Here is a 129,660-nt window from a genome sequence, read left to right as displayed (position 1 = left end):
TGCAGGATTATAAAGTTTAAGGGCCGCGCCGGACAAAATTTTCAAACTTTTGAGGTGAACAAGTAACCCCTGTATTATAATTTATATTCAATTCAGACGTGGTTCATATATATGTCACTTGGAGTAAATAGTGAAATAATTGCATGTGAAAGGCAACAGACATTCTCTAAAAGTAAATAATTAACCCTAATATGGCCTTAAACACCACCACCCACTATAAGTCTATATATAAGAGAGATCCATATAGATCCATATATATATATATATATATATATATATGTGTGTGTGTGTGTGTGTGTGAGAGAGAGAGAGAGAGAGAGAGAGAGAGAGAGAGAGAGAGACGTAGTAGCTAGCTATAGGCTTATAAGACTGAATTGGTTAAAGGGTCCTTGTTTGGTTGCCATTCTAATGTAGCACTTTATTAGGTCGTTCAATTTGAGAAATATTCCTTTGATATTTTATCTTCTGACTCATAACCAAACATGGCCATGATGAACGTGTTTTACTTCTTCAGATATGTAAACAGAACCCGTGAACCTCTCTACTTAAACATTGTATCTAACTCCTATATATAATAAACTTTAATTTATAAATCATTCACATTCAGCACACTCACTTGTTCATCGCACATGGATTCAGGTACCTACTTCTTTAATTTTCACCCATAAATGAATTACATAATTTTTTTTTCATTATTATTATTATTTTTTGAGGTTCATCTTATCAAGATTTATGCTGGAAGACCAAGGGATATATTTTGTTTTTCCTCAATATTTTTTAGGCTCACTATTTTGTTTTTTTTTTATCCTTGATTTATTCTCAAGAATATGCTGATTTCATATGTATCTTTTTTAACTACAACCCTGATTTCTCATGAATATTATACTAATATTCTTCGCAAATTAAATCTTCAAAAAAACAGGTAATAATGATCCCGAAATCAACAACGACAAAAGCATGCTCCAGTTCGAGCATTTTGACGTAGTGCAAGCCGAGCCAACCGACCATTACTATTACCAGATCAACTCCAACAAGACCAAACAACAATCTTTCACTAACGCCAATACTCCCGTCTACGCCAAAATCATGAAAGAATGGAAAATCCTAAGTAAAAACCTCCCCGATTCAATCTACGTCAGAGTCTACGAATCAAGAATTGATCTCCTCCGTGCCGCCATACTCGGCCCGGCCGGAACACCCTACCACGACGGAATATTCTTTTTCGACATTCTCTTGCCCTACGACTACCCCAAAAGCCCACCTAAAGTCTACTATCGCTCGCACGGGTATCGTTTAAATCCAAATCTTTACAAGAATGGGTATGTTTGTTTAAGCCTGATAAATACATGGTCAGGTAAGAAAATCGAGAAGTGGACGCAAGAATCAACTCTTCTTCAGATTCTGGTTTCGATCCAGGGGCTTGTCTTAAACGAGAGGCCGTATTTTAACGAGCCTGGAATTAGATATTTCAAAGATAGTAAGAGTTGTAAATGGATAAACAGGTCCATTGAGTACAGTGAGGATGCTTTTGTTCTTTCGTGCAAGACGATGCTGCAAGTTAGGGCAAAGCCGCCGCAGAATTTCGAGGGTTTTGTGGCTCAACATTTTCGTGACAGGGCAGCTAATATTTTAGCGGCGATTAAGGTTTATCACGAGGGTCGTGTGCTGGTTGGTCAGTTTCATGAGATGGATAACAGTGACAATAATATTGCATGCGTTAAGGTTTCTCCGAGATTTAAGGAGAATTTGACGAGGTTACATTCTCAGTTCAAGAAAGTGTTTCCTGAAGTGAAATGTGAGCCAATTATTAATGTGAGTATATCAGCAGAGAATGCGAACAAGAAAGCAATATTATCTAGTAATGCTAAAGTTAATAATAAAGGGTTTTGGGGAAAACTTATCAGCAGCTTTGCAAAATGTTTTATACCATGAAGAAATTGATTATTAGTTCTGGAAATTAGAAGTGCTATTGAATTATATTTATGTATGTGTAATGGATGTTAATACTATCCTGTTTTTTTTTTTATTAATTGTTGATTAGATTATGTATATTTATTATTATTATATGTTGCTATTTCTGTGTTTGTTACTTTGCATAATATAGCACTAGTATGTATGACTTAGAATAGACAATTTCAGCTATACCACATGATTTGACAATTTCAGCTTTTTTTTTTTTAATTCAAATATGTGTATTATAGTATACAATGTTTTGTGATATTCAAGAAACTAGGATTAGGATTACACCAACTAAATAGCCCACATTAAATTCACAAGTAACATACATACCAAATTTTCTACCAAAAAAAAGAGGAGTACAAAAAAGAATTGACATTTATAATTTTTACAGTTTTTAAAAAATTATCTCTCATTTTAAAAAACAAATGGTTTTGCTTATAAATTTCTATTTTGATTAAACTCCTGAGCAACTCCAACGGATTATTAAATGGGTTATCAAATCCCTTAACATCCATTTGACTACCCAATTTTAAAAACTCTCTCAGGTTATTAAAATAGAGTTCTATTTTGATAACTCACCCAGATAAGTAATTATCAAATATTCTCCTAAAAAATAGGAGCATGTGAAAAATTATAAACATCAACAAAATTAAGTTTTCTTTTCTTTACGTAAAAATCTTTTTTTTCTTTACGTAAAAATCTCAACAGAATAAAATTAAACAAATTTCCATTGGAAAAAAAATCTCAACATAATTTTTTTTTCTCTTCTCTAGATGAAGAGCTTCATCAAAGTTCAACGGAAAAAAGAAGCTCTATACATATATAATTTATTTTTTCGGTTTAGAAAAGGTAACTAAAAGCTTGACTAATATTGGTTTACCAGAGGTATGATTATTTAAAATGGATAAAAAAATAAATAATATATAAATAATTATAAATTTGTTTGGTAATTATTTTATGATACTCATGGTTGGAGTTCACTAATTGTATAGAGATATCAAAAGTATAATCCTAATTATCAAATGAGTATTTGATAACCCCATTTGATAACAATGGATTGGAGTTGCTCTAACTTGGTTTCTATTGTAAAATTACTAGTTAATTATTGTGTTAAAGTATGCCAATTTATATTACTTTTCAACATAATGTTTATACAATAAATACAATTATTCTTCGCATGCTATTGTCTTTATATGATTTGGTTTATTAACATAGGTTGATTACATGCTTCACTTCATCAGCAAGCTGTAAATTGTTGACTGCAGAAACATCATTCAGATTTATCAAAATTTGTTTAAATACAACACCAACATCAAATTCCGACACTTGTACAAAAGCCAACAAGTGTAAATTCATCAAATTAAGAATATATTTTTTTTCAAATTACGTAATTATAAATGAAGAAATTAAACAAAAGATCAGACATAGCTTTCTAGGCTGCATTATCCATCAATTGGCAGATAAACTGCTCAGAGCCCAGTGCGATCATCATTTCAATTAACCAAATAAAACAAATCGTGAAAATAAAAATAAATAGAAGAGAAAAACAATATATAAAAAGGGGTATTCGATATTCCTCAGAAAAAATGCTTGTAGTTGTCATCAAATTGACAATCAGGTCTCAAAGATATTCATGCCATCATTGGACTGAACAACCCCAGTTTCGTAAACCATTTCAAATTTCCACAAAATAAAACGATGAACATTAAAATTAAAGTAAGCAGATTTTAAAAACGATCAATAAAACAAACAAATTAATGATACCACCGGGATATAATTCACCAATCCCGTTTCGAAACTATGTCGAAGGAACCCTTCAACAAATTCTTAATCACACTAGAGAGCGAAACATATTTATTTCTAGAGAGAGAGAAAGGGGAGAAAAAACAAGTTGTATGGTAACAGAGACGACGGGGGCTAATTTAAATAGCCGGAAATTTGCAATTTAGGGTTTTAAATGGGCTTGGTGTGGTCGGTCAATGATGTTGGTTAAAATTGGGCTTTAAATATTCAGGCTATGTTTATTTGGGCCTCTAACTACTCAGGATAAAGCCCATAAATACAGCCCAAAACAAAATTGTATTTATTACACTTCTCAAATAATTTTCTCAAAACAATATCAAAAGTTTCTCTCTCTTTCAGACATGATGTGAGTGCTAATGTGCTATACTAAAATGATTTGACTACTACAGTGAAAAATGTATTTACTAAAAAACAAATAAACATCACGTTATCTTTCAATTTTTTTTTCCAAAATACATTTTTCTAACAACTTTAAACATGATTTGAAAGCTACAGTGTATTTTGTCTTCTTCCAAAACATAAACAAACATTACTTTCATTCTCAAATTATTCCCCCAAAACATATTTTCTCAAAATGAAATCAAAATAAGTTTCAAAACGCTTCCAAACATAGCCTAAATTGTGTAGGGTCAAACATATAATTGTCGGGTTTCACACATAATTGCAAAAAATTAAAAATAAATAAATAATTTAAAAAAAAAAAACACTTGGCTAGTCATTTAATTTGTCATCTATATATCTTAGTTCAGAAAACAACGGAGCAAAATATAATCATGTTATTTAGAAAAGCAAATCATGTGGTAAGAACGTAATCTACTCTTTTACGGATAGCTAAGGGAAAACGGGTTTATACAATACAATATCAGGTATTTATCATTCATAAGCGCACACACACCCACATTGTTTAGAATTTAGATTAACGGTAAAAAGTCACCCGATACAATCTTCACCGGGTGTGGCATGAAAATAACCGGGAAAATCGTGCGGCTTTGATAAATTTCAGGTTAGTGGATGTATCTTAAATTAAGTCTAATTATTGAATGGTGTCTCAGAGCAGGGGGCAATTACCTCTGGCTTATGATAATGCCTACAAATGTTTGTAATATATTATCAAATTCATGAATAATTTATTTGTAATCCACATGGTGACCATTATTTTTTGGTCAGATTTGGATAGGCTTATTATTAGAGTACTAATATGTGTATTAAGATTAGGACAATTCATCATCATCGAGACATTTAGAAGTATCTTTTTGTAATTAAATCAATTATTATAAATAATTATAGGGAACTAATTATGTTGTAGAGTTGTTAGAAATCCCACCACTTTACCCTAATAAACAAAGTCCAGGATAAGCTACTTTTGTTAATAGCCTTACAAATTGGCCTCTATCTTTACGCGTGTAAATGAATCTGAGTCAAATCAGTCCATTGTTTAGTTAATTAGTGCATTGTATGATGATCCTTGCTTAGCCTTTTAAAATATGGTTGATGTTTATTGAGGATAAATCAAATATAATTTAGCAAAAATATTATTACTAAAATGGAATTCATGTAATTGGTTAGAAGAATGATTGCACGGAACGTGAAGAAATTGTGGCCAGGGCCGATCACTTTGTCGGCCAACCAATTATGCCTTGCTAACATCCAACAAACATTAATCATGCCCTAATATAAAGATAATACAATACAATTGTGACAAATACGTTGTAAATTATTAGTAGTTAATTGTTAGTAATTAATTGTTTGTGGGGGTGATAAATGGGTAGACTTTACTCCCTCCGTTCATAGGTGTCGTTTTTCACGTTGGCACAAATCTTAAGAATCTCAATAAATATGTCTTGATTTTAGGAAAATAGATATTGATGGACCAAAATACCCTTGTTTATTAATTAATGCAGGAAAAGTGTTATAGAGTTAAAAAGGGTAAAATTGAAAAATAAGAATTGATGCAGCATTGGAATTGTAAAGTGACGGATAATATGAAGAAAAAAAAAATCTCAAAAAAGATAAATATCATGGAACAGATGGAGTATTTTATTAGATGTTATTGTAACTCTTTTCTTTTATTTTTTATTTTTAGAGAATATGTTATTGTAACTCAATAAGTGGTGGAATGGAACAGCGTTCTACATAAAAAATTTGTAAGCCCAAGTTCCAAGACCCAACTACCAACCATAAAATTGGGCTTTTCCCCAAACTTTTATGACCTTTTGAGTTAATGCCATAGACAAAATAACAATTTTCATCTGGATTTTGCAGACAGTAAATTTATTGGGCTGATTACTGATAAGGAGTAATATATATAGACAGTAAAAAACTTTAGTACATTTAAATGTATTGTTATTATATTACTATTTTTTTTCTAAATATATGTCGTTTTTCACATTTTCGCAAGCCTTAAGCATCTTGATCAATTTCTCAATTTTAGAAAAAAAATGGTATTTTTAATACCCGTGGCCATACGGTCAATTATACTTTCCAAAATGTTTCTTTTTCCATTTTACCATTTATTACTTTGTATATGTATTATTATTCATGCAATAATAAGTATGCACATTTACATAATAATAGATGCATTGCTATGTCAAAAGCTATAAAAAGGATTAATGATTTTTTATATTTTTATATGATAAAACAATGTGATGAATAGATGTGCAAATCTAAATCCATAGACCATATAAATCATAGACTTGAACAAAAGTTTTTTACTCAACTAAATAATGGTCCTACGGGCATGTAGTAATAGTAAAACATAGAAAAAAGGGTTAATAATTGCATCTTAAGTTTGATTCCACTCAATTAATATATTATTTTATTTTTTGAAATATATATGTTATCGTATTTATATTTTGGCAACCCTTGATTAATTGATTCTTTTCCTTGTCATTAAGCAAATTACTATAGATAATTGTCTCTAAAAGTGACCTGATTGGTGGAGAAAAGATGACCAAGTCATTCTTTTTAGTAAGTTTGCTAGCAATTTCATAATCTAAAAAATCAATTAGTATAATAACAAATTAACAATGAAAAAAATATTAAAAGGAAAATTTGAATTTTAATGTATAGCTTACATTAAGCGCTGGCCAATAGAATTAGCACTTGACGATAACTGGTTCATTAAGAAAATAAAAAAAATAAAAGAAAAAAAGAAAAAAGAAAAAAGAAGAATAAAAGGGCGTGATGAACCTCCGCGTGGCTTCCCTTCCCTGATTCCATTTAAAGGCTCCTCCTCTCTCTCACTCCTCCACCATTTCCTCCTCCTCTCACCGCCATAATTCTCTCTCTAGATTACCAGGAAGATTAGAGGAGGACTACTTCCTTAATCATCTTCAGGTACGGTGATGAATTATTATATATCCCCGTGATTACTTCGTAATACACTTTTTTTTTTTTTTAATTTATGATAATAATGTTCATTTCTTCTCTATGTAATGATTCATCCGTTTATGAAGCTCAAATGAGTACGCATTTGAGTTGATTCTCCGTTTTCAATTTCACTGCAAGCCTATATATATATATATATATATATATATATATATATATATATATATATATATATATATATATATATATATATATATATATATATATATATATAAATCGTATTTATTGCTGAGATTGCTTAATTGTCATCAGTCGTTTCTTCATTTGATAATTACTCGTAATCAATTCTGCATTTAGTTTAATCTTCCTGTAGCTTTATTCTTTGAATCTAGGTACTCGTTCTGAATCTAACTCTGAGTTTTACCCATTCAATTGAATATGCAGTACAGAACATTCAAAATATACAGATAAGGATGTCGTCATCGCTGATGTCAGCAAATCCAGTTGTAAATTCCGATAGATCGAGAAGAAGGAAGAAGAAGAAAATCCAGAGCCACGGTTTGGGAGAAAATTCAAACTATAACCACCAGTGTCAAAATTCATCGATTGAATGGAAATCGGACGCTCAGCAGCAAATCTACTCGTCGAAGCTGCTTCAGGCGCTTCGCCAGGTCCGACTCAGCAGCGACTCGCCGGGTCCGAAGCGAGTGCACGAAGCCGCGGACAGAGTCTTAGCCGCCGCTGCCAGAGGTCGGACGAGGTGGAGCCGAGCCATACTCACGAACCGGCTTAAGCTGAAGTTTATGAAAAAGAACAACATCGTCAAACGGCAGAACAAGGTGATGACGGTGATCACCGGCGGAAGCAGCAGCAGCAGCCGGCAGCAGAAGAAATCGAAGGTGAGGATTTTGGGTTTGAGATCCAAGTCTCTGCCGGCGGTTCAGCGCAAGGCGCGCGTTTTGAGCAGGCTGGTTCCCGGCTGCCGGAAAGAGTCGTTGCCGGTGGTTTTGGAGGAGGCAACCGATTATATAGCCGCGCTTGAAATGCAGGTACACGTGTGCAGTTTCATTTTTTTTAATAATATTTCTTCTGCAAAAATTAAAGTTTGCATTAATGTTCATTCATATAACTAATTGAAGTTTTGATTCAACGAATTTGAAATTCATCACAATATTTAATTTGGAATATTCAAAATATTAATGAATATTGGTTTAATTTGTGTTGACAGGTAAGAGCAATGAGTGCCTTGGCGGAGCTACTCTCTCTCTCCGGCTCTTCTTCCACCGCACGTGGTGGCGCCGGTCATAATCAGTTCAGTTCAAGTTGAAGCCAACCTCCGACGACCGCTAATTTCGATTTTCCGTTTTATTATATTTTTATTTTTCTTAAGTGTTATTATTATTATTATCCAGCACCCTAATTATATATGAATATTCTAATGTGAAAAAATAGGAGAGATTGTGATAATGTTTGATACTTGGAAATGTAATATTATTATTATAAAATAATTTGGGAAGTGGGGAAAAAATTAGAGGATTGAGGAAGGGAGATAATGTGGGTTAGGTGCAAGGTATCGAGGTCACAATCTTCTTTATTCACGTGGAAACGGGGTCCGTTACGCATAATTGAGTTTCGAATCTTTTTTCACTCAACAACAATAATAATTCATTATTATTCAAAGGGGGATTAATTAGCAGCCAACGGGGTTGATATTGCTTTTGAGTTTGATAATAATTATTCAGCCCCTTCACTATGGTTGAATTGAACTGTTACACATTTTGTATCCTTATTGTGGCTACTTTTATTTTGATTTATTATGCTTCGAAAGTAGGTATCTTATTCAAGAAAATGGGGTGTCTCCCTTTGTTTTCTGGGGTTGCGACAAAATATAAAAAAATTATATATGATGAGAAGGTGAAGTTTCAATTATAAGTTGAGCAATCAAATTTTGGTGTAGCATGTGCAGAAATGAAAATGACAAATGTATCTGAATGTTTTTAATTATTGAGATGATGAAATGGGTTGTCTTTTTGTTTGAATGGATCTATCTGGACTAAATATATTTACTTCATCATATATAATTAAAGTGACCAATTAATATTTATTAAGGTTGGCTGTAAATGAATTTGATTTCACAGCCTTGAATCACACATGCAATATAACGTAGCCAACTTTAGTATCATAAAAAAAAATGAAAGAGGAGCATGAAATTGACTGCATGTAAATAAAATTAAATGAAGCAATAATAAAATTCTTGTTTCCTTCCATAACTTCACCAACAAAATGATTTATATATAAGAAAAAAAAAAAAAAAGGGATTATAAAAGTATGAATTAGGTGGGATGTTGATGTTAAAACCCCCAGAGCATAAAACTTGTTGAATACAAAAGAGATAAATAATCTCTAAAATTAGCTTAATCATTACACCTAATTCCAGTGATTATACCTAATTGAAAACCACACATTTTATATATAGTGCTTTTTTATCAATCAAAAAAAAAAAGCACCAATGCACATGGGCACCCCCCAATATGGGTCCCAAATAAATAAATAAAATGCTTAATAAACAATTTCTTAGAATTAAAATTTCATAATTTTAATTAAAACGAAGGTAGCAGAAGCTAGACGAAATGTTTCACAAATGAAATGTGGGCACCAGCACCATCAAATCAATACTGGCAACCATGTGCTTTAAACATTCATATAATAATACCAATAATAATAATTACATTATCTAGATAAAGTAAAAATGATAAAAAATAATAATTACGTACAAAACCTGCAGGTTTATTATTGATTAGTTATTATATTATAATATTTAATTTGAGCCTAAGTTAAACGATTTTTATAATCATGTGTGCTATCTGTTAAACTCTCTGTGCAGTTTCATCATAGACAACAATCCGAGGTTTAATTTGGAATAGTGCTGAAGTTAATGTGATAATAACAAGCTAAGTACAAGAGATAATATATTATATTATCTCATGCATTCTTGTAAAGCAGATCAATTAGGTTGTGTTTAGCTTGAAATGACATTTATCAATTAATTAATTAATTATGTGATAATCAAAGTTATGATGCTTAAGTTTCTTCCCCGGCAAAGAATAATTTGACTGTCCAAATAAAATAAAATAAATTAGTGAACTGCAAGAGTCGTGTTCCATTTGATTATGTTTATCAATAATTGTTTATTACTGCTTACTCCATGTCATCTTTATCTATTTGTTTAAAGTTTAGGTACCTAATAATAAATTCGGGTTTTGCATTATATTTAACATACATTATATTTCTGCATATATTCTTATTGTGAAAAAACAATCCCAAGCTAAGATTATGTCATCATTGTTGAATTATTATTTCATCCAAGTAATGATCAAAAGATAAAAGCAATAAAATATATATTTAGTTTTGGTAAAGAAGTAAAGAAACAATGAGTAATTATGAGTACTGATTAAGATAGAGCACCATAAGATAAACTTGGCGAGCAACTGAAATTATGTATGTGTTGTCCCAAATAACTGCAACATTAAAATCACTAATAAAAATTACTAGTATAAATTAAATAAATAAATCAGAACTTGGAAAGATTAAAAGCAACGCAATTAACCAATGACTTGAGCACATGAACATTTAAGCAGTAACTTATTTCATCAAGTTTTAAGATGGCCAAATTAAGCATTAATCAAATGGGTATTAATGACCTAGTTACAGTCTTATTCACTAGGTAATTGGATTAGACAGCTAATTAGGCAACCCTACATGGATTTTAAAACAAAAACTTTTCATTATGTCCACACAATGAAAATAGATTTTGTGGCGAATTAATGGTTGTAATTCGAACATAAATAAATAAATTGCTTTTCAGTACAATTGACATCTTTGCCCCCAATCTTTTCAGTAAAAAACTTTTGAAAATAGATTGCGAATTATTAATTAATGATAAAATATAAAATATTGGAAAGGGACCTAATTGTAGTTCCACTACAATTAACTGGACCCGTTTCTAATGTTTCAACACCGTTTAAAACGTTAATTGTACATCTCCACTATATTTCAAAGCCCATCAAAATAAAACCCATTAAATACAAAAGGCCCATAATTGATAATACAAAGTCGTCTTTCTGTCAAAACGCGAGATTAAAATAACTGTTGTTTTGACCCCTCTCTCCAACCCTTCCGCATCATCGTCAAGAGAGAGAAATACAAAAACCTCAACACTGACACAGTAGAGAACTCAGAAGCACACACTACTCTGCATCGAACTGCATCTACTGGCGGCGGAGGAAATGTCCACGTCAGCTAGCGCGACGGAGAGAAGAGGGATTCCGGCTGCGTCGTTTGTTGAAGATGTGCAGACCTACCTCTCTCAATTAAATCTCGACGTCAGCTCCGCCCTCGCACATCTGCAAGAGAGGTTTCTACTGCTTGCTCTTCCCATCTATTGATGCATATGTTTAATTTTTTACTGCATAACACATGCGCCGCAGCCTAGATCACTGTAAAAAAATCAATTTAACAGAGGCTGTGCCCTTTTTTTTTTTTTTTTTTATTTGCTATTGTTGATTTTCTGAGTTGCTACTTGCTAGATAGTACTGATTTTTTTTTTTTGTTCCTCTTCTCGAATTAGATGGAATGCTGAATTTTGGAGATTAGTCATTTATTAATTATTAAATGGGATGATGAATTTCAGATATTGAATGTTTTAGACTGTAAAAACTGTAAACGAAAAACTACGGTTTGTAATGAAAAAAGATGGATAGTTTCAAGTTATACTCTAGGGAGTTGGATAGCAATGTGTGTAGAGGTAGTATTAGTCTACTAGATGATTGCGGAAGTTCGGGGTTTGGCTACAATTAACATTCTGATTTCTCATATGATGGACTTGCGAATTCTGGAATTATGAGGTTTAGTTGCCAAGGTTTAGGCCGTTTTGAAAATGAACCTCCAGTAATTATTACTTGTGGAAACTCGGGTGTGCAATTTTATTCACGGTCCTAAATTTCCCAATTTTATTTCTTATCGACTATCTTTAATGTGGTTTATGGTAACTGTAATTGTCCTCGACATCTTGATATTAATATTTTGTACTAGGATTTATATTTGGATTGACCTTCCCTTCAAGTTGATATTGTTCGTCCATTCAATGGTTTCTGAACACTGCTGATATTATATATTGCCGTAGGCTCTTCAAACCTCTTAAACGAGTCATGCTCTTCTTTAATTCGTTCTTCCTTACTAATTTCTATAATAAATATTTGACAGACTTCAGCAATACAGAGTGGTAGAGATGAAACTTCTTGCACAGCAAAGGGATCTTCAGGTGTGCTCCTTTTTTTCGTGGACTTCTCATTTTCCTAGTTGTGGATACTGAGGTTTGTCTTGTTGTAAAGTTGCTGAGGAAAGAAAGTATTGGTAGTTTTTTTATCGAGCGATGATAGTCTCTTTCCATTCTTTGACTGATATGCATGATTAGTATGCTTTCTACTTGGGGTTTCTGGATAATTGGACGTTTTGTGATACTAAGTGTAAGAATGACACTCGGCTTCTGTTTGAAACTATGCAATTTACCTCAGTATGACGTCTTTCGGCAAATGTTTAGTGTAACAAATTCTTTGAGCTCACTGCAAGACAATTCTGCAGATAGGCACTAAAAATGCCTATTTCCCAAGTAAAGAAACGATAACCAACTTTATCAGGGTCAATAGTTTTTTTGTTGATTTGTCATCCCAACATTTATTTCTTGCATTGCAAAGTTTGACAATCACTTTCTGTATGATATAACAACAGGCGAAAATTCCTGACATTGAGAAGTGCTTAGACGTCGTTGCCACTTTGCAAGCAAAGAAGGGCACTGGTGAGGTTTGTTTTTGAACTTTGAACTGTTTCTTAGGGTATTTCGTTTTCTAATGTGCGACTTTTTCGTGTAAATTTATGAAATCATATGCGACATAAAAAAGGTAAATATATTTATGTGTGGTATGCATTTCCCTTTGAGGGACTTGACTGGAAGTGTTGGGTATATAATGAATTCCTTCAAACAAGATTTGTTTCTTATTCTGGTCATTTGGAGTTTTTGCAGTGCTAAGGCTAATTCCTGCTAGACGCTGCTAAAATATGTTATATTAAATACTAATTCTGCCTATGTTGCAAGTTATTAGCTAAAGTTTGTATACTCGTCTTTCTTTTTGTAGTTCAGATTTATTTGAGCCGTCTTTGGATGTTATTTGCAGGCAATTATTACTGATTTTGAAGTGTCTGAAGGCATTTACTCCCGGGCCCGTCTTGAAGATGCGGATTCTGTGTGTCTATGGCTTGGAGCTAACGTCATGCTGGAATATTCATGTGACGAGGTACATTTAAAAAAAAAAAATTATAGATGCCTTTAAATCAGGCTTGATACATGAGATCTTGGAAACTCCATTTTTCAGGCAACTACCCTTCTTCAAAAGAATTTGGAGAATGCCAAAGCTAGTTTAGAAGTTCTTGTTGCGGATCTACAGTTCCTAAGGGATCAAGTCACGATTACTCAGGTAATATGCGGGCATCATATCTCTAAACACCTATTAGGAAATGTAGACGGAGAAATACTAAGGGACGAAGTAATAGTGAATCACTGAATTGTGTTATTTGTGACATTGCAAAACATTTTCGCGTTTGCAATATGAATGCTTTTTCGTTCTGTGGTGGATTTTCGCTTGACTTTTACATCTATGTTTGGCTGTTGTATCGGTTAGGTTACTATTGCTCGTGTGTATAACTGGGATGTACATCAACGAAGACTCAGGCAAGCTGCTGCCGCCACCTCAGTGTCATGATGAGATCCTCGACGTGGCTCAATTTTCCAATATAGGGTATGACTCAAGTCTTTCTTTTCATGTTTCTTGGGCACATATATCTTTCTATTGAGATAATCATTATTCAGTTTATGGTTGTTGTGTCCAATTGTTTTCTCAGGCATGTTTGATGTAATAGTTAACTTCATCCAAAAACATAGGGTTGAATCTATGTACCTCGTTTGTAACATTGTGATTCTTGGTGTTCCTTAATTTACGTGCGAACGAATTCTTGTTCTTTGTTTGCCACCTAGTCTTTGCCCTACTTTTAGTGTGTGTATTTGTTTAAGACTTGCTAAATGCTAAGTGAATAAATACCAAATCTCTGAAGAACAAATTTTGGTCTATATTACTTGTATACAATTAAAGCTATATAAATTGATAAGGTTGGCACTAATAAAATGCTATTAATTTAGAGAAACATCAATTATTGAGATTATTATTAATTTATCGAGTATTTTTATGAGATTGGTTAAAAATAATCGGACTGAGAGGCAAAAGGTCCGTAGCAGAGAATGGACCCATTGAATATTGACCTAGCTGAATGGGGTCTATTTCTCTTTCCTCTCTTGGGTTTTGTGTCACAGTTGGATTCAACTGGAAATGTTCGCACCGCACCCTGCTTCATATTTTATGGCCCACTTTGACACAAATAATATTTTTTTTTATGGCCCATTTCTTTTACGTTAATTAGGGAATCTTTTCTTAATCAATAATAAATATAATTAGTGTGTGTGTGTGTTTTTTTTTTTGTTTAAACTGGCTTCTAAAAGAGATGGATGAGATGAACTTGTAGTATAATAACTAACATAAACCATGGGAAAAATAAAGTGAAAATAAAGGGAAGGGGGAAAAACAGCAAGAGTAGAGCAGAAAGCGTGGTGCATGCAAAGTAGTTAGTTTGTACTAATTTATTTGGACCAAAAAAACAAAAGAAAATAAGATAAATATTTTGGTGTACGAGGGTGATTTTGTCCGGACCCGATAATGAATTATGTTATACTATATATCCTCAAAATAATAATTTTTTTTGAAATAAAAAAAGAAAAGGAGCAGTAGCAGGAGGTGTTGACTTTGACATTGATCATATATCGATCATGTGCTTACCACATACTATAGTTGATTTGGAAGGAGGGGATAATGGCCGCAATTATCGCTGTGTGTTCAAACTTGGACACCACCTTTAGTCAACCTTCTTCTGCTTCTCTCTACTTAATTCTCCCTTTTCCTTTTTTCTTTTCTACCAACTATTTTTTCATTAATTATTTATTTCATCCTTCATATGATATATATTATACATACATAAATCAAATGGCGTAAAGCTGTAGAACAATGTTTGTAGTTTTTTTATTCAAACCAGATGACAGAATATATATAAATAAATAAATCCATATGGGTTTTGGTGTGTGACAAAAGTCAAACAAGTCGTGTGTTTCTGCAGGCTTTGGCATATATCATAGTAATTTTAAGTTGATCGAGGAAAATAATTTTTTCGTGTATTAATGCATGAATTGGAGTGTAACAAAGTTTCAAGGCATGTGATCTACTTCGAACACCCAAATTAAACAGACATTCAATATTTAAGGTTTGTATTCCCTAATTTTGCGGTATCTTTTTGTCAACGTAGACTAGTAGTAGATTTTAATACAGACCATACGAATGATTCATACATGAATGTTTTGAGTTTAACTAGTTAATTATAACTAATATATTAATTAAATACTAATTAAAGAAGAAGATTAAATAAAATGTGTTCGCCTCTTCCCAGCAACTATTAATTCTCTCTTCTCCATTTGTTCCCTTTGGTCCATTTATTTGTATTGTTTAGCCAAACATAGCAAATGCTAATTAGGAGTAATTATAATTACCCTATTCCATGTAATTTTGATTTTAATTGAATTATGTAAGTGCAAAATCTTGCTTAGTATCATCTTATATCCTTAAATATTATGTGGAATGGAATATTTGGTGGTTGCGTAGAATCTGATGCATTTTTTTTATTATAGCATAGATCAATATTTTTCTATCATTTTTATTGCTAGAAAAATAAAAATAAATAATCAATAATTGGCCGAGTTGATTAGTTTAGTAACTGTCATGTAATGGATGATGATAGAAGTTTGTCTAGAAACAGAATCATTTAACCATAATATATTCAAATGGGAGGAAACTATTAGTGGAGCCTAGCAATAATATAGTCAAGAATTGATTTCCCGCAGTGTACCAACAATTAGGGTTTGCTTCCATATTTTAAAGTTGAAACAAATCAATTTGATTGATTCTCTCTCTCTCTCTCTCTCTCTCTCTCTCTCTCTCTCTCTCTCTCTCTCTCTCTCTCTCTCTCTCTCTCTCTCTCTCTCTCTCTCTCTCTCTCTCTCTCTCTCTCTCTCTCTCTCTCTCTCTCTCTCTCTCTGGTTTAGAAGTGGGGAAGCTAACCGGCGGCAGTTATAGGGTGGATTAATATAATAAGTAGAAAGCAACATTTTAACTAATTAAATTGGCATTATGATTATTTTGCTTAATTTAAGGTGTGAGTATAATGAAATCCCAATCAGAATCTTTTCTTTTTTCTTTAACCCAGTGTGACTTATTTTTAAATTTATAATTAAGGACGCTGATTAAATATACGCCTTCTTTTGTCAATCTTCATTCATTCAATTGGTAATTAAATGATTCATATTCACACACACAAGCAAGTTACAAGTACGTTCAAACCTTATTTCATAGCTTTAAAAAACAATTATATTAAGTTGAAGATTATAAGTAGTGTTATCACAAATATTTGGCTATCTTATTAATTGATCATATACGTAAAAAATAATAATGAAATATGTCCGAGAGAAATTGCCCATGTGAAAATTGGCAACACCATGTGTGTGGTTTTAATTTCTTGCACGAAAATTAACCATACAAAAAAGATTCAAGGACCACCAATTGTATACACAACCTAAAAATACTTTATACATTAAATCTGATTAATTAACGTGTACTCAAATTTTATCAACCTTTTTCAACGTATAATTAGTACATAATCTAATTAAATACACGTAAAACACATATTAATTGAATAAACGAATTTAAATGGAAAATAAGAAGGGTAATTCGAAATGAATAAATTAAATATGTAATATAGAGAAAATATTGTTTATTTTTTATAGTATTGAGGACAAGGAACAAAGTTTTGGAAATTTCTGGTTATAGTGAGAGTTTGTACCTTAGGTAAGTACAAGTTTTGTATGTAATAATAACATATTAGATTTTGAAGATATACACATGAAACTGGTTTCATCATTACATGACGTTTGTAGGGAAGGGTAAACTAGTACTTTTCACGTATATTAATGCATGCGTGTCAATTGATGTGAATATGATGAGAAATCGAATGTACAATATGCAATAATTATTAGGTCAAGAGTTATGCCTATATAACTATTAACTAGCTAGGTATACACAAATTAGGCTCTTAATAATTAAGGTGACAAAGACAAGTTAATCACTTAATTGTTCTAACTTTTGTATTTAGTTATTTGCATTTATTGGTTTTACATTTTTTACGGACTTTTAGATTAATTCTAGTCAATAAAAAAAATATTATTTCCGTTGAATTATACATAGGGTAATTGTTTTTTACGAAATTGGGGCCACATGAATTATAATAATCAAGTATGGAACATATATGCGAACTGGTCAAATTATGTTTTTATATTGCTGCTAATAAAAAAAAAAAAAAAAAAAAAAATCAGGTGACGGCCCCTACCGATTGAAAGAATCATAATAATAAATAAAGAAGGATTGTATATTGAATATACAATTCATGATCACTACATTTAAGGAGGTAATAAATATTCCATCCCACCACACCCAAAACGCGTTATTTTTACATGTATGATCAACTAAGTGCCATTTTATTTTAATTTACATAAAAAGATTCATGAACGTACGTTAAATTTATGTGTCAAAAAAGGAGGTGATTACATGTAAATTTATGTATTTTAAATGCATATAAAAAAAATTTACTCATTAGATTTCTTCTAGTGTCTATAAAATCTATAATATGTGGGAAAACCGTAAAAGAAGCGAACATGGGTTGAGATGGTGACGTAAGAATGGAGTCAGCAATATGTGTGGTCCACACGTGCTTTCTTATTTGACACGCTTCTACAAGACTCGGTAATTATTTTTTTCCTTGCCTATTTTTTCACTCATTATTTACCCATTCATATATTATTATTATTGTTGTAGAGTTATTACACTTTCCTCTTATGCCCTTTTATGCCTATAGCTTTTTAAGAAAGGCGAATATAAATTAAATACATTCAAACTTTTACCTCTTTTTCTCAATATATAATTTAAAAAACAACCAAAGAGAAGGTGATTAATTAATATTATTTAATTTAAATAATAATAATAAATCACCTTCTATTGTGACACATAAAAATATTATTAGATCATCTTGAAATCATTTGATGGTTGCACCCACCAAATTTGGGACCCTTTCAAATCAAAAACCTCACTTTAATTACTGTAATATTAATAGAATTAATTAGTTCAGTAATTAATATGGTGTAGACCATGCAACTATTATACCTTAAAAAGGGGAGGCTTCTATCACCTTTTCTATAAATACATGCACATATATAGCAACGGGTTAACTTTAGGAAGCATCAACGAAAATGATTTATATATAGAGATTTAATTTACACTTTTATATTTGATAGTGTTATCAAATCAACTAGTAAATTGATGCGCAACTTTGCCAATAACTTTGTAATAAAATTAATGTAATTAATGTTCCATTTGTTTGTAGTTTGTATTTAATAATTTTTTTTTAATTAATAACAGCACAATATTAATTATTGAGTTAATCGAACTCTAATATTTTTGTGGTGTATTATTTAACAATTCTGCCGACATATATCATTTTAGCATGAAACTTTAGTTATTTTGGGAATGAATAATTGATTTGGGCCTTAATAGAATTATTTGATCCATCAATTAAAATGAAAATTAATGGTCCAAATAAAAAAAAAGTTAACTCGTTCAAATATTGAAAGAAAATCTAGCGAGTAAAATAAAAGTAAAAAAAAAAAAAAAACAAAAAAAAAAAAAGAAAAAAAAAAGAAACAAAAGGGGGGGACGTAAAAAATGACTTGAAGTGGTAAGGTGGGGCACGTGCGTGCATGGAAGAAGAAAGCGGAATGAGAATAGAGAGAGAGAGAGAGAGAAGCGGTCAGACCCCGGCGAGTAAAAAATAACTTTTAGGGTCGGTCCTTCCGCATTTAATGCTAACAAGTAACAGTCCCCCATCTATCTTCTATATACCATCCGTCCCAAGTTTCCGTACCAACTGCCCACCGGCCTTTTCCGGTCAACTCTTCTCACCCAACCCTAACCCCATTCTTTCATTTTTCTCTTTTTTTAGATTTTTCCATACAACAATATTGTCAAATTTATCTTAAATATATTGAATTATATTCTATGTAGTATGTACTAAGATGCCAAGCAATAATATTCAACTATACCAAATTCATTTTTCATGTTATTTTATTCTAATTTTACCTTAGGTTGTCACAAGGAAGTTTCCAATTAAAAGTCCTCTTCTACTACATTTTTTATTCACATCTTGTACTATTTTTTTTACACGAGAGGTGGAAATTGAAGCTGATAAATTATATGCGACGAGCTCATCTTTTCAATATATATACGTGTTGGATCGGAAAGGCAGATCGAACTCCGCTCGTAGACATCATGAGTATTCTTATTTACTCTACCAACTAGACCATATTTAGGGATTGTTGTACTACTTGTATTGTATGTATGCAATCTTAGTTTAACAAGAATATTCTAAAATATTTACTTTTCTTCTCAAGATTACAAAAATAAAATAATGATAAAATTAGTAAAAAAAAGAAAAAGAAAAAAGAAAAGGAGATAAGATGGGAAAAGAAAAAGAAATCAAATGTAGAAGAAAACAAAAATCTACGCGGGGCCAAGCTGTTTGTTGTCCCTTAAAAAAGAGAGTGACAAAGAAAAAGAAGCACTTTGTGAAACTCTCTTCACACTTCATAACCCCAAAAACCAAACACCCCCTAATAAAAAACTCTCTCTCCTCTCTTTCTCTCTCTAGAAAGATAAAAGACATAACTGCAATTGAGAAATGAAGAAGAATCTAAGCTTTTAATAAGAAAAAAAAAATATTAATGGAGGAGAAGATCATAGAAAGAAAGAACACAGCATTTTCCGACCATCATCATCAGAAGATGATTACTCCGGCAGAAAACAGTTTATTATTCGACATGTCATCGTGCGACGACATGTTAGATTTCATCAGAACCCCTTGTTCGATATTCGATGATTTGCTTCAGACTATTACAGCACCATCAAATCCTCCACTAGCGGCGCTGCCTCTCTGCTCGCCGGCGTTCACTTTGCCGCCGGAATATTCTGAGGTTGTCAATACTCCGGTTACACCAAATTCTTCTTCCATATCTTCATCTTCGACTGAGCCTGCAGCTGCAAATGATATTGATCAGAAAATGATTACTGAAATAACTGTTGAAGAACAAGTAGAAGAAGAACAAGAGAAGACTAAGAAACAGTAAGCCTTTTTCTTGGGTCATTTTTTAATTAATCTACAGTTACGTTCTACTGTGGATAGATAATTAAGGCCTATAATCTTTTTACTTTTTTATTTATTTATTTATTAATTTATTTAATGAAGGGTTTACCATTGATATAACACCTTCATAAGAACAAAGCTTATTTATGAAGAAGCATACAGATCTTGTGGAGTTATAAATTTCAGTACTTATGCGCCGTGATCCGATTGAAAAATAATCAATAATAATTCAGCATACATGGATTTGTAAATTACAATTGTTTATTATGTAGAAAATAAATTAAATGTGGTGATTTGTTTGGTTATTAATTAGGTTGAAGCCAAAAAAGAAGAATCAAAAAAAGCAAAAAGAAGCGAGATTTGCGTTCATGACAAAGAGTGAGATTGATAATTTGGACGATGGTTATAGATGGAGAAAGTACGGCCAGAAAGCTGTTAAAAACAGCCCTTTTCCTAGGTTAGTATTAGTATATTCACACACACACACATATATATATATAGTTCTATAATAATAATAATAATAATTATATTTCACTTTTCATTTTAGAAAGATCTTTTGTTCGTCTTTGATAAAAGGATCTGAACTTTTGAGGAAGTAATGATTATCCAACGTTAATTAATGCAATTTTATCTTTTTTGATTTTTTGTTGAGTTCTAATATATTAATTTAATTATGTAATTATTTTCGTTTTTGTATATATATATATATGTAGGAGCTACTACCGGTGCACAAGTACAGCATGTGGTGTGAAGAAAAGAGTAGAGAGATCCTCTGAGGATCCATCCATTGTTGTCACTACCTACGAAGGTACACACACACATCCCTGCCCCATTATGACACGTGGCACCTTCTCTATCATGCCGGAAACACCCTTGTTCTCCTCCGCTGGCCGTGGCGGCGGCGGTGGCTTTGGTGGTTCTATCACCCATAATTATGCCATCCAACAAATGTTTCATCATCAGCAATTAACACCACCACCTCATTCATCTCTTCAACAACAAAGACAACCCTATTTTCATAATTTGACACCACCACCTCCTTTGATGAGTTTAATTAGCCCTAATAATATTAGTAGTAGTTGTAGTAATCCTACATTTCTTCCTCCTGTATTTCAAGAAAGACCCTTTTGCCCCTCCGCTGCCTCTCTTGCAAGAGACCATGGCCTTCTTCAGGACATGCTGCCGTCCCAGATGTTTAACGGCCCGAAGGACGAGTAGCTAGAGAAGTTAATTATTAATTACTAGTTTGTATGAATTTAAATTTTCTTAATTTACTAATTAAGTGTGAAGTTTTGGGAGTTCTCTTTAGTTATGAACCCACTTCATATATAGTTTGCTTGGACGTACTTGTTTTAGTTCATGATGTTCTTTTATTATTTATTGTACTTGTACTTTATTTAATCTATATTGATATATAAAAATTAATGGATATATATATTGTATTAATTAGTACGTACACATCTTTTTTCTGCTTTTCTATAGTGAAATATTCTGCTAGCTGTATATATTGCTGATGATCAGAGAGTTCTAGGGTTAGGGTTTCTCCATTGAGCATTAATATATTCAGTTGAGCTCTTCGGATTCACCATACATAGAACTTTCCGGAACTCGTCGATATATGCCGCAGCTCAATTACCATAGCATATATATATATATATATATATGCAATCAAACAGTGATTTAGTGATAAGTTTTCAATATTAATGTTTTCTCATAACTGCAATAGCCATAGCAGAGAAAGGGAATATTAATTAGGAGATTGCCTTTGTTTTCTTTCTTTTACCAAGCATATATTTGCTATTCTGCTATTTGATCAGCTGACTGACTACTGATCTAAATTTAGTCAATCATACTTAGTATAACATATCTATATAATTTCAACAATTATATTTTTTGTATATATATATATATATATATATGAATGGATGGATGGAAGCCCTTACTTGTAGATGTATAGGCTATTACTCAAACTTGTGGCATGGGACCAAACTAGTCTAATTTAATTAGCTTCTTTTTGTTTTGCCTTTTTAATGATCTTTTCATTTTATGGTCTGGAATAATCTAAACTTGTGGTAATTAATTAAAACATATACTAATATATCATTAGAGGATTAATTAATAATTATACTATATTGAGAGAGATCTATGCAGTAATTATTTTTCTTCTTTTTCCAATTCAAGTATTCGAGTTTCATCGGATTAATTAATCAATACTTTATACTGAATAATATTTTTTTCCGATTCGAATTGGAAATGTATAGTTGAGGTGACAACCATGCAAAAGGAATCAGAATGAACAAAATTTGCTAACTGTAAAGAGATGCATGTGAATAATATTCTATGCCAACATCACAAATATAATTAGAAGAATTGTATTCATTATTCAACATATATAGCTGGAAATCAACTTTTCTATTTCTTCTTAATTTCCTCCTTTTTTATTTATTTAATTAATTGATTAATGAAAATGTGGAAAATATAAATGATAAACTATACCAATTTGTGAGCTTTAAAGAGAGCGATTTCAGTTTTCAAATTAGTTTATCGAGTAGTTGAGGGCTGATGAAAAATATATTTCTTTTATGGGCCTGTGATTTATCAATCAAAATACTTGGGGCCATAAATAAACCCAATAAAATTTTATAGACAGAAGCCCAGATCCATGTTCCTCAGTGTTAGCCTGTTAGGTGTATGCGAATTAAAAAAAAAAAAATCACACTGTCACTTATGATTCATGTTAAATATTTATATTGATGATGCCTAAATGGTCCTAACAATAATAATAAAAATGGAATGGGTCTTGTGTGTAGGCACCAGGATAGGATAAAAATGATTAATCCCGAATTTGGATTTTAGTGATTTTGTGAAGATTTGAAAAAATAATATTTTTGAGTAGAGAAAGTAAAATACAAGTGTTTTGTGGATGAAAAAATTACTTCTCTTTTTACTTTTATTTTCTTGCTTACAATGATCTCTAGCACTCCATATTTATAGTGAGAAATACATTAATCTACTAATATATTACAAAATAACTCATACACTAACAACTCTTTTAATTCTAATTTAATACTTAGGAAAATTAAAAGACAATTGTCTATACATCTAGACAACAGTGCTTCAAATTCACATTTATTCAATCTTCCACTTCTTCTAACATGAATGCCCACTTCTTCCAATATTGAATTGCCACTAATTCCAATATTGAATTCACATTAATTCAATTTATTCCAACATTGCCTCCCGTAAATTGAATTTGCTTTTTATTTCCAAACCTTCAACATTTTTCGAAAAAACGGGACCTCCAAAATGGCTTCATGAAAATTTCCGCTAGAGAGATAATTAAGCGAATTGTATCAAGTCTTGAAACGAGAGCAAATACATCATTGAAGTCTTCTCCTTCTTTTTGCTTGTATCCTTTTGCAACAAGCCTCGCCTTGTATTTGTTGATGGAACCATTAAGATTGGTTTTTGTTTTGAACACCCATTTCACACCAATAGGAGATTTGTGTGAAGGTAAAGGTGTGAGCTCCCAAGTTTCATTTTTTTCAATCGTCTTGATTTCTTCTTTCATTGCTTGATTCAACTTTTCTTCTTTTGAGGCTTCTTCAAAAGAGATTGGATCCTCCCCGGCAAAGAATGCAAATAAAATAGGATTTGTTGCATTCACCTCCTCCGTTTCATCATAGAGTTCTCTCAAACTCCTCGTTTATCTTGGCGGGGGTGATGGTGAATTTTGTGGAGATTCATTTTCACCATCATTTGGTTGCATTGCTTGAGAATAGCCTTCTTCGTATCCAAGGGTCGGCCAAGTTAATGATTCTGAATTTTTTGAAAAATCATAAGAAGATTTTTCATCAAAACGAACATCCCGACTTATCACAATTTTTTTTCGTTTGAGGATTGTAAAGCTTGTAAGATTTTGACCTCTTACTATACCCAATGAAAATGCATTTTTCGGCTTTATCGTCGAGTTTGGTCCTCATAGCATTTGGAATATGTGAATATGCAAGACAACCAAATGTTTTAAGATGACTAACATTTGGCTTCTTACCATACCACACCTCATTTGGAGTAGAATTCTCCAAGCTCTTCGTCGGTGATCGGTTGATCAAATAAACGGCACAAGCGACCGCTTCAGCCCAAAACTCCGATGGAATATTCTTCTTTTTCAACATACACAGAACCATATCCATGATTGTTCGATTCTTTCGCTCCGCCACGCCATTTTGTTGCGGTGTATACCGGGCCGTCAATTCATGTCTTATCCCATGGATTCGACAAAATTCTTCAAATAAAGAAGATAAATATTCTCCACCACGATCACTCCTCAAATTTTTTATTTCGAAACCGGAAAATTTCTCAACTTGGATTTTAAAATCTTTGAAGCATGAAAGAGTTTCGGATCTTTCTTTCACAAAATAAGCCCAAACTTTTCTTGTAAAATCATCAATAAATAACAAGAAATAGCGATTACCACCGAGAGAGGGAACTTGAAATGGTCCACAAAGGTCACTATGAATGAGCTCCAATGGTGACTTTGATTTCCAATTTGACTTGGAAGGAAATGGCTCTCGGTGTTGCTTCCCCAATTGGCATTCTTCACAAATTTCGTCCATGGCTTTAATGTTCGGCAATCCTTGAACAATTTGCTTGTTTGATAACTCCTTCAAACTTTGGAAATTAAGATGCCCGAACCGATCATGCCACAACTTTGAAACATCGTCCTTCACGGTTAAATGGCAAGAGGCTTCAAAATTATCAAGTTTGATCGGAAAAATATTATTTCCGGTCATACCGATATTTGCAATGTGCTGATCCTTGTTTTTCAAAACGCAAGTGAAGTCGTCGAAAAACATATTGAAACCTTTCCTCATCAAGTGACCAACACTTAGCAAATTACTTGCCAAGGTAGGTACATAGTAAACCTCGGACATTGTTTCGACTTTTCCGGATTTTGTTTTGAAGACAATTTCTCCAACACCTTCTAATGCGTAGGTGTATCCATCTCCAAGCGTAACTGTCCCATGGCTAGCTTCGACGAGATTTGAGAATATTTTTTTATTCCCCGTCATGTGCTTGCTCGCACCACTATCCAAATACCAAGTATTTTCAGAGCTACCGTTAGATGCAATCAATAAAGTCTCCATATTTTCGACTTTATTTTCATGCAAATAACCAACTTCTTGCCTTTTTTCTGGATATTTTTCCCAACAATCATTGATTTTGTGTCCCGGTTTATGACAATAATGACACTCAACGTAAGGCCTTGTACCTTTATATGATCCTCGGTCTCGGCCTTTTCCTCTTTGAAAATTGTTCGGAAAATATTTCTCCTCCTCTTTCGCCTCTTCATTTGATTTGGCTTGTCCACGGTAATTGTTGTAAGAGTTTCTTCCTCCTCTTATTTGACCACGACCTCGGCCACGACCACGGAACGAGCCACGGCCTCCCGTGAATGTAACTTGGGATTTTAATGCTTGATCCGGAGAAGAAATTTGAGGATTTCTTTGAAGGATCCTTGCTTCGTGTGCCTCTAATCGTCCTTGTAGACTCTCCAACGCCATTGATGAGAGATCTTGTGACTCTTCGATAGCCACAACAACATGATCAAATTTCACCGGCAAGCTTCGCATAATTTTTTCAACAACCCTTTGGGTTTCCATGACTTCGCCATTTGTCGCCATTTGATTTACAAGAGAGGTGATTCTTGTAAAATATTCAACAATTTTTTCGTTTTCTTTCATCTCCAATTTTTCGAATTCAGCCCTCAAAGATTGCAAACGAACCTTCTTTACTTCATTTTTCCCGGCACCTCAAAGATTGCAAACGAACCTTCTTTAACTTCATTTTTCCCGGCATATATAGGTTGTTTGTAGAATTTCCCATGCCTCCATGGAACTACTCGCCTTGGTTAGTCTTTCATAGACGGGAATTTCGATGACTTGATATATTTGGAAAAGAGCTTTTCGATCTTTTTGCCTTTCGGTTCTCAAAGTTTGCCTTTGTGCATTCGTCAATTGATCCTCATTTTCGGGAGTCTGAACGCCGTCTTCAACAACGCTCCAAATGTCTTGAGATTCAAGACAAAGCTTCATAAGATTACTCCAATAATCGAATTTTTCTCCATTGAAACGAGGTATTAGAGAAGCAAGGTTGGTGGACATTTTTAAGATGGCTCTGATACCAATTTGTAGGCATCAGGATAGGATAAAAATGATTAATCCCGAATTTGGATTTTAGTGATTTTGTGAAGACTTGAAAAAATAATATTTTTGAGTAGAGAAAGTAAAATACAAGTGTTTTGTGGATGGAAAAATTACTTCTCTTTTTGTTTTTCTTTTCTTGCTTACAATGATCTCTAGCACTCCATATTTATAGTGAGGAATACATTAATCTACTAACAAATTACAAAATAACTCATACACTAACAACTCTTTTAATTCTAATTTAATACTTAGGAAAATCAAAAGACAATTGTCTATACATCTAGACAATAGTGCTTCAAATTCACATTTATTCAATCCCCACTTCTTCTAACATGAATGCCCACTTCTTCCAATATTGAATTGCCACTAATTCCAATATTGAATTCACATTAATTCAATTTATTCCAATATTGTGGATAAAGAGAAGTTCAAGACCAAGAAAGAAAGTCCAATCCAGAAATAATCCAATTGTCCTAGGAGACTTGCAAAAAGGAGTACCCGGAAATTAAAGTTTTTCCAGCGTTAGCACGCTGACGATCAAGTCAGTCGGGTAGAGTGAAAAATGATACATAGATAAGTAATGGTTTATTGAATGTAATATATAGAGAGAGATAATTAGATATATGTTAGAATATAGAATAATTTGAATAAATTGAAAAGCAAAATGGGTGATGGATCACATGGCATTAGGTAAACAGTTAAGAGAGTACAAGAACAGGAACTGACCTTTTCTTGCATTGGACCATGTCTTGATCTTCTAACTACCAAATTTCTCATAATATCCTAAATCTACAAAAAATATTACCTCTCTCTCTCTCTCTATATATATATATATATATATCACCATTCTTACAAACTTCAGAACTAATTAACTAGCTGTGGTAAGAAGAAGCTGAGATTATAATATAATAGAATGGGGAAGAAGTTATACTTATTAGCAGCTGTGGTCTACTTGCTCAATTTTTCAGCAGCATTTGCTATGATTAATAATATCTCAAACAAAACCATTTCTTCGAACAATTATCCTAAAGAAGAATGCATCAATGATGATATTGGTGCAACTATTATATTAAGCTTTGGTTTCTACTTAAACACTTGTCCTGAGGCTGAACCCATTATCTTTTCTTGGGTAGAAAAAGCCGTCTCTGACGATCCTAGAATGGCTGCTTCTTTGCTTCGCCTCCATTTCCACGATTGCTTTGTCAATGCAAGTTTAATTTATTCTTTTTTTTTTTAATATTTTAGTTTATTAATCATTGTTTTATTACATGCATATTATAGTTAAATGTGTGTGTTTTTTTTCTTTGTAATTGAATTTGCAGGGATGTGATGCATCGGTGTTATTGGACGACACGCCGGATTTTGTTGGAGAGAAAACGGCAGCTCCAAATGCGAACTCGCTGAGGGGGTTTGAAGTGATAGATGCAATAAAAGCTGATCTTGAATATGTTTGTCCACAAACTGTGTCTTGTGCTGATATCCTTGCTATTGCTGCTAGAGATTCTGTTGTTCTGGTACATATATGTCCATATTTATATACTATTTTATCACAAACTCTATATTGAAATTAAATGGTTATAAAAAAATGATTTTTTATTTTTCACCAATACAATATATTAATGTTTAATTAATTGTAAAAAAAAAAAATGAAATATATATCCAGACAGGTGGTCCTGGATGGGAAGTGGAAATGGGAAGAAAAGATAGTTTGAGTGGAAGTAAATCAGCAGCAAATAACAATATACCTGGTCCTAATTCTGATTTACCCACATTGTTGTCCAAATTCCAGAATTTTGGCCTAACCCTACAAGATATGGTTGCACTCTCTGGTATTAATTATATTAGTATTACTATATGTATGTATTAAAAAAAAAATAAAAGAAAAATCCCATAATAAATATGTTATATGATCAGGTGCACACACCATGGGAAAAGCTCGATGCTCGACGTTTATCAGCCGGATAAATGGGACCGCTGGAATTGCCGGCAATGGCCCTGATGTTAATCTTGAATATTTGCAGTCGCTGCAGCAACTGTGCTTCTCACCGGAATCGAATGCCAGCACAACACTAGCGGAGCTTGACCATATGACCCCGGCGACATTTGACAATCAGTACTATGTTAACCTTATATCCGGCGAGGGTTTGCTTGGCTCCGATCAGGTGCTGGTCTCCGGAGAGGTGGAGGAGACGCGTGGAATTGTAGAGGCTTATGCTGATGACGTGGATGCATTTTTTGAGGATTTTAAAAGGGCGATGATGAAAATGGGGAGTATTGTGCAGAAGGGTGATGGAGAAATTCGCCGGAATTGTAGGGCTGTGAATCAAGTTCAGCTATGATTAATATTGAGCGGCAAAAACTAATTGAATTGATGTGACCAGCTGGTACTTGTGCTTATGGTTAAGGAAATATGCTCCTAATCAAATCTAATAAATAAGTTATGGTTATTGAACATGAAAACTAACAACAAAAGCCCAAGAAAATAGTTTCAGATGGGCTGTCAGGCCCAAACTAATCATTAAATTAAGTACATCTAATCATTATTAAATACACCTAATAATCCATAAAATATAGCTATTATAAATTACAGTCGTAATAATGTAATGGGTAGGTGAAAATAAGGATAGGCACGTGACGTATTCTAATTGTATACACACATGCTTGCTTCTGACCAAATGTCCCGTACTTCAAATATAAAACCTAATTATTGATCACATCACAATCACAATTTGGCACTACTGCCTACTTGTTTCTTTGCTTTTTCTTTTTTAAATAATAATAATAATAATAATAATAATAATAATAGAAGTGGATCTTGTTTATTTATTCTTTTAAAAAGTTTTTCTTTAATCTTTTGGTCGATTTTGATCCTAAGACATAATAAGGTCCACTTGGAGAAAAAAGTTGCTTACCAAAAGCCAATTATTAATTTGATTTTCTAAAGTTATTCATCGTCTCATTTTTTTGCTCAAAGGGAGTAATGTTTTTGTGGTTGAATTTAATTTAAGAAAATGAAAATTTACAGCTTAAGCCATTCTCGGAAAAAGCTCCACCGCCAATGCAATTTTGGCACACCCCTAACGTTACAATCAACGTAACGTTTATTGGGTATGCCTCTTTTTTTCTAAATTTCTTTTTATAAATAATAATATTTATATAAGTACCTAATATATGAAGAAGGAATCAAATGGCCATAAATTTGAGTATGTGATTTATGTCATCATATTATATGGAGTATTATTTTGTCACAGATGTGAAAAAATAAGATTCCGTGAGTGCTGCTATCTCAATACTAGTATTTTAATTTTAAAGCATTACAATAAAGCCCAGATGAAATTGTCCTTTTTCATCTACACTTTTTGTTGCACTTGCTCGCCATTTTTTATCCCAAACGAATCTATATATCAATCAATCAATTCTCGACTCATATTAAATAAATAATAAATAATAAATAAAAAAAGTCGATCAATAATTCAATCCCTCTCTCTCTCCGCCACAGTCCCAAAGGGCAAAGACACTTCTAAGAACAATAATATTAATTATGAAAATAGTTTAGATTTATGGATATTATTACTATAACTAATCCATTAATTATCTCAACTTAAATGAAGATTAACAACATTTATAATCATCCTCTAATTCATGAAATTATTGGTCAATAAATAAATGGATTCTTCAACAAATCAACATCGACACTTTGTCATCCTTAACTTTATCCAGAATCTTTTATTTTTTCCTTCAAATCCAACCAAAACAATAGCTAATTACCTTTTCTTTTCCTGCTAAAAATATTTTCAAATTTTAATTTAATTTAATTATTGGGGTGTCGCTCCTCCCAACAAACCAACCCCACAAAACTCCAAAGTTTACTCGACTCCTCACCCTTCCTGTATATTCCACACACACACACACACACACACACACACACACACACAGTACTAGTAGAAGAATTATTATCATTCATCCCTGCAGCAGAGAAATTTGTATCGAAGAAAAACAAAAAAATAAAATAAAATAAGATCAAATAGTTTTTGTTACAGTATCAATGGCGAGACACGACGATCTGCCCGTGCCCATTTTCAAGTCTCTTCAACCCGTTTATGGATCCGGTTCACAGCTTGAAGAAGCGGAGCTTCGATTCAGCAATTTGAAATCAAAATTCGTTGAGATCTTTGGTCATTCTCCTGATATCTACGCCCGATCGCCAGGTATTTATATGCGTAAAAGTTTCCTACCTTTTTTTTTATGCTTTTCGTGTTGTTTGATTTCGTTATGTTGTTTGACTTCCGATTGTCCTTGTTTTGTCCTCTTTGGTCTTTTTTATCTGTTGAATTTTGATTGCTTTCTGTGTGTAGAGAATTAAGGTATTGATTTGGGAATTATGATCCTACTGAATGCTAGTGAACTGAAGCTTTTTATTTTTTAATTATTTTTATTAATTAATTAATTAATTTTTTATTTTTTTTTTAATTATCTGTAGGGAGGGTGAATTTGATTGGAGAACACATAGATTATGAAGGTTACTCCGTGTTGCCTATGGCAATCAGGCAAGATACGATAGTGGCAATACGTAAAGTCGAAGGGGAGAAAGTACTTAAGATTGCGAATGTGAATAGTGACAAGTATGCTCTCTGTACTTACCCTGCTGATCCTGATCAGGTACGGTGGTATCTACTGCTAATTGTTTAGCTATGGCGATGTTTTATTTTCCTAAAAAGTGATAATTATGATATTACATAAAGGAATTGTTGTTAATTAATTCGTTGCATTTACCAGTCACCAATAAGTTGTAATAAACAATGAGATACCAAGCTCACATCGGGAATACACACACATGATATGAGAGAGATACATACTCACTATGAGTTTGTGTCTCCATGTGCATGAATTTTATGATTTTGTTGGCTAGAAGATTGTTTGTTCGGCAGTTTGTTGATTGCCTTGCCTGTGTTTTAAATATTAAATTCGGAAAAAAAGTGAGGAATTCTTTTTGGCATGTTTTAATCTGCTTCCGAGTGTTTCTTGGGTGGAAAAATGGTTATTATGACACTATTTTAAATGGCTGTGCTTTAGTTATAACACTTGTGTAATCAAGTTTGTGCTCAAAATTACTTTTTAATTCCTTTACATTGTTTTTGGTTAAATCTGGGAGTCTATGCTACACCAATTTGGTTCTGCTAAGATTTCAGGTCATGTCGTATTTTCTTGATCCATTATAGCTTGCTAAAGAAAGGGTCTTTTGTTTTTACAGGAAATTGATTTGAAGAATCACAGATGGGGTCACTATTTTATCTGTGGGTATGGAACATTTTGTATTTCTTGAATTTTCTTTCAACAGATTTTCGTAATTGCATATTGCTGGATTGTGTTAGGGCAGTTTCTTGATCTCGAGTACTTTTTAAAAATTATATCTTTTGACATCTCAACTTTTTTTGTTTTATATTTAATTTCAGTTACAAAGGTTACTACGAGTATGCCAAATCAAAGGGAATAGATGTTGGTAAAGCATTTGGACTCGAGGTTGTTGTTGATGGCGTTGTCCCAACTGGTAATCCACGAATATTTAGATATAAGCTAATTAGTTAACGGAATTAATTGTATTGGTCAATGCTATAGCTCTCTGTCTGATCTGTATTCTTTTTTCTCATTTAGGATCTGGTTTATCTAGCTCTGCTGCATTTGTTTGCTCTTCTACAATTGCTATAATGGCAGTATTGGGCGCAAACTTTCCTAAGGTTATTCCCAGTTTCTCACAGTCTTTACATCTCTGCATTATATTTCTATTTGTGTCAAACCTCACATAAAGATTTTTCAAGCATATCGGCATGTATGCTTTTGTTGGTTCTTTTGGAAAACAGAGTATTAAATATATATTAATTTGTAAATTTTGTCTTCTCAGAAAGAACTTGCTCAGCTGACTTGCGAATGTGAAAGACACATTGGCACTCAATCTGGTGGAATGGATCAGGTAAATTTCTGAATTTCTTAAAACTATTTTTCCATCACACATTCTGATCGTGTTCTTTTTCCCGTTACATTTGTTGATTCTTCATGAATTTGTCACCATTACACAATTAAATTAAATTGGTTTATTTGGACAGGCAATATCTGTGATGGCTCAATCTGGATTTGCAGCACTGATTGATTTCAACCCTATTCGCGCTACTGAGTTGCAGCTCCCTGCTGGGGGCACATTTGTAATTGCACATTCACTTGCTGAATCTCTGAAAGCAGTTACCTCCGCTACTAATTACAACAACAGGGTTGTTGAATGCCGTTTAGCCTCTGTGAGTTTTTGTTATAATCACATTGTTCCTCGATTTTTCAAAATAAATAATTTTCTGCCATAAATTAAATATTGGGGTAATTGCAGATTGTGTTAGGCATAAAACTTGGGATGAAGGCTGAAGAAGCGATAACCAAGGTCAAGACACTTTCTGATGTTGAAGGGCTTTGTGTGTCTTTTGCTGGTACACGTAGTTCTTCCGATCCAGTTCTTGCTGTCAAGGTACCTTTTTATCTTTCGAAGTTATTAAAGAATAGTTTGTTCAGGATTAAAATATTTCTACATTGTTGGATTCGTTTAAGCATGAAGTTCTAATAGTTGACCTCGTCGTGTATAGGAATTTTTGAAAGAAGAACCTTATAGTGCAGAAGATATTGAGGCAATCCTTAATGAAAAGCTGGAGACTATCTTTATCAATTCTCCTTCTTCTTTGGATGTGCTGAAAGCTGCCAAACATTTTAAGTTGCACCAGGTGAATTATTTTTTTCCTGTTTTTTTTGTTCTTAGGTTTCGATCATATTGCCAGTGGCCTAGGGGGGGGGGGCACGCCCCCACCCTATCAGAACTTCTTTATCATCGTATTTAGAAAACTTCTTCCAATTAATATCCTAAATCAATTTTCAGAGAGCTACTCACGTGTACTCAGAAGCCAAACGTGTCTTTGCCTTCAAAGACACCGTATCTTCAAAGTTGAGGTGAGTTAAAAAGGGTATCAACTCTTTATTTTTATTTTTATTTTTCTGGACAGTATTGATACCCATCATTTGCTTATTTTTCCCTGTTTGTCATAATTGTAAACTTGTCGATTTGGCTCTTGCAGTGAAGAAGAAATGCTGAAGAAGCTTGGGGACCTCATGAACGATAGCCACTACAGTTGCAGCGTTTTGTACGAGTGCAGGTACTAATATTATTTTGAATTGAAAAATACAATAATCTGATTTTAGCTAAACAATCTGTGCTATAATACTCAGCTGTCCTGAACTGGAAGAGCTAGTGAAGGTTTGCCGTGACAATGGTGCACTTGGGGCAAGGCTTACAGGAGCTGGATGGGGTGGTTGTGCAGTTGCTTTGGTCAAGGAGAATATTGTTCCTCAGTTTATCCTTAATTTGAAGGTTAGTTTCTTGTCTTTGTCTTAATTTGATGATGTAAAATTTACTATGATATATTTTTTTTCGAATGTTCATTGGATTTCCATGTTATGTTTTTCAGGAGCAATATTTCCAAGCAAGAATTGAAAAAGGGGTGATCAAGAAAGCTGATCTTGGGCTATATGTTTTCGCCTCCAAGCCATCGAGTGGTGCAGCCATTATCGAACTTTAGTTTACTCTCTCCCTCTCTCTCTCTTTTTCATGTCCATTACATGTTGAATCAAAATGCTTTCGTCATTTTTTGATGTTGCTCGAAAACGATGAGATTTTTCACCATTCCTATTGAAATAATAAAGTTGCTTCTCTCATTCCTTAAAAATCACCACGATAGAAAACCTCATATCCAACGGTGATTGGCTGTGCTGCAAAAATTTATATGAGAAAATTAAATTGCAAATGCAGGCATAGATTCTTGTGTGTCATCCATCTCATGGTATTTTAGTTGTTGAACCGGCCCGAATCTGACTGCTTCATATCCAGAACGGTCCTTCTAACGGGTTGTGACCCATATACAGGCGGGCCGTAATTCGTGAACCTTTTGGGCCATATATTTTACTTCTAATCGGCCCGTTTTATTCCATTTTGTCAAGGTATACATACATCTTAAATAAAAATAAATAAATAAAGCATTATGGATAGAGTTTTGCATGTTCTTACAAATATTGATTAATCAAACAGAATTCTGATTTTTTTCAACCACAAAACGGAAATGTTTTTTTTTTTTTATATAGAATTTAGAATTTCCAAATTTAGCCTTATATTTTGCTATTTTAAATTTTTAATTGTACACTCTGCAAACCATTTTATAGGACAAATAAAGAAAATAAAGATATTATAAAGTAGCATTAATTAGGAAATATTTGCAAGGCCCATATATATATATGATACATCCAAATCAATTTGCATTGTTAGTGTTGAAGGAGTAATTAATATAATAATAAAAAATAATAATAGAGGAAATGGGTCCAAACAGCTCCCCACCTGCAAAGCATGAATTCCCCTTTCTTTTTAATTTCTTGCTCTCACATTAAAATCTTTTTTGTCCAACACTAAGTTTTAAAACAGTACCAGAACATTGTCACATGCTTCACTAATTACTCTTAACTAACTATTCTTTTTATTCAGAACTGAATGTAGTCAATTATTTATTTTTAAACCATTATCTATTAAAATATTTTCATATTATTATTGTGTATGTAGGTTTTAAATAAATATTTTTATGGAAAAATGATCCAAAGTCCAAACCAAACGGTTGTATTTTTCATTTGAGGATCCAAATTAAATAAAAACTAGAAACATAAAATATAGCTTATATGTCTTAATTAGTTAATTTATGTTTATCTGTAAATTAATAAAAAAATAAAAAGGAAAGTAAGAAGAAAAGAAAAGAAAATGTGACACGAGCAGTGAGTGAGGTTGTCGGTGGAGATATTAATTTACCACCAGAAATAAAAGAAGAAGAACAATAATAAAAATGAGGCGAAATCTCAGTTTGAGTTTTTTTTTTAATAACTCACATAGGCTGTCGCTTTCAAATTCAAAGCTACATTTTCATTAAAAATAAATAAAAAAAGAAATAAAAAGATTGACATATACGATCTGTAAGCAATAAATAATAATTAGAGAGTGTATAATAATAATAATAATAATAATAATAATAATAATAATAATAATAAATATAGAATAGCCAAAACTCAAAAATCTCCTCCAGTTTCCTAGTTGTTACCCAACCCCCATTTGTCTCTTTTCTTTTTTTCTCTCTCCTCTCTCTCACACACACACGGCACGCACTATTCAACTATTTTCTCTCTCACACACCACACACACTATTCAAGTACTTCCTCTCTCTCACACTATATATATATATATAATCAACATTGCCGTTGGCAGTGGTAACTCAACAGCTAGATATAGAGAAGAAGAGGAAAAAGATTGAATCTTGGATACAATCCCACTTATAAATCTTTCTCTTTATATACTAGGAACTCTAAAGATAGAAAGAGAGAGAAGCTAAGAAATACTGAATCTTTTTTCTTTTTTTTCATTAGCCTACTTAATCTCTCTCCCTCTCCCATAAATAGTTAGTAGAATTAGTAGAGCTCAGACAGTGAAGAAAAATCGGATCTTGAATTGAATAAACCATTGGCTTCATATTTTTCATGGGATCTGGGCTTTCTTGATTTTCATAAAGGTACTTTCTTTTCCTAATTATTTACAATAATGTGTATAGTTAAAATAATAAATAAAACGCATTTGCTGGTAATGATGCTTGTGCAATGCCCTTTTTTTTCTTTCTGAAAAAGAAAAATTTGTTTTATATTATGTAGCATCAGTACTCCATGAGTTTTGCTAATTATTTCAGTGCTAATAATTGTGGTTGAATACTATTTTTGTTCTCTTTTTCCCTACCAATTATTGACTCTGTGATTTGTTTTTATTCCTTGCCTTGCTTTGTTCCCCACAATTGAATTATTTGAGGAATCGTATTCGTTGTCTTCATTTTCAGTTATCTACTGCCACTGATTTTCTTATTTAACTGTAATTTCACTTTAATTTTTAGTACCCTGAAGGGAAAAAAATTGCATTGTTTTTAAAACCCAGCTGCATCTCTTATTGCACACAGGTTTCTAATGGCAAATCTATGTGCTTATTGAAGAAATCACTCCTGGCCCACCAATTTAATGAATTTTTAGATTAAAATTCAAAGTTAGATTTGAATTTTTGACTGAGGTTAATTTGTTAAAGAAATAACCAGTTATAGTTGAGAAGAAAGGGGCTAATATCTTCACAATCCAATGGAAGAAAGAGACATTGTTATCGATATTGAGAGCTTTGCGGATACGATCTGTGATAATAGGCTGCCTACGAATAATGGAGATGAATTATCCAAGGGTGAAAATCCATTTATCCTGTCCGGCAATAATGTGAAGAATGTTCCGGATTTAAATAAGAACACGAAGAAAGAGAAGCGAATGTCGATGAGTGCAAAGAAACCTCCGAAACCCCCACGGCCCCCTAGGGGATTGTCTCTTGATGAAGCTGACCAAAAGCTGATAAAAGAGATTTCCGAACTTGCTATGATTAAACGAGCTAGGATCGAACGGATGAAGGCATTGAAGAAAATGAAAGCAGCAAAGGCATCTTCTGCTTCGACATCGTCTACCAGCAACTTCATAGCTATGCTGTTCACCGTTTTCTTTTGCGTTGTGATTCTTTTTCAAGGTAATCTTCTGCTGATTTTAGATTTTATGAGATATGCATTTTTATTTAAAGGGATCTATTTGTTTTTTTTTATCCATATGCTTGGCTGTTATTTGAGAAAATGGTTGCTGGAGTTAAGTGTTTGAACAAGGTTATTTAAAGTGGTATGTTGGTAATTAGGTTGTCCATCAGGAATCTTGCCGATGAACAGCACAGCCAGTGGAATATTCCCCGGTTCACCGCAGTCAAATGGAGCAAGCGAGGGCAAACTCGTTTTTGTTGAAGACCAGCAAAGTGTATTAATGGAGCTAGTTCCAGGTGGTTCAGATAGCAAGGGTGATAAAAGAAAAGATATCGGTTGATACAAATATTTTTGGTATTGCTCTTTATTCTTGATCGATACACACAGAACGGAACAGATAAGTTGCAGAATCGGAAGTTGATAAAATATGGAGATCTGTACAGTGATCTCTACGGTAATAATATTCAATAAGAGCGAATTAATGAAGTTCTATCTGTGTTGGCTATAAAGAAGAATGGTAAGTACTTTACCAGCCCAGCCAGCGGCTGTTGTGCTCTTGTTCGATCGGTGTTATAAAATGTTGGAAATTGAGATTGAAACATCTGATTTTGGGATTTGTACGTAATTTTGATATTATGATGATGATTACATCCAAATTTTGTGCTAGTCACTTTGGGACTAAATTAAACATTTTTTGGCACACACACACACACACACACAGACAGAGTTGTACGTAGTGTAATAATAATTGATATGTGGGTAACATGCATGAAGAGGGAAGGGAGGGAGAGAGTAAATGTAGGCTGATTTGTGGGATCTCTCTCCTTGTATGTATTTCATGTGCTTTGGCCTTGCATCCAGGAATTCAGTTACACTACTATGTACTACAATTAATTTCATCAAAATTTAAAACACTAGTAGTAAATAATTGTTGACTTGCTACTGTTACATACTCCTTACTACAACATTTATTAATTAATTAATTAATTAATAGAAATTAAAATTAAGCACATGGGAGGGGGGTTGAATTACCTGAAATTAGCTCATTCTTTTATTGATTATCACGTGAGTCTGCTTCTCACCCACCACCTTCTTTCATGTATGTTCATCTTCTTATTATTTATTACACAGCTTATAATAATAATAATAATAATAATAATAATAATAATAATAATAATCTACTACTTAATTCTAACCTCCACTCCCCACTAATCACATTTCTGCCATAGAATATTATGACACAAGCAGAGTGTTTGATTATGAAGAAGATATGACATGAGTATCAGATCGTCACTAATTTTATATATATTGTATTCGATCGAAACATAATCATAGTAACATTTTAGTATTTAACTTCCAATAAATAGAATATATGATCACCACCTTAACTATAAGTTTATTAATACTATATATTAGCAACGTAACATATAAATATATAATTGATTATTCGTTAAAAAACGTAACTCTGTCATGCATGTGTCATCAGACATAAATCAATATTGAATGATCAAAGCAAGTTCCTGATAATAGCTCTAGCAACGACGGCAAGATCACGCACATCTCCATTGACTTTGGTCAACGGTGATTTCCCTCCGAAGGCATCCTCGCAATCATCTGCCTCCACCTTCGCATCCGCCATCCCACCCTCCGCAAATTTGGGGTTTCCTCTCACTGCCCTCTTCGCCACCGGCACATCACCCTCCAGCACCGCTTTATACTTGTCCTTGCACTGCTTCAGCGCCTCCCTGTCTCCGCCGCCGCCGCCCTTGAGGAGCTTTTTCACGGCCGAGAGGGCTTCTTTCGACTTTGCTTCCACCGCCCCAATCATAATCAGGGCCAGCCCTGCCACGTCGGCGGCGTCGCTCCCTGGATCCGCACGGAGGGTGGCGATGCAGAGCTCGTAGATTGGGGTGTTCTTGCACGTGGATTCGATAAGGTTTTGCTGTGATTTTGCCATCGTATCAACACTTACACTACTACTTAATGTGGTGATCACTAGAAATACAGAGATTGAGATTATTGGGCTCTTCATTTTCTCAATTTGAATGGAATTTCTTTTTATTATAATTATTATTATGAGTGTACAAGATGAAACCAATAGTGTTTTGAAGAAAAGGTGGTAACATTTACTCTAATATATAGAGACTATACATACACCTTCCGTGGAAATTAATGAAATTGGATTACACATAATCTTATGCCCCATATTTCTTTGCCTTTACATTCTTTTGCTTTTTCGCTTTTAATTAATATGTTCGTTACTTTATGATTTTATTATGTAATTGAAAGATTTTACCGCCTATAACATCTACAAACAATGCCATTAAATGTGTCTTAATCCACTTTTTAAGAAGATAAGGAACATCGATCGATTGAATAGACATTGCTGTATAGATGAGAAAACAATATATATTTTTTTTTATTTTAATATATAATCTCTAATGATTATTAATATATTTAATACTTGGAAAATTAAAATCAAAGCAAATTTCTGATGATAGCCCGGGCAACAACCGCACAGCTTTATTGACCACAGTCAACGGAGATTTCCCTCCAAAAGCAGCCTCGCAGCTATCAGCCTCCACCGCCACGTCGGCCATCCCATTTTCCGCAAACTTAGGGTTTCCTCTCAGTGACTGCTCCGCCTCCGGTACATCGCCCTCCAGCACCGCCTTATACGCGTCGCGGCACTGCTGCAGCGCCTTCTTCGGGTTGCTGCCGCTCTTGACGAGGAGCTTGTTCACGGTGGAGAGGGCTTCTTTGGACTTCTCTTTTACGGCCGCCACCATTATGAGCCCGAGCCCCGCCACGTCTGCGGCGGCGCTTCCTCGGTCGGCTTGGAGTGTGTTGATGCAGAGGCGGTAGTTTGGTGTGTTCTTGCATGTGGTTGCGATTAGGTTTTGGTCCTTTATTTCTTCTGATATTAACTGCGATGGTGGTGATCAGTACTAGGATTATTGATATTAAGATTTTCATTTTGTTCATCATTATTTTTATTTAGCAGTTCTGTATTGAATATTGATGGTGGTATCTCTTTTATATATATATAACTCTAGATCACACGTTTAATTAATAAATTAACAAATAAATAAATAAAAATAAGTAGGATGGATATATATGATCAGTGACAAACAAATATATCATTGTCATTCCAATTTCCAAGTGCAACGAATTAATTGAAGATGGCAAAAGAAAGCGAAGATGATATGTATTGTTATCTGATATTTATTTCTTAAATTACCATCTTTTCTTTTCACATTATTTAAATTAAATTCACTTTTAGAAAGGGAGAAATGAAAAAGGTAGTAGGGGATTGATATTGTTTTTGCATTAATTTAAGGGAAGTTCACATGCATGTATATCCAGTTTCCAATCCAGGTGTCCGCAAATCATTTCAACACCAATTATTGATTTATTTTTTTTCCATATGTGGACTGTGTATATAATAAATAAATAATTGAATGAAATTAATTTATATGTGATTGATTGAATTGAATTATCGACCCATCAAGATCTTATTCGTGTTTTCACTTTTATTACTGAAAATTGATTTCTGTAGTTTGGGCCTAGGCGTAATACATATAGGCTTACGTTGGGCCGACCTTTTCCAGATTAAGCCCATATGCGTTTTAATTTAGTTCAACCCTAGATACCCTCACGCGCGAATCACGTGACACTCAAATCGCAAGGCAAATGAATATAGCGCGCCGCAGTTACAAAAACACGAAATATAACCCTTTCCCTTATTTTCCACCGTTGGATCATCCACCACGTCATCGATCCGCGTGGATCCCAGAATCGACGGTCCAGATCGACCCCCCACCCTCCACCCCCTTCACTTCCGAGTGTGAGAGAACACACACACCTTGCCCGTTCTTCCTCTTTCTTCCCACTGGTTTTTTAATTCACTAAATAATTTCTAAAAATCAAACAAATTAAAAGATATTTTCTTCCGAAAGTAATGGCGGTGTTTGAAGAGGACAAAATTTTTGAGGAGGAAATTGACGGTGACGATGACGGCGATGAGGAGGAAGAAGAAGGGGAGGAGGAGGAGGACGACGAGGAAGAGGAGGAGGAAGTGCTGAACAGCAGCGGCGGTGTGGCACCGTTATCTGCCATTGACGTCGATGATGACGAGGATGAAGACGGAGATAATGAAGACGATGAAGGCGACGACGATGACGATGATGACGACGACGATGACGATGAAGATGACGACGATGATGATGATGAAGAAGGTGTCGAAGAACAGGAAGAGGTAATACTGTTTGCCTTTATTTATTTTTTATTTTTTTTTGGTTTTAGGAAATTTCTGAATTAATATTATTTTTGCTTGATTTTGGAATTATTTGGTGAAATTTTGATGTTTAAACGAGTTTGATTTAGAGTTTTTGAGGAATTATTAAGTTTCCAGTGCATATACGAACTAATATTTGTTTGTTTGTCGTTTATTTCAACTCAGTTATTTACGAGTCTGTTCGTCTGCAGATTTTTTTTTTGTCGAATTTCTTTTGTTCAAGTTAGTCAGATCTGTTAGTTTTTTCATGTAATATACCACTTGTACTGTGTGAAATTATGAGTAAAATTGAATTACTTGTTGAAATTAATCAGATCTGGTAGGTTTTCGTGTAATATACAACTTCAACTGTGTGAAATTAAGAGTGGAATTAAATTACCTGTTCTTGTTGAAATTTTTCTATGTGCTGATACCCTGGGTGCTAGGTTTGCATTACCAACTCTCAGATCTGATACTAATATACTCGATTGGGTAGCTAATTTTCAGTATTCACCGATTTCATTACATGTATCTTCATAATACTTGATTTTGAATTTCATCAATGGAGAAAAAAAGTTTTTTTGTTTTTCTTGTCCTGTATTCATTACTTCATATTTTAATCGGGGCTTAGTTCTGTAAGTTGGTTTTCCACGTTTAAGAGGTTTTAAATGTTTTATACTGTTTCATTGCTAACATGTGTGCTTGGCAATTTTATCTGATAAATAGCTTAATTGTTATATACGCTGCAGTGATGAAAATTATTTGCATGTGAAGTATCTTTTTGTAGCATTCATTTGCTATTTTATTAAGCCCTGATTTACTTGTAATGGCTGTATTAAAGCAGGATGATTTGGGCACGGAGTACCTAGTCCGACCAGTGGCTCGTGCGGAAGATGAAGAAGATGCAAGCGATTTTGAACCACAAGAGAATGGCGAGGAAGATTTTGAGGATGAAGAAGATGATGACGAGGATGCTTCTGGAAAAGTGGAGGCCCCACCGAAGAGGAAGCGATCGAGCAAAGATGATGATGACACAGATGACAGTGATGGTGGAGAAGATGATGATAGACCATCCAAGCGGTAGGGGCAATCTTGGCATTTTGTCTGTCAAAAGTCTTACTTTTGTCTCGTCGTATCTTATCTTCTTACTTGGTTGTATTATCATGGTAGTAGACAATCATCATTAGGGTCAAATTTTATCATTAAAATTCGTAATATAACTTGTGTTTAGGCAGTTTGGGAACTTTCTGTTAGCTTACTGTGAGCTTACAAGTACACCCCCACATTAGTTTAGCTGTGAGTTGTCTAGGTTAATGTATTCAGTCGAATGTATTGGATATTTTCGAATGGTTTATATATTCACATTTGAGATATGGGCTTACGTAATTTTGTATTTGATACTGTTGAACACATCAAATTCATACAAATTTAAAATATTGAACTCATTATTCGTAGTAATACATGATAGTGGGACTCTCCAATTGGAGGCTAAATGCAAACTTAGAAGTTCCTTATTTGGCGGCGTAAATGTGATTTGGCTATTCGACCATCACCACCCTTGGGGTAGAATCCGCCAGGCTGGTTCTCGTTTCCACTCCCGTAAACGATTCTTAGTATTTCTTCAGGTGTTCGATCAAATGACAATGAGTCTTGATCACCTGCGAGCACGTTGCCTGAGATTCTACCCTCGGCTCCTTGTACTGGTTTAACTATTAGCCCTTCGTCTTTAAGACCCTTCTTTCCTAGCTTATTTCTTAGACTTGAGATTCTGTCGGTGAATTCTGCTACCGTGAATTCATAGGGATATACCTTCACGAAAGCACGTTGGTAGAGTAGTGTCCTAAGTACTGCATCTTGGCCTGATTCCACTCCCAAAAGCCCAGCAACAAGCTGAATTAATTTATTCGATTCAACAACAAAAAATAAATCATAATTAATTAGATTTAAGTACTATGAGAAATGGTTTGTGTAATTTATGTATATAATCATTTACCCTTTTGGAAGTGGGGCTTTTGAGTTTGGGATTTGCCCCCACATATCCGGTGAGACCAACATAAGGAATAACATAGGATGCAAGAAGATAGTTGATGTCATTCGCATAGGGATCGAAGGAAGGTTGTAGAGGTTTCTCGAATGCATTATTCATCACCGTTGCAAATGATTCTGCACTTAGATTCAGAAGTGGCCTTGGGAATCCTGGAACTGTCTTTTGGATTGCCCTGTGCAGCATATATATAAATCCATTTCATCAGATTAACAAGCACAGAGACAACTTTTACATGCATGAATTAATATAGTGGTAACCATTTAATGAAGCAACAAAGAACAAATGTTCCCACCTCAAATGTCCGAATTCTTGGAGTGCAAACTGTGCGATGATATCTTTTATGTGTGGGCTGAGTCGGGCCTTGCGAGCACCAATAGGGGACGGGCCGCCCATTGTAAGATTGGGGGCAAAAGTGTCCAATCCGCCGCCCAGAGCGCCCCATGAGAAAAACTCGGCTTCAAAATACTCCAAATTCAGTGGGAACTCCAAAAGATCAACGTCGGATTTTGGTAACTTATCGGAGCCACTGTCTTTTAAGGCGGAGGAGAGGCGGAGAAGGAGGAGGAAGGCGGTGATTAATGCGGTGGTTGAGGAGGCGGAAGTGGACAACGCCATGATGTGGTCTTTTTTGGCTTAGTAATAGTAATAGTGTATGTGTATGTGATGATGCAGGGTTGAAGTTGTTGCATGCGTTATCTTATATATATAGAGTATGGAAATTGGGAGAGTCACGAGAAATAGCAACACTTGTCAAGACAAAGGAATACTACGATTCTCTAGAATATACATTTTGGTGGTGTTAAGGTTAGGCAAGCAAAATATGGTCATAGTCTTTGTTTTCTTGAAATAAATATATTACATCATCTTTTTTCTGTGCTTATTTGGTAGTTACGTCAACTCCTTAAAACTTTCTTCCATATATCACACATTAACGATTTAAATATGTATTCTTCTTCTAATATTAGAATTTGTCATAAACTTGAGCACGACTATGATATATATATTTGGACCTGGTGGTATTATGCCATTATTACTATAATTTGTTCCGTATAAGCTATCCATCTTTAATCTCGTTATTGTTTTCCATTTTCCAACTACTTCATTTATGAATTATGAATCACTCTTTACTTATCTCTATATTAATTCAACCTCTAACTACCAGAATATTATGAATTTGGAATCATCTTTGATATATAGCTAATTGCAATTCAATCCCCATCTATAAGATTTAAATTAGCATTTTCATAAATTATTATATATAAGAATCTAAACCAGAATCATCGATGAAGATGAGACCAGTATGAGTTTATGTTATTATAAATTGAAGATGAAGGCTCAATCAATCTAAACGAATAAATTTGAAATATTTAAATATGACTCCTATCATATGGATTTAAAATCCATCCAAATTAACTAATTATGAGAACTAATTAAGAATTTGAAATCCACTGCAAAATAGATTCATCAAACAACTTAAGATGGATAATGTTAAAACTATCGACCTACTTTCTGAGCTTGTTGGTTCTTTTTTCCCGCAACTACTGCCTGTTTTTCTACAGTACTATCTTCTTCTTCATCATCATCCACATATATAATAGTATCTTCATCTTCGTTTTCCACGTCATCCTCATCATCATAATCCTCGTCATCATCATCATCGTAATCCTCGTCATCATCCATATCCTCGTCATCGTTTGTACCAGCATATAAACTTTGGAACTCGGGAGGGGGAGGACAGTTCCATGTCTCTGCCTTGTCTTTCTTTATAACAAGGTGTCTTATGATTCTCTCGTCTTTGTCTAGCAAGCTCTTGAAATCGTTTATCCATTTGGCCTCCACTTCGAAGTTCATTAAGATGTAGTGTGCATTCTTTGCTTTCTGTATCTTGTATGCCAGCCTTCGCATACCCCAGTCGCTGAATCTCCATATCTTCCCCTTCTTTTCCTTCAAGAATTCTGTATTTTATTGTACAAACATATATTTTAGATGCAGATGCTAGAATTAAAAAAAAAAAAAGGAATTAAATAATAAAAAGATGACACTAAGGTTAAAATAAAATCACCTCGGATTTTGATATTTACATTCTCAACCTGTTCCTTGTGATCCTCGTGAATTAGATATACCACTTCATAGTGCCGCACTGTAAATGTGAGGGAAATGATCACATTGAACCCAATTTCACTTAAAAACAGTACACATGAATGACAAACATAGATAAATGACTTGAATAGATTTGAAAGAATTTTTTTGTTGTTCGGATAACTATCATTCGATAATCACAATTAGCAAGTGGAAAAGGCGGACATTTCTTACTTAGATCAAAATCCATATCACTTTCAAGCTGCAGGTTCAAAGCCTCGAAAAGTTCACCTGCAAAATCAAATTTTCATCTTATCCCTCTTCCGTTTCCATTCTTTACAACAAATATATATATATAAAGAAAGAAAACAATTATTCGGCAGAGAGAAAGAAAAGGAAATATTGAAATGGTCGGTTACTTAAGAACTTACGTTCTTCTACATCTGCAAACTCTGGCATAAGCATGCCATCTTCCTCAACCTTTCTCTGAGGAAATAAATAATCACCCACATTTCAAATCAAAATACAATTGCGAAAAATGGAAATAGAAGAGCGATTGTGCATTCTTCTTCGTCAACATTTTGACAGTCTTGCAACTCGAAATACACTTAATTAAAACACAAATTCCAATCTTTATCAATTGGGTCCGTCAGTAATATCATCACAGCTCTAAGAAAAAAAGCCTATGCATTCATTCATTCTCAACGAAAATCGAATAGATATCAAAATCACCCTCTTTTGGTATCACAAATATCAAAAATCACCTTCCAGAAAATCTAAAACAGCATAAATATAAACATTTGAGATGCAGACAGACTATTACTCTCACACCCAAACTCTGTTAATTTCTCTAAGGCATTGAAAATTCAAATAAAACTGAGCAAACAAACACAACTTCGTGCGTGCGAGTCCGTATAAATAATATACAGATAAAAGAAAAAGAAAAAAAGAGACCTCTTTAAGAAGGACAGATTCAGGAAATGGGCCAGTGGATTCATCGGGCTTCGCGACAAAGCTATGGGCGTCCTCTTTCTTCCCTTTCTTATTATCTTTCTTGGCCGCTGCTACTATTGCTGATTTTCCCCTTACCTTCAATTTCTGATAATCAAATGGCAATAACCAAGAAAATGATGATGTATAAGAAGAAGAAGATGCGAATTTACGACCATTTAGTGACGGCCAGTAACAATTTTCGCCGTTCAAAGCGAATTGAGGAGATTTCAGTGCCATTGAATCCATCATTTTTTTTGCTCAAGATAAGGAAGGAACTGTATAATTATTAATTCTAAAAGGGCAGAAAGGGTTTTAGAAGGGAGAAGGGGTGTTTTAGTCATTCCGTGGCGGGTGAAAAAGCCCAATACATAATTATTAGGAAAATTTAAATATAATACTTGTTGTTGTTACCTTATGAAAACAAATTGGTTTTATATTTTAAAATTTATAATTTTGATTTTCAAAACCCCCAAGGTAAAATATTTAAATAATGACATGCTGCTTAAAAACTATTTAAGGAAGTTAACAAAATCACTAAAAAATGTATACTATAGCACACGTTTTTCCGCCAAAAAAAGCTGAAATATTCCGGTATTTATTTTAATACTTTTTAACACTCAAATATATAATATCGAAAATGTTTATCCATGTTTAGTTAATAAATAGTTTGGCGAAAAAAAATTCTACTACTTTTTGAATCGTGACCATTATCACAAAAAAAAAACGTATACTATACATGTAAACATGATCACGGTTCGATTCGGTTCCGATTTTCGAGGAACCGGAACCGAACCGAATGTTCGGTTCCAAATGGTTTCCGGTTTGGTTCCCGGAACATCCTTTAATACTTTTTTGCACTCTAATATAACGCAAGAAGTTTATCCATAAAAAGTCAATTCAATGATAACAACCAAATACTGGACACTATAAAAAGGAATTACTATGTCACAAAAGATAAAATATAAGAGCAAATTTAGTAATGAGAGTTTTAACCTATTGAGGAGGAATTTGACATGAGATTATAACAGTGAGAGTTTGTACATACTATGTTTCCATGATTATTACAACAAAAGTTTTAGACGGCAGTACGAGATCTAGCAGCAAAATGGGAGCACTTTCTAGGCTCGTTTTTTAGCCCACACACACAATTCTCGAGCACCTCATAATCCTCTTCCCAAAACAATAAAGATGCCAACTCTGGATTGTCTAAAAGGATTGTCGAAGTCAAGTATCCAGCAACTGTCCACGTCTGCTTAAGACGGGCTTGTTTACCAACAAAGCTTGCGTGTTTTGTGTCGTAATATTCTGGCCAATCATCAACTAATAGCCTTTTCTCAGCTAACTTAACTGCCTTCCTAGCTAACTCTGTTCTTCCCATCTTAATGCATGCCAATGTGAACTGAAATATATAATATATAACGTCAATCATAATGGTTTACATAAATTAAAAACATCCATCTTCGAATTATTTATAACAATCATATATATATATCACAGTAAAATAATACCTGCCACAAAAGAGTTGGCCATGATCCCCCGTTATGATAGGACCACGGGCTGCATGCAGAAATGCATATTCGTTAATTTTTTTGATAAGCATGTCTTCGTTTTAATAATACTATTTACAATAAGTGCAAAATATAAATATTCCATTATATTTCTTACGTATTCTTAGGGTCGCCTCCGGTGATTATACGCCACTCCTCGTGCTCCAGTGCAGGGTAACAAATCTTGAGAGGCATTTGTGCCACAAGATCATCCCATTTTTCTTCCACCAAATTCATTATGCCTTCACTCTGTTCGGATGTGCTCAGAGATGAAATAACGGACCAAAGATTTCCAAGAGTGAAAAACCTAAAATCCATATGAGAAGGTTGCAAATTGCCGATTAAATAGCCACCAGTATCGGGAATCCAATCTGCAAGCCAACTAGGTATTTGATCTGGATAGATATTGAACTTATTGGTGGCCTCTGCAGAGTACTCTTCTGTCTTGTAACGATAAATCTCGTTTATTTTCTTCATGTCTACCCAATAATATTCCCTCATGTGAAATGAAAGTGCACTTAGTCGGTTATTGATTGCCACGACAAGGTTCTTTGTCGACTCATTCACAGTTAGCATCTCTCTGGAGCAGCGCAAAGCAGAGTAAAATAAAGCCTACAAATCCAAAGGATGAAATCATTTAATATGTTTCCAAATTTTTGAAATATAAAAATTATATACTGTGGCAATATGCAATCTACTCACTTGGATCTCGAGAGGGTGGCCATGGATCCCCATTCTTCGATCGATCATACAAGAACCATCAGTGACTAAGAGAGTAGGGAACATGTCAAATCCATCGGTTAAACACAAATTGAGTATCAATTTTATACCAGTCTGCACATCCACTCTCTCTTGCAACGTGTAGTCGCCTGTTATTTTCCCATAGGCTCTTAGTAAAATAATCCACCATAGTCCTGTTCAAGTTATACGCATATAGTTAACGAACCTCGTAACACAAACAACTCCGTCAATCGAAGATTCAAGCAACGTAGATACAATGGAAGTTAAATTGGAATTGCTTGAATAAATGGATGCTGATAAGACATACCGGAATCAACTGGTGCAACTCGTCCAATAGCCGATTCACCAAAATCTGGATCCAAAACATCCTCGAACTCTCCATCTCGTCCGTCAAGAGGCAATGTTCTAACTTTAAAACTGGCTGGCATAAGCCCTTGTCCAGGGCTGTAGCAGTCTACGGTTTTTTCCCAACTCTAATCGAAAACCAGAAAAGAATTGAAGTTATATTTAAGAAAAACAAAATGTGAAATCAATGTTGCAAGAGCAGCATCAAAGAATATATATCAAGTCACCTGTAGCTGCAGAGTGTGAAGCAAAAAGTTCTTCACTATTTCTCCCTCCCCATTAAGTAAGAAAGCTAGAGCTGACGGGACAAAATCACGAATAAAGACTTGATCGTAATTAAGGGGCTGATTATCAGCTGGATGATCAGTAGATGCAATGGTCCCCACAGGGTTTCCACAATAGTTCACAACAGCTCCTCGAAGCAACTTCCAAGCTTCCTTCTCCACCTCAGAAACATCACCCCCAAGGGTAGATTCGGAAACCTCTGATTTACTTAATTGGTCGATATTTGCATTTTTTAAATCCTCATTTACTTGAACTTTATATTCCTTGTTTTTTTCTTCATCTTTTCCTAACAAATCTTGACCCTCCTCTATTTTCTTAATTACCAGGGGCTTCACATTGAAGCTACCTTGAATGTATAATTTCTCAAAGCTATTTTCATTTACACGGGATTCAACAGAATCTGAATGGTTCCTCGTATTTGATGCTACATTTGCTATGACACTTGTAAAAAAATTAGTTTTCTTCACCCCATTAGCTGAAGAAACCCTAGCTCGACCCGAATTCGAACCGGAGCCACAAAAAACCCTCCGGTGTGAGTCTATGGCACTCCTAAATCCTAATGCATTTTTGTCAGGACAACAATTTGTTTCCATCCAACAATACAATTGCAACTGTGATTTCGGCAAATTATATTTAATACAACGACCATGTTTCAGAAGTGGACATCCAAAAATTGATGAACTTCTTCCAAGAGTTAATATACTACAACTGGGCTTCATATACGAAATCCCTAAACAACCCCGGGTGTTCATTTTCTAGATAATATCTTAAATATGCAGTCAAACAATCAATCTTTTGCTCGAAATCAATCAATCAAGCAAGCCTGAATGCTATTTGAACTGAAGACTTTGATCTACACACCTAAGCAGCTGAGACTTAAGAAATTGATTCTTAAACCTAATGTATAGCATCAAATAGACTTCAATATATATGCTATTGAGTTGTTAAAAATGGGATCACAATGTTAGAATGATCAAGTATATACAGGTCTGCTAATTTCGAAAAATGTAATTAGCAGCTAATGAATGATCATTACCAAATGTAAAACAAATTAAATGAAATAAAATGAGAAAAAGGAAAATGAACAGCAATAAACAAGACTTACAGTTAGAAATTACTGAGAAAATATAGGGAAGTATGGAGAACTAGTAAAATGGGGAGGTTGAAGGGGGTTTATATAGATGTAGGAGGTGGGAAGGTTCAACGAACTATGCGTATGGTACAACTGCTACCAAAACCTTTTAACCTCACGTGCCTTGCGATTTTCCCTTTTTTTTTTTTTTTTTTTTTTTTTTGTAAGAATTAGTTCATAGAATTAGAATTGTCTGTAAATTCGAGCCAACGATGAATCCATGAATTAGTTAAGGTCCATCTACATATTAATGAAATTTGTTTTCGAAATACTATATTTTATATATATATATATATATATATATATATATATATATATATATATATATATATATATATATATATATATATATATATATATATATATATATATATATATATATATATATATATATATATATATATATGACGATGCTAATTACTTAGACCACCTAGTGTAGAAAACGAGTTGGGATAGCAAAGCGGATCAGTAGCTTAGCAATTGATGATCCTTAAACTAAGCCGGTAATGTAGAAAACGAGCTGGGATAGCAAAGCGGATCAGTAACTTAGCAAATTGATGATCATTGAACTAAGCCGGGGTTGATCCGGTCGAAACCCCTCCGACCCTCAAGTCAGATGTACGGATCGTAGAGATAGTAGAGAGAATAAAACTCTAGATTACTTGTGAATAATAGATAATGGAACGTACCTTAACAAATGAGTAAAAATTTCTATTTATATGCCGTTGATTGGATTGGGCCCAAGCCTTATTTTGAAAGTGTTTGGGCTATTTGGTAATAGACTAAATTATTAAATAAATTTGGGGTCCATTGTCCAATTAGACATATCATATGATAAAAGCATAAATTAATACTTTAACAGATAAAATAAAAATCTATTTAGTGGTAATAGGATAATTTTTATATTTTATTATTATCACGTCACGTACTAATATTGATAGCAATTTGTAATTATTTATAAAGTCGAAGAATACGATCACATATAGGATATGATGGTATGATAGGCATTCAATTCTATATAAGATACACGTACGCAAAAATTGATGTGTATGTATTCTGAATTCTGATCCACAAAATGGAACTAAAAAAGAAAAGTCAAATGGTGAAAATATGGAAATAAATATCCTAAAGGATTTAATTGCCAAAATCTAGTCAGAAACTCACACAATTCACGATTCTCCACGTGTTTTAAGTGCGTGTAAGACATATTAGTGGGCTCTTACAGTTGACTGGCGAAATAAAAGCCCAAAACTAACATGTGAGGTTCATTGCTTCCCATATTATTCGGCCCAAAATAATGAGATAGTAAATTAAGGATCTCAATTCAATAAGGCCCACGTATTAGATATAGGACAACCATATTTAATTTCATCTACTAATTATATTTTAATCTTCAGCCCACAATTGAATTATTTGGGATACGTGATTTTATTTTGTATTTTGTTCATTACACTTTATTCAAGTTTCTAGAGGTGTATACCGTACACGAACCGAGTTGAGACGAACTGATGGATGTTCAAGTATGATTGATTTTTCTATCGAGTCCTCAGATTTTTGTATAGACTTGGTTTGATAAAAAATTTAGACAAATATCAATCAAATTCGAGTAACTTAATACTTTATACATATTCTGTTATCGAACTCAAGCTCTAGCTGAGTTGCATAACTTATCAACCAAAATGTTTTAAACCTTGAACCGTATCCATGAATGGATCGCTTGATAATGAATTTTTAATAAATAATCTCAAATGAAGAATTGAATAGTTCGATTAGTATTTAAGCTCTATAGATGTGTATCGCAAATGCTTGCTCAATGAATAATTTGTAAGGAATTTATTCAGAAAGTATTTTTTACTATCTATTTTTTCAAAGACTCTTTATAATGAATCAATATATTTTATATTGATCGTTGAATGACTATCTCAACCTAAAATTTACTGCTAATGAAATGCATCGTTTCATATGAATATTTCTAACGGTTTGACTTGTAAAAAGGAATTTTTAATTTGGAAAATGGCATTAAATATAAAATTTTGAGGGGAAGAAAACACAAGAGTAATTAACAGATAAAATGGCGTGGAAAAGAATAAAAGTCGTTACCTTAAAGTCAAAATGGTATATTACTTAATTAAGAGAAGTAGAATTATATATATCTATATGCAACTTGCACTTTTTTCATAATTATTTATTGCATTGTGAAGCATTATTTCTTCCATTATCCACAATAAAAATTAAAAACAAAATTTTTAAAAAAATGCACCATCTAGAAATTCTAGTGTCTTTTTGAGTCAAAAAAAAATATCTAAACGCTGAATAGAGTCAGATTAGTTGATGTAAGCAATGATACCATTATTGAGACCACACGCATTCTCCAAATTCCACTAATCCAAGAATTTGATTCCTATAGTATATAATTAATTATTTTCTCTTTGACCCGTGTTTTTTTTCTAAGCTTAATATTATAATCTCTAATCAAGATGGGATTAGTCGCTAATTAATTGAATCTAGCTTCTGTTTGATGTCCTTTTTAGATTGTCAAATCAAGTTTGTACTGCTACCGTGTCGGTTACTGGAGTCGGATAGTTTTTTTAATTAAATCTGTAATTAACTAAAGGCTGCGGCTATATGCAATACTCATTCCACTTGTGAAATACCAAATTAAAAAAAGATTCCAAAAGATTCTATTTTATTAAGATGGAATGACAAGTATGCCCATAAATTAAATTGGCTTTTTTTTCTCATGTAAGACCAAATACAAATAATGAGAAAAAAAACAAAAATCGACACCAAGGTGTCGAAAAACTATGCTACAAATCGACACTTAGGCGTCGAATTTCATAGGTAAAAATCGACATTGACATGTCGAATTTATAGCACAAATTCAAATGTCGAATTTTATACCTCAAAATCGACATCTAAATGTCGAATTTTATACCTCAAAATCGACATCTAAATGTCGATTTTTACCTGTAAAATTCGACCTGTACATGTCGAATTCGTTTGCGTGGGATTTTTTTTGGAAAATCGATATTCTAGCTAAAAAAACCCATAAATGCATACGTTATTGGGTTCTTCCATCGTAGAATCTTCTATTTCGATGTCTTTTGACTCCATACTTGTCATCTTTGTAAGATTTGTTGAGTTTTGATGATTTTGAATTTCTAGGTTTTGTGGGTTAATGGAAGAGGAAGGAGAAAGGTCTTGTGGGTTTTGGAAGATGGAGAAGATGATAGTTGGTCTTGTGGTTTTGTGGTCTTGTGATAGGGGTTTTTGTGTTTTTGAATTTTTGGTCTTGCATATTTGGAATTTTTTATTTATTTAATAAATAAGGGTATTATAGTATTTATACATTGAAAATTTTAATTTGGTCTTGCACAAGTGGAATTAGTCTTGCATATAGCTGCAGCCTTAACTAAATGATTGTCCTAATTTGCTCTAGTTCTTGGGTGTTGAACAATCCACTAATTAAGTAAAATGGTTGACTTAACAACAGCTTTGACTTATTAATCCTTTTGAAATGCAGACATATGTTTGTCTGGTTCTAGAGGACGACAATAATCTTTGTCTCATTTCTCTCCGATTAATTAAACAAGTTATAAAAGATTAATGGAAACTAAAGACCACCAAATTTATTTACTAATTTGTTTTTTAAGTCAACTAATGCATCCATCCCAAGTTCGAACGACTGCTAAGTTCCCATCAACTATTTAATATGTTGAAATGAATTTATGACGACAAAATATAATTTAATATTAAAAAAAATTATATATATTATTCCATCCATTCTATAATAACGATCACTTCAAAAAAAGAAATAGAACTATTTCATGTCACTTTATATTTTCAATGTCGCATTAAACGTATTTTTTTCTGTTTTAATCTTATAAATTCAACTATAATTATTAACTCTCTCTTATAAATTATTAAAGGATAAAATAATATTTTAGTCTACATTTTCAAGCAAAACTTTCGCACCTACTCAATTCGAATAGTATACAGTATCATAAATGAAGAGATTTTTTTAGTAATAATTTAGTCCCACGAAAACAATAAATATCATGATGGATCCACCACTACGAATAACACCAGTAAAGATCAAGATCCATAAAAGTATGCCTCATATTTAATTTTCAGTATACATATCTTATTGATCATGAATATTTGTTACATATGTATACATCACGTAATTATTATGATACTAAATGAAGAATTTGGCGTATTAATGAAGAACTTTGTTATTGCATTGACTGGGACCAAAATTATTAGATTAGAGTTCCGAAATAATTATATATGAAAGAAAAGGTTGATTGAGATGGAAACATATATATTAGTACAAGTGATAGGTAGCATTTGGTATGTTTGTTACGCCTTGGAATAACATTCTCTACAAATTAAGGCAATCCCCAAAGTTTTGGGAATTATAACATATACTCCTAATTAGTCATACCATTCATTAATTCCCATTTAATCATATATATCCCCTAATTCTACTTAATTGTGGCTAAGAGATGGATCGGAGGAGTAATTAATTAGCAAACCATAATATATAATTGCAGTAATAGAAACCTCTTTTTCATTAGAAACACCAATACGCAAAGCTAATTAAACAATTAGGAAGAAAGAAGAGGATGTAATTAATCCATGCATATTAATCAAATAATATAATTAGGCGGTGTACGTACGTTCAAACACGTTAGCTAGCTAGAGGGTACTACATACTATGTATGTATAGCACATGCAAGTGATGGATATATATATCGATCGATTCAGATCATTAATTTGTTGCAAAATTGTATTTTATTTCATTAAATTTATGGGGGACCTTTAATGTGATTGAAAGGGCAGCTCTGAAATTAAATATAAATTCAGAAATAATTATTTTAATTTATGATGATGGTAAAATATTAACAATCGACTACTTTTCAGATGCCACTGTGACCACCTTAAACGGGCCCAAAATGTCACTTAAATCGATCAATCAAAAGTCCGAATTGGTCCATGTGGCGCCAGAGGAAGACTTGTATTCTATTAATTAAGTTGGAAATTTAGATTGGAGTAAGAAGGAAAAAAAAAAAAATGTGGTGGAATCCAGTTGTAGCGTGCAGCATTTCTTGGTAGGTAGGTACATTTGGAGGGAGATAAACACGCACGACGCAAACCTTTTCGGGTACATTGACGTTTTGTGGATTTCATTACTAACAAGTGTCATTACTAGTACTATTTCATCATCATTATTAATTATTTTGACTTCTTTGTCAAAATAATATTGGAACTTAATTAGTCTTATTAGGATTAATGTGGTGAGTTGTTTCAATTTCATTCAATTGCTTGTTAATTTCGCGTTCTTAGTTTTTTGTGGATTTTTACCTACGATATATGATGTTGAATCATGAATGTATGTAACATAAATTACTAGCACCCCTAGCTAGGCCCTAACGCAAAGTTTAATTATGAAATATTTGTATAATTATATAATGAAATATTTTTGTAAAAATATATATGCTGGGCTTTACTTCAATGGTTACGGCTACGAGTGCTTCCGTCTAGGAAGTTTTTAAACATGCATCATTTCCTATTAATATTATTAATAATAATAATATAAAAAGAGATGTGAAATTGGCGGAATGTACACGTGGAAGCTCCACAACACCTCTTGGCTTTTAGGACCACTTAAGGTGGCTTCTCTACTCAAACATTCCCGCCGCCACGCTCCTCTTTCTTCTTTCTTCTTCCCCCCCCCCCCCCCCCCCCCCCCCCTCTCTCTCTCTCTCTCTCTCTCTCTCTCTCTCTCTCTCTCTCTCTCTCTCTCTCTCTCTCTCTTTTATTCTCTCACTTTATACACACACATGTTACATGTATTTATAATTTTATATACAGGGTAAATTACAATCACCCATGAGGTACGGTTAATTTACGAAAAAAATGTACTTGTTTGGATAATTATATCTACCTTTCTCACCTATGATTTTTTTCTTACACCTCCATCTTTATGGTGCCAAATTCAACATAATCATCTAAATTTCATAGAATATGCTCTAGTTTGTACTCGTTTTGTGTAAAATACAGCTGATACACCACAATCTGATATATACAAGCGAAAAAACACATATTATAATTATCTTGATTCAAAATGTAAAGTTCGAATGGAAGAAAATGGTACAAAAGTGATAATGTTCCATATAATCTCGAAGATTCCACTAAATTTGAAACCGCAAGAATGGACGTGTAAGAAATTTTATAGTTGATGGGTGATTGTAATTATCCAAATAAGAGGGGTAATTTGACTATACCTCAAGAGTGGTTGAAATTTATCCTTGTATGTATATGAATATGCATCCACGTTGAAAATAAATAAATTATTATTATTATTATTATTATTATTATTATTATTATTATTATTATTATTATTATTATTCCATCACGTTTTCAAAATTTGACAGCATATATATATGAACATGTGAAAACCGAGGAGGGTTTAGACAAATAAATCAACCCCTTGGGTTGAGGTGTTGGTCCCAAACCATGAAGCATCTATTTCCATAGGAAATATAATTCAATGAAAATGAAAATTTGTCAACTCAAAGAATTAAAAACTCTGAAAATTAAAAGGAGAGATACGGTGATCAATTAATATATAGTGTGATCCGATTTTCCATGGTGTGTAAAGTTTGAATAGTAGCTATCATCAATTACTAGTGGTGAGTGGTCACTGCTTGCTGAATGAATTAATGGATTCATGAATACATTATTATAAGTATGAATTCTTGAAAAAATTAAAGAAGTGTTCTTGGTATGAATATATATTACAAAGAATGGATATATATATATATATATATATATATATATATATATGATGATATTGAAAAGTGAAAACCCTGATCAAGTTACATTAATATTAACTTTAACCCCCTGATCACGAACTAATTGGAATATGAATAAAAATCCAAAAAGAAGGAATACAAAGATGAAAAAGTTAAAATTAACCCCCTGTATCTGTATGTCCCTTTCTTCACAAATTCTACGGATATAACTACCTATTTTAAACAAACCAACAAAAAACAAAGAAAATAAAATTAAAGGATAAATATATGTATATTTATTTTGTAGCTAGTTATGAATAAAAATAAAATAGAAAGTTGCATGTTTTAAATGAAGTGGTTATTGGTGGTGAAGTTGAATTGTTGTTGTTCATGTAAGAACCAGATGTCATCAACATTATTCCACAAATCGTCAGATAATGCGTCGACAGCTCCACCGTCCATCCATAATTGGCTGCTGCTATTCTGCTCCGTACTTAAATCCAACCCACCACCTAATTGTTGGTTAAAGTAACCGGCCGTCGTCGGGCTGATTATTAAGGACGACGACGACTGATATTGATGATGATATTGATCATTATTATCAGAGTAGAGCTGATGATTATCAGCATCAATATTATTCGCTACTGGATAATATTCTTGATTAATATTATGTCCCTGCTGCTGGTGCTGGTGGTGGTTTATTGGATAATTGTTATAACAGTGATCAGCGGTGAGGTCAGACGCCGGCGTTCCAAAGGAGTCGGACGAATTTTCGGGAGTGTAATTAGTGTGAACAGTAGCGGCGGAGATGTTTGGTTGTTGATGATGAGGAATGTTTTGATCGGTGGTGGTGGTGGAGGAGGAGGAGGAAGGCAGCGAGGTGTTATTGGCTTGGGCTTGGGATTGGATTCTCTCGACCAAACGAGGCATCCAAAGGTAGCGCATGGTGTCCTTAAATTGCTTGCTGTTGACGTCACATTTGAGCTGCTTAGCATGTTTCTGTACTCTTGTTCTCCAGTAGTTCTTTATCTCGTTGTCCGTTCTCCCTGGCAGATGCTGTGCTATTTTCGACCACCTATATTTTTTTTTTATTATACAAATTCTTCATCAATATATATAATATATATGATTTTATTATTATACTAATTATTAATTAAAATGAATAATTAGTACCTGTTGCCCCATCTGGAATGGAGTTCTAGAATGAGAAGCTGTTCTTCAAGGGTGATGTTGCCACGTCGGACGTCTGGTCGGAGATAGTTGAGCCACCTCAACCTGCAGCTCTTTCCGGTTCTCTTCAGACCGGCGCATCTAGCAAGAGAGTTCCACCTCCCTTCTCCGTGATGTGCTATGTAGTTTATCAGTGTCAAGTCTTCTTCTACCGTCCACGGCCCTCTTCTCACCTCCTCCATCATCATTTCTTCTTCACTATTCGAATTCATGCTCATGCTCATGCTTGCGGTGGCGCCCTGGTGGTGCTGCTGGTGCTCCATCGTCGTCTCGAATTCCTTTTCTTCTTCTTCTTCCTTCTTCTTTCAATACAGATTAACCCTAGATATAATTATATGTATATATGGAAATTGATTGATTGAATGACTGACACACACAAGAAATTGGTTGGATGATTGATTGAGATGATCAGAGGTATCTTTCTTCTTCTTCTTTTTTGTTTTTCTTTTATTTCTAGAGAGAGAGAGATAGATAGATGAAATGTATTGGAGTTGGATGAAGAGGGAAGGTGGGGGCTATATATAGATGATGGAATATTATGTGAGAGCCTTTTAATTTATTGTTAAAAATAATGGGAAAAATAAAGGGAAAAAAAAAGAAAAAGAAAAGGTGGGATGTGAGAGAGGGGAAGTGGTAACAAAGCCGCAATTGGGACTTGCTTTTTAATTATTTCTATTAAATACAATTAATTAAGCACACACACTTTAAACTCTGGAATTTAGTAGTGTATAATTTAATATTAGTTAAACGAGGGCGGGGCTTTGAAGTTTGACACTTTGACTTTCTTATTTCCCAGTGTGTGGAAAATGGATTTACGGAGTAATATATCTTCTTCTTCTTTTTTTTTTAATTCTTTTAATTAATTAATTAATTAATCCCATCCCCCACTTGTTTGTCCAATCAATCAACTTGTCATGGAATTTTTTTACTCCGTCACTTCTCATCCTCTATTATTTGTTGCTATATTTCCACAATCAATACACAAACCACACTATCCATAAAACAAAATTGATCAATAATTTTACTTCAATATATTTTCTTCCATTCTCTTAGCTTAGAGATAGGAAATTCAGAAAGGGTGTTTGTTATTCTCTCTTTAATTTGGGCAAACAAAAAGTATGGCTGCTCAATACGTCTATGTACAGTACTTAATTTTGAACAAGAATAAATTAAGGGTTTTATATAGATCAGAGGTATTATTAATATAATACATAGGCTACTGTTAGGCTTTAAATAATTAATATTTATAATAAATCTAGATAGCATATATAATGTAGAAGTGCATTGAATATTATATTGTGACAATAAATCGATGGATGCCCTCATTTTGGTTCCGATAATTCAATTAATTGCGAACTATTGCTATTCTATCTATCAGTTAGTTTAGCTTGAGATCGTGTAACATGAACTAATACATCACATAAATTGAATCCACGACAATTAAAATAATTCAATAAAGAGGAGGGAGAGTCATTATTTCGATATCATATATAATTATGCGCGCTAATTAGCAAACACGTTATTGGTTGAGTAATTCAATGGCCAAGGAAAGAACAGAGGGAACTAAACCGACATATAACTGCAAAAATACGAAGACAAAATTGAATATACGTAGATGGCATTTTGTGCAACGTCGTCACCCAAATTGTGATCGATCATATAGCCTGCTCTATTTATCAGACTTTTTTGATGATCTTTTTTAGGCTAGCTATAGCAGTTTAAATAGGGATATTAATTAATTCGAGAGGCTTAAGTCTTAACCACATGAATTAGTAACAAGTAGCTAGTAGTAGCAGTTTGGATGGTTAACACAGAATTTCAAAATTTCTCATGATTTAAATATCTTTCAAATAAATTTGGATACAATTATAACATCCTATACAGTATACACTCATCAAACACCTACTCGTTTGTCGTTATCTGATCGATAAGCATTCGTTCGGGAAGATAAAGAAAGAAGATGAGAGTCCCTCTCATATATATATATATATATATATATATATATATATATATACTATTCTATTAATTAATTAATATATAAAATGAAAATCTAGAAGGGATTACATACAGTGGCATGTATATATATATTGATCACGCGTTTATGTGAATTAAAATAATGCCTATTACTGCAAATGCAAATGCAAATGTATGTACTACTAAGATATAAATATATTATGGAATTATCAATATTATAGTACAATTAATTAGTTCGTGTTTTTTCTTTTTGTCTCCTATGGACTTGTGTGGTAGGGAACATCCTTCTTTTTATTTATTCTGATTTAATTCTCACCTAAATATGATTTCATACAAAAAAGTGCTCTCTTTAATTTGGGGGCTATGGTTAGTGGGGTTAATTATATCCAAAAGCATATATACAAATAAAGAATTAATGGAATCCAGTGCTAAATGCTAATTGTAGGAAATATAAAAGATGCTTAATTTAACCAAATGATCAAATCTCTCCATACATACATGCATGAATTTGTTTCTGGCCACAAATTAAATTGTGTATTAGCTAGTAATTGGATGAATTAATTTGAAGCTGATAAGTCTTACTTATTGTGGTTAAGGAATCAAATTTGGTTTGCTCATCAGCATAAGCGTTTAAACTTGTTTAAGAATTAACTTATGCATATTTTAATTAATGAATAGCTTTCTGCGCTTTGGAATTCATTTAGGACAATTGTAGTAGAAATGAGTGGTCCAATTTCTTTCGTCGTCGTCGTAAAATATAAATATATATGCAGTGTGAAGTTTGGTAATAGTGTTTTGTTTATTCATGGATTCATATTATTATGTGTAAATACAAGTTATTGCTCACCCTATGAGAGCTAGCAAGGTAGCATATATATATCGCAGCAAATAAGAATTAATACAGTACAGAAGAAGGCAGTTATATATGTTGTAGCATGCATCAGGAAAGAAATTGCTAGAAGAATATATATCTGTATATATATATATATATATATATATATATATATATATATATATATATATATATATATATATATATATATATATATATATATATATATATATATATATATAATAATTATAGTTATTTAAGATCGAAAAGCAAATAATGATTAATTAAAGAAGAGAGAGTTTTGTAGAAGGATTCCACTCCACCAAAGAAATGCTTTGATTTATTACTCCCCAAAAGCAAACTGGATATCGGAACTAGAGGCAAAAGTAAGCATCGACACGTACCTGTTTCTTACAAGACCAAAACTCCTACTGCACGTTACATTTTATTTTTTATTTTTTTTGGCAATTAAATAAAAGAATATAATTATTATGCTCAATTCATTTACACTTTTCTATTATTATTATTAAATAAGTGAGAGCAAAATAAATGTACGTAAATGGTACAAATAGTAATTTTGGTAGACCAAATTAGTTGGTATCATGGTCTTTTCTGGAAATTTGGGCTTTCACATTTCACACACACACACACACACACACACACACACACACACATATATATATATATATATATGGAATACAACAAGTTAAAATAGTTAAAAAAAAAAAAAAAGACAATTTCAATTATTCTTGTATAAATAGTACTACATTTCGTGCTTGTGCTTGAGGAACTGTATAAACTGTTTTGAAATTAACTGGCAACTGGTTTTAAATCTACAATCTAGTCTTATATTAATTATTAGGATATGTTTGATATATAAATATGAATATAAAAATATATATAGCAATTAGCAAATATTCACAACTTGTAGGAGGCGTCTTTGACCCAAACATCGGCTGTTAATGTACTGAATCTTACCATATTTATATTTTTATTTTTGACCCCTCAAAAAGCATGTATGTATATGTATATATAATGTATTTCGATCATAATTAACGAAGTACTTATAATAATTAATTCTAAGTTAGGCTTGGAAATTTCTAGTTGCTGGATTGGTGTACATATATATCCAAATCTCGATATATATATATAGCTAGTAGGTCAAAGGATAAATACGCCATTAATTAATTATACATTCAAGTAACTATTTGTAAACAGTCATCCATACCTTTGTGTATACTTACCAAACTATTTCTATATATTAGGAAAAGGAAAAATGAAAACTGTGTGTACAACGTCGTAACAAGACATCATACATACATATATAATTATATTGGCTCTTCTTTTAATGGGTAACTATATATAATATTGTCACGTGCATGTATATATATATATATTTATATATATGTACTCGTGTTAATTAGTGTAGAAGCTACACCGCAAATAAAGCAATTTAATATGATGATCGATGGTAATGGGACTCATCTTCTTTGCTTAATTATTACTAATTAGCTATTAATTAGCTATGTGTGAAACACATATAAAAAGAGCAAAACAACATTATATTGTCTCAACCCTTTGTGAACGCACGCTTCCTAATTAACTAATTAATTAATTAATCAAATGTAACTAATTTGGCGATTAAGATTTAATTGTGTTCCCTCACTCTTGCCTCTTTCTTTTGCCAGTTAATTCAGATCGAGTTGATCGTATATTATTGATCTGCATCTGTAGATATATCTCTGGATAAATATATATATATATATCCTACATAAAGTACTATTTGTACAAATACGAATCCCCTTCGTCGTTATAATTGGGATTTGACTAGTTCCGCCGCTGTATATATCAATGGCTCCCATTAATTATATATATGTAAGTCCATGTTTAGCAAAAAAAATGATGACTAGGTTGATGTTAATATATAGATATGTAACAAGGGTATAACTAAAATTGAAATGAATATATTGAATGAATTACTAATAGATATGTTAGTGGGTGGGGAGAATTTGAAGATTGAAAATTGAGGGAGGTTCGTGTCTACATTCAATGGCAGCTTGGCATTTTCAGTCAAAACCTTGGAAAGCTACATTTCATTGATAAATTTGCCATAATTTGACATTTTTCTTTAATGTTAATCATGTGATTTAACAATTAAGTAATTACTAGTTAGTTGAAGTAATCAAGAATATATTATTTTTGGCCCCCTAGTGCGAGACTGCAAATAGTTGATGTAATGTTTCTTTTAATTATACATACATATGTTGGAAAATTGGTTTTATTCTTATGGGGTTTGGTGATAATTGGTTTTATAGCATTATTCATTATTTGTCAACTTGTGCGATATTACGCATTGATTTGAGATCGATTGGAATTATATTATTAAGTATTTCATTGGTTGTAATTTCATTTTACTTAATTATAAGCTGATCGAGGATTTCATTGGTTTATTTCATGTTATATATTGTACAGGACAAATTAAATTATTACCCCACACACAGCAATCAGCACACACTGACTAATGATAATTATTATTAGAAGAGAAGCCCTTTCGGGGGGAATATATCATCCTAAAAGGAAATTCATTAAGGTACAAAAAAGTTATAGAAAAAGATTATTGTCGATTGCAACTTATAAACAAACAATAATAATATTGATTGTCCCATTTTATCTTTTATGTCTCATCGATCGATCATAAACTGTGAAAAATGTGGAATAATTAATAATTTACAATAATATAAGGTAATTAATTAACATGTTGCAAGTATGAACTCAACAATTAGAAAAGCAATTAACTTTCTTCACGTGTGAGACAATCGGTTGCCAAAAGCCCCAACAATTAAAATGTTTAGCTGATTCATAATTGCATTTGGTCTCTTTTAAACCAATTATTTAACCCTTTAAATTCTAGAGAAAATAAAGTATGCATTATATTAATTTTAAGTTAAGATGTATCCATTATTTGTCTTTTCTATTGAGTTACTATCAATAATAATAATAATAATTTAAAGCTCAAATAAGAGTAAGAAAAGTTGGGGTCGAGGGGTCAGCTCCTGTTTCTTTTAATTAATCAAATGATTAATTAATTAGCACTATCCAATACAAAATTAATATAGTATTTGTTCTGTTGTGACTAATTCAAATTGTGAGCTTTATCTCTTATTAGTATATAGGTTTCAAAACCTATGCAAGCCTACAAAGTCAAAGACACCAGTTGACCATATATACGTGTATTGTTTATTCGTCAACAAAACAAACATGCTTCAATTATATAATATGCACGCATATATTTCAACTCCATCCACTACTAATTAACATATATATCTAGCTGCCTTCCAAGCATTTATTTATTTATTGTTTTCTAAATTAAAATTGAACAGAAAACAAAAATACTTGATTATTTGTGTGACTTAATCGATGATAAGCATAATTAATTGAATTAATTAATAAAATCGGAGTATTAGAAAAGACTTTTGGTATTAGGACATGCAACTAGATCATAAATTACTTTTTATGTGAAATGAAGTACTATCTATATACACGGAGTATTTCAAAGAATTAAGTAGCAAATCATATATATTGAGGGTCCAAATGCAAAATAGTCAGTCACACACAACGCGCATAATATCTATAGTAATAATTCCACATAAGTAATTAACCCATTATAAAATAATATATATATTTCAACTAGCTAGGAAGATCAGAAGAAGAATAGAAGAGAAAATAAATAAAAAAATCTTGGTAGACCTAACAATGAATAAGTGGTGGTTGGACTGATTTTCTTCAAGGTCAACGCATCAATCCTAGGACGGCTTTAGCAGCTCGTTAGCTGTTCAAAGTCGCATGCACATTATATATATACACACAAAATCTTTGAATTTACAAACAAGACTTACAATAATTAACTAGATTTCAAAATTCTGTTTATAATTCCTCTATTAATGTTTTGAGAAATTAAAGTTGTGTTATATAATTTGGAGGATAACCTAATTGGATTTTGACATACTAAGGTAGACTTTACAATATCAACTTGCATTATAGATGCTTCTATTTACATTAATATTTCTGAAATACATGCTGTTAGCCTGGGTCTTACTTAACAATTGTTCACATGGGGGAAGTTTAGGTATTTACAGTCTACAATCGAATATTGTGGATGTTTGCGTGTGATAAATGGACCATAAATATATAGTTTGCATTTTTTCTGACACCAATTAATTATAGACAACCGGTAATACATGAGGTCAACTAATCAAAATTAAATATCCTTATCAGTCTTTGATAAAATTGTTTTGGAGTTGACCCAATTTTATTTTGTCGGTCGTGGTAATTTTATTTTATTTTTTTTAATACGAAAATAATAAAATTTGTTAAATAAACCACGACTATATATACAGTATTAGTAGACGACAAATGAAATGTGGTGGTATTGGGCTTTATCAAAACATTATTTGTGGGCCATTGGGAGATCTATAGGCCCGAAAAGAAGCCCAAAACATAATCATGTTTATCTAATACAATGGGCTAAATTATGTCGAAAAAAATAAAAAAATCCACCCGTCTTCCATCTTTGTATCGTCTTAGTTTCCAGTTCTGATATACATACACATACGCCAATACATATATACTTTAACTCAAATTGAAATAATTTCATTCTATCATATAATACATTTACACCCTAATATATCAGAACAGACCAAATACGAAAACCCCCTCCCCTGTTTTTTTTGATTAATTGTTGTCTAGATTATCACAAGCACCAAAAATAAATTAAGATGGTGAAGGTGCGGATGAACACAGCTGATGTGGCGGCGGAGGTGAAGTGCCTCCGCCGCTTAATCGGTATGCGTTGCTCCAATGTTTACGATCTCTCTCCAAAGGTATATTGCAGATTCTTAATTTTAACTATAATCATCATACAATTCATGCTGATTGCTCATTATTACTTTTCAATTACTTGTCTTGTTTTTGTTTTTCTTTGACTTGGAGACATATATTTATTTATTTTCGTGGTTAGAGCTGTCTCATGCTATGTTTTTTCTAACAAGTAAATGTGTTGCATTATTGGAACTTGTAGTGTTTTGGGAACTTGTATTGTTTTGGGAAATTCTTGTGTGAGTTCATTTTGGTGTAAAAACGCATTGCAGACGTACGTGTTTAAGCTGATGAGTAGCAGTGGAGTGACTGAGTCTGGGGAGAGTGAGAAGGTTCTTCTGTTGATGGAAAGTGGTGTCAGATTGCATACAACAGTCTATATGCGGTAATATTCTATCATATTCCTACATTTTTCAGTGCGCTATTCTATCATATTCCAATAATGTAATTTGAAGGGAATCGAAAATCAATTTTTCATTAGATTGCTTATGCATACAGAAAGGCTTTGAATGTTTAACATCGATAAGATGAAATATTGAGGAAGCAAAAAGTGGCATTATCACCATTTTTATGTATATTTATGGTCAATGTTTGTATATAATCATGTTGAACAGTTGAGCTACACCATTTTGTTCTGCACTAATTTACAGGCCAACGAAAAACTTGTAATTTATTTAGTGTACTAAATATGGGAATGTCATCTCTCTTACAGGGACAAAAGCAATACCCCGTCAGGGTTTACATTGAAGATAAGGAAACACATAAGAACCAGAAGGCTTGAGGATGTGCGCCAACTTGGATATGACCGGGTATGCTTTGTTGACCTTTTAAGATTTTTTCGGTGAAAACAGACATTGTTTAGAAGGATATAAAAAAATTGAAGTTTTGTGTAAACACAGATTATTGTCTTTCAATTTGGATTGGGTGTTAATGCACACTATGTCATCTTAGAGCTGTATGCCCAAGGGAATATCATTCTTACAGATTATGAGTACATTGTCTTGACTCTGCTGCGGTCGCACAGGTTGGTGACTCTAATTTTTATGTGCCTCATTGAGTAATTCATTTATTTTTGGCTTGTGACATAAGGATGTTAATAGTCGTGATACTAATATTTCTACCTAAGAACAGGGACGACAATAAGGGATTTGCAATCATGTCACGTCATCAATATCCAGTTGAACAATCTCGAGTATTTGAGCGTACAACTAAAGACAAGATGATGGCAGCACTACAATCTCCAGTGGAAGGCAATATAGATGAGCAACTAAATAATACTGAACAGGGAAATGGTACTTCAGAGCCTGTCATAGTAAATCATGGAAGCAAGAAGAACATGAATCCTAGTGAGTCGAAGAAAAGTGATAATGCCCGTGCCAAACAGGCAACTCTGAAGGCTGTCCTTGGGGAAGCATTGGGTTATGGCCCGGCATTGTCAGAACACATTATTTTAGATGCCAACTTATTACCAAGTACAAAAGTTGGCAAGGACTTTAAACTGGACGATAATACCTCCCAGGTTCTGACAGAGGCAGTAATTAGGTTTGAGGACTGGCTAATGGATGTTATCTGTGGTGAGAAAGTTCCAGAGGGATACATCCTGATGCAGCAAAAGATTACAGGAAAAAAGAATGATGCTGTATCTGGAAAAGAAATTTCTAACCAGGTTATTTTATTTATTTTGTCTTCTAAGAAATGCTGATATATATTCCTTTTGATTTTTATTTTTTGGATTTTGGTTTTCTTGTTTTGCAGCTCTATGATGAATTTTGCCCTCTGTTGCTGAACCAGTTCAAATCAAGAGATTCTATAGAGTTTGAAACATTTGATGCAGCACTGGATGAATTCTACAGTAAAATTGAAAGCCAACGTTCTGACCAACAACAGAAGTCTAAGGAAAATTCGGCCATGCAGAAACTTGAAAAAATCAAAACCGACCAGGTTCATCAGTTTGAAAATTTTCTATGGAGCATAAGAATCTTTGATTTTTCTATACATTACTCAGAATTTGTAATATGTAAAATGCCTCGAAGAATACTAAAGCGGGATATTGTTTTAATACTTAGTATCTTGTTAAGGTCTCTGGCTAATATTACTAGGGATGACAGCATGGCTGGTATGGGTGGGTTACTAGGGATGACATCCTCAATCTAAGATTTTGTTGCATCTTTGCTGTCTTCATTACCTTCTTGCTCATTTTACTGGCAGTTTCTTGCAAGGTTGACTCGTATAGTGTGGAATACTACCTCCAGTGTTAAAGGCTTTATTTAATTTTACAGGAAAATCGTGTTCATATACTAAGGAGAGAAGTTGAGCAGAGTATCAATATGGCAGCACTGATTGAATACAACTTAGAAGATGTAGATGCTGCCATCTTAGCAGTCCGTGTAGCTCTTGCAAATGGTATGAGCTGGGTTGATCTGGCTCGTATGGTTAAAGAGGAGAAGAAATCTGGAAATCCTGTGGCTGGCCTCATTGACAAGCTTCATCTTGAAAGAAATTGTATGACACTGCTCCTGAGCAACAATCTTGATGAGATGGATGATGATGAGAAAACTCAACCAGCGGACAAGGTATATCATGAAATTAATTTTTGTTATTGATGCTTTTTCCGACTTATGCGGTGTATCTAAAGAAATCCTTAGGACGTGTAGTCAAACATCCTCTAATAATAAGATATTTTTTTTGAAGGCTCTAATAATAAGATATTAAGTGCGTTCATTTGAATTATTTTGATGTCTACGACCAATTTTTCCGTGTTTTGACAAACATCACGTTAACAAATTACTTATCTATGGCACATATAACTGTCACGACTCACGACCATAATGTTTTATCCTTTGGAACTAAATTTTTCTTCAAAAAAAAGAAAAGGTGAAAAGAAACATAAGCATTAATTCTCTGCATCCACTGTCCGCATTGTCTTTTTAGGTCGAAGTTGATCTTGCGCTCTCTGCACATGCCAATGCTCGTAGGTATTATGAAATGAAAAAGAGGCAAGAAAGCAAGCAGGAGAAAACCATTACAGCGCATGAGAAAGCTTTCAAAGCTGCCGAGAAAAAGACGCGCCAGCAACTTTCACAGGTAGCTGAAACTTTTATAAAGTCGTGTACAACTTGTAGTTTTTCCTAATGATGTTTATTTCTTATCTATCTCTTTTTAACTAGGTGGATCCTCTTAGTCATCAATACTGAGACTTTCATAAGTGTACTTTTGGCATCACAATGATTCAAATATTTCTCATCTGATATTGATTACTGATTGAGGGAATTTAAAAAAAATGATGTTGCCCCTGTTGACGTTTAATATGCTCGCAGAAACATGTCGCAAGCTGTGCTTGCATTCTCAGTCAAGTTTTTTTGTCTGGATATCTAAAAACATACCATTTAGATATTGGAAAGTCCTGGGTTTTATTTCTTTCTTGCAACAAAATTACATATTTATTATGATCAAGTTGATCTGTCATATATCTAATTATAAAAGTAGATAACTGGGAATAAGATAAAAACTGATGAAGAAATGAGAAATTCTATAATTAGAGAAAACTAATCATCTCATATTTGGGGTATGCTAAAAGTAACAAAAGTGTAGCGTGAAAATGAATAACCATGTTATAGCTAATTTTTCTAATTAATTGTTTATATGTAACTGCTCTATTTGTAAGTATATATTGTTATCTTTCTAAGCTGCAAGGTATTTTCCATATACCCTTTTGCAGGAAAAAGCAGTTGCCACAATTTCACACATGCGTAAGGTTCACTGGTTTGAAAAATTCAATTGGTTTGTCAGCAGCGAGAATTATCTGATTGTCAGTGGGCGAGATGCTCAACAAAATGAGATGATAGTCAAACGTTATATGTCCAAAGGAGATTTGTAAGTAAAATTTTCACTAATATATGTCAATATTCTCATTTGTCTTCTTTCGTTCAAGATAATCTTTGGTTTTATATCCCTCTCTAACTTGATGAATTTCCCCTCATCTACACTTCTCTGCTCTTTCTATATATATATATTGGTGTTTGTCATGATTTCATTTGTCGACTTGATGGAGCTGGATTGCTTTCTTGTATCATATGATTGCTTTAGCCTGCAATTTACAAGAAAAAAATTTCAATTTAAAATGATTTACCTGAATCTCATTCTTTCAACATTTTGGAGCCGCGTCTCTAATTTCTGAGATCTTAAAAAAATATGTTCTATTGTGAGGTTCAGTACTTGAAGATTTTTGTCTGCATTTCCTTCACTCAATTTATCTTTGGGGTCAACATTTAAAAGCAATGTTTTCACTTATATAAGTTACTGTTAAATAGGTATGTCCATGCAGAACTTCATGGAGCTTCTAGTACTGTGATCAAGAATCACAAGCCTGACAACCCTGTACCGCCTCTAACTTTGAACCAAGCTGGATCTTTTACAGTAAGTTGCAATGTTTTCTCCATATGTGTGATATCTTTTGCAGCATGAGATATGTAAAAACATCATCTCCATTGTTATGTAGGTCTGCCACAGCAACGCTTGGGACTCGAAGATTGTGACTAGTGCTTGGTGGGTGTACCCTCACCAGGTCAGTAAAACAGCTCCCACAGGGGAATATCTTACAGTTGGAAGTTTCATGATTCGGGGTAGAAAGAATTTTCTTCCACCAGCTCCTCTCATTATGGGTTTTGGGATTTTATTTCGCTTGGATGAGAGTTCTTTGGGATCTCATCTGAATGAAAGGAGGGTAAGAGGAGAAGAGGAAGGAACAGATGAGATTGAGCAAAGTGAACCTTTCAATGAAATATCTGACTACGGTTCTGATTCCGATAAGGATGTGTCAGGTGAAAAGGCCACATTAGACTCATCAAACGTAATGGATTTGTCCACAGAAAGATCAATGGATGAGAATGTTTCTGATGCAAATGTCAAGCATGACTCATCTGATAAAACTGCCACTTCGAATCAAATTCACAACGATAAAGAACTAGATTCTTCCAGCAAAACTTTTGCTGCGGTTACACCAGATTTGGAGGATCTAATTGATAGAGCTCTTGGAATTGGGACTGCTACTGCATCTTCTAAGTATTATGGGCTTCAAGCATCTCAGGAGGAAATAGAGGAGAAATATGACCATGAAGGGATGAAGGCAGGGCAGAGAGATAAACCCTATGTCTCAAAAGCTGAAAGAAGAAAGCTCAAGAAAGGTCAGAAAGATGGTGCTGTTGGTGAACCTGCTGAAATTGAAAAAGAAAGAGAAGAAAATCATGACCCTGTAAGCCAGCCAGACAATTCCGTCAAAGGTTCAAAGCCAGGTGGAGGAAAAACTAGCCGTGGACAGAAAGGAAAACTGAAGAAGATTAAGGAAAAGTATGCTGATCAAGATGAGGAGGAGCGAAGGATTAGAATGACTCTGTTGGCTGTAAGTACTTCTATGTACATCTGAACTCAATTATGAAACACATAACATTAACCGTCTATTTTATTTTCTCATATATTCTCCGTCACTGTATATGTATTCCAATAATAATAGTTAAGAAGCTGCTCTTGTTCGTAAATAAATTTATTTTGATCATAGCAACGGACATGGGAAAGTATGTTAAAAACAAGAAATTTTGAACTTGAAAGGCTACATCTATTTCCTTGGAGTCCTTATAAAAAGTCGCACTCTTATGGTTCCTAAAAGATTCTTGTTAATTGACATTTGAATCTTTTATGTGCAGGCTGCTGGGAAACCAAAGAAGGACATTGAAAAGTCTGAGAATGAAAAGGAAACCGCAGAAAAACAAGCCAAAATTGCTAGCGGTAATTACGATACACATAATGACAGTAACAGTTTCTACATTCACATTTCAGTGACATGATTACCTGGTGAAACTGACCTTCAAACTCCTTTTTTTTTTCTTGTGTGTGTGTGTGTGTGTGGTCTTCTGATTCCCTCTTTGACTGTTCTTTCTGCACCAGAGGTTAGTGACCAGTGTTTAAGCTGCCTAGTCTTAAGATGGTCCATGATCTTGTACTCCCTTAAGAGTTTCTGATTAGTCCAAATAGTTTGCACTAGATGGAACTGCATTTAGCCAACATACTTCCATCATTGTAGATATCACTGGTTTAGCAGTTCCCTAGATCTTTGGAGCAACTTTGATGGACTATTTTCATTAGTTTCTTAAACAAACTCTTAATGATGGCATTATTTCAGACCATTATGTACAAAATTTATGAACTTCAATTGATTACAGCAATCCTGGTTATTACTCAGCATTTTTGACTTTGGGAGATGTTTTATTGACGAGAACTTCAATTGATTACAGCAATCCTGGTTATTACTCAGCATTTTTGACTTTGGGAGATGTTTTATTGACGAGAACTTCAATTGATTACAGCAATCCTGGTTATTACTCAGCATTTTTGACTTTGGGAGATGTTTTATTGATGATGCAAACAATTTCTTCCCTTTTTATTTGCAGCACCCTCAGATGCTACAAAAATATGTTACAAATGTAAGAAGGCAGGTCATACGTCTCGAGACTGTCCGGAACATCCAGACGAAAGTGCGAGGAGTAAAGCAAACGGGGATGTAGATAGGGGTGCAAGTGAGATGGACAGGGTGAATATGGAGGAAGATGATATTAATGAGATTGGTGAAGAAGAGAAAGAGAAACTAAATGATGTTGACTACCTGACTGGAAATCCGCTGCCGAATGATGTGTTACTGTATGCAGTACCTGTCTGTGGTCCTTATAACGCGCTACAATCGTATAAATACCGTGTAAAGATAATTCCAGGCTCACTAAAGAAAGGAAAAGGTATTTATTTAAAAAAAAAAAAAAAACCTTTTTCTATTCTAGAAGTTTGTTACTCGGCCTTGTATTGATTAGCAAGTTTGATTGTTTTGTGACAGCGGCGAAGACAGCGATGAATTTGTTCAATCACACAGGGGAGGCGACAACGAGAGAGAAGGAATTAATGAAGGCATGCACAGATCCTGAGCTTGTTGCTGCGATTGTTGGTAATGTGAAGGTTTCAGCAGCAGGCCTTACTCAGCTCAAGCAAAAGCAGAAGAAGAACAAGAAAGCCAACAAGTGATGATTCAAAAGCTTAAATTAGTAGAGATGCGTATAATATGTTCAATATTTAATACCCTCTAAAACGAAGTTGTATTGTAGTACATGGCTGACTGATATACGTACACATACGTACCTTGGGAAAATTGAATGGCGATTTTTGTTTTGTGATAAGAAAAAGCAATAATGAATCAACTCTTTGTACCATGCACACTTGTTAGCTACACTAGTTTCAACTCTTTCTGACCCTCAAGTTTAACATTAATGGCCCATATATATTTATATTTTCATCAACAAGATGCTGTTGATAAGGATTGACAATGCAAAAGTTTAACAACTAGTCAGAGGGTAACCCTAGTCCCTAACTGCCAACCCCTAGTCCCCGGCCCTACCCCAACTAAGCAAACACACACTACTCTAAAGAGAGAGAAAAGTGTTGAAATATAATGCACTACATGCATGTATGATATGTATGATACGATACACGAATAGGAGTAGGATTGTATTTCCGCAATACGTACTATTTCAAAACTCTTCTCTTTCCCTTCTTCTTGTTACCATCTTCGATTAGATTTTCTCCTATAAAGATGAGTGTACGGAGCACAAGAACATCAACGAAAAATACATTATATATGAAATTTCCAATTCTTTTTTGTTTTCTCTTCCTTTTCATTGCTTTATCAGAAGGCAAGCATGAAGTGAAGCACATGCTACTCGCAAAACTCAAACAAGGAATTTCTGAAGATGAAATTGAAGGATACATCAAACAATACGCGAATCTTGTCAATCTTGTTCCGTCTATGAAAGCGTTCGCATGGTACGTACCCTATACTCTAATCCATCCACTCTCTCTCTTCACATTTCTTCTCATGTTATATATCTTCTGTGGTGTGAGTGACGACAGGGGTAAAGATGTGAGCATAGAGAACTTGAATGATGGTTTCACTCATGTGTTCGAGTCAACCTTTGCGAGCACACAAGGCATTGCCGAATATCTGTCGGATCCGGATCATGTTGCATTTGCAAACACACTACTGCCTCAGCTTGACAAAGTCCTTGTTGTTGATTACATGCCCACTAAAGTTAAACTCTGAATCCAACACATGTTATTCGACACATAAACATGTCCTGCATGCAGACCTACGACTGTTCTTTTTCTATTTTTAATTCCATTTCCAATAAAAACAAATGTGTTTCAAGATTGTTTGTTACGTCTAGTACTGTTGCCAAATACTCATGTCATTAATGCGTTGTACGTGTAATTGCAAAAAACTGAACCAAGACAAAGCTGCATTTCTACAAGAAATGGAAGTTTGAGTACTCAATAATATATTGGAGTTTGGACTATGTTAATCTGTGTGTTTTGAGTTATCCTAGGTTTCAATGCAAGGGATACAAAACTAGTATATATCCAAGTATTCAGCAACATTGATCAGTTGTTTGATTATCCGGATGGTTACTTAATTATATATATATATATATATATATATACGATGTAATAGATTGCTTCTGTGAGAAGACAAGGGAGGGGAGACCTCAGCACCAGATTGGTTACTGTCAACAGTCACCACCCGGATAAAGTTGAGTGGCCGCCTGAGATGGGATATGCGCCACCTCTCTACTTCATTTGCAGAGCAGGTACCATCTATATATGTATGCTTGCTTTGTGTACTAGTTTCAGGGTGTTGTTGACTTTAATCATTTGTCCTAAAATAATGTCCTTGGGACAACTCAATTTGTTACACTTGAAATAACTCTGGTATAGAGAGAGAGAGAGAGAGAGAGAGAGAGAGAGAGAGAGAGAGAGAGAGAGAGAGAGAGAACAAAAAGTAAAACACATATAGCTAGTGAGTGCTTTAAAAGTTGGAAGATGAGATGTATGAGAACATTAATGTTAACATTGTAATTTGGACAGAGAAAGGATGGTGGTGTAAGGAAATAAAAACATGTGGATCTTGTGGTAAGAGATAAGGGGATAGATACCCCACACCTTTACTAAATATCTCCACTATGTATGTATGAAGCATATATATTATTACAAAAGACAAATAATAGAGAGTGAAATAAAGAGAAAAAAGAATGGAGGAGGGTGAAGTGAAGCACATAGTGCTTGCAAAGTTCAAGGAAAGTGTGTCTGAAGAAGAAATACAAGAATCAATCAAACAATATGCCAACCTTGTCAATCTTGTTCCTTCTATGAAGGCCTTCTCATGGTCAATCAATCGCTTTAGTGTTCATCAATCTTGTTTCTTACTGTTGGATTTCCTTAGTTCATGTATATTGTTTCCTTAATTAATTACTGGAAATTCATGATTATTCTAATGTTTGATGATTGATGATGATTGGTGTACAGGGGTAAAGATCTGAGCAAGGAAAACATGCAACAAGGATTCACTCATGTGTTTGAATCTACATTTGAAAGCACGCAAGGTGTTGCTGAATATGTTTCTCATCCATCTCACGTTGAATACGCAACCTTATTACTCTCTCAACTCGACAACGTCATTGTAGTTGATTACAAGCCAACACCTGTCCGTCTCTGAGTTACAAACACCATACCCTCCTCCTCAATCAAGATTCAAGATTCAAGATTGAAGATTGTTTTTTCTTTCCTTTAGAGTTTATTATTAATAATAAGTGAAGTTGTTGTTTGAAACAGAGTGTCCTGCTGTATTTGGTGTCTGTCAAACTCAACTGTGTTATGTGTAATGAATAATTAGAGACTTTACAGATTCCAAATACAGATTATTGCATGATCAAAACCAATTGCAATATAATATTATGTATATGAAGATGCAACAAAAACAAGATTTATCCCCTCTTGTTCTTTTATTTAGACAAAAAGATACAAAAGTTTTTAACCCCCAAACCCTAGTACTACGGACTACCCCCAGGCCCCAACCAACTATATTATTAATGTTATATATTTTTTTGATTACACTGCCTGGGTATGCCCAGTGTATTTGTAAAGTCCGTTTTGATCTATATATTTCACATTTACCGATCAAAAAAAAAAAAAAAAAACTATATTATTAATGCACCGCTATTACTCTTATCTTCATTATAAGATTTCCAACCTCTAATACACACTCACAAAATGGAGGGTGAAGTGAAGCACATACTACTCGCAAAATTCAAACAAGGAATTACTGAAGATCAAATTGAAGAATACATCAAACAATACGCCAATCTTGTCAATCTTGTTCCTTCTATGAAGTCCTTCTCATGGTAGTACCCTACCCTCTCTTCTCATTTCTTCACTCAAGATCCATTTTTTTTTTTATTTTCTCTACATTTGCTGCTGATCAATTCGAGTAAGATTATGTTTGTGTGGTGTGTTGATTGTTCCTTAATAATGTTGGACCACGATGATGGATCCATTTCTGAACAATGGGATATATCTTCCAACCAACCATCCATTCTTCTTATTGAGGTTTTCTATTGCTAATTGCTAATTGCTAATTGCTAATTGATTTGATGAGATAAAGTTGCATTTGAAACTGCACTTTAATGCTCATTCATCACTCAAGTTTGTCCTTTTGTGGTTGATGACTCTCTATAATTAATTATAGGACAACTTCTTATGAGGATCTTCACCTGTGATGGTCTGCTTATCCATCCCTTAACATAGTTATTATTCTTACCGAGTTTCCATTTCGAGATAATTAATTTCCTTTTGTTATTTCTAATGTGATAATTTGTTCGGATTAATATGAATGTTAATTAGAATTTGTTGTGGTGTGAGTGACTGACTGACAGGGGTAAAGATGTGAGCATAGAGAACTTGAATGAGGGTTACACTCATATCTTCGAATCAACATTTGAGAGCACGCAAGGCATTGCCGACTATATCTCTCATCCAGATCATGTTCAATATGCAAACACACTGCTGCCTCAGCTTGAAAAAGTCCTTGTTGTTGATTACAAGCCCACTAAAGTCCATCTCTGAATCCAACACCCGTCCCCGTGTTTCAAGATTGTTATTGTTTTCATTTCAAACCAGTTGGCCAGCACCAAAATAATGTTGTTCACATTTCAGATTCTTAGCATCAACTTCGATACAGTGGTTATGTTGTTGCTTGTGGTTTAATGGTGATGCTCTTCTCAACTTTAATTTCTTCATCATATATGTTAGAATTGTGCATTTAAGCTTCTCTTCATTTGGGTTTTGCGAGAGTTCTAACTAAAACTGGTTAGAATGTCAAATATCAGATTTTTTGTTTCAGGCAAAGAGCAGATTGTTAATGGATTATACACATGATTTTTCAATCACGAGCATAATTTTCAAGATAGGCATATCATATCCCCTGTGCCCATGTAAATTAGTTTCAAGATAGGCATATCATTCAACATAATTGCATATAACTTCAGCTTTAACAAAAGCTCCAACATTTGAATTGCTTCTCAAGTTATTACATAATCATCTGGAATGAACATTCAAATTCACAGTACAATAATGAACAAGAACAAGTGAAAATGAAGGAAGCACCATTAAATCTTGTTCAATTATCAAATCTTTTTTGTGTGTAAGGAAGGGGGCACGAATCGAGAAAACCTGTGCAAACTTCAGTCAAGAAATTTCAAAAAACAACAAAAACGAAATAAGAATGCAAGTTTCTAAATGTGAATGGGCTTGTCATAAGTGGCCATGGCAGCTTCCTTCAACGCCTCACTCATAGTTGGATGCGCATGGCAAGTGCGAGCAATGTCTTCACTTGATGCTCCATAATGCAACGCCAAAACAGCCTCATGTATAAGCTCCCCTGCATTCGGTGCCATTATGTGGACACCCAATATCTTATCTGTCTCCTTGTCAGCAAGAATCTTGACCAATCCCTCAGCATCATCAATCGCCTTTGCTCTGCTGTTTGCTAACAACGGAAACTTGCCCACACGATATTCAACTCCAAGCGCTTTCACCTGTTCCTCAGTTTTTCCAACAGACGCCACCTCAGGATGCGTGTACACAACTCCAGGGACCAGATCATAGTCCACGTGCCCTTCTTTCCCAGCAATAAATTCCACACAGGCAACACCATCTTCTTCGGCCTTGTGAGCTAGCATAGGACCTGGAATAACATCACCAATGGCAAACACACCAGGTACATTGCTCGTGAACCGCTTGTCCACCAAAATCCGTCCAACTTTATCGGTTTCAACACCTATCTTATCCAACTGAAGCCCAGCAGTGAATGGAGTTCTACCCGCAGAAACAAGAACCACATCAGCCTCAAGAGTTGTTTGTTCACCACCAGCTGATGGTTCGAGGGTCAACTTCACACCATTTCCTGCGGTGTCAACAGATACCACCTTAGTATTGAGCATGAATTTCATCTTCTGCTTCTCGAGGGAACGTTTAAATTGCTTCCGGACTTCACCATCCATGGTCGGAACAATTTCTGATGCAAATTCAACCACGGTAACCTCTGACCCCAGCCGACCCCAAACTGAACCCATTTCAAGACCAATATACCCAGCCCCTATAACTATAAGTTTCTTAGGGATCTCTTTTAAGGCTAACGCACCAGTAGACGATACAATTTTCTCTTCATCAATAGTTATTCCTGGGAGACTTTTGACATCAGAACCAGTAGCTATAATGATGTTCTTTCCTTTCACAACTGTGTTTCCTCCATCGAGAGTATCAACAGAAATTTCAGTTGGGGAAAGGAACTTGCCATATCCCTTGACGTATGTTACTTTGTTCTTCTTCAACAAACCCTCAATGCCTTTGGTCAAATTACCCACAGCTTTATCTTTTTGAGCCATCATAGCCGGTAGATCAACTTCAACAGAAGCAACCTTTACACCATGATTGGCGAATGAATGCTTAGCTTCATGATACATATGGGAGGAATGAAGCAACGCCTGCAAAAGGTACATAATACGGAAGACAGGTACAAAGTTTAGAACATGAAAGTGACTATTATTCAAAGTAACTATAATTTAGACAGGAATGAAGCAACGCCTGCAACTCATTCAAAGTAACTATTCAAGATATAACAAGGAAGTAAATGGTTAATTAAAGGAAACAAATTATAGCACGTGAAGACTTGAGCACAATCATATCATCACTTCTTAAAAATAATTACAAGTTTAACTACATTAAATCTTGTAGAGTATACTAATTCACTATTTGTATATTTTTCAACACTCGACGACTTCCAAACCAAGAAAAAACAAAATGTAAATTGCTGCTTACTATGTACAAAAGATAAAGGGCAACTTAGAAGCATACACATTTATTTAGTATACCAAAACCTGAGAGCCTCTGACAATAATACAAAGGAAATTTGAAGATGGTAGAGCAGGTGCTTTGTTATGTCAGTTTTACAAAGGTGTGGTATGAATCTTCATAAAAACACTGGATAAGCAGCATCCGACATTTCCCTATTCCGACTATAGTCTATACTCCCCACCACACCACCAAACACCCACTAACCAACCAACAGAGTCCAGTAAGGATACCTCCCAAAATAGCAATCCAATTTATATCATTGTATTGCCTTTAAAACTGGACTGTGCATTCGTTTTTCCGACACCAAGTTTTTATGTTTTGGCACTTCTTAACTGGACTAGTCAAGCATCAGAAGTGGTTACAACGGGAGTTAGTGAAATAATATCTTAACCCCACTTGATAATCATATTTGTTACCTTAAAAGGCCTTACAAAACATGCACATTTATATATAAGCACAGGAACCGGCTTAGAGGGAAAGGGAGGTCAGAGAGTGAGATGTAGGGTTACAAAGACACCTTTCACAAAAATATATTATATGCAATCCTCAAATCAGTTTTGGATTGTTGATGCAAGTAAAAGATTTTCCTGTAGTATCTGAATTAGGTAAAGCAAATAAACATTGTTATGGTTATTCTTTCACCGAAGCATGAGCATCAATATCTTTTAAGCAATGGAGATTTAGCCCCGAATAGTTAATCAATAGCAGTTACCATTTGCGCTCAATTCTCCCCACCATTGAAGTAATGAAAGAAAAGGTGTTAAAGAATGAACTATCTAACTGAAAAACTTGTTAACAGCAGAAGACATCCCCGTAAACCTACTAATTAGCCAGTGTTTAATTTATACCAATCAAAAACAAAAACAAAAAAAATCAGAAAAAGAAGATTCGAAAAAAGATCTGCAGCACCTTAGAAGGGATGCAGCCGACGTTGAGGCAGGTTCCACCGAGAGTCCCACGCTTCTCGATGCAGGTGGTCTTGAGGCCAAGCTGCGCCGCCTTGATAGCGGCGACGTAACCACCGGGGCCGCCGCCAATAACGACAACGTCGTTTTCATCAGATCCCGAGGAGAATCCCCTGGTGACATTGAAAGAGTAGTTTGACGATGAAGCAAACAGCGTCGCTGCTCTACGCCTAGCGAGACTTACCATCGCCATTTTTGTTTGATGATTGATTATTGATGTTGTTTGTGAATTGTGGGTATTGAAAAATGAATTTGATGAATCGAATTATTCTATAGTCACTGGGATTTCATCTCAGTCGTTCATCTATTCGATGCTGACTTTGACTTCATCCTCATTCGTCCGATGCTTTTTGTCTTGAGAGATAGTGCTCCAACAACTGTATATCAAATTAACTTTGATTTAACTAATATATAAAAAAAGAAAAACAAAAAAATAATAAGTGTCCATATCTTGAGGCCAGGCCCAACCCAACCCAACCCAATCGTACATTTGATATTTGGTTCAGAGCAACGAACTCACTCCATCACTTATATTTTATCATCAAATCAACAAACCTTTTTTCTTTCATCTCCTACTACAAAATATCATTGAAAAATTAAACTATATTATCTTTTTCATGTACAATTATATTCTTATTTCTTATTTATTAGAGTTAGAATTTAGTTTCAAGTTTGAACTGGCAAAACATAAACCAAACAAACTCAGCAATTTAGGAATCAATATCGCAGTTTTACATTTCATTCTCTCTATATATTGCAAAATTCAGGGTTGCTTTTTTCTCAATTGGTATCTATCTATATCTGAAACAACCTCTAAACAGATGGAAAAACAATTTAATAATCTGTACAAAGAATGAATATTGCCAGATCAGATCATCAAAGGCAAAGGAATAATTAGTAGTAGTATATCTGGAGTCAATTGCCTTCCAATAAGCTCCTCAACTCCTCCGACATGCAGAACCTGAATCTCGGTCTTCCATTAGTAACTGAATCTTGACTCTGACTCAGAGGAGAGGGGTTAGATAAACAAACAACAATAGCAGTCACATTGTCACATGTATCCCTTTTCAATGCTTGATTGACTAGCTCTTTAGCACACTGTTGCGGGTCATTGTGGTGCCTCAGTTCACGCCTTACTAATCTTACTGCCTCCTGGTTCGATAATACATCCCAAATCCCATCGCATCCGATTATCAAGAATTCATCCTCGTCTGTCAACAAAGTCCATTGAAATTCTGGCTCAGCAGTAAGGGGTGATGCAGATCCAAATGGTAGCTTCATGTACCAGTCTCCAAGTGCTCGAGTCACAGCAAGTTCACCATTCAGGTACCCATATTCGATGGTACCGCCTAAATCCTCAACCCTCTTTCTTTCAACTTCACACGAGGGCCTGTGATCTTGTGACAGCTGTACTGCATCTCCTTTCCTACATAGGACAGCCCGACAATCTCCAGCATTTGCTACAAGCAGGTTCCTTCCAAGAACTAGGGCAGTCAGGGCTGTTGTTCCACAGTAGGAATCAACAACACTCAGTTCGTCAGCCAGTGCATGATCTGCCAGTAAAAATGATCTACGATGACAACTCTCTAGATCTTGCAAGAACTTTTCGTCAATATCATCAGATGTCTGAGGCAATCCAGCATCCTCGAAGAAGAATTTCATGGTGTTGTTCCTCATGTAAGCTGCTGCATCAGACCCACCATGACCATCGAATACAGCATAAAAGGAACTTGGTTCAGACCAACTGCACAGGTCCCCCAAGTGGGTGCAAAGGTCATCAATCCGAATGTGCTGATCCTCGTTGGAACTGCGAGGTCCAATATCAGTATGGCTACCAGAACGAGGTCTTGGCACAAACTTTCTTGCTGCACCTTCCAATCCCGTGGTAGTGTGTTCACTTGTTGAGCAGCTCAGAGCCTGATTACAAGATAATAAATCTTGTTAGGATGTGACCCATATCACGACCGAAAGTAAATCCAAACATAGCAAGCAAATGAGGTAGATTTACACTACATATAATCACTCTCCAAGGCAAGTATAATTAAACATGGTAGGCGGTGACTGGATAAGATCAGGTCAAACCAAATATGGAGTAGAAGTTCATCCCAAAATATGATAATATCTAAGTGCATGTTCAATTTTTATATTTCTTTTTCCAATTTCCTAATCCACGTGAAAATAGACGAATCGAAGTCCAATTAACAATTGAATATCAAAACTTTTTTTTTTTCCTGAAATTAGATGAAGTTTTGCATATTCAGATTAGGAATACTATTTTCATGATTCTAAGCTCAACTAATTGAATTAAAAAAAAAACCCAGATCAAGTTCTCACTATATAACCTAACCAACAGATAACAGCATGACGGGGAAACCATAATTCGCACAATAGCATAACAGTCGAAGCAGAATTCAAAAAAAAGGATAATAACACATGCATCAACGCACACCATATAAAAAGCAGTTAAAAATTGGATCATGAACAACACATAAAAAGAAGATTAACTAACAGAGATATATAGAACGAAGCCCACTTTCGATAAAATAAAAGCAGGACAAGAAAGCAACAAACTTCACAGAGAAAACACCAAAATCATGAATCCAAAATTAAAAGGAAAATTTTCACTGGGGAAGTAGCAGATTAAATTGGGAATTAAGAACTCAAACCAACAGGAACACAAAATTAGGTCAAGATCAAGAATCGATACATACAGATTCACAACGAGAGAGGTTGATAGATATGGGCTCAGCAGTAGCCGCCTTTGAGACATCGAATATGTTTGCTTCTAATCTGGGTGACGTCGGAGACGGAACACAAAGGTACTGAACGGCGACGGTTGTTTGACAAATAATCTCTGCTTCCGCCACCATGATTTCTTGATTAATTGAAAAAAAATCCGGAGAATCAAATCTCAGAAGGGGTAATTAGAGTTGTGTTCTTAAATCTGGAGACGATAGAGTTTTTTTTCCTTGTTCTTGTATGTGAAAGAAGGAATACGAAGAGGAGAGAGAGAAGCTAGGTTTTTAATTTAGAGACAGAGACTGCAATATCAAATAAGAATTGGGGGTTTGCTTAATGAGAGTGGTATTAGGAAAAGTAAACATACGCGCTGTCCAATATATCTATATATTAAATTATTAATTAAAAATAAAAAGAAAATAGAAAAAATCAAAATTGCGGCTGAGGCTTCTAGGGCTTTCTTTTTGGTGTTCATGTGTCGCATTATGATTGGTCGATGAAATTTTATCACTTTGCACAATTAATAAATATTTTAAGCAAGTGTTATTCAATTTGATTTTAGGGTTAATCACAAAATGGCCCATGACAAAGGCACTTAATTAAAAGAGGGACATCCAACTTTTTTGTCTTTCAAATAAATCCAGCTCATTCAAACTTATTTGCAAATAAGGAAAATCCTTTTATATATACTAAAATTACCCCAATTCATTGAAATCCAATTCAACTCCAATTTCATTATTTACATTCCAATTTAGCTCAATTTCATCAATTAACCAATTTTAACTCTAATTTCAATTTTGACCCCAATTTTAACCCGCCACCACCGGAGACCGCCGGTCGCCGCCGTTGACCGCTGGTCTCCGGCGTTGACTTTTTTTTTTTTTTTTTGAAGAAAAACTTTTTTTTCCCTCAAATTTTTTTTCGGCCGGTCAACTGCCGTTGACCTCCGGGTCTCCGGCATTGACCTTTTTTATTTATTTATTTATTTTATAATTTTGCTTTTTCTTTAAAAAATATATTTTAATTAATATTACTGTCTTGGCTGCTAAATTACTGTCTCCGGCAGTTATTTAACTGTTAATTGATTTTTTTTTCTTCAAAAATATTTTAATTAATATTACTGTCTTTGCTGCTAAATTACTGTCTCCAGCAGTTATTTAACTGTCGGAGACAATAATTTAACTGTTAACTGACTATTAATTCTTCAAAAAAATATTTTTAATTAATATTACTGTATTCGTTGCTAAATTACTGTCTCCAGCAGTTATTTAACTGTCTCCCAACAGTAATCTAACTGTCTTAGACAATAATATTAATAATATTACTGTTCGGGAAAATAATATTCATAATATTACTGTCCCAAACAGTAATATTACTTTCTGAGACAGTAATTTAGTAGCCAAGACCGTAATATTAATTAAAATATTTTTTTCTAAGAAAAAAAAAATTCAAAAAAAAAAAATTCAACGCCGGAGACCGGCGGTCGGAAAAAAATTTCAGGAAAAAAAACGTTTTCAAAAAAAAAAAAAGTCAATGCTGGAGACCGGCGGTCAATGCCGGAATCTGGCCGAAAAAAAAATTCAGAAAAAAAATTATTTTCTGAAAAAAAAAATATTTTGGGGGTTAATGTGATATATTTGTCTAAATCCGGGGTCAATGTGTAATATTAAGGAAATTAGAGCATAATGGATGAAATTGATAAGAATTATATTATGGAGGGTATTTTAGACTAAAACATGGGGATGGGTTTAATTTAAAGACTTTTTTTTTTTTGGACCAAAATGCATTTAAGTCGCATGTGATGGGCCTTTTTTGCCATTCGCCCTTGATTTTATCATCCTATTGACCAGATTCGAGTGATAATTTTAGCAAAGGAAATAAACAATTTATTATTCTATAAAAAAGGCCTTTTGTTAGGTTGCTTCATTCATTGACAATGCAGTAGAAAAATACATGGGGGAGCATATTTTTACTACAAATGAAAAGCAGACCCTGCTGTGAGAATACAATCAATCGCAATCAGGCTTATGTTGTTTGTTGAGGTTCTCCCATAGACAAGGCATCAACCTGGGATTTTGGTAATGAGCAAGAATATACTCAGCTTCGCATCCAGCATTGTAGAATCTATCATCGTTCATGTACTTCATTTTCCGACCCCTCTTTTTGTACTCTTCTATCCATATCCCCACAGCTACATCTTCCAGTTTAAATAGCTGATCTATCAAACATACTCACTTGTCATATGTAATTAACTATCTCCAATTTCAGAAGAAAAAAAATGTTTTATTTTATTTACCATGAGATCCCTCTGTTTGTGGCCTTCAACTATAAATCTTGCTGCGTCTTGTGATATTACGTAACCTGGACCGTGAGCCCAAGGAGGGTACGTTGAATGTGGCCACTCATGTTCAATAGATCCATCCATCCATCCATCCATCCATTGTTATTATACCACAACAAATCACAGTATTGTATATAATATATATTAATAAAATGATACGTCGTCGCTTATGAACCATTTATTGTCACTCTCTCTGTTGGGAGATGAGTCGAATGATATTTGTCCAAATAAAAGTCCATTAGATGATGTCTTTTCCTTGAGACTCGATAGTACTTGGTCAATCCTTACAAACGCATCGTCGTCCATTTACATTATGTATTTGGCAGGAAGTATTTTAGGCTGTTTCACGGAGCAAATCAATTGTTTATTCTTCCCACACCTAAACCCCCCTACTTGTCTTCCTTTCTCCCTCTCCACCGTAGCAACATCACCACCTCCATTCTTCATCTCCTTCCACATCAACAGTGGCGGATCCATGATTTTTGCCAAGGGGGTTCGAAATTGTAAAGTAAAAAAAATTAAATATCACTTTATAAAAATAGTGGACACAAAATTTACAATTTAAAAATTTTAGGTGAATTGTGGAAATATTTAATGAGAAAAAAGGTGAAAAATGTTAAGATTTGGAAAAAAAAATCAAAATAGTGGACCAAAAATTTACAATTTAAAATTTTTAGGTGAATTGTGGAAATATTTAATGAGAAAAAAGGTGAAAAATGTTAAGATTTGGAAAAAAAATCAAATATTGAAAGGGGTGGAGTTCGAACCCGGGACCTATTAATAAAATGAAGCATATCTTTACCACATCAACCACCTACTTTATCTCTCAATATATGTATAACAGTGCTATTTGTTTATAATCAAGGGTGTGCAACTGCACACCCTAGACCATAGCTAGATCCGCCACTGCACATCAACTCCCATTTTTTAAAGAAATCCCAAAATCACTTTAAAATTCTCCTATTTAACCACGGTCATGGAGCAGCCTAGATCACCATTCATCAAAGAAATATACATCTCATTTGAAAACCCACTCAATCTCTTCCACAATCAAAGAGGCTTGGTTAGAGCTTGACATCAATACTTGAAGCACTCTCCTTCACCCCTTCTTCTTTTCTTTCGGTTTTAAGTTAAGAAATTTTGATTTCTTGCTGCAATCAGGAGGCATCCATAGTATTAAAATGTTTTTCAAAATTTCTTAAAAGATTTGGAGTGATTTCGAAAAATTAGGGCTTTTTGGGGAAAAATGGAAAAGATGTGTTTAGTGTTGATTTCTTGTTCTTGCATGCATCATCTATGTTGGTAGTGGGTAGATACAAGTTATATTGGCCAAAAGCATTAAAAATTTCGGATTCCAAAAAGGGGTTTCAAGAAAAATGAATTTTTGAACTTTTATGGGGTTGCATGTGTAGATCGAATGATTTTTGGGTCAAATCTGTAATTTTCAAGAAGTCAGTCCTAAATGTGTTTTCAAACATGTTTTTCAGCATTTATCGAACAAAATTTTAGGATTTAAAAAGGTTATGCAAGAAAAAGTGATTTTTGAACTTTTAGTGGTATTGCATGTCTAATCTAGAGATTTTGGGGTGAAATATGTAATTTTTGAAATTTCTGCATAAAGTGACTTTTTAACTTTGTTTCTGAATTTATTGAATTAAAATTTCAGATTGTTAGGGGTTTTTCATGAAAAAGTGGATTTTGAACTTTTAGTGGGGTTGCATGTGTGAATCTTGAAACTTTGGGGTCAAAACTGTAATTTCAGTAAAATCTCTCATTTCTAAGGTTTGAATCTGTTTTCCAGCAAGTATTAAATGGGAAAATGTTTTATTTACAAAGTTTTCAAAGTAATTAAGGTTATATGAGAGTTTTGGATTTTTAAAAGAAAAAGGGAATTTTTCTAGTTTTTTATTTCAAGAAAATTCGAAACTTTGTGAAAATTTAAATTAATTTCAAAATCTGAAACTTGGATCAGTTAGGAGTTCTAGGATTTAATTTGGGAATTTTTGGAATTAGTTTACTATTATTTCGAAATTAGGACATTTTGCATATCATTTATTATGTTTTGTGCTTTTATTTTCACGTCTTTGATTAAATAACTATGAGTGATGAGATTTGGGGTTTTGTACCTTAATTTGCTGCATGGATGTGTTTATCACTGCTGGAATTTATTGGAAGGAATTATTACCTAGAAGTGGTAATAAGTTCATTAAATGAAAGGTGAAAAAGGGGTGCTTGCTTTTCAAGCGTGGTTTTGATATTAAATAGTGATGTTTTAATGTGTGGCTGCATGTGTGTGTGCTGAATACGTGTGTGTGCGCTGAATGTGTATGTGGTGTGTGCCGTGTGTGGTTGTGTGTGTTTATGTGTGTGAATTTGGGGATTTTTGCCCAAATTATAAATATGTGGTAAATTGTGATATTTGTGTGATTTTGTGGCACTTGATTGATATTTGTGATGTTATGTGTGGGTCATAAGCATGATTTCGAAAAGATGCATTTCACGGTTTTTAAATTGAAAGATTAATGGAATACCGGGTAATAAACAACTCGGATATAGAGGGCCGGTATCCAACTAGGATGAATTTTTTTTGGTTTCATTCCACTTAGTGAATACGGGCTCGTAACAGGTTTATTATTCTGGTACATAAATTAATCTTTCACGGATCCGATAAAACGAAAAATGTGTTTTTCCACGATTTTCATAAAAAGGGCATTTTAGTCATTTTGCATAAGTACGTGTTTATGTGTGTGATCCGGCGGAAAACAGTTACGCCAACGACCTCAGCTTCCCGTGACCTGAAAAAGAGAAAGCCGGACTGATGCCGGAGTTAGCACTCCGACGATCAAGTCAGTAATGGTGTAATTGTTGTATTTCCTTAGGACTGAGAATTTTTGTATATCTAGAAGGAAAAGAGAAGCTCCCTTTTATACATGCTTTGGCCCGGGGCCCAAAGGCCCGGGAATTCCGCGCTGATTATGGATGGCAGCCGTCCTTTCCCGAGCAGCCCGGACGACCGGGGTCATGATGACTCCTCAATAGGTCTGACGACCTTGTTCGGTATTAGCCGTTGGGCCGCACGTGGTCATTCCGCCATAAATGCCCCTGTCAGAACATTAAATGCGCCGCCCAGCATTTATGACTCACCCGACCTGTAAGAGCTCCGCGAGAGGGAAATTAGGTCCTTCGTGGATCGGCCTTTATGCCGATGGGCTAGGCAAGCCCTCTGGGCCGTCATTACTAATGAGTCCAATCCTTCGATGGGCCGCGCTAGTTGGGCTTGGGTTCTGGGCTTTACAGAATAATTTCGGTCCGGATCAGTGTGAATGATGTGTTTCCGTGAATTATGTGAATTACCGATTGTCTTGTGTTGTTTGGAATGTGGGTAAGAATGGATATATAATATTATATATTATATATAACGTATTTTCAAAGTTCGATAATTTAATCGAATTTCTTACTGAGCTTTATAGCTCATATATATGCCTTTTAATTGCAGATAGTAGTGCTAGTAACCTCAGTCAGGATGGACCGAGTAGCGGATCGAGGTCTTGCCCGGATTTTTGTTGGAAGTTGTACGAGGACCTATGAACGATGCCAAAGTGTTTTGGATTTTTCTTTTGGTGATGTAATATTAAACCTAACTATTTTCTTTTCGTACCTTTTAAACTCATTACCGGTATGAATCGTACCTAACTCCCATTATAATATAGTTTGTTTCGTAATTTTGCTATTTTCATGCCTCCACTAGTAATTTTCGAATTATTCACCAAAATAATCTTTCCAAACTCTGATTTCTTCTCGAACCGAAAACCGATAGTGATAGTGTAGCACTCGAACGAAAAACCTCCTCTCAAAACTTGTTTCCAACGAAAGCTTTATTCGGCTAAAGTAACCTAAAGAAAGATTTCGAAAAATGCAAAGTTTTAATAATTGCATTTTGGTCCCATTTCAAAGTTTCAAAAATTACAAAGAGATCCTTTGCTTCCGCTATATGTATAAATATTCGATAAACCGGTTCGATTTATCGCCCGATTAGAAGGGGGGTGCTACATAATCAAGAATGGAGTCTTATGTTTTCTAATTAGCTACAATATACATTTACCTTTTACAAGATCAAGAGGTGCGGCATGATCGGGGCATTTCTCCTCCTTGCCCCACCCAAATTCTTGAGACCACGTATTCTGAGTAGTAACAGCCTCTTTTGTCAAGTTCTCGCCTGGTAAGAGAACATTGTATTGCAATACAGTTGGAGGCTTTAGCTCCTTCAGTTGTGCGCCTATCAATTCAATTTGAAAAGTATCTTGATGTGAATCAGGTATTCCAATTACAGTTATAGAAGAACCCTCTACTAGACCACAAGGAATCTCAAGAAAAGACGATAATAATGTAGTATTAGAAGACGCCGTCAAAGGATCATGGCCAAACAATCTCCGTCAAAGGATCATGGCCAAGTTTAAAAGCATTGTCCTTTGCAATCATTCGAAGCAAATGTTTAAACACAATGAAAACCTCTTTAATCCCTCGGGCAGTTTCAGGCAATACGTCGGATCTGGGAAACAGAAATTTAATTTGAGACCATGTGAGCAATGCAGCATTAGAAGAGTCTTGTCTAGTCAGATTCTTGCTCAAAATGTACAAATCGTTAAGCCCATGAAGAGTAGTGAAGTGGGGTTTTGGTAATGCAGCAGCTGTATGCCGCACTTCTTCTGCTTGGGGCAAGTCGCCGTCAGTAGCGTTAGAGTTGGGATCTGGATCTGAACCTGAAGCTGAATCTTCCTCTTTGACGGAATGTGGATTGAAAAAGTCATAAGCAGAGTGTTTATTGGAATTGGAAGGTATTCAGATTTGCTGATAAAGAAGTAGGTGATGATAAAAATTAGAGCAAGGGTTGTTATCAACACACCACCAGTCCACTTCTTCATCATCCCCAACTTGTTCTTCATCTTCTTTGCATAATAAATAAATATTAGTTTTACATTCACCTTAGCTTGTAGTAACTGATGCGTCTAATCTTGGCACACTTTACTCATGAGTCCACTTTAAATCAATTGTTAGATCTTCACATTTTCCACCATTTGTCTGCACGAGAAAAGAGAGGGGAAACCCTGAAAAATAGAGCAAGGAAGGAGCAGGTGAAAAAGAAGTGGTTTTTCTTACTTGAGATTAGATGATAGTGTGTCGGAGAAATTCTCTTTTCTGCTTCTAAAACGAAGCACAACTGTTTCCGGAAAAGCTAAAAGCTAGGGAAAGAACCTTTTTTTTATTTCTAAATAGAGCTAAATTCTTGACGATTATTGTCTGTTCAAGGGAATCTATTTTCAAGTCTCTGTTTAATTTTCAAGTCTCTCGAGTCTTTGACTCCTCGTTGTCGGTTTGGTTCATCCTACACCTCTACTAATAATGAAATAAATGCCAAAACAAGGCCCCTAATTATTAAAAACTTGTCATTCAATCTTATCTTCTCACTATTAAAAACGCAGTTTCTTGATTTTTTTTAGTATGTGTGTTATCCACAATACTTGAAAAATTGATTACATCCTTATTCCTTAGTCAGCTCAAACTCTTAGCATTGTTCCCATTGATTAGATAGCATATATGATTGAAATAAATTTCATTTTGATACAGTTGAAACTGTACCCATTTCTGAAGCATTTTCTATTGACAAGAACGAAAAGCAAACCCATTGTTCGATTTTTTTATTAATGAATGTAAAAATCCATTTTGCAAGAACATAAATTGCATCATCCAACAAATTCAGTAAGAGCACGCCTCACACAACTTATGCATAAAACAGTTTCAAGAGCACGCCTCGTGTTGAACGACACACAAATCCGTCTCATCAAAAGCTTATGTGATACCAAAACTTGGGATGGGCACTAATTAATTATCAGGTAAACGTTCAAAGTTGAGCTTCGAATTAGGTTGACGAGCTTTTGCTGAATTTTCTCCCAGACAAGTTCTCAGACTCGTATAGCATGTGGTTTATCAATCCCCTCGCAGCACTGTCACATAACAATGAGCAAACTCAAAAAGGAGAGTAAAAACAACATTTTCTACAGATTTTTCTTCCCGAGTTTTTATGGTTAAGGCAGTAATTCTTCACCAATAATAAACATCAAATTATATAAGCAAAGTAGAACTTACTCATCCTTAAGATTCTGAATTTTCTCTGGATCAGTCTCGTGCATGTGCTTTTTGAACTGCTCTCTAACCATACCAGTAAGAAGTTCAGTATTGTATTTCTGTGTTCAAGTAGTAGATCAAAGGAGCTACATTACTCTATATTCTTTATAAGTTGAAGAAGCACTCTCAAAGAACTAAATCGCTTTACTATGAAAACAAGAAAAGGAATATAACAAATTTCAGAAGCAATATGACATTTTAATTTTGTTCATTCAATATTTACCAATTCAACTATCTTGGAAGGGGCAAGGTTGATGATCCATCATATGAAGCATGAACAAATAGTAGTAGAATAACAGAGCTACAAAAACGACAACTTGTATGTGCGGATGCATCTAATAATGTACTCCCCCTAGCGGACAAGCAAATTACTGTTCCTGATTAACTAATAACTGTAGCCTATGAATATAAGAAACAACTATGCATTGCACCAAAACCAATTCAACAAAGCATAAGAATCAGATGATACAAATTTCAATTCATAAATCTAGTCACATTCTAATTACAAACAAATACACATCATTAATAGATCCATAGATTGACGTGCATATAAAATATGCAGTCGAGCATCAATTATTAGCTGATTCTGATTTCAGAAACGACTGTCCACAAGCCATTTTGTTAGAAGAAAAATCTTTCTAGTGTGTTATCCCAATCATAAATATTACGAATTCCATATAGCAGATCAATCATAAATCATGCATATATTCCTTGTATTTCACCAAGAAAAAAAATAGATTTTTACGATCTCACATAAAGCTGAGAGCACTGCATACCTTTTGACCAATATATTTAGCTCGTCTCAAGCATTCACGATAAAGCTGCAATAAGAGAAAGGGGGGAAATATAAAAAATAAGAAAAAAATGTTAAAATTCGAATTAAGCCTATATAGAAATGCGTTCATATTGAAAAGGTATGAATGAGGAAGAGTGAACTGAGAAATTAAATTGCTTATAAGAATTTGTCCTGTAAATGACACCATACTGCAATTTTGTTACAAATGAAAGTAGAGAGTATTGATTTTGACGTATTTAGTAAAAAAACCAAGTCGGTTCCAGCATAAACCCTAGGTGCAAGAATATAGAAGAGAGGATCTGTAAATCGATTAAAAAAACGGAAAAAAATAATAACCCTGACTGCTAAAAGATTAAAAAGGAAAAAATCAAACCCTGATAGCATTGTTGGCGAGCTCAGGAGGCAATGCTGTTTGAAGAGACGGCATTTTTCTCTGTAAAATTATACAAGAAATTAACTGACAATCACCACCAAGTTCAAAAGCTGAAGCTTTTTCAGAAGAAAACCCTATGCGACTTTGGAAACAGCGTTTTTGAATACGCACTAATGTTTTCAAAACCGGACCGGTCCGATCGGTTTAATCTCGAACCGGGAACCACGCCGGTCCGATCCAATACATAAACCCGGAAATTCCGGTTGAACCGCCCTGAAACCGGGAAAAAACCGGTTCCCTATGAAAAATAAAATGACAGAGAGATGGAGACAGAAAACTTCACTTCTTCAATGGCAATGATTGAGAAAGAGAGGAGAATAAGAAAAAAACATTACAGCGGGGGAGAGAGTGGAGGCAAGAAAATTAGGTTTAGGTTTTGGGCAAATAGGCTTTAATATATAATTGTATTGAAATTTTAGTGTAAATTATTTTAAAATTACAAATTTACATTGACTTTTCAAACTTAAAAGATATGTAAGTAATTATGTTTTATTTTCCTTGCAGAAAGAAAATCAAAATCAGGCACAACGTCTCCTGAATCTTGCCCAAAGCCACCCTCATCCCTTCAGTAACAGCTTTTATTACATGTGGGTGTTAGGTTAGGCCACACAAAATTCATAAGATGTTAGACAAGTAGTGCAACACAAACTTGGTTCCATAAGACAAAAAATGAAGTGCTTTCCCCTTTATAGCTCATCAGCTCAGTCCTCTTTAAATTCTTGAATCAACCATAAATGGCAATCGATCTCTGTACACGTCGCAATTTTACGGGGTAAACAAATCTCTAGTATCATGCTTGCTTCACTGACAATCTCTCTGGGAGCAAATAAAAGCAAATCATCAATACCACCTAAATATTCACTAATACATAAACAACTTTAATCAAAAAGCAAGCATACTTATTAGTTCGTAAGTGACAATCATTGTAGTTCCGTAGATAGACATGTTGAGAAACCGAGGCCCAAATCCTCTGTAGAACCCTCTCCACCCATCCTCTTTAAGTAGAGCCTTTGCAGTTTTCATTACAGATGGTCTTCCTACACCATAATCATCAATAACCTATATATACATAAACAGAAACAGAAATAGAAATATTATGGTGAGATACAATACAAGAGTGGTATATATTAAAGCATCAAACACTGTTATGGTGAGATACAATACATAGTTTAAAGTTTAAAATCACCTGAAGTCGAGTCTTAACAGTATCAATAGGAGTAGTAATGAGAGAAGAACAAGCACCAGCCAGCGTACCTGCGGTTGCTTGAACAGCAACCATTTCTACATGAGACGGTTTCTTTTCCAAGTCATCTCTGTACCCCAAACCCCTGCCATCATCATACATAATCAATACCTATCTATCTATCTATCTTTCTTAGAAGAAGATAACAGGTTTACGACCATATATACCTCCAAATGAAGTGTTGGGCAGCACCATAGGCACCCCACCAAAGTGCTGATGCAGGAGTTTGTGTTATAGCTGTTAATCCAAAACCTCTATACATGCCACGAAATCCTTCAGCCTTTCTCACCTTTCGTACAACATCAACTGGACCTTTGAAAGACCTAGTCCCTGGTAGCCCTTGAACCATTAATCTCTGGATTACCTGCCAAAAAAACACAAGGGGTTTACTGTGAAACATATGCAAGAACATAACCCAGCTAATTAATGGGTATGGAAGGAGAAGAAAAACCCACCACATCCAAAGGAACAAAGTAGGCACAGGAGAGTAAATTGGAAACCATTCCAGCAACTCCATTTGCAATACCAATTCGTGTTGCTTCTGGCATATTCAGGCCTTGTGTGTATTTCAGGGTCATATCCTTTGACACTTCAAGTGAAGTTAAGGCCAAGACTCGACCAGGCAAAGATCCAATGGCTGATGTGCCGAAGCCTCTAAAAATACCCGGAATGCCATTGGCTCTGATGATATGTCTGAAAACAGATAATCCATTCAACTGAGAGATGCCTGATCCAGCTACTTGCATTCTCGTCTTCACAACTGCTGTAGGGTGTATTAGAGCTGACTGGACAGTGAACAGAATAGCCCCAATCACATGGAACCTTGTCTTATCCAACCTAACACATAATTAGATTAGGCGATCCCACACAAACAACATAATGCGTAATATCATCAATTCTAACTCAAAAGAGCTAATTATTAAGCATTTGTTATCTCACATTTCAGTTACTTTTTGTGTTTGCCTATAAAACGAAGAAGATAACCCTTTGCAAGCAAAGTCGGTAAAAATCTATTTTTACAATCTTAACTTTGTTTAGGCAACAATGGGAGTTGTGAGCAATATGATGATCATATGCTTTGACTAAAAAAGAAAAAACTCAAATCCGCCCATTGGCCCTTGTATTGTACAGTACCATCTCTCCCAAAATCAGAAAATAATAGGACAAGTAAATTATGCAGAAAGGAGTACTAAATCAGAAAACAAACAGTCTAAAAATTGTAAGGGTCCTTTCTTGAAAGGTAAGTGTATAACCGGGAAGAAACCTAGTTCTGAAATGAAACACAACTGGCAGAAAAGAAGAAGAAGAAGAAGAAGAAATATGTAGAGTAGAGATGAAAGTAAACCTGTCCCAGTTGATGTCAGTGTCGGCGAGAGACAATCGTGGAGTTGCAACTTCTGCAGCTTCTATGGCCATTGCTTTAAATTCGAGCGTCAGAGTTGCTGGGCAATGTACTGTTCGCAGCAAATTAATAAAGAAGAAGAAGAAGAAGAAGAAGAAGAGGAAGAGGAAGAGTAGAGAAGGTTCGAGCGGTGCATCATGGGGGTTTTGCAATTTTATGATTTATTATTTATTTATTTATTTCTAAATACATGGAGGCTGACATTTAATTCAAAATCAATGGTTTTATTTTTTGGTCTTCCCCTAGGGTTAGACTTAGAATATAAGAAAATATTTATTTGTTTTGAATTTGTGGAGAAGTTGCATGGTCTAGACACATAATTTGGCTACAAAAATCTCTCAATTTATTAACTTGAATACATATTGCAAATGCAATAATATTGTCATGAGAATCCTGAACCTAGCTAGCTTATGCTTTATTGTGTTGAGTCATGAGTGTAGTCATCAACCAACAACATTTTCATTACTCTTGCTCCTCTTCTTCTTGAATGGAGAGTAGCCCTTGTGCAGCATCTTCTCCACCTCCTCAAACTGTAGCCCTTTAGTCTCCGGCACTAGCAAGAATATAAACACGACCCCCGTCAACGATAATCCCGCAAACAACATGAATGTTCCCGATGATCCTAGATGTTCCGTTAGTGTCAAGAAAGTCTCACTCACTATCAGATTTGAGCACCAATTCGATACTGCTGCAATACCTCCCCCTAGTCCTCTGTACTTTAGCGGATATATCTCCGAGTTCACTATCCAAGGCACTGTACCCATACCCGGCGAGTACACTATTATGTACAACCCTAGGAATATTACCGCCATGAAACCAACCTTGCTCGGACACCCCTTTGTGTACCATATTCTTTTCTCTGCTCTGCACATTCCTCTTACCTCATCGTTCATCTCCAAACATGCACCATCTGCACGTGGATTCATTCCAGAAGAGCAGAAACCGCAGTGGTTTTCCTTGTTCAAGCACGTCATGCACCCCCAAGACCCTGCATCAATGGCTTCCGTGTAAGCCCGGCAGCTGGCGTTGGGGCTGAAGAATGCCGTCTCGGTGGGACTGATTTTGGGGGCTGTCACAGAAGCTCTAAAAAAGATTATAGATAGTACTATGAGGCATGTAATGATTCCAATCATTGATATTATCATGAGGCGTCTCCTTCCATACCGGTCAACAAAGAACATGCTCACTATTGATCCTACTGCGTTTAGTCCAGAAGTGATGAGAGAGAGCGCCATTGCTGTCTTGTTTGATGCGAAACCTGCAAATTGGATGATTGTTGGGCTGTAGTACATGACTGTGTTTATGCCCACAAACTGCTGTGCCACCTGGACAGTTACGCCTGCGTATAGACCTCTTCTAACAGCATCGTTTCTCCATGCGCTCCTTAATTGGCCGAAAAGGCCGCCTTCGTCACCTAGTGAACTTGCTATGCGCTTTTCCTGCTCAGCTGCTGTTCGCAGAGCGCTTAGTTCTTCTTCCACTTCTTCGGCCGGGTATATTCTCTCCATGATGGACCTGGCCTCTTCCTCTTTACCCTGTGTATATATATATATATATATATATATATATATATATCGGGAAAGAGGTTAATAATGAATGAATGAATGAATGAATTAATGGTTTAGTACTTACGTTCCTGAAAAGCCATCTGGGAGACTCGGGCAGGGACAGCATTAAAACAAACTGTACGAGTGCAGGAATAGATGCAACACCAAGCATCCAACGCCAGTTTCCAGCAACATTGGTGAATGCTAAATTGATGAGATAAGAAAGGAATTGGCCACCAGTGATGAGCAAGCCATTAGTGCTGACAAGTGCGCCTCTGATTCTGTGAGGTGAAGCTTCTGAGATGTAAAGAGGAGCTGTCATTGAAGCCATTCCAACACCGAATCCAACAAAGATTCTACCTACGATGATGACCCATGGTGCTGGTGCAACAGCCATTATTATTGCACCCACAAAGAAGAGCATATCCGCTACCAATATTGACTTTTTACGTCCAAATCTGTCGTTCATCCAACCCCCTGCTGCTGCACCAAATATCGCACCTGCTACTGCCATGCTCACTATTGTTTCCTTCAACAAATTACATCATCATCATCATCACTTTCCAAATATGATTAGTATATATACGATTAGAAATAATACCTGTAGCCATGTCTTTTCATCAACAGAGTCGAAATCCTCCCTAATGTACAGGAGGGCACCCGAGATAACACCTGTAGCCAATAAACATGAATTGGATCCTAGTTGAAAATAAAGAAGAATTAAAAGTGCAGGAAGAAATAAAAAAGAATAACCAGTGTCATAGCCGAAGAGGAGGCCACCAATGCCAGCAGATAAGGCCAGTCTCATGATGTAAGGAGTTTTCCATGATGTCCTCCAGCATTCTGTAAACTCTGTCTTATCCGTACGTGATATTCTACTCTCCACCATTCTGTTCATATAACTAAACTAACTAAACCGATTTTTTTTTTTTTTTGTGTGTTTCCAAATACTACAAACTTGCAACAACTCAATTTTCAATGATAGGTCATCAACCTAATTGTTTATATATAACCATAAACATAGCAAAGCAAATAAACAGGCACCGGTCACCTTCACTCTAAACTTAGTTAACTCTGTTCAACGCAAGTAAAACACTTTTCCTACTCCTTAAATCAAGCCTCGCATGACATCAAATCAACCCATTTTTACATGTTAATATTTTATATATATATATATATATTGAAAATAATGACGACAAAAAGACTCAATTTTTCATGTAGTTTACAATAGTCAAAAAAGCAAATCAGACATTTGATGAGCAAATTGCGGTTGGGACAAAAAAAAACCCACCTTTAATTTTGTCTTCCTTCATCAAAAGCAGTGAACCTTTCTTCCACATTCAAAAACTATAATCATCATCTCTACTTCAAAAAAAAAAAAAGTTAATATTAGGACCAACTGAGTAGTAATTCTTCTTCTCACTCTAAAGTCTGGGCAAAAAAATATGACCACCCTTCTAAATTCGTCACCATTACTTGCAGTCAAACTAAATCTTGCAGCCTTGATAACATTTCTACTTGCAGCAACCACCACCTCTCTCTGCCGGAATTTCTGCAACAACATACCCATAAACTACCCATTTGGCATCGACGAAGGCTGCGGCGCCGCCCAGTTCCGCCACATGCTAAACTGCTCCTCCATTGGACTCTTCTTCCTCACCCCCTCCGGTAGCTACAAGATTCAAACCATAGATTACAACAAGAAAACACTAGTAATATTCGACCCCTCCATGTCCACCTGCTCCATCCTCCAACCCCACCACGACTTTCTCATGACCGACATTCAGTCCGTCACTATACCACCATCACCCGACACCATTTTCGTGCTCATGAATTGCTCCATCGATTCTCCTGTCCTCAACCACTACAGGTCTTATACGTACAATTTATATATTGCATTTATTTTTTATTTTTTTAAAATTAAAAATAAAAATAAAATTACAAGTAGCTGGTTAACAAAAATGTAGGTCGTTGTGCTTCAACTTCTCCGGTCACTCGTGTGACGAGCTTTACAGCAGCTGCAGCTCGTTCAAGCTATTCCACATCCTCTCCAACTCCACACCGCCATGCTGCTTCACGAGATACGATACGGTGAAGTTTATGAGCATGAATATTCTGGACTGCACACATTACACGAGTGTGTACAATGTAGATAGATTGGAGGGGATTGGAGCATTGGACTGGCTTTACGGGATTAAGCTGTCTTATAGTTTGCCTGATTTTGGATGTGAGAAATGTGCAAAATCTGGGGGTACTTGCGGCTTCGATGTCGAGACTCAGGGATTCGTCTGTGTTTGTTCAACGACGAGCAATGCTACAAGAGACTGTGGTAATAAATCATTCACACAATGCCTCTTCTTTTGTTCCTTTGATATCGTTTTATTCATCATTTGAAAATTGAGATAATTTGTATGTTTTGTAGATGGAGGGATTGCTATCAACAGAGGAAATAGTTTAGCAGCAGCATCTCCTTCGGGGCTACAACTGTTTTTATTCTTCGTCTTGGTAGCACTTTCTTGCTTGTGAAACTTTTATTATATGTCATCTATCAGTGTATCACCACCACCACCACCACCACCACCACCACCACCACCACCACCACCACCACCACCACCACCACCTTATTTCTGATGATTCCTCCTTTGTAATTCCATTTATCTGATTTCATATAATTTGACTAGGCAATCACTCAGAGAATTCCATGAGAAAAACGCAACCAAACATTATTGTCAAAGTTATTTCAATAACTACCACACATTTCATCATGTGAAGAGAATGCTATCACATTCACATAACAAGCTTCATTTCAATCTTTGGAATTTAAGCAAAATAAAACAATTTGCCATGTGAAGTTGGCAAAACTCGAGCAATGATTGAAACGAGCTGCCCAAGGTAAAACCAGTTGCAAGATTTTCAATAATTGAAACCAAGCATGTCTAAAATTATCTAAATATTTTATGACATATGCAACGATGCTGTTATATGTATAAAACGAAAAGAAAAAGAATGAAAAACGAGCGTGATGGACATTCAGCAACAAAGAAAATTCACAAATTTCATACTCAGTAGATAACTACAAAATTGAGGTTTTCTCAGTAGTTCATTCATGATTTGACAAAAACAAAAAAACAAGTGAATAATGCAATAACAGATACTAGAACACATACTAGAATTCTATCAGATACTCAAATTGAAGCTAAAATTTGACGACCACCTGTTCAGCTGAACTCTTCTTCACAACTCCTCGAGAGCACAGCTCATTGAGCAATTCAAGAGCCTCTTTGGTGAAACCCTCATAAGCTAAGCCTTCAATCAGAATAGTGTAAGTAGATTCAGTAGGCTTGCACCCTTTGGACACCATATGGACCAAGAAATTGATGGCACGGTCTGTTTTCCGAGCCTTACAAAGCCCTAACATGATAGCATTGTAGATCACAGAATTAGGCCTGACACCCATTCCTTCCAAATCTTGAAAGAAATCTATAGCTTCTTCAACCTTTCCTTCTCTGCTAAGTCCTCCAACAAGTGATGAGTACGTAATGATATCTGGCCTCAGACCTCTCTCCCTCATCTCAAACAACAACTGCATAGCACGTTCTGTTTTTCCCATTTTAGAAAGCCCGTCAATCACTGTATTGTAGGTGATCAAAACAGGGGAGCAACCTTTGCTACTCAGTTGGTTAAGTATCTCAACTGCAATATCAACCTTCCCATCTTTGCACAGAGCTGTGAGCAACGTGTTATACGTTACAATATCTGGATAACATCCTCGAGTAACCATTACCTCTAGATACTCAATCGCCCTATCCATCTTCTTCTCTTTGCAGAATCCATGAAGTAGTGGATTGTAACTCAACGAGTTTGGGGTGCACCCATGTTTAGGCATCTTCTCCAAAATATCAATCGCTCTCCCCAGTAATCCCTTCCTACACAAGAAGTTAATCAAAATATTAAAGGTGACCACACTTGGAGAACAACCTTTCCTAAGCATCTCAGCCAACAGCTTCTCAGCATCCATCCACCTCCCAGTACTGCACATACTGCGCAGAATAATGTTGTGTGTGATTACATTAGGTTGGCAACCATACGATGACATGTTATTCAAGAACATGATTGCTTCATCCAATCTCCCCTCCTTGCAAATGCCATTGATAAGGACGTTATAAGTAACCACATCTGGCTTACAACCTTTGTCCCTCATTTCATCCAATAGCTTCATAGCCTGTTCAACGCCACTTTCCTTGCACGTGGCTTCGATCAGGATAGTGTAAGTAATCACATCTGGATAGCATTCCTTTTGAAGCTGCTGATCAAGAACCTCCATGGCTTGTTTCAACTTCCCACTGTCACACAGAGTACGCAGAATTGTGTTGTACGTCACAACATCAGGGGCAACACTCATACGTTCCAAGACCTTCAACGCATTATATATCTCACCCGACTTGCAATACCCACTAATCAGAACATTGTAAGTTATAACATCGGGAACCGCTCCAGAATCCTCAAGAATTTCCATAACCCTAGTAGCCTTCTTAGTCTTCCCCACTCTACAAAACCCACGAATCAAACTCGTACAAGGTATAATATCTGGAATGTCGCCATGGTAAACCATGTTTTCGAGATGCTTAAACCCTTCCTCCAACTCCCCATTCCTAACCAAACGGCGGAGGTAGTTATTACTCTCGAATTCCTCGAAACTATGAGATGAATTCCCTTGAACCTGACCCCGACCTTTCCCATGAGGCATTCTCTCGGCATTTGACAACCTTAACCCACCATTAGTGGAGAAAGTTTCAGTAAAAGAAACAGCAAACACCTTAACGCCAGAACGCCTTTGTTTTCTAGAACCTTGCTTCTTCACCACAAGTATTTCCACAGAGGGAGAGTTGAAACAGGGAAAGTTTCGATCTTTGCGGTGTCCCGAGGTTTTCTTCTTATGTATATCATAATGAAATGAGCAAAAACCTTGATGGTTTTGCTTCGGTGGAACAATTAACTCCATGGTCGGCCAAAAAGCAGTAATAGAAATTCAAATATTTATGCAAGAAAGCCCATAAATTCTTGCAGATTCTAGTACAGAAAACTCACTGTCAAGCTCACCGGCGTCCGTCCCTTAGTCGTGCACCGGTACCGCCATGGTTTCTGTTGTCTACTTGTTAATTCTTATCCTGTGGTTTTCGTTTTGGACGGAATACTATTTGCTGAAACAGGCTGACCTTTCCTTTTATCTGGTGAAGCAGGCTGAAACAAAAAGCCCAGAATTTGCCAAGAGGGCCGAAAATATAATAATCAACAAACCAAAAGCCCAAAATAAAATATAAAGAAACGACGCCGTTTGGCTATGTATTTTTCTTTCCGCCATCACTACCACCCCGGGTGAAGGAACTCCGGCTACAGTTCAAGTGTTCAACTCTTTCCCGGAGGAAAAAGAAAATTGATGGAAAATGACCTAATTCGATTTTGTTAGGGGTAAATTAATCGACAGAGGAAAATTTGGAAAATGGGAAGCGCGCCAAGAATGTGCTTCGAGTGCCTTGAACGACGAATTGAAAGTGATTTCTCCGGAAGACTGACCTTCGTCCATGGCCTCTCCGAATCCCCACTCCCCTTCGGTTCAAAAGCCCTCGTTCAGGTCTCCTATCCGTATACATATGTATATATGTACGGTGATGTGTTTTGTGTATTAACAAGTTCATTAATTGGATGCAGGTCTCAAATTCACGGCAGCAGTTCGTGATGAACTATATCCCGTACAGGAAAGATGATTGCTTGGCCCGATACATGTATGATGCCTTACTATTTATGTTTTTTGATCACCAACTGACGAAGCCAAGAGCTGATTTCATGGATCTCATTTCATGTTTTTTCGTATACAGTTCATTTGACTACTACAAGGCAACACACACACAGACATCATTTTTTGATTATTTGTTGACTTGATAAATGCTTTGTGACATAAATTGGTAAACATGGAAAATATGCTAAATAGAAAATGCAAACACATGGCTCCCAAGAGTATCATGAGAGGAAAGAAATAAATTACTAGAGTATAAGTTTTTCATGAGCCAAATTTGCTTCTAAGGTTATCAACATAGTGCTTCTGACATGAAACTGTTCTCTTATTTGCAGCGATGAGTATTGTGCGCTTGAAGACGGTGATAGTAGTGCCGGAGAGAACACAAATTTGTCTAGAATAAAACAAGATCAAGCAGAGGTCAGTGTCGGAATTTCTTGTGATAAAACTTCTACTTTAGATACTGCATCAACTGAATGTCGGCATTTCTCGAATGGTGCCAGAACTGCACTCCTAGGTTGTGAAACATGTAAAATTTCCAGTAGGTTTTCTTGCTCAAGGTCCATCACTTCATTAGCTCCAACTGCTCAGATTGGGTATGCATCCTATGAATTATTTGAAGAACTTGCTTCACGTTTCTCATCTGGCTCAACTGAAGATCAACTTCTGCATTCAATAAGTTTTCTTATAGAAGGAAAATCTGCAGGGCGAGATGGTATAAACTTTCTTAGTTTGGTAGGGATGCCATCATTTACGGAGGATGGTTTTCCTGGCTGCGTAAGGCATCCAAATGTTGGTCCCATTTTGGGAATGCTAAAGTTACCTACCCAAATTAGTTTAGTGCTGCCAAAGACACCATATACCCTTGAAAACATCATGCATTATAGCCCTGGTGCCATAAAGTCTGATTGGCATATACAACATTTAATCTACCAGCTACTCTCAGGACTTTCTTACATGCATGGTCTGGGTATTGCCCATGGGAACTTAAGACCATCCAACATTATGTTGACCGAAACGTTTTGGTGTTGGTTACAAATTGGTGAGAAACAACTGCTGAACTCCAAGGTGAATCCAAGTAATAATTTTCATAATCCTTCTACTGGTGGTTTCTGTTCTGAATGCTGTTCCTCTCATGCCCTGTATGCTGATTTAAATCTCTCTGATTCTGAGAATTGGCAATCTAGTTTTTATAGTTGGTGGAGAGGAGAGCTGAGTAATTTTGAGTATCTGCTAATGTTAAACAGATTAGCAGGAAGACGGTGGGGAGACCATACATTTTACGCAGTTATGCCTTGGGTCATAGATTTCAGTGTGAACCCTGACGAAAATAGCATTTCTGGGTGGAGAGATCTAAGCAAGAGCAAGTGGCGCTTGGCAAAAGGTGATGAACAGTTGGATTTCACTTACTCAACATCTGAAATCCCTCACCACGTGTCTGATGAATGCTTATCTGAACTGGCCGTTTGCAGTTATAAAGCCAGGAGGTTGCCTTTGAGTGTTCTACGAACAGCCGTCCGTTCAGTTTATGAACCTAATGAGTATCCCTCTAACATGCAAAGATTATACCAATGGACCCCCGATGAGTGTATTCCGGAGTTCTACTGTGACCCACACATATTTTATTCTCTACACTCTGGCATGCCTGATTTAGCTGTGCCTTCTTGGGCAGGCTCTCCGGAGGAATTCATTAAGTTGCATAGAGATGCTTTAGAAAGCAACCATGTTTCACGCCAAATACATCATTGGATTGACATCACATTTGGCTACAAACTGTCTGGTGAGGCTGCTGTCGCTGCTAAGAATGTTATGTTGCCGGCAGCAACTTCTACAATGCCAAGGTCAACGGGACGATGCCAGCTATTTAATCAACCTCACCCTCCACGTCAAATTGCTAAGAAAAACAGTGGTCGAATTAAAGTGAATGATGTTGATGGCAAGCCCCTGCTTACTGAAAGTAATGAATTGGATAAACTTGAAGAAGCAACTTCATTCTGTGAGAAATCATGGCATTTATCTCCTAAATATAATGTTTACACTGGTGACTGGTTGAAGGATGAATCCCAAGAAAAGGAGCTTTTGAGGGATACTTCTGTGAATGCATCATCTAGAGAACCTGACTCTTCAATGAACTATGACTGGATCTCAACTATTGATTCAAGTTATCTTCTTCAGAATATTGAGGTGGATGATGATTCTATGGGATATCAAGATCTATTGCTTTGGAGGCAAACATCTTCATCAAAGGTTTTCTCCATAAGTAGTGCAGACGATATATTTGCTGTTGGATGTATTTTAGCAGAACTTCAGCTGGGCAAGCCACTCTTTGGTCTGAATTCGTTAGCATCATACTTGGAAAGTGGCGTCCTACCAAATTCAATGCAAGAGCTTCCCAATCACATCAAAATTGTTGTTGAAGCCTGTATTCAGAAGGAGTGGAGCAGGTAAAAGAAGTTCACGTAGATCTCTGCAAGTGCTGTCAATATCCTTTACAAATAGCACTGAATACTAGAATATTGGTACCAAACCATATGTAGCTATTAGCTAAAATTTCTCCTGATTCTTTTTTCTATTTTTTAGGAGGCCTTCTGCCAAATGCCTTCTGGAATCTCCATACTTCACGAAATCAGTCCAGTCATCATACCTCTTTTTAGCCCCATTTCACCTTCTAGCTAAAGATGAATCACGTCTTCAATATGCTGCAACATTTGCAAAACGAGGAGCTCTTAAGACAATGGGAGCTATTGGCGCTGAAATTTGTGCTCCTTATTGCTTACCTCTTATAGTGAGTTCTGCCTCGGATTCGGAAACTGAATGGGCTTATGTACTACTTACAGAACTTCTGAAATGTCTGAAGTTAGAAGCAGTGATGAAACTTGTGGTGCCATCTGTCGAGAGAATTTTGCAGGTATGTTGTTGAATTTGTTTCAGAATGACTTTAGTCCATTTCTTCTTCCGCTGTTTCTCATTTCGAAAGTGATTCATTTTTAGGCTACAGGCTATTCACATTTGAAGGTTTCCCTTCTTCAAGGCTCATTTATGCAGGAGATATGGGACAGGATAGGTAAACAAGCATACTTTGAGACAATGCATCCACTTATAATCTCAAATCTGTGCATTGCTCCTCATATGAGTTCAGCTGCTGCTTCTGTTCTACTGATTGGCTCCAGCGAAGAGCATGGTGTACCAATTACTGTTCATCAGGTTTAGTCGTGTTTTGTATGTAGTATGTTGTATATTATTTGATCTCAAAGCTCACATGTCACTGTGCTTGCAATGTATTTCCAATGCAATACTCATACATTTACTAGACTAATGTTTACTAATTATCCAGACAATTTTGCCTCTGATGCTCTCTTTTGGGAAAGGGCTATGCAATGATGGAGTTGATGTCTTGATCAGAATTGGTATGCTCCTGAAATAGGGTTGCAAAACTCTATTGTTTTCAAAAAAGTGTTTCTTCAACTTATAAGGTCATTTCACTTTTATTTTCAGGTGGACTTTTTGGAGAAAATTTTGTCATGAAACAAATTCTACCATTGTTACATAGTGTTATCCATTCTGGCATATGTGTATCAGATGTTAATAAACCTGAACCCATTCAGAGTTGGGGTTCTTTGGCCTTGATAGATTGTCTGACAGCATTAGATGGCCTTATTCCTCTAATGACTACCGAGACAATTATCAAGGAGCTGATTGAGGTATAAGATTTGTTTTGACCAAATATTTTCATAATAGACTCAAGCAATAGAGTGAAAGAAATATAAGTTGTTTATGCAGGACAGGACTTGCCCATATGTTAAGATTCTCATGCTCAAAGATATGGGATTCCGGGTGCTACAGGTGTTTTTCACTTTTCCCTTATCACCAATGTGGTTGTACTCTTTAAAATTGGAATATCTTCATGAACTTTTCTTTTCTTTTCTTTTTTTTTCCTTTTTTTTTTTCTGTTTTCTCCACATTGCTTTTTGATCCCCTCTGGTGTTGAGTAATAATAGAACATTAATGTCTCTTAGTGCATAAATTGGGGTTCTTTCTATTGTTTCCTCTTCTCATTTAAGTAGGAAATATCAACTCGTATTATGTGATGATTGGATTTGATTGAGTTGCTATTAATGAATATCAGTGCTCTAAATTATTTTCAACTAATTGATCATATTTCATAATCGAGAAAAAAAATCAAGGCGCTGTCGATCAAATATGTGCACCCCTTCCACAAAATACACCTCTATACGTATTAGCTTAGGCTTAGGCACTGAGCAAAAACTCCAAACTCGGACCAGTTTTCCCACTTCCACAGGAAAATTTGTTATTTCACTAGTGCAAAATTAAGGTTGTGTACTCATTATCAAATAACTAAAAAATGTTAGTACTAATTACTTTATTTTCCAGTGTGCTGCGAAGAGTCTTATTAGAGTTTGCCTGCAAATTGGCCCAGATCTATCTGCATTGCATGTTCTGCCAAAACTAAACGAGTTATTCGATGAGCTTGCTTTTTCTCAAAAGAAAAATACTTGCTCTGTCAATTTGGTTGGAAACATGGGGGTGAGTAGAATGAAAGTGGGTGAGGAAGATTGCATCGGAAGCCGCATGGAATTGGTGTGAGTCTATTCCTATTGTGATGTTCTTAGAACCCTTTTGTGATTAGTCATACATAAGAATTAGATGCTCATAAAAAACTTAATGTCTTGGCAGGCTACTTTTGTATCCTCAATTTGCTTCTCTGCTTGGAATAGAGAAACTTCGTCAGTATTGCCCCACATGGTTGCTTCTTGAGCAATTCCTTCTGCGACATCATAACTGGAAGGTACAAATTTTAAGTTGTTTTTGTTTAGAAAGGTCATTGGTATCTGCAAATTTGTATTTTAATCATGGTTGTTCTCTGATTAAATCATTGTAAAAAATAGGAATGAGTTCAGTGATTCATGCGAGGAATATGAAGATTTCTTCATTGTTGAACTGGTAGAATAGGACTGAGATCATTAGGATTTTCTGCAATGGATTTTTCTTTTACCTTACTACCTGTGACAAAAATGCATTTGTAGGTGGCTAGGAATAGATATTTAAAATCTAAATGTACTTCATAATGTAACTTTATAATTAAAGCTTAAAGTTACTCTTTTCCTCTTGTGATATTGTGCGGCTTCTTCGGTCTTGTAATCTTAAAGCATGACATACAACAAGTCTAAATTGAAACAAGCAGGCATTGCCATAATATTGTGCAACTTCAAATAAGAAAGAACGTTGTTAAGCCCCCAGTAATCTATTTATTCAAAATTTTACAAGAAATGATATAATTTTTAAACTTAAGCGTAATTGTTGCTTACAAGAGAGACTAATTTGGAAAATTTACTTCTGTAAGCTCTACATTACACATTTGCAGCCATTCTTACCATGTTTTTATTCAGTGGGAATATGCAGGGGATTCCATTCAAAGTGGTCCGGATAATATACGTGGCAGACGACCCTCTCACAACAAGGGCACAACATCTGAAAGCAGACCTTCCAAACTCTTATTCAATGGGGTTGGATGGTCAAGACCTCAATCACAGGGTAAAAAGGTCGCCAAAAACCTCCTCCCAAGTAAAAATAAGTTCGAGTATAATCAGAATCCTGTTGAAAGGCATGTGGCTATTTCAAGTTCAGGAATGCAAGAACCTTGGTATTGGTTCCCTAGTCCTGCAGCTAGCTGGAATGGGCTAGATTTTTCTGGTCGTGCTGGTGGTTCAAAGGATGAACTTCCATGGAAAATTAGAGCATCAATCATACAATCTGTTCGTGCACATCATGGTGCTCTGAGATCTTTTGCTGTTTGTCAAGATGAGTGTACGATATTCACGGCGGGTGTGGGACCAGGATTCAAAGGAAATATTCAGAAGTGGGACTTGTCAAGAATTGATTGTGTATCAAGCTATAATGGGCATGACGAGGTTTGCTTCAGTTATCCCAATGGTTAGATAGCAATACTGTGTAATTACTTTTTTAGTTTGCATTCTCATCTCATACCTTTTTCTTCTCATTTTTTTCTTTTTCTTTTTATTTTTCTTTTTCTTCCTTTTTTTTAGCTAACAAGAAAATAAGCAACCTTAAATTCAAAAACCTATAGCAAAGCATTTAAAATAACTTTCAGTATTGCAAGTGGTCATTTTTTAAACTACCAAGTCTGCTGTTTAAAACTCTTTCATATCAAGGTTCCAGGACAATATTCTATTAGATTTTACTTCTCAAATGTATTTCATGTCTTTCTGAAGAAATGTATATTCTGATATATCTTATGATATGCCTGTCGCTTTGCATGTTTATCCATTTTGATGTTTTATATTCTCCGGAGACATGTTTCAATGACATCAAAAGCAGTTCTTTTTAATTGAGTTGAAGTGATGATTGATTCTAAACATGTTTCTTGGTTTGCATATGATGTAATTGCTTGTTCTAGAATGCTTTTATATCAATCCATAAACTTGCTAGTGGTCATTTCTTATGTATCTGTTATTGCCTTTTCGTTGTCAGGTTGTAAATGACATTTTTGTTATGGCATCCACCGGAAGAGTAGCTTCTTGTGATGGAACAGTACATATATGGAACGGACAAACTGGAAAACAGATTTCTGTATTTTCTGAGAGTTCTTCAACCTCCACACGCTTTGTGGAAAGGGATGAAGACAACATGCTTCATTTTAATCCATTAACAAGTGGAATGCTTAGTACTCCATTTCATGGGAATTTGTACAGTGCCATGGACTACCTGGAATTCAACGATAGACTTGTCGTGGGTACTGGAAATGGATCTCTCAGGTAATTAAGCATTTATGAGACTTAATACTTTTTATGCTTATATGTGTCTTAATTACTTCTATGGCCTCTAGATTCATTGATGTCAATCAAGGTCAGAAACTTCATCTTTGGAAGAGTGAATCTGCTGATTCTGGTTTCCCTTCCCTTATATCATCCATTTGCTCGTCTAGCTGTGTCAAAGTGCATGCTGAGGAAACTATTTCCTCTCCGTCCTGGATTGCAGCTGCAACCAGCACTGGTTGTTGCAGGCTTTTTGACATGAGAAGTGGAAAAATTATTTCTTCATGGCAAGGTCATGATGGATATGTGACGAAGGTATAATCAATATTAGGATGCAATTCCCATAAGAAAATACTGATTCACATACAATTTCAAATCCTTGCAGCTAGCTGTAGCTGCAGATCATCAGCTTGTTTCTAGCTCTCTTGACAAAACATTGCGAATTTGGGATTTGAGAAGGTACTTTATTTTTGTCACACCCGAGTAAGCCATGAGCTACTGGACTAATGCTGATGTATTTCTTTCCTCTGACCAAGCTCAGTTGAAGTTAGTTTATTTTATATTTAAAGTCTTTGCTTAGATCGTGGGGTGGAATGAGAATTTGAGTTAGATATTTAATTTAGTAGGTTGTACCTAATCTTATAACAGGTAGCTAATGGAATCATGGTTTTGTAAAAACTAATTTGTCTCGAGGATGACATGTTTGTGAATGTTCACAGGAACGGGACAGCCGAACATACAGTTTTCCGAGGTTACAGTGATGGAGTTACTGGTTTTTCAGTGTGGGGGCAAAACGTGATCTCTATAAGTAGAAATAAGATTGGCGTTTCTTCTTTACAAGGTTCTACAGATGAAGTACGTACTCAACTTGTCATGTTTTTTTTTTTTTTTTTTTTTTTTTTCTTGGGCATTTTCCTTCTTCATCTTCTTCTTTTCTAAGTTGTAGTGTTGTTATGTAATGGCACAGGAAGGCAAGCATCGAACAACCCCTCAACATCTATATACGGCAGATGGGGAATCAAAGAACGTGTCGGTGCTATCAGCCATTGGTATCTTGCCCTTTTCCCGCCTTTTCCTTGTTGGAACAGAGGATGGCCATTTGAAAATTTGTTGTTAGTTATACTTATTGTTCCATCTGTTCTTCAATTAAAAGAAATTCTAGTCAAATTGCATGGTCGTTCGTTACTTTGTGTATACAGAAGATAAGAAAGGATATAAGTGAGAGGAAAATTCCAATATTTACTTACTGCACAATCACTATGTAACAAAGGGAGATGAGTGAAAGTTTGAATAGTACAACAGAAGTAAGCTATCGACGAACATGTATTATTATTACAGGGGACATATGTCAAATTCACCCTAACATTTCTATTGAATTTGAATCAAGTAAACGATATGTTTCTCAAAAGAAGTTGAACTTCGTCATCATCTCTGCTTTCAGATGTAGATTTGTCTAGAAACCCCTTCCAGCGACAGCAGAAGATCTTGATTTATGTCCTAATAAAAATGAATCCTAGGGAAACCAGCTTTAAAGCATGAACTCTCCATCCTCTTCTTTCCACAAGCAGCAATGGCATATTATTACCAAGAACGAGGTTCTGCCATGGTTCCTCAATAGCAACATTTTCCATCATATCAATCTTTCTCACCCTCATTAGTCATTCCCACATAAGCCAAGAATGATGGTACAAAGGGCAGTACAAAACAAGAATCAGCGACTGAAATGTATACATCATCAGCCTGGCAAATAGGAAGATGCTTTCATATCTCTTCAGGAATGTAGGCAAGTTTTATCCATCCATCCCACAGCGTGCAGAAAGCAAGAGCACCTCAAAAATTGGTCCCATTCTCTCTTGAACCATTTTATCAAGAAACCGACAAAACTTGCTCCTTTAGCATTTCAAGTACCTGATATTTGATGAGAATTTGTCACTATTGATTTTGTAATCACTAATCAGTTCATCGACTTTACAGTAGTACAAAAAAAAAAAAAAGATAGCTATACGCCTCAAAGAAAAAGGAAAAAATAATATTAAACTGAAAAATCAAAATACCAAAATTATCATTTTCAAGTTATTTTAAAAAAGTTGAGGGTAACAGAAAAGGCAAACCTGGAAATGAATGCTCGTTTCTCTGTGAAGCCAGGGAAAAAAATTCACCAAGGCATAAGCAACTACTAAAAACCAGGTTTCAATACTTGAAGGAATCAAGAAAAAGGCCAAGGGAAAGGCCAGCCTTCCAATAATTGAAAATGATGATAAAGTCGCGTATGTTGTCGACTAAAGGAAGAGAAGCCTTGTACATAAGAGCCCCGATTCCCTCAACCACAGCAACTGTCAAACCAGCAGACAGTACATCCCAATCACCAGTTTGCCCTATTACAGTGGCAAAAGCAGTTGCACAATAGAATCCCACCAAGAAAGAGAATAATTTGACAGGCAGATTTTTTTGCAACTCCTTTAATCTGGCAACAGTCTTCAACTGGATAGCTTGGAGAGTTCTAATAAGCCTCGTTCCCCCACTCGTTCCCCCACTGGAGTCATCAGCTGCACTTCTAAGAGACCATGCCATCCTCCTACTAGTATACAATTTGCTATAAAGTTTTTAACCATACTTGTTGTTATTATGTATCGAAATAATAAATAGGAATAACTAATGAAGATGGGGCTGGTACTCACTTGGTAAAAGGCCGATAAACATCAGAAAAAGTCAAGTGGAATGGCATCAATTTGCCCAATGAAAGAGCAGTAAGTAACCTTGATTTAAAATCTTTATTATGTATCATGAGTTTGAGACTTGTTAAATTGACAGCTGATGTCATCATATTTGCGAACGAACGAACACCTTCAACGCCACATCAAAGCCTATATATGTAGGTTCATGTTTAAACATAAATAAATCTTAAGATGAACAATTTGGAAAAGATTCAAAGTCGTGAACATAAATATATAAAGCCCAGTTGGGAAATTCATTCTTCAGACTTGATGAGATCATACAGAACATTCATTATTCATTATTCGAATAATTACAAGAAATCAAAGCATGGGTATTCGGTATTCCTAAAAGAACAAAAGGAAAAACAGTAAAGAGAAGAGTCCAAGTACCTGATGGTAGCCGGAGATTGGCCGGAGATACGACGGCGGAGGGTTGATTAATAATCAAACGGACGGCAGGGGCAATATGTTCGCCTCTATTGCTTTCTTTTTGGGGGATTATATATATATATATGGGTTAACTGCAAAAAATCCCCTAAACTTTGGACGTTTTTGCGCTTTACCCCCTGAACGGAAAAAAGTTGCACGAGCATACCTGAACTCTATTATTTCTAGCACCGATGTCCAAAATGTACATTTTTGGCCAAAATTGGCCGGAATTCAAATCACGTGCCTAGCACGTGAATATAGTTGGGGTAAATTAGTATTTTCCTTTTACACCCATTTTCTTTATTTTTTTAATAAATATAAATAATTAAAAAAGGAAAAAAGAAAGAAAGAACAAAAGAAAAGAAAAGAAAAAAAGGGGAATATTGAATACCCATCATCGTCTTCGTCACAGACGCACCACCACACACAAATCAGACAACCCCCACCACAGTCTGATCCGTACGCACCACCACCACCACCACCACCACCACCGAACCACTTTCAATTTTCTCCCATTGCAATTTGTCTGCCGGAAATTGACGTCATTTGATCTCGGATTAAACGCGCACCGATTTTTAATTTTCTTTTCGATTGACGCGAAATTTCGTTAATTCTTTTTGTTACATAAGAATTTGGGTGGGCTTTTGGTTTTGCTTCAGATCTGGTAATGCTAGACTGTACAATTGGGAATCCATGTCGAATTTAAAAAAAAAAAATCGGTAATGTAAAGGTGAATTTGGTCGGAATTTCGGCACGAGTTGGAATTTAAAGAGTTTTTCATATGTAGTTGGTGCGTGAAAATGGAAGGTAGTGTAAGATCAGGTGGTGTGTTGAAGAAGAAGACTTCATCAGGGTGTTTGATTATCAAAAAGAAGGTTGATAATAGGAATTCAGGAGTTGGGGTTTCGAGTGTTAACATCACGGAGAAAAAGCGGCCCAGATTAGCTGCGAGTGATGATTCGAGTGCAAGTGATGAAGATTGATTTGCTTTCGATTTATAGTCCTTAATTCCGATGGGAGAGGAAGAGCTTGGCCGGGATGATGGTGACGGGAAGAAGAAACTTATTCTTCTTTTTTTATTTTTTTATTTTTAAGATTTATTTATATTTATTAAAAAGAAAAGGAAGAAAATTGAGTATAAAAGGAAATGACCAATTTATCCCAACTAAAGTCACGTGGTAGGCATGTGATTTAACTTCCGGTCAATTTTGGCCAAAAATGGACATTTTGGACATCGGTGCTAAGAAAACCGGAGTTTAGGTATGCCCGTGCAACTTTTTTCCGTTCAGGGGGTAAAGCGCAAAAACGTCCAAAGTTTAGGGGATTTTTTGCAGTTAACCCTATATATATATATATATATATATATATATATATATATATATATATATATATATATATATATATAGTATATATTACACATACTTATCTATATTATATTATTATATTTTATATTATTATTATTTTATTATTATTATATTTATATATATAAAAAAAGGATGAATAGGGTGGTGGTTTCTTCCCTAGTGACTATTATACCCCTATGTTACTCAATTGTAATACTAAATGACATTGGTCAATTAAGTAACTAACAATTCAAATAATAAATACATCAAATTATATTTATCATTCTCTACAAAGAAAACATTAAAGAAGTTCATTTAATTTAGTCAATTTATTAATACGAAAAGTTTATTTACTAAAAAATAATCATCATAATATAAATTATGTAGTACTTAATAATACGTATGGATTTCATGATTAAACTCGAAGCTTAACTAATTACGATCTTTTAAGCCAAATAAAAAATAAAACAAATATTTGATTTAAGATAGAATGTAATTTCATTTACCATTTTTTAATCTGTCAATTTAAGTTATTTCATTTTTTATTTTCTAGCCAAATAAAAAATAGAAATATTTTTTTACGAAATAGAATGTAATTTCATTTTCCTTTTATTTGAATATACTAATTCAAAATAATCAAGATTCAATGTTAATTTGATTTTTATTTACTTCTCATACTTGGGGCCTGAATAATTAAAACTATTGTTTATAATATTAATATCATATGTTAATATTGTCGTTTGGATAAAAATAATTTACTTTCTCAATAATTTTAATATATATGCATAGTAACTTAAGAGAATAAAGAAAAAAATACTATACACATATGAAATTCAGAAAATATTCGGTAATTATTATTCAATTTATTTTTATTTGTGATATAGTAAATTTTTATAACTTGAATAATATTTATAAATATTTATTAATAAATTTAAATAAATATTATGGGATTAAATTTAAATTTATTAAATTTTAATTATGGACTTTATTATTTAAATTTATTAAACTTTTTATTATAGAATATAAATATATTTGAGTGACATTTTGATGTGAAATACCGCTCGAAAAGATTAAACAGTGAGCTCGTAGGAAATTCACATGTCATAGTCCATAGGCTAACGTATTTCATACGCTACAAGTGAAAATAAAAAAGGAGATCAAAGAGTAATGCACCCAAAACTAAAGTAATGAACAAATAATATTGCACTTGGGAAAAAAATCTCTTCATTATTCGTCTTTTAGAGTGATGATACATTGTCAGACTATGTCAAAGTGATAAAACAGTCTACAAGTATTCAACAAATTACATAATCTTCAAGATAAATGAATTAACAACTAATAAAAATTGGCAAGGGACAAAGAAATAAAAAAAAATACCAACAACATCAATAATTATTTCAATAAAAAAAATTGAGAGTAGGAATTGTGAAAGAAGAATTGCGTTTCGCACCTAAAATTGACTCTAATTGACGAAGATTAAATTACAATGAGCTCGTAGGAAATTCTCATGTCATAGCCCATAAACAAACGTATTTCATACAAGTGAGAAAAAAAATCAAACGGTAATGCACCTAAAACTAAATAAATGGAGAAATAGTAATACATCTGGGGAAAAAATATCTTCATCATTGTCTTTTACACAAATGATGCATGGTTAGACTGATACGACAAAGAGCTATATAAAAATTAAGTCTACAACCATCCAACAAATTCTATTTATTATTCAAGATAAATGAATTAACGAATAATGAAAATTGGCCAGGGACAAAAAAATAATTAAAAAAAAAAAAAAAAAAAACGAACAACATCAATAACTATTTTAATAATTAAAAAAAATTAAAAAAAATAGTAAAATTTGAGAGTGGGGAATTGCGAATTGCATTTCACACCCAAAATTGACTCTACGACTTGCATCCTAATACTTCAAAATTTGCAAAGTCCACTAGCAAATGGTATTTCTCATAGCAAACTGCAGCATGCATTAAATTCTTGTGAGATTTTAATCAAAATTTAGTATACCGCGATAGTTTAACTTTTGAAGGAATTTTAATGTTTTATTGTATACTCTGGTTTTAATTTCATACTTTTACATTATTATTATTATCATACTTATAAGATAGATTAAAAAATTAACTAATTATCATATTTTATTTATTTATTAATTAAAATTGAAATTACAATTTAATATTTTTTATCTTTTTAATTTTCAAAATTAATTCTAAGAAAATATAATACTCCAAAAATAAAAATTACATTATTTATTTATCTATTTACCTATTTATTTATATTTTGCAGTATGCATCTACTTACTATACTCGATTTTTTTTTATATTCAATTGTTGATTAAAAATCTCATTGCATTCTAAACGTAAGGTTCTATATTATTTTAAATATATTAACTACATTATTTATAAAAAAAATTGAAACAATTTGAAAATAATTATCTCTAAAAAGGTGAAATATTTTTTAGAACTCTACATATAGATTTAAAACCGTTTAAATTAGAATGGATAATTGGGTCATTTTTCACCGCTAAAAAACTATTTTGTTTGACGCCTTATTCTGTTGTAATCTATTTAACTTTCATCAGCGATGATTTTTTATTCCCCAAATGTTCCACATGTTTCGGTTTAATTTCTTGTAATATATTATGTAACTTTATGGAAAATTAAGATTTTTGAATTATTTTTTACATTACACCTGAATCAAAATAAGAAGTTTTTAAAATTATATATATTTTTACTGTACTATAAAACACATACATAAATCATCAATTGCGTTTTGAAATTTTTAATACAAATAAAATAATTAAAAAAATGTGAAGTAGAAAATAAAATATAAACAAGAAAAGATATTTTTTTAAAGTTAAAATATCTTGCTATATTGATTTTTTGGTTAAAGTTTCACACAACATTATGTAGGGTGCATGCATTCTGCTATGATGTATACAATTTGTGGGTGAACTTTGTTAATTTTAAAAATTTCGAGTACAAAATGTCAATTAGTTTCAGTTTTGATGTGCAAAACGCAATTCACTCGACTATAAGGAAGAAATAATGCATGAAATATATATTGTGTTCCAATAAAATAAATGCCAAAAACATAACTAAGAAGCAAGTAAATGTCATTCAAAATTTTGATAACAACAATGATGAGTAAAAATTGTAATAATTGAACGAAAAGATAAGAAAATAACAGGGTCATAAATATACATAGGCAAAACCATATGAAATTATTTATTTACTTTACTATTAATTAATAAATAATTTTGAATTATATTATATTCCAAATAATTATCAATGTCAAAAAATATTACTCTAATAGCAATATAACTATCATATATAGATTATGGTAGATAGAAAAAAAAATTAATACGACGCGTGCAACGCACGCGCACCTTTCTAGTTATTATAAAGGATTGAAACTCAAATGACATGCCACCACATGTATTTTTCCAATATTATTCCACACTAAAAGTTGTATATATATATATATATATATATATATATATATATATATATATATATATATATATATATATATATATATATATATATTAAATAAGGAGATAAATCTCACATCTCAAATTTGATTCCAGTTTTTTTTTTTTAAATGCAATTAATTAGTTGTTATACATACAATGTTTGGTTTTGGGAAATTGAAAATTTGTGTTTGTTTTGAATTTCCAAACTCCTCTCAATTATACTTGCTCAAAATAAAATATTTGAACATTTAAGGCAGGGTCGTCTAGTTGATGGAGCAAGAGAGTACGGTATCATCTAGCCCTTGTTCGACATTTAGGTCATGACGACTCATTGGCATCATATATCATACACCTGAAGAGGCAGAGTCCCAGTCCCAGTCCCAGAGTCTGTTTTATCATGTCAATCATCTTACTTAAAGCATGAAATACAACAATTTATTTTTTTACAGCCTAAACTTCAATACAACACTCCTAATAACCAAATGAAAGAAAGAAAGAAGAAATAAAATGAAACCATATGATCTAATTAGATCATCTGTGGCAATACCATCATTGTCAAGCTATACTTTTAACTAATTGTGCTAAACAACATCATAAACATAGATGCCTTACGAAATTAGAACAACTTTAAGATTTACAACACGGCTACAAAATTACATCAGAAAATGTGAGCACAACTGCATGTTTATGATATCAATTCATTCTTTAGCCCGCAGCAAGTATGATATCAATTCATTCTCGGAGCTAGAAACATTGATTCAGAATCACGGTAAGGGAGAAACACAAAGACAAACAGCTATTAGATATTTGTAACTACCTTCATGCCACGATCACTAACACTACGACCGGCACGGCTTTATTTGATTTACCCACTCTGGATGATATAATCAATCACCATCAACTTTTCATAGCAATTTTCCCAGAAATTAATTGACACCACCAACACTCATACCATTACCAACACCTCTTTGCTGACATCATCATTAGCCTCTGTTTCTACATCATCGTACCCTTTGGATACCTTACCACCATTCATCCTCTGCATTTCTTGCTCCAGGTCATACACCTTGTCACTCATACCTTCCTTTCTATACGCATCCATCATAACCGAGTAAGTTGTGGAATCTGGCTGACATGACTTATCTTTCATTCTCTTGAACACTCTTTCCATCTCCATTAAATCATCTGCTCTTGAGCAAGCATATATGACTGCATTAAAGAATGAGGTATTCTCAGGTATCTCCAATCTCCCAGCCAACTGAACCATGCCAATCACTTTATGAAAGAGACCAGCATTGGCAAAACCTCGTATGAGGCAGCACAATGTTTTGGTGTCCGCCTTAATGCCTTCAGCACGCATCTGATCAAATGTGTACTCCATGTGCTTTGCATCACCGGCATCAGAAAATGCCTCAATCACATTGTTGTAGGTCGATGTTGTCCACGGAAATGAAAGCCTCCGCATGTACTCCATCACAGATGACATCTTATCGTACATCCTTTTCTTACCATACGCACCAATCAGAATGTTGAATGTGCGTGTTTCCGGCTCGATCCCGAAATTGCGAAACTTCTCGTACCATTTCTCCATCATTTCAATCTGACCCGCATTGCCAAACAAACCGATAATCGTATTCATAGTCCATACATCAGGTTCGCTTGTCGTACTTTCAAGCATCTTGGAGAGAATCTTCTCCATCTCTTCATATTTCCCCGCCTTTCCATAACCACTCAGTACTGTATTTTGAGTAACAGTATTTGGGGTGATTAATCTTTCAGCCATTTCATCATATAGGGAGTCAACCAGTTCGAAACGACAAGCATCGGCACAAGCCTTAATCAGTATACTATAGGTATAGACATCAGGCTGGCAAAGAGGGAGAGACTTCATTTGTTCAAGAACTTCATAAGCTTTATCAATCAGATTGCTCCTGCAACATGCAGCAAGCAATGCTGTGTAAAGTTCTGGGGTTGGTTCTAATCCTGTTTGAAGCATTTCATCAAACAGCTGAGAGGCTTGTCCAGGTTGACCGGATCTTCCAAGAAGAACAAGTAGCTTCATGTACGTCCCTTCTTTTGGGTGGTAAAAAGGTTGCACCTTTAGCATCTCAAATACCTATAGAGATTTAATGGGGGTGGTGATAAGTTTATGGATTAATTTCTGGTTCAGAAAGCCATTTTTTTTTTCATTGTCTTCGGCAGTCAAGACTTATACTTGCAATTTGAGTTACTGATGATTATATGTCATATAATATATAGTAAAGCATTGAATCTTATCCAATACAAATTCAGAACTCCCTCGTCATCCTTTTGAATTCATGAGCCGATAAGCTCAGAAAGAAAAGTACAGCAGCACACCATTTACGGAAAAGATGAAAGAAAAGTGGTTGGGGGATTAGAGTAAAACCTGAAGAGCCCGGAGCCATTGCTTTTTATCGATGGCATCAGAAAGAGCTTCGGTGACAGTATTAACCCAAGCGTTGGCATTACTCTTTCTGTCGAGCTTTTTCTTGATGTTCTTAATGGGGGTTCTCTTCTTATTGGTTGAGAATTTAGGGTTGGAGGTATGAGTGAGGCCAGGATATTCCCCTACTTTCCAGTGCTTTTTCTTGGGAGAATTGACGGTTGTCGACGATGATGAATTGGTGGAGGAGGAGGAGATATAAAGCAGCCTGCGGGGTGACTGAGTAACGGTCATTCTGGTGGTGGTGGTGGTGGTTGTGGGGAGTGGAGATGGGAGGAAGGAGGAGGAAAGAGAGAGTTGAAACGCAGTCGTCGCCATTTGCATTGTTGCTTGCTTCAATTGTGGTGGTGTCCTCTGTGTTTTTACTTTTGGGTACAGCCTAGAGGATGGAGGAGTCTGAAAGGTCGGAAGTACCCTTTTAACTATTCCACTTTTGGTCCCCTTGTGTTTCAAAGTGAATAAAATTCACCTCCATGTTTCCACTTTATACACTTTTCGTCCACTCCGTCACATGGACGTTAGAACTAACAGAAAACACTATTTCAGAGGTAAAAATGAAATTTAACATTGTTTAGGGGCTACAAAACAATTATAAATTTAAAGTACTATTTGTAATTATTTTTTTTTATAATATTAAGTATAAAAAATTGAATAATATTTAATTTTCACAAACAAAATGCAATATATATATATATATATATATATATATATATATATAATATATATATATATATATATATATATATATATATATATATATATATATATATATATATATATATATATATATATATGGGGTCATTAGCAATAAACCCCTCATATAGATAATAAATGGTGATATGTCCACCCCTTCAATTTTTCTTTGTGATAGCCCCCTAGAATTTGTATTCCCAATTGTACCCTTATGTCAATTAGCATAATTAGTCTAAATTATTCCTTTGTTCTCTCTTTCCATAACAATAATCTAATTCCTAAAAATCTCCTTCCAAATTCCTAAAAATCTCCTTCCAAATTCCTAAAAATTTGCTACCAAATCAAAAAAAATAATTTTTTTATTTTTTTTATTTTTTATTATTTTCGGATTTTTAGCCATTTTTCATTTATTTTTATTTTTTAATATTTTTTTAATAAAAAAAAATAATTTTTTTTAAAAAAAATTTTTAAACAAAAAATTGAATTTTTTTTTCTTGACGGATTTACAACTCCGAATATGACTATAGTTAAACATGACTATATGTGACTATATAGACATATTCTTTCTTTATATTGCATTTTTTTATATTTTCAACTTAAAAATTTCGATTATATAATGTGGTATAGTCATGTTTACCAAATTATATAAAACAAAGAAGATTCTCCTATTGTTTACGAAAACAATCCAATCAAAATTCACACAAAAAATACCAATTTTGAATCTAGTTATTCGAATATGACTACAGTCATATTCGAATATGACTACAATCATATTCAAAATATACATAAATATGACTATAGTCATATTCGAACATGACTATAGTCCTGTTATGAAAAAAAAATTCAAAAAATACATAAAGATAGAAAAATAACGAAAGAGAGTCATGGGGAGTCGACGACAACGGCGATGGTGGCGGTGGTGAAGTAAAGAGAGTGAGAGAGGCGGCGACGGTGGTGGTGGTGGGGGACAAATCTGGAAAAAAAATAAAAAAAAAATGAGAAAGATAACGAAAAAGAGAGAAAGAGTCTTACGTGGAAACGAATGAGGAGGCGGCGGCAACGAGCGGCGACGGTAATGGTTGTGTACAAATTTATGTGGAGACGATGGTGGTGTAAAGAGAGAGAAATCGAGAGAAACAACGAACACGAGAAATAAATAAATCACTAATCGAGTGAATCAACAATAGTCATATTCGAACCAGAGTAGTCACGTTGATGCTGTTGTTTCAGATTTGGAGAGAAAAAAAAAAGAAAAAAATTGAAAAAACCTGGGGAGGCGACGACAACGACGGTGAATGACAGAGAGAGTGGGGACGTGGCTACGGTGGCGGTGGTGGACAAATCTGGGAAAAAAAAAAGAAAAAAAAAAGAAGAAAAAATTGAGAAATCTAGAGAAAAGGAAAAAAGGAAATCTCCATGTAACGCATCCGACGAAGGGCGGCGACGAGGTTGGGGAACATGATTTGTTTTTTTTTGTGTTTTTTTTATTTGATTTTCTTTTTCAATTACTCTTTATTTATTTTTTATATAAATAAATATGTTATATTTTTAATAATGTAAATATTAATATATATATAACATGTTAGCTAAAAGGCACGTGTGGTAGGTTATGATTTTTGCATGATGTTTGGTATCAGAACCATATGGAAAATAAATAATTAAAACGACGCCGAAAATCTTAGATCACGTTTTAAAATTTTGAAATTAAAACTCGATTATTTTCAAAAAAAATTATTAAAAACCTAATCACATAAGGGCACTTTAGTCTTATCATGTAAGGTTAGGGGTGTCTCACTAATTAAGAATGAAACTTGGGTGTAGGCAAAAGTCTCTAATAGTCAATTGGGTTTAGTTCAAAATATTTTCAATTTGAGGGGGGTATTGCATATTTCCCCTATATATATATAGACATGGCCACGGGGCGGGTCGGGTCCGGGTCGGACTTTTAGGGGACCCGAAACCGACCCGCGGGGAGGCGGGTCCAGGTCCGGGGCGGGTCCAACCCGGTTTTTCAATTTTTATTTTTTAAACCAAAAAAACTTATATTGAAACTTGAAAAAACATGAGATTAATTTTAAATTCAAAATTTAAAAAATAATTGAATTTAAACATTAAACAATTTTAGAAAAAAATAAAACGATTAAGACCTTGAGACATAAACTAAATAAAATGAAAGTTGTGAAGATTGGATTATGGGTATTTATAAGTGAAAATAATAATTGAGAACTTTTTCTAAATTTCAAAATTCAAAAAAAATCAATATTCAATCTTTCTTTTATATTAAATAGTATTTTTATATTTTTCAAAATTAAAAATATATGCATTTGTTATTAGTCGAGATTTTTGATATTAATAAATAATAATAGTCAACATGACAATTAATAATTTATAAAACATTAGGTATACAATTATTATTATCATTTGATAGTGCTATTTAGATTTATATATTTATAGTTAGCATTATTATAACAAGGAATATATATAACATAAATAAAATGTGTAAAATGATTATAATAAATAATGTTAAATAGATTATTAATTATCATATTCATTATTATTAAATAATTAAATTAAATTATGAACAAATATAATATAATAAAAAAATAAAAAAAAAATGAATGGACTTGAGCTTAATCCATTTAAATCTTACGATTCGATTCAAATATTTGAATAAAATGTAAATCTAAAAAAAAAGATTAAATCATATGATCTACGATTTAATTCTTACGATTTTTACAAACTAAACCAATTATTAAAACAGAAATCACATCATAATATTTTGATTATACTCGTCATATGTAGTTTTATTTTTAAAGTAAGAAATTAATTGGCATGAGATATAATCTATTTTTGTTAAAATAAACATCATCTATATTTTTAAATAATTATCTTATGATAAAATAATCAATAATTTTAATAATTCTTGTCAACAATTGAGGTTAATCTATTTAAATTAATTGAAAGGAGTTATATCATATTTTTTCAATAAACATCTTATTTTATTTTTCAATCGAATTTTTCACACTATCGATTTTAATAACATAAGTGAGTTTGTATTAAGTCAACCCGTTTGTTTATATATTGAATTGATTCAATACTTTATATTTTTCAATAGCGGAGATTATATTGATATGATAATTAATAATAGATGTTTTGAAGTATTGAATCGTGATTCTATATATTTTTTAAAAGTTTCTTATATTGCATTTGTTAATAATTTAATTAAAATTATTAATAACAATTAATATGAAAATTAATATTTTATTTAACATATTTATCATTTTACACCAGCGTTTTATATTATATATATGGGTAAATTACAAACACCCCCCTGAGGTATGGTCAAATTACAAAAACACCCATCTTGTTTGGATAATTACAACCACCCCCTCAACTCCTCAAATTTAGTGGAATCTTCGAGATTATATGGAATATTATCACTTTTGTACCCGTTTTATCCCATTCAAACTCTACATTATGAAGCAAGATGATCATAATATGTGATTTTTAACTTGTATATATCAGTTTGTGGTGCATCGGAAACTGTATTTTTACACAAAACGAATACAAACTAGAGCACATTTCACGGAATCTAGATGATTATGTTGAATTTGGCACGATAAGGGTGGAGGTGTAAGAAAAAATCATAGTTGAGGGGGGTAGATGTAATTATCCAAACAAGAGGGGTTTTTTTGTAATTTGACCATACCTCAGGGGGGTGTTTGTAATTTACCCTAATGTGCATTTTTCGAACCCCCTCATGTGCATTTTTTGTACAAAAAAAAACCGGTTTAAGACCCGGGTCCTGGGTCGGGTCCTCGGGCCGGGTCCCACGGGTCTCGGGTCCTGGAATTGGGGACCCGAAACCGACCCGAGCTTGGTCGAGTCCGGGTCCATGGTCAACGGGGCGGGTCGGTCTTCGGGCCGGGTCCGGGTCAAACCCGGCCCGTGGCCGTGTCTAATATATATATATATATATATATATATATATATATATATATATATATATATATATATATATATATATATATATATATATATATATATATATATATATATATATATATATATATATATATATATATATATATATATATATATATATATATACTAGGTTAGAGCACCGCGCAATGCGCTGTAAAATGTGTTTTTTTATGTAAGCGTGAGTTTGAAGGGGATAACGAGATGCTACGTCGAAGTTTCTCCCATTTCCTGATTAATATTAGAAGAATGAATATAAGGATCACATTAAAACAAAGCATTGTATATTGTGAGACGGGCTATGAAATAAGAGATAAGATTGATATGTAACAAGGTAAAAGACCAACAATTAAATTTATTAATGATATAGAGCTGATGTTATACAAGTTAGTATTTTATGATATGTAAAGGATAGAATGTCCGTACATGATCATTGCGGGACTCATTGTTGCAATGCATGATACTGATTTATCCCAAGTTCATTATAAATAATTTAATAAATTAAGGTTTTCTTAAATCGTATGATATGTAAAGGATAGAATGTCCGTACATGATCATTGCGGGACTCATTGTTGCAATGCATGATACTGATTTATCCCAAGTTCATTATAAATAATTTAATAAATTAAAGTTTTCTTAAATCGTAAATCGTAAAATTTGATCGATTTGTTGATATTTAAGATTTATTTGAACATTTGAATCGACATAGGTATGAATAAATTGGATCGTAAGATTTGAATCGTAAATCATAAGATTTTTAGCTCGGTGTAGCGAATTTTCGTAAATGAGTCGCACGCGATTACAGCCGTGGAGGAGTCGAAGCATGTTGCGTTGGTGGGGAATATTTCGGATATTGCAAGAGAGATCCACTTTGGGATTAAATTTGCAATTTGGGTGGAGCTGGTGGGAAGATGGAGTAAGTATAGGGGTGATTTTGCAATTTTCAGAATTGTTTCAGTCAAGGAGGTGGGTTTCGAGAAATAAAAAATTAACCCCCACTTGGGGGGCATTAACGGTTCAGGGACAAAAATTAAAAATGTTATATAATACATGGGCCAAAACTGTAAATATCCGAAGTTTATTATAACTAATATAGTAAATTAAAGTTTTCTTAAATCGTAAATCGTAAAATTTGATAGATTTGTTGGTATTGAAGATTTATTTTAACATTTGAATCGACCTAGGTATGAATAAAAGAAATCATACAATGTGAATCTTAAATCATAAGATTTTAGGCTCGGTATTGCATTTTTTTGTAAATGAGTCACACATGGTTATTGTCGAGGAGTCGAATCATGCCGCGTTGGTGGCGGATATTTCGGATATTGCAAGAGAGACCCACTTTGGGGTCAAATTTGCAATTTGGGTAGAGCAGCCGGGAAGATGGAGTAAGTATATGGGTGATTCTGCAGTTTTCAGAACTTTTTCGGGCAGAGAGGTGGATTTCTAGAAATTACAAAATGACCCGGACATGGGGCGCATTTCTGGTTTAAGAACAAAAATACAAAATGGTATATAATATAGGGACCAAAACTATAATTATCACAAGCTTATGATAAATAATATAATAAATAAAATGTTTCTTAAATCGTAAATCGTAAAAATTGATCGATTTGCTGGTATTTAAGATTTATTTTAACATTTGAATCGCCTTATGTAAGAATGAATTGAATCGTGAATCATAAGATTTTAAGCTCGGGATTGCGAAATTTCCTAAAGGAGTCACACGCGATTACAACCGAGGAGGAGTCGAAGCATGCTGCGTTGGTGGCGGATATTTTGGGTATTGCAAGAGAGATCCACTTTGGGGTCAAGTTTGCTATTTGTGTGGAGCGAATGGGAAGATGGAGTAAGTATAGGGGTGATTCTGTAATTTTCAAAAATGTTTCAGCCAAGGAGGTGGATTTTTGTAAATTACAAATTGACCCCCATTTGTGGGGAATTGCCGGTTTAAGGACCAAAATTAAAAATTGTATATAGTATAGGGACCAAAACTATAATTATCCCAACTTTATTAAAAATAATATAATAAATTACAGTTTTCTTAAATCGTAGATCGTAATATTTGATTGATTTGTGATATTTAAGATTGATTTTAACTTTTGTATCGACTTAGGTATGAATGAATTGAATCGTAAGATTTGTATCGTAAATCATAAGATTTTAAGCTCGGTATTGCGAATTTTCGCAAACGGGTCACACGTGATTACAGCTGAGGAGGACTCGAAGCATGTTGCGTTGCTGGTGGATATTTCTAATAATTCAAGAGAGATCCACTTTGGGGCCAAATTTGCAATTTGGGTGGAACGGAAGATGGAGTAAGTACAGGGGTGATTCTGCAATTTTCAGAACTGTTTCAGAAAGGGAGGTGGATTTCCATAAATTACTGATTGACCCCCACTTGGGGGGCATTTCCGGTTTAAGGACCAGAATTAAAACTGGTGTATAATATAGGGACCCAATAGTAATCATCCCAAGTTTATTATAAATATTATAATAAATTAAAGTTTTCTTAAATCGTAAATCGTAAAATTTGATCGATTTGTGTATTGAAGATTTATTTTAGCATTTGAATCGACTTAGGTATGAATGGAATAAATCGTACGATTTGAAGCTTAAATTAGTATTGCGAATTTTCATAAATGAGTCACACGTGATTACAACCGAGGAGGAGTCGAAGCATGTTGCTTTTGTGGCAGATATTTCGGATATTGCAAGAGAGGTCCACTTTGGGGTTAAATTTGCAATTTGAGTGGAGCTGGTGGGAAGATGGAGTAAGTATAGGGGTGATTCTGCAAATTTTAGAACTGTTTCAGTCAGGGAGGTAGGTTTCGAGAAATTACAAATTGACCCCCACCTTGGGGGCATTACCGGTTTAGGGACAAATATTACAAATGGTATATAATACAGGGGCCAAAACTGTAAATATTCAAAGTTTATTATAAATAATATAATAAATTAAAGTTTTCTTAAATCGTAAATCGTAAAATTTGATAGATTTGTTGGTATTGAAGATTTATTTCTATATTTGAATCGGCCCAGGTATGAATGAAATAAATCGTACGATTTGAATCTGAAATCATAAGATTTTAGGATCGGTATTGCGATTTTTCGTAAATGAGTCACACATTGTTACAGCCGAGGAGGAGTCGAAGTCGGCTGCGTTGGTGGCGGATATTTCGGATATTACAAGAGGGATCCACTTTGGGGTTAAATTTGCAATTTGGGTGGAGCGGCTATGAAGATGGAGTAAGTATAGGGGTGATTCTGCAATTTTCAAAACTATTTCAGCAAGGGAAGTGGATTTCCATAAATTACTAACTGACCCCCACTTATGGGGGGCATTTCCGGTTTAAGGAGCAGAATTAAAAATGGTATATAAAATAGGGACCCAAAGAGTAATCATCCCAAGTTTATTATAAATATTATAATAAATTAAAGTTTTCTTAAATCGTAAAATTTGATCGATTTGTGCTATTGAAGATTTATTTTATCATTTGAATCGACTTAGGTATGAATGAAATGAATCGTACACTTTAAAGTTTAAATTATAAGATTATAGGCTCGGTATTGCGAATTTTCGTAAATGAGTCACACGTGATTACAGTCGAGGAGGAGTTGAAGCATGTTGCTTTTGTGGCGGATATTTCGGATATTGCAAGAGAGATCCACTTTGGGGTTAAATTTGCAATTTTGGTGGAGCTGGTGGGAAGATGGAATAAGTATAGAGGTAATTTTGCAAATTTCAAAACTGTGTCAGTCATGGAGGTGGGTTTCAAGAAATTACAAATTGACCCCCACTTGGGGGGCATTACCGGTTTAGGGACAAAAATTACAAATGGTATATAATACAGGGGCCGAAATTGTAAATATCCGAAGTTTATTATAAATAATATAATAAATTAAAGTTTTCTTAAATCGTAAATAGTAAAATTTGATAGATTTGTTGGTATTGAAGATTTATTTCAATATTTGACCCGACCTAGGTATGAATGAAATAAATCGTACGATTTGAATCTTAAATCATAAGATTTTAGGCTCGGTATTGCGATTTTTTGTAAATGAGTCAGACATTGTTACAGCCGAGGAGGAGTCGAAGCCGGCTGCGTTGGTGGCGGATATTTCGAATATTGCAAGAGAGATCCACTTTGGGGTCAAATTTGTAATGTGGGTAGAGCGGCAGGGAAGATGGAGTAAGTATATGGGTGATTCTGCAATTTTCAGAGCTTTTTCAGGTAGAGTGGTGGATTTCTAGAAATTACAAATTGACCCCACATGGGGTGTATTTCTGGTTTAAGAACCAAAATAAAAAATAGTATATAATACAGGGACCAAAACTGTAAATATCCCAAGTTTATGATAAATAATATAATAAATAAAATGTTTCTTAAATCTTAAATCGTCAAAATTGATCGATTTTCTGGTATTTAAGATTTATTTTAACATTTGAATCACCTTAGGTATAAATGAATTGAA

The 129,660-nt window shown here is 34.3% G+C and overlaps 27 protein-coding genes, 2 non-coding genes and 2 pseudogenes across 41 annotated transcripts; 14 read left to right on the top strand and 17 right to left on the bottom strand.

The window, feature by feature from the left end:
• Positions 1–564: 564 nt before the first annotated feature.
• LOC105960666 (putative ubiquitin-conjugating enzyme E2 38) lies at positions 565–2,024 on the top strand. Its single transcript, XM_012984869.2, has 2 exons — positions 565–639; positions 923–2,024. Exons 1-2 carry the CDS (start codon positions 630–632, stop codon positions 1,930–1,932), a joined length of 1,020 nt encoding a protein of 339 aa, XP_012840323.1. The 5' UTR covers positions 565–629; the 3' UTR covers positions 1,933–2,024.
• Positions 2,025–3,374: 1,350 nt separating this feature from the next.
• Positions 3,375–3,455, bottom strand: LOC148764860 (small nucleolar RNA snoR118). Its single transcript, XR_016029977.1, has one exon. It is a non-coding gene; the product is annotated as a small nucleolar RNA snoR118 (small nucleolar RNA).
• Positions 3,456–3,532: 77 nt separating this feature from the next.
• Positions 3,533–3,606, bottom strand: LOC148764859 (small nucleolar RNA R66). Its single transcript, XR_016029970.1, has one exon. It is a non-coding gene; the product is annotated as a small nucleolar RNA R66 (small nucleolar RNA).
• A 3,228-nt stretch (positions 3,607–6,834) lies between these two features.
• LOC105960657 (transcription factor bHLH148) lies at positions 6,835–8,714 on the top strand. 3 transcript variants are annotated; one of them, XM_012984850.2, is made up of 3 exons: positions 6,835–7,098; positions 7,534–8,138; positions 8,318–8,714. In XM_012984850.2, exons 2-3 carry the CDS (start codon positions 7,563–7,565, stop codon positions 8,414–8,416), a joined length of 675 nt encoding a protein of 224 aa, XP_012840304.1. In that variant the 5' UTR covers positions 6,835–7,098; positions 7,534–7,562; the 3' UTR covers positions 8,417–8,714. The 3 variants fall into 3 exon arrangements, with proteins under 3 accessions (XP_012840304.1, XP_088669883.1, XP_088669884.1); XM_088813757.1 differs by having other exon boundaries at positions 6,956–7,193; positions 7,463–8,138; XM_088813758.1 differs by having other exon boundaries at positions 7,017–7,098; positions 7,539–8,138.
• A 2,484-nt stretch (positions 8,715–11,198) lies between these two features.
• PFD3 (prefoldin 3) lies at positions 11,199–14,171 on the top strand. The gene is made up of 6 exons (XM_012984837.2): positions 11,199–11,503; positions 12,352–12,409; positions 12,877–12,948; positions 13,320–13,439; positions 13,518–13,619; positions 13,824–14,171. Exons 1-6 carry the CDS (start codon positions 11,376–11,378, stop codon positions 13,902–13,904), a joined length of 561 nt encoding a protein of 186 aa, XP_012840291.1. The 5' UTR covers positions 11,199–11,375; the 3' UTR covers positions 13,905–14,171.
• A 5,790-nt stretch (positions 14,172–19,961) lies between these two features.
• On the top strand, positions 19,962–21,976 carry LOC105962350 (uncharacterized). The gene is made up of 3 exons (XM_012986650.2): positions 19,962–20,520; positions 20,855–20,998; positions 21,255–21,976. The coding sequence occupies exons 1-3, from the start codon at positions 20,123–20,125 to the stop codon at positions 21,757–21,759; spliced, it is 1,047 nt and encodes a 348-aa protein (XP_012842104.1). The 5' UTR covers positions 19,962–20,122; the 3' UTR covers positions 21,760–21,976.
• A 5,515-nt stretch (positions 21,977–27,491) lies between these two features.
• LOC105962341 (peroxidase superfamily protein) lies at positions 27,492–29,196 on the top strand. The gene is made up of 4 exons (XM_012986640.2): positions 27,492–27,954; positions 28,070–28,261; positions 28,411–28,576; positions 28,662–29,196. The coding sequence occupies exons 1-4, from the start codon at positions 27,661–27,663 to the stop codon at positions 29,084–29,086; spliced, it is 1,077 nt and encodes a 358-aa protein (XP_012842094.1). The 5' UTR covers positions 27,492–27,660; the 3' UTR covers positions 29,087–29,196.
• Positions 29,197–30,288: 1,092 nt separating this feature from the next.
• On the top strand, positions 30,289–34,501 carry GALK (Mevalonate/galactokinase family protein). The gene is made up of 13 exons (XM_012984828.2): positions 30,289–30,955; positions 31,228–31,406; positions 31,999–32,045; positions 32,201–32,295; positions 32,400–32,482; positions 32,647–32,715; positions 32,849–33,034; positions 33,121–33,255; positions 33,371–33,505; positions 33,658–33,728; positions 33,854–33,931; positions 34,005–34,146; positions 34,244–34,501. The coding sequence occupies exons 1-13, from the start codon at positions 30,793–30,795 to the stop codon at positions 34,352–34,354; spliced, it is 1,494 nt and encodes a 497-aa protein (XP_012840282.1). The 5' UTR covers positions 30,289–30,792; the 3' UTR covers positions 34,355–34,501.
• Positions 34,502–35,994: 1,493 nt separating this feature from the next.
• Positions 35,995–38,088, top strand: LOC105960626 (uncharacterized). Of its 2 annotated transcripts, none has more exons than XM_012984821.2 (3): positions 35,995–36,373; positions 36,806–37,404; positions 37,564–38,088. In XM_012984821.2, the coding sequence occupies exons 2-3, from the start codon at positions 36,978–36,980 to the stop codon at positions 37,743–37,745; spliced, it is 609 nt and encodes a 202-aa protein (XP_012840275.1). In that variant the 5' UTR covers positions 35,995–36,373; positions 36,806–36,977; the 3' UTR covers positions 37,746–38,088. The 2 variants fall into 2 exon arrangements, with proteins under 2 accessions (XP_012840275.1, XP_088669636.1); XM_088813510.1 differs by lacking the exon at positions 35,995–36,373 and adding an exon at positions 36,402–36,441.
• A 634-nt stretch (positions 38,089–38,722) lies between these two features.
• On the bottom strand, positions 38,723–39,536 carry LOC105962330 (cell wall / vacuolar inhibitor of fructosidase 1). The gene has a single exon (XM_012986630.2). It carries the CDS (start codon positions 39,435–39,437, stop codon positions 38,913–38,915), a length of 525 nt encoding a protein of 174 aa, XP_012842084.1. The 5' UTR covers positions 39,438–39,536; the 3' UTR covers positions 38,723–38,912.
• A 307-nt stretch (positions 39,537–39,843) lies between these two features.
• On the bottom strand, positions 39,844–40,475 carry LOC105962092 (cell wall / vacuolar inhibitor of fructosidase 1-like; annotated as a pseudogene).
• A 593-nt stretch (positions 40,476–41,068) lies between these two features.
• Positions 41,069–43,054, top strand: LOC105960608 (uncharacterized). Of its 2 annotated transcripts, none has more exons than XM_012984810.2 (2): positions 41,069–41,663; positions 42,526–43,054. In XM_012984810.2, exons 1-2 carry the CDS (start codon positions 41,367–41,369, stop codon positions 42,763–42,765), a joined length of 537 nt encoding a protein of 178 aa, XP_012840264.1. In that variant the 5' UTR covers positions 41,069–41,366; the 3' UTR covers positions 42,766–43,054. The 2 variants fall into 2 exon arrangements, with proteins under 2 accessions (XP_012840264.1, XP_012840256.1); XM_012984802.2 differs by having other exon boundaries at positions 42,523–43,054.
• LOC105960598 (desiccation-related protein PCC13-62) lies at positions 42,930–44,412 on the bottom strand. The gene is made up of 3 exons (XM_012984791.2): positions 44,021–44,412; positions 43,675–43,900; positions 42,930–43,571 (listed from the first exon to the last, which is right to left on the bottom strand). The coding sequence occupies exons 1-3, from the start codon at positions 44,341–44,343 to the stop codon at positions 43,182–43,184; spliced, it is 939 nt and encodes a 312-aa protein (XP_012840245.1). The 5' UTR covers positions 44,344–44,412; the 3' UTR covers positions 42,930–43,181.
• A 661-nt stretch (positions 44,413–45,073) lies between these two features.
• LOC105960588 (protein REGULATOR OF FATTY ACID COMPOSITION 3, chloroplastic) lies at positions 45,074–47,203 on the bottom strand. The gene is made up of 5 exons (XM_012984780.2): positions 46,762–47,203; positions 46,239–46,293; positions 46,042–46,098; positions 45,791–45,868; positions 45,074–45,683 (listed from the first exon to the last, which is right to left on the bottom strand). The coding sequence occupies exons 1-5, from the start codon at positions 47,047–47,049 to the stop codon at positions 45,223–45,225; spliced, it is 939 nt and encodes a 312-aa protein (XP_012840234.1). The 5' UTR covers positions 47,050–47,203; the 3' UTR covers positions 45,074–45,222.
• Positions 47,204–47,718: 515 nt separating this feature from the next.
• A/N-INVC (Plant neutral invertase family protein) lies at positions 47,719–50,749 on the bottom strand. The gene is made up of 6 exons (XM_012984770.2): positions 49,661–50,749; positions 49,396–49,561; positions 49,050–49,261; positions 48,466–48,959; positions 48,309–48,357; positions 47,719–48,199 (listed from the first exon to the last, which is right to left on the bottom strand). The coding sequence occupies exons 1-6, from the start codon at positions 50,468–50,470 to the stop codon at positions 47,876–47,878; spliced, it is 2,055 nt and encodes a 684-aa protein (XP_012840224.1). The 5' UTR covers positions 50,471–50,749; the 3' UTR covers positions 47,719–47,875.
• Positions 50,750–57,625: 6,876 nt separating this feature from the next.
• LOC105962083 (transcription factor MYB78) lies at positions 57,626–59,368 on the bottom strand. Of its 2 annotated transcripts, XM_088813829.1 has the most exons (3): positions 59,258–59,368; positions 58,824–59,093; positions 57,626–58,725 (listed from the first exon to the last, which is right to left on the bottom strand). In XM_088813829.1, the coding sequence occupies exons 2-3, from the start codon at positions 59,090–59,092 to the stop codon at positions 57,996–57,998; spliced, it is 999 nt and encodes a 332-aa protein (XP_088669955.1). In that variant the 5' UTR covers position 59,093; positions 59,258–59,368; the 3' UTR covers positions 57,626–57,995. The 2 variants fall into 2 exon arrangements, with proteins under 2 accessions (XP_088669955.1, XP_012841820.1); XM_012986366.2 differs by lacking the exon at positions 59,258–59,368 and having other exon boundaries at positions 58,824–59,158.
• A 6,857-nt stretch (positions 59,369–66,225) lies between these two features.
• EMB1441 (zinc knuckle (CCHC-type) family protein) lies at positions 66,226–73,808 on the top strand. The gene is made up of 14 exons (XM_012984727.2): positions 66,226–66,566; positions 66,834–66,946; positions 67,274–67,370; positions 67,461–67,585; positions 67,693–68,227; positions 68,317–68,502; positions 68,841–69,134; positions 69,493–69,645; positions 70,280–70,434; positions 70,872–70,977; positions 71,060–71,959; positions 72,261–72,342; positions 73,005–73,343; positions 73,439–73,808. Exons 1-14 carry the CDS (start codon positions 66,462–66,464, stop codon positions 73,621–73,623), a joined length of 3,375 nt encoding a protein of 1,124 aa, XP_012840181.1. The 5' UTR covers positions 66,226–66,461; the 3' UTR covers positions 73,624–73,808.
• Positions 73,809–74,091: 283 nt separating this feature from the next.
• On the top strand, positions 74,092–74,954 carry LOC105960546 (stress-response A/B barrel domain-containing protein HS1). Its single transcript, XM_012984737.2, has 2 exons — positions 74,092–74,418; positions 74,506–74,954. Exons 1-2 carry the CDS (start codon positions 74,189–74,191, stop codon positions 74,693–74,695), a joined length of 420 nt encoding a protein of 139 aa, XP_012840191.1. The 5' UTR covers positions 74,092–74,188; the 3' UTR covers positions 74,696–74,954.
• Positions 74,955–75,533: 579 nt separating this feature from the next.
• On the top strand, positions 75,534–76,340 carry LOC105960556 (stress-response A/B barrel domain-containing protein HS1). The gene is made up of 2 exons (XM_012984748.2): positions 75,534–75,814; positions 75,955–76,340. The coding sequence occupies exons 1-2, from the start codon at positions 75,681–75,683 to the stop codon at positions 76,142–76,144; spliced, it is 324 nt and encodes a 107-aa protein (XP_012840202.1). The 5' UTR covers positions 75,534–75,680; the 3' UTR covers positions 76,145–76,340.
• Positions 76,341–76,648: 308 nt separating this feature from the next.
• On the top strand, positions 76,649–77,728 carry LOC105960566 (stress-response A/B barrel domain-containing protein HS1). Its single transcript, XM_012984758.2, has 2 exons — positions 76,649–76,829; positions 77,361–77,728. The coding sequence occupies exons 1-2, from the start codon at positions 76,699–76,701 to the stop codon at positions 77,548–77,550; spliced, it is 321 nt and encodes a 106-aa protein (XP_012840212.1). The 5' UTR covers positions 76,649–76,698; the 3' UTR covers positions 77,551–77,728.
• A 245-nt stretch (positions 77,729–77,973) lies between these two features.
• Positions 77,974–81,206, bottom strand: LOC105960526 (dihydrolipoyl dehydrogenase 1, mitochondrial). Its single transcript, XM_012984716.2, has 2 exons — positions 80,749–81,206; positions 77,974–79,469 (listed from the first exon to the last, which is right to left on the bottom strand). Exons 1-2 carry the CDS (start codon positions 80,995–80,997, stop codon positions 78,219–78,221), a joined length of 1,500 nt encoding a protein of 499 aa, XP_012840170.1. The 5' UTR covers positions 80,998–81,206; the 3' UTR covers positions 77,974–78,218.
• Positions 81,207–81,494: 288 nt separating this feature from the next.
• Positions 81,495–83,902, bottom strand: LOC105960515 (putative protein phosphatase 2C 13). The gene is made up of 2 exons (XM_012984705.2): positions 83,516–83,902; positions 81,495–82,721 (listed from the first exon to the last, which is right to left on the bottom strand). The coding sequence occupies exons 1-2, from the start codon at positions 83,672–83,674 to the stop codon at positions 81,720–81,722; spliced, it is 1,161 nt and encodes a 386-aa protein (XP_012840159.1). The 5' UTR covers positions 83,675–83,902; the 3' UTR covers positions 81,495–81,719.
• A 1,612-nt stretch (positions 83,903–85,514) lies between these two features.
• Positions 85,515–90,963, bottom strand: LOC105962322 (hydroxyproline O-galactosyltransferase GALT3-like; annotated as a pseudogene). Its single transcript, XR_001173190.2, has 5 exons — positions 89,987–90,963; positions 89,716–89,777; positions 86,044–86,334; positions 85,840–85,944; positions 85,515–85,756 (listed from the first exon to the last, which is right to left on the bottom strand). The product of XR_001173190.2 is annotated as a hydroxyproline O-galactosyltransferase GALT3-like (transcript).
• A 591-nt stretch (positions 90,964–91,554) lies between these two features.
• On the bottom strand, positions 91,555–93,375 carry EMB2786 (COMPLEX 1 LYR-like protein). Its single transcript, XM_012984691.2, has 4 exons — positions 93,237–93,375; positions 92,844–92,888; positions 92,029–92,126; positions 91,555–91,886 (listed from the first exon to the last, which is right to left on the bottom strand). Exons 1-4 carry the CDS (start codon positions 93,288–93,290, stop codon positions 91,802–91,804), a joined length of 282 nt encoding a protein of 93 aa, XP_012840145.1. The 5' UTR covers positions 93,291–93,375; the 3' UTR covers positions 91,555–91,801.
• A 289-nt stretch (positions 93,376–93,664) lies between these two features.
• On the bottom strand, positions 93,665–96,139 carry LOC105962312 (uncharacterized). Its single transcript, XM_012986616.2, has 6 exons — positions 95,885–96,139; positions 94,995–95,376; positions 94,707–94,903; positions 94,483–94,624; positions 94,196–94,355; positions 93,665–94,112 (listed from the first exon to the last, which is right to left on the bottom strand). The coding sequence occupies exons 1-6, from the start codon at positions 95,953–95,955 to the stop codon at positions 94,087–94,089; spliced, it is 978 nt and encodes a 325-aa protein (XP_012842070.1). The 5' UTR covers positions 95,956–96,139; the 3' UTR covers positions 93,665–94,086.
• A 101-nt stretch (positions 96,140–96,240) lies between these two features.
• Positions 96,241–98,468, bottom strand: LOC105962075 (inositol transporter 4). 2 transcript variants are annotated; one of them, XM_012986354.2, is made up of 4 exons: positions 98,242–98,468; positions 98,090–98,160; positions 97,574–98,017; positions 96,241–97,476 (listed from the first exon to the last, which is right to left on the bottom strand). In XM_012986354.2, exons 1-4 carry the CDS (start codon positions 98,384–98,386, stop codon positions 96,385–96,387), a joined length of 1,752 nt encoding a protein of 583 aa, XP_012841808.1. In that variant the 5' UTR covers positions 98,387–98,468; the 3' UTR covers positions 96,241–96,384. The 2 variants fall into 2 exon arrangements, with proteins under 2 accessions (XP_012841808.1, XP_088670137.1); XM_088814011.1 differs by having other exon boundaries at positions 96,357–97,476; positions 97,574–98,007; positions 98,242–98,275.
• Positions 98,469–98,874: 406 nt separating this feature from the next.
• LOC105960490 (wall-associated receptor kinase carboxy-terminal protein) lies at positions 98,875–100,074 on the top strand. The gene is made up of 3 exons (XM_012984681.2): positions 98,875–99,358; positions 99,456–99,817; positions 99,911–100,074. The coding sequence occupies exons 1-3, from the start codon at positions 98,934–98,936 to the stop codon at positions 100,012–100,014; spliced, it is 891 nt and encodes a 296-aa protein (XP_012840135.1). The 5' UTR covers positions 98,875–98,933; the 3' UTR covers positions 100,015–100,074.
• A 443-nt stretch (positions 100,075–100,517) lies between these two features.
• LOC105960469 (Pentatricopeptide repeat (PPR-like) superfamily protein) lies at positions 100,518–102,490 on the bottom strand. The gene has a single exon (XM_012984648.2). The coding sequence runs from the start codon at positions 102,488–102,490 to the stop codon at positions 100,685–100,687; it is 1,806 nt and encodes a 601-aa protein (XP_012840102.1). The 3' UTR covers positions 100,518–100,684.
• Positions 102,491–102,881: 391 nt separating this feature from the next.
• Positions 102,882–111,484, top strand: LOC105960454 (protein serine/threonine kinase). 3 transcript variants are annotated; one of them, XM_012984630.2, is made up of 16 exons: positions 102,882–103,120; positions 103,198–103,271; positions 103,618–105,726; positions 105,863–106,190; positions 106,274–106,486; positions 106,617–106,689; positions 106,778–106,983; positions 107,063–107,125; positions 107,675–107,883; positions 107,978–108,089; positions 108,691–109,212; positions 109,793–110,076; positions 110,148–110,391; positions 110,462–110,535; positions 110,796–110,931; positions 111,044–111,484. In XM_012984630.2, exons 1-16 carry the CDS (start codon positions 102,989–102,991, stop codon positions 111,191–111,193), a joined length of 4,929 nt encoding a protein of 1,642 aa, XP_012840084.1. In that variant the 5' UTR covers positions 102,882–102,988; the 3' UTR covers positions 111,194–111,484. The 3 variants fall into 3 exon arrangements, 2 of the variants coding, with proteins under 2 accessions (XP_012840084.1, XP_088670136.1); XR_016029804.1 differs by having other exon boundaries at positions 102,989–103,120; positions 108,691–109,234; XM_088814010.1 differs by lacking the exons at positions 102,882–103,120; positions 103,198–103,271 and having other exon boundaries at positions 103,989–104,350; positions 104,530–105,726.
• On the bottom strand, positions 111,296–113,290 carry LOC105960477 (ycf20-like protein). 4 transcript variants are annotated; one of them, XM_088814012.1, is made up of 4 exons: positions 113,179–113,290; positions 112,755–112,914; positions 112,188–112,669; positions 111,296–111,984 (listed from the first exon to the last, which is right to left on the bottom strand). In XM_088814012.1, the coding sequence occupies exons 2-3, from the start codon at positions 112,898–112,900 to the stop codon at positions 112,267–112,269; spliced, it is 549 nt and encodes a 182-aa protein (XP_088670138.1). In that variant the 5' UTR covers positions 112,901–112,914; positions 113,179–113,290; the 3' UTR covers positions 111,296–111,984; positions 112,188–112,266. The 4 variants fall into 4 exon arrangements, with proteins under 4 accessions (XP_088670138.1, XP_088670139.1, XP_012840123.1 ...); XM_088814013.1 differs by having other exon boundaries at positions 112,188–112,654; XM_012984669.2 differs by having other exon boundaries at positions 112,188–112,651.
• Positions 113,291–118,549: 5,259 nt separating this feature from the next.
• On the bottom strand, positions 118,550–120,947 carry LOC105960446 (pentatricopeptide repeat-containing protein At3g06430, chloroplastic). Its single transcript, XM_012984622.2, has 2 exons — positions 120,454–120,947; positions 118,550–120,162 (listed from the first exon to the last, which is right to left on the bottom strand). The coding sequence occupies exons 1-2, from the start codon at positions 120,832–120,834 to the stop codon at positions 118,993–118,995; spliced, it is 1,551 nt and encodes a 516-aa protein (XP_012840076.1). The 5' UTR covers positions 120,835–120,947; the 3' UTR covers positions 118,550–118,992.
• Positions 120,948–129,660: the final 8,713 nt, after the last annotated feature.

Source organism: Erythranthe guttata, chromosome 14, assembly GCF_056151865.1.
Source record: "Erythranthe guttata isolate IM_541 chromosome 14, IM_541, whole genome shotgun sequence".
NCBI classification, from domain to species: domain Eukaryota; kingdom Viridiplantae; phylum Streptophyta; class Magnoliopsida; order Lamiales; family Phrymaceae; genus Erythranthe; species Erythranthe guttata.
Note: the sequence above shows the minus strand (reverse complement) of the source record. Positions and strands in the feature narration are given on the sequence as shown.

What these genes read in the sequence shown, in the direction of transcription:
- LOC105962350 (XM_012986650.2), top strand. Translation starts at nt 20,123, where the DNA reads ATGGAGGAGAAGATCATAGAAAGAAAGAACACAGCATTTTCCGACCAT. An exon ending in CAAGAGAAGACTAAGAAACA is followed by an intron (nt 20,521 to 20,854) that starts GTAAGCCTTTTT and finishes GTTATTAATTAG; the next exon opens with GTTGAAGCCAAAAAAGAAGA. An exon ending in AAAAACAGCCCTTTTCCTAG is followed by an intron (nt 20,999 to 21,254) that starts GTTAGTATTAGT and finishes ATATATATGTAG; the next exon opens with GAGCTACTACCGGTGCACAA.
- LOC105960446 (XM_012984622.2), bottom strand. Translation starts at nt 120,834, where the DNA reads ATGCAAATGGCGACGACTGCGTTTCAACTCTCTCTTTCCTCCTCCTTC. An exon ending in AATGGCTCCGGGCTCTTCAG is followed by an intron (nt 120,163 to 120,453) that starts GTTTTACTCTAA and finishes AAATCTCTATAG; the next exon opens with GTATTTGAGATGCTAAAGGT.
- LOC105960598 (XM_012984791.2), bottom strand. Translation starts at nt 44,343, where the DNA reads ATGGCGTTGTCCACTTCCGCCTCCTCAACCACCGCATTAATCACCGCC. An exon ending in CAAGAATTCGGACATTTGAG is followed by an intron (nt 43,901 to 44,020) that starts GTGGGAACATTT and finishes TATGCTGCACAG; the next exon opens with GGCAATCCAAAAGACAGTTC. An exon ending in AAAGCCCCACTTCCAAAAGG is followed by an intron (nt 43,572 to 43,674) that starts GTAAATGATTAT and finishes AAATTAATTCAG; the next exon opens with CTTGTTGCTGGGCTTTTGGG.
- LOC105962083 (XM_012986366.2), bottom strand. Translation starts at nt 59,143, where the DNA reads ATGGAGCACCAGCAGCACCACCAGGGCGCCACCGCAAGCATGAGCATG. An exon ending in CATTCCAGATGGGGCAACAG is followed by an intron (nt 58,726 to 58,823) that starts GTACTAATTATT and finishes AAAAAAATATAG; the next exon opens with GTGGTCGAAAATAGCACAGC.
- PFD3 (XM_012984837.2), top strand. Translation starts at nt 11,376, where the DNA reads ATGTCCACGTCAGCTAGCGCGACGGAGAGAAGAGGGATTCCGGCTGCG. An exon ending in CACAGCAAAGGGATCTTCAG is followed by an intron (nt 12,410 to 12,876) that starts GTGTGCTCCTTT and finishes ATATAACAACAG; the next exon opens with GCGAAAATTCCTGACATTGA. An exon ending in CAAAGAAGGGCACTGGTGAG is followed by an intron (nt 12,949 to 13,319) that starts GTTTGTTTTTGA and finishes TGTTATTTGCAG; the next exon opens with GCAATTATTACTGATTTTGA.
- LOC105960588 (XM_012984780.2), bottom strand. Translation starts at nt 47,049, where the DNA reads ATGATGGATTCAATGGCACTGAAATCTCCTCAATTCGCTTTGAACGGC. An exon ending in AATCTGTCCTTCTTAAAGAG is followed by an intron (nt 46,294 to 46,761) that starts GTCTCTTTTTTT and finishes TTATTTCCTCAG; the next exon opens with AGAAAGGTTGAGGAAGATGG. An exon ending in TGTAAATATCAAAATCCGAG is followed by an intron (nt 45,684 to 45,790) that starts GTGATTTTATTT and finishes AATAAAATACAG; the next exon opens with AATTCTTGAAGGAAAAGAAG.
- EMB2786 (XM_012984691.2), bottom strand. Translation starts at nt 93,290, where the DNA reads ATGCCGTCTCTTCAAACAGCATTGCCTCCTGAGCTCGCCAACAATGCT. An exon ending in TCGCCAACAATGCTATCAGG is followed by an intron (nt 92,889 to 93,236) that starts GTTTGATTTTTT and finishes CTCTTATTGCAG; the next exon opens with CTTTATCGTGAATGCTTGAG. An exon ending in ATTCAGAATCTTAAGGATGA is followed by an intron (nt 91,887 to 92,028) that starts GTAAGTTCTACT and finishes GTTATGTGACAG; the next exon opens with TGCTGCGAGGGGATTGATAA.
- LOC105960566 (XM_012984758.2), top strand. Translation starts at nt 76,699, where the DNA reads ATGGAGGGTGAAGTGAAGCACATACTACTCGCAAAATTCAAACAAGGA. An exon ending in TCTATGAAGTCCTTCTCATG is followed by an intron (nt 76,830 to 77,360) that starts GTAGTACCCTAC and finishes ACTGACTGACAG; the next exon opens with GGGTAAAGATGTGAGCATAG.
- LOC105962341 (XM_012986640.2), top strand. Translation starts at nt 27,661, where the DNA reads ATGGGGAAGAAGTTATACTTATTAGCAGCTGTGGTCTACTTGCTCAAT. An exon ending in TCCACGATTGCTTTGTCAAT is followed by an intron (nt 27,955 to 28,069) that starts GCAAGTTTAATT and finishes TTGAATTTGCAG; the next exon opens with GGATGTGATGCATCGGTGTT. An exon ending in AGATATGGTTGCACTCTCTG is followed by an intron (nt 28,577 to 28,661) that starts GTATTAATTATA and finishes TTATATGATCAG; the next exon opens with GTGCACACACCATGGGAAAA.
- LOC105962075 (XM_012986354.2), bottom strand. Translation starts at nt 98,386, where the DNA reads ATGAACAGAATGGTGGAGAGTAGAATATCACGTACGGATAAGACAGAG. An exon ending in CCTCTTCGGCTATGACACTG is followed by an intron (nt 98,161 to 98,241) that starts GTTATTCTTTTT and finishes TATTGGCTACAG; the next exon opens with GTGTTATCTCGGGTGCCCTC. An exon ending in ATGAAAAGACATGGCTACAG is followed by an intron (nt 98,018 to 98,089) that starts GTATTATTTCTA and finishes AATTTGTTGAAG; the next exon opens with GAAACAATAGTGAGCATGGC.
- EMB1441 (XM_012984727.2), top strand. Translation starts at nt 66,462, where the DNA reads ATGGTGAAGGTGCGGATGAACACAGCTGATGTGGCGGCGGAGGTGAAG. An exon ending in CATACAACAGTCTATATGCG is followed by an intron (nt 66,947 to 67,273) that starts GTAATATTCTAT and finishes TCTCTCTTACAG; the next exon opens with GGACAAAAGCAATACCCCGT. An exon ending in TTAGAATGACTCTGTTGGCT is followed by an intron (nt 71,960 to 72,260) that starts GTAAGTACTTCT and finishes TTTTATGTGCAG; the next exon opens with GCTGCTGGGAAACCAAAGAA.
- LOC105960546 (XM_012984737.2), top strand. Translation starts at nt 74,189, where the DNA reads ATGAGTGTACGGAGCACAAGAACATCAACGAAAAATACATTATATATG. An exon ending in TCTATGAAAGCGTTCGCATG is followed by an intron (nt 74,419 to 74,505) that starts GTACGTACCCTA and finishes GAGTGACGACAG; the next exon opens with GGGTAAAGATGTGAGCATAG.
- LOC105960556 (XM_012984748.2), top strand. Translation starts at nt 75,681, where the DNA reads ATGGAGGAGGGTGAAGTGAAGCACATAGTGCTTGCAAAGTTCAAGGAA. An exon ending in TCTATGAAGGCCTTCTCATG is followed by an intron (nt 75,815 to 75,954) that starts GTCAATCAATCG and finishes ATTGGTGTACAG; the next exon opens with GGGTAAAGATCTGAGCAAGG.
- LOC105960626 (XM_012984821.2), top strand. Translation starts at nt 36,978, where the DNA reads ATGGAAGAAAGAGACATTGTTATCGATATTGAGAGCTTTGCGGATACG. An exon ending in CGTTGTGATTCTTTTTCAAG is followed by an intron (nt 37,405 to 37,563) that starts GTAATCTTCTGC and finishes GTTGGTAATTAG; the next exon opens with GTTGTCCATCAGGAATCTTG.
- LOC105960526 (XM_012984716.2), bottom strand. Translation starts at nt 80,997, where the DNA reads ATGGCGATGGTAAGTCTCGCTAGGCGTAGAGCAGCGACGCTGTTTGCT. An exon ending in TCGGCTGCATCCCTTCTAAG is followed by an intron (nt 79,470 to 80,748) that starts GTGCTGCAGATC and finishes TACCTTTTGCAG; the next exon opens with GCGTTGCTTCATTCCTCCCA.
- LOC105960515 (XM_012984705.2), bottom strand. Translation starts at nt 83,674, where the DNA reads ATGGTGGCGGAAGCAGAGATTATTTGTCAAACAACCGTCGCCGTTCAG. An exon ending in ACCTCTCTCGTTGTGAATCT is followed by an intron (nt 82,722 to 83,515) that starts GTATGTATCGAT and finishes TCTTGTAATCAG; the next exon opens with GCTCTGAGCTGCTCAACAAG.
- LOC105960490 (XM_012984681.2), top strand. Translation starts at nt 98,934, where the DNA reads ATGACCACCCTTCTAAATTCGTCACCATTACTTGCAGTCAAACTAAAT. An exon ending in CCTGTCCTCAACCACTACAG is followed by an intron (nt 99,359 to 99,455) that starts GTCTTATACGTA and finishes ACAAAAATGTAG; the next exon opens with GTCGTTGTGCTTCAACTTCT. An exon ending in CAATGCTACAAGAGACTGTG is followed by an intron (nt 99,818 to 99,910) that starts GTAATAAATCAT and finishes TATGTTTTGTAG; the next exon opens with ATGGAGGGATTGCTATCAAC.
- A/N-INVC (XM_012984770.2), bottom strand. Translation starts at nt 50,470, where the DNA reads ATGAACACCCGGGGTTGTTTAGGGATTTCGTATATGAAGCCCAGTTGT. An exon ending in TTCACACTCTGCAGCTACAG is followed by an intron (nt 49,562 to 49,660) that starts GTGACTTGATAT and finishes GTTTTCGATTAG; the next exon opens with AGTTGGGAAAAAACCGTAGA. An exon ending in GGCCAACTCTTTTGTGGCAG is followed by an intron (nt 48,200 to 48,308) that starts GTATTATTTTAC and finishes TATATATTTCAG; the next exon opens with TTCACATTGGCATGCATTAA.
- LOC105960477 (XM_088814012.1), bottom strand. Translation starts at nt 112,900, where the DNA reads ATGATGACATCAGCTGTCAATTTAACAAGTCTCAAACTCATGATACAT. An exon ending in GTTTATCGGCCTTTTACCAA is followed by an intron (nt 112,670 to 112,754) that starts GTGAGTACCAGC and finishes AAAACTTTATAG; the next exon opens with CAAATTGTATACTAGTAGGA.
- LOC105960454 (XM_012984630.2), top strand. Translation starts at nt 102,989, where the DNA reads ATGGGAAGCGCGCCAAGAATGTGCTTCGAGTGCCTTGAACGACGAATT. An exon ending in CTGTCGAGAGAATTTTGCAG is followed by an intron (nt 106,191 to 106,273) that starts GTATGTTGTTGA and finishes ATTCATTTTTAG; the next exon opens with GCTACAGGCTATTCACATTT. An exon ending in ACTGGAAATGGATCTCTCAG is followed by an intron (nt 110,077 to 110,147) that starts GTAATTAAGCAT and finishes TATGGCCTCTAG; the next exon opens with ATTCATTGATGTCAATCAAG.
- LOC105960608 (XM_012984802.2), top strand. Translation starts at nt 41,367, where the DNA reads ATGGCGGTGTTTGAAGAGGACAAAATTTTTGAGGAGGAAATTGACGGT. An exon ending in GTGTCGAAGAACAGGAAGAG is followed by an intron (nt 41,664 to 42,522) that starts GTAATACTGTTT and finishes GCTGTATTAAAG; the next exon opens with CAGGATGATTTGGGCACGGA.
- LOC105960469 (XM_012984648.2), bottom strand. Translation starts at nt 102,490, where the DNA reads ATGGAGTTAATTGTTCCACCGAAGCAAAACCATCAAGGTTTTTGCTCA.
- LOC105962330 (XM_012986630.2), bottom strand. Translation starts at nt 39,437, where the DNA reads ATGAAGAGCCCAATAATCTCAATCTCTGTATTTCTAGTGATCACCACA.
- GALK (XM_012984828.2), top strand. Translation starts at nt 30,793, where the DNA reads ATGGCGAGACACGACGATCTGCCCGTGCCCATTTTCAAGTCTCTTCAA. An exon ending in GGTCACTATTTTATCTGTGG is followed by an intron (nt 32,046 to 32,200) that starts GTATGGAACATT and finishes ATTTAATTTCAG; the next exon opens with TTACAAAGGTTACTACGAGT. An exon ending in AACATTTTAAGTTGCACCAG is followed by an intron (nt 33,506 to 33,657) that starts GTGAATTATTTT and finishes ATCAATTTTCAG; the next exon opens with AGAGCTACTCACGTGTACTC.
- LOC105962312 (XM_012986616.2), bottom strand. Translation starts at nt 95,955, where the DNA reads ATGGCCATAGAAGCTGCAGAAGTTGCAACTCCACGATTGTCTCTCGCC. An exon ending in GCCCAACACTTCATTTGGAG is followed by an intron (nt 94,625 to 94,706) that starts GTATATATGGTC and finishes TGATGATGGCAG; the next exon opens with GGGTTTGGGGTACAGAGATG. An exon ending in TGTCACTTACGAACTAATAA is followed by an intron (nt 94,113 to 94,195) that starts GTATGCTTGCTT and finishes ATTTGCTCCCAG; the next exon opens with AGAGATTGTCAGTGAAGCAA.
- LOC105960657 (XM_012984850.2), top strand. Translation starts at nt 7,563, where the DNA reads ATGTCGTCATCGCTGATGTCAGCAAATCCAGTTGTAAATTCCGATAGA. An exon ending in TAGCCGCGCTTGAAATGCAG is followed by an intron (nt 8,139 to 8,317) that starts GTACACGTGTGC and finishes TTGTGTTGACAG; the next exon opens with GTAAGAGCAATGAGTGCCTT.